The sequence below is a fragment of the Taudactylus pleione genome, unplaced genomic scaffold (assembly GCF_031769625.1).
Source record: "Taudactylus pleione unplaced genomic scaffold, aTauple2 ptg000906l, whole genome shotgun sequence".
Taxonomy (NCBI): Eukaryota; Metazoa; Chordata; class Amphibia; order Anura; family Myobatrachidae; genus Taudactylus; species Taudactylus pleione.
Window position 1 is genome coordinate 2,437,380 of NW_028285307.1, and position 144,179 is coordinate 2,581,558.

The window sequence follows — 144,179 nt, forward strand, 5'->3', positions numbered from 1 at the left end:
GATTTAGCAAGAGGTCATCGATAGTCACCAACTATGCAATGGTGACCATCAATGGTCTCACCAACCGATGGTCATCCATGTTCTTTGACTGACTAGCCCGTAGCCCAATCATAACCCAGGGGCGGGGCTTTGTGGATGTCAGGGGCGGAGCTACACTCCATGTCCTGGCACATTGCAAAAAAGAAACAAAAACATTTGGATATGTGAACCTGGTTAATTACCTGATTTGAATCTGTTCCAGCATCCTGCACCACTACCTGCAAGCAGTATACACTTACCAGCTGGTGTGCTGTATATAACCCCACTTCACTCGACCTCCGCTTAATTCATGGAAAGGGGTGCAGCTGCTATGGGGCCCAGAGCTGAGGGGGGCCCATTTTCTTTGAACCGGCCTTTCTGCGCCCACAACAGTAAGGCTGGGTACACACTGGAGCGACGGGCATCCGTTCCGACATCAGAACGAATGCCCGTGAACAGTGATTGTGCGTCCACGCTGGACGACTTTAATGAACGACGGAACAATCACTGTTACGTCATTCATTAACAATGCACTGGGCGCTAGCAATATCGCTCGGCTTGATGTGCAGCACATCAAACATGGCGACCACTGCTAGCGACTGCAGGAGCACCCAATCACGCGTACACACTGAGTGATGTAGGCGATATGTCGTTACGAAGCAGCATATCGGCCCAACATCGCTCCAGTGTGTACTCGGGCCCAGCTTAAGTAACATCTCTGGCGATGCGTCTGTATCTAATTGTGATGCACTTATGTGAAGACATCAGCCAATGCCTGGCCCTGTTCTTTCCAGGCAGAAGTGGAAGCAAATCTATGATATTCAAAAGTCTGGCTACGAACTCATTGCAGACGTCTTATTATTCTGTAAATTCGCAATAAAATTTGACGTACATCCAACTGAACATGAGACCCTTGATAGATAAGCCCACGTTCCTACCCCAACATGTAGCGATAGAACATTATACTGCGCTGGGCGGGGAAGTCATGCACAGACTATCTCTCCCTGCGCTGCCTGCGTAGCCGTCTTTCAGCAGTGCCTGCTACTAGTATGTAATCAGGTGTCCCCTGCGGAGGGCGGCTCTGTATTTTCCACACCTGGTGAAAGGTAAGGTAACCGGGATTTGTCCATTAGATGGGCGTGTTCCTTAAGACTTATCTAGAAGGGGTTTCCGTCCTTGATTCAACTCTTCAGCTTCCCTCTGTGCTTTTCAGCGCTGAATTTATATCAGTCAGAATAATTTTATTCCCACCAGAGACATGACACAAAGTTGGTCTCTGTACATAACTGTGGGCTCGATTCAGACCCGCTCGCTAGATGCGTACGCTCGTTCCCAGCGTATGCAGATTCGGCACACACCCAACAAGGCAGGCGATAGCACGGCAAGGCATAAGTACACCCACTATGTCTTGGCGACGCCCCACCAGCCTGTCTGAAGATGCCCACTTGTGCACGTCATCTCCAGGGAAGATGTTATATACATTTTTCACCATTGGGTGGTACATGGGGCCCTTACAAACTATTGCTATGGGGCCTTCAAATACCAAGTTGTGCACCTGCTCCATCATCAGCATCAGCATGTAACAGTGAGTACAGCTGTACCTGCTATATCTATCAATAAACCAACACCACTGGTTAAGTAACTGGGCTGTTCACAGTGTCATGCGCTGGTGTGTGCCTATGTAACTCTGCAATCACACACACACACACACCATTTCCAATAATACCAACCACTGTGCCACCATGCTGCTCATCATATGAGCTTTAAAACCTGGAAAATGTGAAGTATCTCTGCCAGGTATCAGAAGCCAGCATTATGAGTGCATTTGCTGAAGCCATTTTTTTTACAATATAAAAGTATGAGGATTTTATAGCAATTTGGTTCTGTCCTGTGTCAATACTGGAATAGATCATACAGTAACTAGAGAGATGTGTTACCTATTACTGGTACATTGCTTAGAATTCTGGGTCAGCAGTGTTTGCAATTCTCAGCAGCTGATAGACATGGAAGAATGACATGGGGGGGTCTTCTACTGCCGGAGGGAGTGGGAGGGGTTTTTAAAGTGACATCTATGGCTCGGCTCTGCCGGGCTCTAAGCATTGGACACAGGGCCTGATTCAGACCCGGTCGCTAAGAAGCGTTCGCTCATAGCTTGCCAATTTTCGCATTCTGCGCCTGCATACGCATCGCAGTGCACGTGCGCGAACCAGTGCCAAAGATCGGGAAGCGTTCGCTCGCTGGGCATAGACAGCTCAGCAGAGTGAGTGACAGGAGAGGCCGTTTGTGGGAGGTGATAGGGGCTGGCCACTAGAAACGGGGGAGTGGAGGTGCGAACGCAGGTGTGCCTGAGCGCCTTAACGCCATTCCAGAGGCGTGCATAATTAACAGGCAGCGTCATTGTACACGTCACCTGGTTGAATTTTACACTGAAGTGATCGCAGTGCTTGCAGTAGGGTATAGTCAACCTCAATCGCTGCGTTCGCTTCCGATGGCACCCGATGTACCGATGGTTTCACACACTTCCCTGGAGATGACGTGCGCAAGTGGGCATCTTCAGACAGGCTGGTGGGGCATCGCCAAGACATAGTGGGTGTACTTATGCCTTGCCGTGCTATCGCCTGCCTTGTTGGGTGTGTGCCGAATCTGCATACGCTGGGAACGAGCGTACGCATCTAGCGAGCGGGTCTGAATCGAGCCCACAGTTACGTACAGAGACCAACTTTGTGTCATGTCTCTGGTGGGAATAAAATTATTCTGACTGATATAAATTCAGCGCTGAAAAGCACAGAGGGAAGCTGAAGAGTTGAATCAAGGACGGAAACCCCTTCTAGATAAGTCTTAAGGAACACGCCCATCTAATGGACAAATCCCGGTTACCTTACCTTTCACCAGGTGTGGAAAATACAGAGCCGCCCTCCGCAGGGGACACCTGATTACATACTAGTAGCAGGCACTGCTGAAAGACGGCTACGCAGGCAGCGCAGGGAGAGATAGTCTGTGCATGACTTCCCCGCCCAGCGCAGTATAATGTTCTATCGCTACATGTTGGGGTAGGAACGTGGGCTTATCTATCAAGGGTCTCATGTTCAGTTGGATGTACGTCAAATTTTATTGCGAATTTACAGAATAATAAGACGTCTGCAATGAGTTCATAGCCAGACTTTTGAATATCATAGATTTGCGTCCACTTCTGCCTGGAAAGAACAGGGCCAGGCATTGGCTGATGTCTTCACATAAGTGCATCACAATTAGATACAGACGCATCGCCAGAGATGTTACTTAAGCTGGGCCCGAGTACACACTGGAGCGATGTTGGGCCGATATGCTGCTTCGTAACGACATATCGCCTACATCACTCAGTGTGTACGCGTGATTGGGTGCTCCTGCAGTCGCTAGCAGTGGTCGCCATGTTTGATGTGCTGCACATCAAGCCGAGCGATATTGCTAGCGCCCAGTGCATTGTTAATGAATGACGTAACAGTGATTGTTCCGTCGTTCATTAAAGTCGTCCAGCGTGGACGCACAATCACTGTTCACGGGCATTCGTTCTGATGTCGGAACGGATGCCCGTCGCTCCAGTGTGTACCCAGCCTTACTGTTGTGGGCGCAGAAAGGCCGGTTCAAAGAAACATTTTTTTGTAAAACCCAGATGTGCGTTCTCCAACGCTGTGACAGTACAGGAAGGGCCCCAATATATCCCCATCCCCCGGAGACATAGAGGGCAAGGCTCAGGTGGGACCCTGTCTGCCTAAAGCTTCCATCAGGGAAGTGGATCTTCAACTACCCCAAAAGGGTCACACTCAGACCTCTTAAAATAAAAATAAAAAAATAATGAAAAATGTAAAGTACTAAGGGCCTGATTCAGACCTGGTCGCAAGCGCTGAGCGCTCGCAACCAGGGGCGATGGTGGCCCACAGCACATGCGCACAACGGAGCCGGCTCCATCGTGCGCATGCGAGAAACCCGGCTAGCGACGGGCAATCCGTCACTCCGGGTCTCGCACCAAAGGGGGCGAGCTGTCGATGTTGAGTGACAGCTCACCCCCTTTGGTGGGCAGGCCAGGGGGTGGCTGCCCAAACGGAGGTGTTCCCATGAGATCACCTGCCGTTTGGGGGCGGCCCCACTGACATCACAAGTGATGTCAGTGGAGAGCTTCCGGCTCTGTTAGAGCCGAAAGCTCTCTGGGGCTTGCGTTGAACGAGACCCTACCACAAGGGTCTCGACGCAAGCCCGATGATCACGATTGTCTAGACCATCGCAACCATCATCATGGCCGCTCGCTATAGCTGTGGGTGGTCACCCACAGCTATGCGAGCGGCCGAGAGGCCGCTCCAAAGAGAAAAAGCCTGGCCCTGATTCAGAGCGAGCGGCTCTGAATCAGGCCCTAATGTCCTATAAATACATGAATGAATGTACTGTGCTCCTCCGCCTTACTCTGTGTGACAGGGGCAGGTTCTAGTCCCACCGTGCGTTTCTCAGGCACCTCCGAGCTCTGCCCACAGGGACCCTGGCTCCAAGCAACCGTACTCTTGAGAAACAAGCCATAGCAGCCTCCCCATGCGTCAGAGGCTGGACTCTGGAGGCTGCCTCTGGTGGATAAGGACAGGTACTGAGTGGAGTTGTAGATGTCTACTCAAATTATTTATCTGCCATTTTCTATTTGGGCTACATCAGGAAAGGAGAGTCCCTGTCATTATTACAGCGGATATGCGGGTGCTCGCATTTAGTTACATTTTATATTGTAAATACAACTTTCGCAATTACCATTAATAACACTGGGCCTGATTCAGACCCGGACGCTATGCTGCGCTCACTCGCATTGAGCGATTTTTCGCAATCTGCGCATGCGTATGATTCGCAAATGCGCATGCACGAACCAGTCATTGCGATGGTAAAGTGCTCGCCCGTAGCCCGCAGTCGGGCCGCTATTTTGAGTGACAGATAGCGCCGTTTGTGGGTGGTAACAGGGGAAAGTGCTTGTAAACGGGGGTGTGGATGTGCGAACGCAGGCGTGCCCGACCGTCAGAACAGCATTTAATGGGTGTGCATAATTAGCAAAGTTGCGTCATTACACACGTGGCTGGGTTGTATTTTAGCCAGAACTGCTCGCAATGTTGTGGTGGGAAAAGGCTACCACAAGCGCTGCGAGCAGCTCCGATGGCTCTCGATGTTCCCGATTAATCCTACAACTGCCGGAGATGACGTGTGTTGCGAGTGGCAAAGGGGCATCTTTATACAGGTGCGAGCGCATAGTGCGGCCGCTCGCTATTACTTAGTGGGCGGCTTTACGCGACGCAGTGCGAGCGCATGATTTAAATAGCCGGCCCCTTTTAGCCAGCGAGCGGCTGCAAATAGCGTCCGGGTCTGAATTAGGCCCACTGTCAAGTCAATATTCTTCTACTGTGACTGTAAGACAATACATTATATTTTTAGAATTTACGCAAGTACTGAATGTAAATCTGCTGTCGCATACACTACCATCAGCGACGCAATGCCTTAGGGTGTAACTGTACACATGTGCGCGCCTGACACAGAAAGGCGGCAGTTTTGGCACTGAGCGCAATGTGCACACGTAAGCACGTCTTTTTGATCACGCGCTTTCGGAGTACAAAATGCGTCAGACTGTAAGGAAACTATTTACGTGTGTAAATTTTGCCCTATATATATATATATATATATATATATATATATATATATATATAAAAAGGGCAAAATTTATATATATATATAATATATATATATAAAGGGGTTAACCCCTGCCGCGCCAGCGAGGAGATTTGCCCGGGTTTCTCCGCAGACATCTCCCGTGTAATGTAACGAGGATGACAGTGGTACATCTCAGGAGGCGACAGGGCCTCTTGTTGTGTATGAGGCCGCACCTCATAGCCTCTCTGCCTATCGTATTTTTGGGGCGATGTATTAACTTCGCCCTTTTCTCAGCGCTGAGAGACACCCTGCATGGTCGCAGATCGCAGCGATGAGGCAGGATGTATTAGCACCGCCATGTATGAAAGTTACTGGAGAGGTACAATGTCGAAGTTTTCGCAATTTTTGTTGCCGCTGCGCATGCGCTGATGTACGTTACCATAGTCGCACTTTAATCGCAGTGTGACTGACAGACAGAGAGCTTTTGGGAGTGGCAACAGGGAGTCTCAGCTAAAAACGCATGCGCGTCTCGACCGTTTTGGGGCGTGTCACATCCTGTGTCCACGGTCCCGTACGGCAGTTACGGCTCCGGTATCTCATATACGGCGACCGTGACAATAGACGATGTTTGCCTGATCTGTGTCCGATGGTCACAGCTGCGGGAGCCATGGAGCATTAGCGTACAACGATGAATTAGGCGCTGTGTTCCTCTATATCACATAGGGAAATTTGCACGCGATGAATCCCTCCGCTCATCGCATGCATGCCGCTGTTCATTACGCCAGTATATGCATGAAGACAAACACAAAGGACGACTCTCTCAGGAGTAAGATCTGTCCTTTGCGAGTGAGGGATTTCCGGGTCTATGACCCAGAAGCCCCTCTGGCATCCTTCTGCGCATGTTGCAGGGGTGCTGGGAGGGAGACGCGAATAGAAGCGACTTCTACTGGGCAACGCCATCTGAGGATGGCGTTTGCGTCCAGGTCCGAGCCCCGGAATGTAACGTGTTTTTGTACAGTCAGGCATTGCTGGAGAAAACCACGATTCCATTCCTTCTCTTGAGAAACAAGAAAAACTAATTTATCTTTTTTTAGGTGGGGGGGGGTTTGAGAATGATGAAAGAAGTAACGCAGCTTGATATATACATGTACCCCTTTGTTTTAGTACAGTAGCCCGGTGCACCGTGCACGGTATTATCGCTTACTTATATATAGCAACAGCAAATTCAGTTGCGCTTCAAAAATGACATACCTGTCGCCAGGTGAGGGGGGGTGGGTATTGCACATGGATATATGGGCCTAATTCAGAGCCACTCGTAAGCGGCCGCTCGTTCGCTCCGAGCAATGTTTGCCCAACTGCGCATGCGTACGGATCGTAATACGATTGCGCGAACCAGTCAGTGCGGCCGAAAATCGTTTGTTCGCTAAATAGCGAATCCCTGCTATTTTGAGTGACAGGAGGAGGCGTATGTGGGTGGTAACAGGGGAAGGTGCTTGAAAACGGGGAGTGGAGATCCGATCGCAGGCGTGCCAAAAGGTCAAAACGGGCGTTTTATGGGTGTGCATAATTAATACAGCAGCGTCAGCGACCACGTCACTGGGTTATTTTATAGCCAGAACTGCTCGCAAGATAGCTGTAGGAAAAACCAACCACAAGAATAGCGAGCAGTTCATACGCTGGTCGATGTACTCGATTAATCTAATAAATAGCGGACATGACGTAGGATGCGAGCGGCCAGGGGGCGTATTTTTTCAAAAAACGACTGCAAGTTTTGTTCGCTCGTTCAGACATAGAGACGTGAACAGACTGCAAAGAGCGAACGGTTCATTTGAATAGCCACCCCTACTTTCTGAACGAGCGAGCGCAAATAGCGTCCGGCTCAGAATCAGGCCCTATGACCTCCTATAAAATATCATACATAGTTATCTCATCTCCAACTGCAATTCACACCGTGTTAGCACAGAAAATAAATGGTCTTTCTCCTTTATTCACCGGCGTACCCCGCAGATTGCTGGGGTGGGGGTCCCCTGAGAATCGTCGGATATACATGACCCCTGGGGGTCTGTAGAAGTGATCTGTGTTTATGGGACTCAGTGATCTGTGTTTATGGGATTATTGATCAGCAGAGACGACCTCATTTCATTCTGGACTATTTTTATGATCCCTGTTTTTGTTCCTTGGCTTTGCTGTTCCCGGGGAATGAATGTGCCTCCTGCCTCCTGTCATTCTGCATTCTCACTGAATTTTTCATGTATTTTTCCTTTTTTTTGCTTCTGTGGATTGAATTCTCCCTGGGAGGAGAAAGGGTGGAGAGAGGGAAGGAGGAGGAAGTGAGAGAGGGATGGGAGGAGAGAGAGAGAGAGAGAGAGAGAGAGAGAGACAGATGAGGAGGGGGGATGGGGCACGTCTTTGTATAGCAGGAACGAGGCTTCATCATCAGACAGTCAGATAGAGAGACTCAATATTTGCCTGACATGCACACTGAGAGATAGATGCATCCGTGAGCCTGAGACGAGGGACGACCGCATAGAGCGTGCAGCATCTGCGCAACTGAGACCTTCCCCCCGGACCGGAGGGAGACAGCCGGCATCACCACCTAGGCAGCTGGACCAGAGGAGAGGGCAGGACGGGCGCATCTGAGATAATGGAACACACCCTGCTCCTTGCGAGCTGTGTTCTGCTACTGAGCGTGCAGGTGAGGGGCGAGGGCGAGGGTGGGGGGCACACGGCTGCAGTGCACAGCTGGGCTGGGTGGAGTTCATGTATTTTTGCAGCACTAAAGTCACCGCCAATGCACAGGTCACCCTGCCATGGTCTCTGACATTGTGGAGGACCCTGGGCCCCATTGCATGGCAGGCCCCTGAAAAGCTACCACTAGGTATTGATGGAGGACCGGGCTGCGGTCTAGGATGGGCACCACTGTTAGGGATGGTGCCCTGTGGAAGGAGATGACACTGTGGGCAGAACACGGTTGGGATCTAGTAGAAGCAGCAGCAGAGCTGTGTAGGTGTGTTGTGCTCTGCGCTGACATGGTTTGTGACAGGTGATGAGAATGAGGGGAGTGGGCACAGGGCATGATTTAGGGAAAGAGGTGGGGGTGCTCAGGATGCACCAAGAGATAAGTTTAAGGGGGTAATTATCACTAATTGTACAATGGGAAGAGCTGGAGCCCAGCAGGAGCCGGGGGTAGGTGCCTGGGCAGCAGAGGTTGGCGCAGTGTGGTTCAGTCTGTGTTGGAATAGCAGCTGGTGCCTGATGCCAGGATAGAGATTAATGGAATTACTAATCGTGTGATGGGTCTGTAATGGAGCAGCAGATAATGTTGGGAGTGAGCAGTGCTCAGGGGGCGGGGGGGCCGGGAGGGGGCAGCGTTCTCTCTGGTTAGGTAATGAAAGGTTGGAAGCCTCTGGCATTGTCGTGTATAAATCAGATTTCATGCTGGGGCTCAGCTACATGATGTCTGTGCTTTGTATGTTTACTCACACAGCCCTATACCTAGTTACAGCCGACAGTAGAAGTCACGAGTCTCAGCGCAAAGAGGAGAGCTGGCTTGTCACGTGTTCTTGCAATCTATTTGATTTGCAAGTGCAGTAACAAAAAACATGAAATATCTGCATATATCTTACTGAGCGGCGTGGCGTGTCGGTCTCAGAGGCGCAAAAAAAGGTTAGCGCGCTTTCTGGGACGTGTTTACGGGGAAAAAAAACATGAAAAAGATGCGACTGAATGAGCTGCGGTCTCAGTAGGGGGAGAAACAGGTGGCTGCGTATTGTGATCGTAGCGGCCAGATTACAGTAACCGTCCTCTTGTCTCCCCCTGGCACTGCCCGCCTCCCTGCAAACACAGACAGACCCCTTTTAACAAAAGAACAAGAGTGTATTGTAACTAGTGCCCATGTGAGGAGCGATCGGCCCCATCCACAATGGCTGGTCTGGTGCGTAGCACAGAGACTGTCATTACATAGATCACAATTGTTTTCTGGAGGACAGGAAAGCATTATATACAGGTATAGGCATCAGCTGAGGGTCATGGAAAGCGTTATATACAGGTATAGGCATCAGCTGAGGGTCATGGAAAGCGATATATACAGGTATAGGCATCAGCTGAGGGTCATGGAAAGCGTTATATACAGGTATAGGCATCAGCTGAGGGTCATGGAAAGCGTTATATACAGGTATAGGCATCAGCTGAGGGTCATGGAAAGCGATATATACAGGTATAGGCATCAGCTGAGGGTCATGGAAAGCGATATATACAGGTATAGGCATCAGCTGAGGGTCATGGAAAGCGATATATACAGGTATAGGTATCAGCTGAGGGTCATGGAAAGCGTTATATACAGGTATAGGCATCAGCTGAGGGTCATGGAAAGCGATATATACAGGTATAGGCATCAGCTGAGGGTCATGGAAAGCGATATATACAGGTATAGGCATCAGCTGAGGGTCATGGAAAGCGATATATACAGGTATAGGCATCAGCTGAGGGTCATGGAAAGCGATATATACAGGTATAGGCATCAGCTGAGGGTCATGGAAAGCGTTATATACAGGTATAGGCATCAGCTGAGGGTCATGGAAAGCGATATATACAGGTATAGGTATCAGCTGAGGGTCATGGAAATTGATATATACAGGTATAGGCATCAGCTGAGGGTCATGGAAATTGATATATACAGGTATAGGCATCAGCTGAGGGTCATGGAAAGTGATATATACAGGTATAGGCATCAGCTGAGGGTCATGGAAAGCGATATATACAGGTATAGGTATCAGCTGAGGGTCATGGAAATTGATATATACAGGTATAGGCATCAGCTGAGGGTCATGGAAATTGATATATACAGGTATAGGCATCAGCTGAGGGTCATGGAAAGTGATATATACAGGTATAGGCATCAGCTGAGGGTCATGGAAAGCGTTATATACAGGTATAGGCATCAGCTGAGGGTCATGGAAAGCGATATATACAGGTATAGGCATCAGCTGAGGGTCATGGAAAGCGATATATACAGGTATAGGTATCAGCTGAGGGTCATGGAAATTGATATATACAGGTATAGGCATCAGCTGAGGGTCATGGAAATTGATATATACAGGTATAGGCATCAGCTGAGGGTCATGGAAAGCGATATATACAGGTATAGGCATCAGCTGAGGGTCATGGAAAGCGATATATACAGGTATAGGTATCAGCTGAGGGTCATGGAAAGCGATATATACAGGTATAGGCATCAGCTGAGGGTCATGGAATGCGATATATACAGGTATAGGCATCAGCTGAGGGTCATGTAAAGCGATATATACAGGTATAGGCATCAGCTGAGGGTCATGGAAAGCGTTATATACAGGTATAGGCATCAGCTGAGGGTCATGGAAAGCGATATATACAGGTATAGGCATCAGCTGAGGGTCATGGAAAGCGATATATACAGGTATAGGCATCAGCTGAGGGTCATGGAAAGCGATATATACAGGTATAGGCATCAGCTGAGGGTCATGGAAAGCGATATATACAGGTATAGGCATCAGCTGAGGGTCATGGAAAGCGATATATACAGGTATAGGTATCAGCTGAGGGTCATGGAAAGCGATATATACAGGTATAGGCATCAGCTGAGGGTCATGGAAAGCGTTATATACAGGTATAGGCATCAGCTGAGGGTCATGGAAAGCGATATATACAGGTATAGGCATCAGCTGAGGGTCATGGAAAGCGTTACATACAGGTATAGGCATCAGCTGAGGTCATGGAAACCGTTACATACAGGTATAGGCATCAGCTGAGGTCATGGAAAGCGATATATACAGGTATAGGCATCAGCTGAGGGTCATGGAAAGCGATATATACAGGTATAGGCATCAGCTGAGGGTCATGGAAAGCGTTATATACAGGTATAGGTATCAGCTGAGGTCATGGAAAGCGATATATACAGGTATAGGCATCAGCTGAGGGTCATGGAAAGCGATATATACAGGTATAGGCATCAGCTGAGGGTCATGGAAAGCGTTATATACAGGTATCGGCATCAGCTGAGGGTCATGGAAAGCGATATATACAGGTATAGGCATCAGCTGAGGGTCATGGAAAGCGATATATACAGGTATCGGCATAAGCTGAGGGTCATGGAAAGCGATATATACAGGTATAGGCATCAGCTGAGTGTCATGGAAAGCGATATATACAGGTATAGGCATCAGCTGAGGGTCATGGAAAGCGTTATATACAGGTATAGGCATCAGCTGAGGGTCATGGAAAGCGATATATACAGGTATCGGCATCAGCTGAGGGTCATGGAAAGCGTTATATACAGGTATCGGCATCAGCTGAGGGTCATGGAAAGCGATAGATATATATATATACAGGTATAGGCATCAGCTGAGGGTCATGGAAAGCGTTATATACAGGTATAGGCATCAGCTGAGGGTCATGGAAAGCGATATATACAGGTATCGGCATCAGCTGAGGGTCATGGAAAGCGTTATATACAGGTATCGGCATCAGCTGAGGGTCATGGAAAGCGATATATATATATACAGGTATAGGCATCAGCTGAGGGTCATGGAAAGCGATATATACAGGTATAGGCATCAGCTGAGGGTCATGGAAAGCGATATATACAGGTATAGGCATCAGCTGAGGGTCATGGAAAGCGATATATACAGGTATAGGCATCAGCTGAGGGTCATGGAAAGCGATATATACAGGTATAGGCATCAGCTGAGGGTCATGGAAAGCGATATATACAGGTATAGGCATCAGCTGAGGGTCATGGAAAGCGATATATACAGGTATAGGCATCAGCTGAGGGTCATGGAAAGCTATATATACAGGTATAGGCATCAGCTGAGGGTCATGGAAAGAGATATATACAGGTATAGGTATCAGCTGAGGGTCATGGAAAGCGATATATACAGGTATAGGTATCAGCTGAGGGTCATGGAAAGCCATATATACAGGTATAGGCATCAGCTGAGGGTCATGGAAAGCGATATATACAGGTATAGGTATCAGCTGAGGTCATGGAAAGCGATATATACAGGTATAGGTATCAGCTGAGGGTCATGGAAAGCGTTATATACAGGTATAGGCATCAGCTGAGGTCATGGAAAGCGATATATACAGGTATAGGCATCAGCTGAGGGTCATGGAAAGATTTATATACAGGTATAGGCATCAGCTGAGGGTCATGGAAAGCGATATATATACAGGTATAGGTATCAGCTGAGGGTCATGGAAAGCGATATATACAGGTATAGGCATCAGCTGAGGGTCATGGAAAGCGATATATACAGGTATAGGCATCAGCTGAGGGTCATGGAAAGCGATATACAGGTATAGGCATCAGCTGAGGGTCATGGAAAGCGATATATACAGGTATAGGTATCAGCTGAGGGTCATGGAAAGCGTTATATACAGGTATAGGCATCAGCTGAGGGTCATGGAAAGCGATATATACAGGTATAGGCATCAGCTGAGGGTCATGGAAAGCGATATATACAGGTATAGGCATCAGCTGAGGGTCATGGAAATTGATATATATATATATACAGGTATAGGCATCAGCTGAGGGTCATGGAAAGCGATATATACAGGTATAGGCATCAGCTGAGGGTCATGGAAAGCGATATATATATATACAGGTATAGGCATCAGCTGAGGGTCATGGAAAGCGATATATACAGGTATAGGTATCAGCTGAGGGTCATGGAAAGCGATATATACAGGTATAGGCATCAGCTGAGGGTCATGGAAAGCGATATATACAGGTATAGGCATCAGCTGAGGGTCATGGAAAGCGATATATACAGGTATAGGAATCAGCTGAGGGTCATGGAAAGCGTTATATACAGGTATAGGCATCAGCTGAGGGTCATGGAAAGCGTTATATACAGGTATAGGCATCAGCTGAGGGTCATGGAAAGCGATATATGCAGGTATAGGCATCAGCTGAGGGTCATGGAAAGCGATATATACAGGTATAGGCATCAGCTGAGGGTCATGGAAAGCGATATATACAGGTATCGGCATCAGCTGAGGGTCATGGAAAGCGATATATGCAGGTATCGGCATCAGCTGAGGGTCATGGAAAGCGATATATGCAGGTATAGGCATCAGCTGAGGGTCATGGAAAGCGTTATATACAGGTATAGGCATCAGCTGAGGGTCATGGAAAGCGTTATATACAGGTATAGGCATCAGCTGAGGGTCATGGAAAGCGATATATGCAGGTATAGGCATCAGCTGAGAGTTATGGAAAGCGATATATACAGGTATAGGCATCAGCTGAGGGTCATGGAAAGCGTTATATACAGGTATAGGCATCAGCTGAGGGTCATGGAAAGCGATATATACAGGTATAGGCATCAGCTGAGGGTCATGGAAAGCGATATATACAGGTATAGGTATCAGCTGAGGGTCATGGAAAGCGATATATACAGGTATAGGTATCAGCTGAGGTTCATGGAAAGCGATATATACAGGTATAGGCATCAGCTGAGGGTCATGGAAAGCGATATATACAGGTATAGGCATCAGCTGAGGGTCATGGAAAGCGATATATACAGGTATAGGCATCAGCTGAGGGTCATGGAAAGCGTTATATACAGGTATAGGCATCAGCTGAGGGTCATGGAAAGCGATATATATACAGGTATAGGCATCAGCTGAGGGTCATGGAAAGCGATATATATACAGGTATAGGCATCAGCTGAGGGTCATGGAAAGCGATATATACAGGTATAGGCATCAGCTGAGGGTCATGGAAAGCGTTATATACAGGTATAGGCATCAGCTGAGGGTCATGGAAAGCGATATATACAGGTTTAGGCATCAGCTGAGGGTCATGGAAAGCGATATATACAGGTATAGGCATCAGCTGAGGGTCATGGAAAGCGTTATATACAGGTATAGGCATCAGCTGAGGGTCATGGAAAGCGATATATACAGGTATAGGCATCAGCTGAGGGTCATGGAAAGCGATATATACAGGTATAGGCATCAGCTGAGGGTCATGGAAAGCGATATATACAGGTATAGGCATCAGCTGAGGGTCATGGAAAGCGATATATACAGGTATAGGCATCAGCTGAGGGTCATGGAAAGCGATATACAGGTATAGGTATCAGCTGAGGGTCATGGAAAGCGTTATATACAGGTACAGGCATCAGCTGAGAGTTATGGAAAGCGATATATATAGGTATAGGCATCAGCTGAGGGTCATGGAAAGCGATATATACAGGTATAGGCATCAGCTGAGGGTCATGGAAAGCGTTATATACAGGTATAGGCATCAGCTGAGGGTCATGGAAAGCGATATATATACAGGTATAGGCATCAGCTGAGGGTCATGGAAAGCGATATAAAGGTATAGGCATCAGCTGAGGGTCATGGAAAGCGATATATACAGGTATAGGCATCAGCTGAGGGTCATGGAAAGCGATATAAAGGTATAGGCATCAGCTGAGGGTCATGGAAAGCGATATATACAGGTATAGGCATCAGCTGAGGGTCATGGAAAGCGATATATACAGGTATAGGCATCAGCTGAGGGTCATGGAAAGCGATATATACAGGTATAGGCATCAGCTGAGGGTCATGGAAAGCGATATACAGGTATAGGTATCAGCTGAGGGTCATGGAAAGCGTTATATACAGGTACAGGCATCAGCTGAGAGTTATGGAAAGCGATATATACAGGTATAGGCATCAGCTGAGGGTCATGGAAAGCGTTATATACAGGTATAGGCATCAGCTGAGGGTCATGGAAAGCGATATATACAGGTATAGGCATCAGCTGAGGGTCATGGAAAGCGATATATACAGGTATAGGTATCAGCTGAGGGTCATGGAAAGCGATATATACAGGTATAGGTATCAGCTGAGGTTCATCGAAAGCGATATATACAGGTATAGGCATCAGCTGAGGGTCATGGAAAGCGATATATACAGGTATAGGCATCAGCTGAGGGTCATGGAAAGCGATATATACAGGTATAGGCATCAGCTGAGGGTCATGGAAAGCGATATATACAGGTATAGGCATCAGCTGAGGGTCATGGAAAGCGTTATATACAGGTATAGGCATCAGCTGAGGGTCATGGAAAGCGATATATATACAGGTATAGGCATCAGCTGAGGGTCATGGAAAGCGATATAAAGGTATAGGCATCAGCTGAGGGTCATGGAAAGCGATATATACAGGTATAGGCATCAGCTGAGGGTCATGGAAAGCGATATATACAGGTATAGGCATCAGCTGAGGGTCATGGAAAGCGATATATACAGGTATAGGCATCAGCTGAGGGTCATGGAAAGCGATATATACAGGTATAGGCATCAGCTGAGGGTCATGGAAAGCGATATACAGGTATAGGTATCAGCTGAGGGTCATGGAAAGCGTTATATACAGGTACAGGCATCAGCTGAGAGTTATGGAAAGCGATATATACAGGTATAGGCATCAGCTGAGGGTCATGGAAAGCGTTATATACAGGTATCGGCATCAGCTGAGGGTCATGGAAAGCGATATATACAGGTATAGGTATCAGCTGAGGGTCATGGAAAGCGATATATATACAGGTATAGGCATCAGCTGAGGGTCATGGAAAGCGATATAAAGGTATAGGCATCAGCTGAGGGTCATGGAAAGCGATATATACAGGTATAGGCATCAGCTGAGGGTCATGGAAAGCGATATATACAGGTATAGGTATCAGCTGAGGGTCATGGAAAGCGTTATATACAGGTACAGGCATCAGCTGAGAGTTATGGAAAGCGATATATACAGGTATAGGCATCAGCTGAGGGTCATGGAAAGCGATATATACAGGTATAGGCATCAGCTGAGGGTCATGGAAAGCGTTATATACAGGTATAGGCATCAGCTGAGGGTCATGGAAAGCGATATATATACAGGTATAGGCATCAGCTGAGGGTCATGGAAAGCGATATAAAGGTATAGGCATCAGCTGAGGGTCATGGAAAGCGATATATACAGGTATAGGCATCAGCTGAGGGTCATGGAAAGCGATATAAAGGTATAGGCATCAGCTGAGGGTCATGGAAAGCGATATATACAGGTATAGGTATCAGCTGAGGGTCATGGAAAGCGTTATATACAGGTACAGGCATCAGCTGAGAGTTATGGAAAGCGATATATACAGGTATAGGCATCAGCTGAGGGTCATGGAAAGCGTTATATACAGGTATAGGCATCAGCTGAGGGTCATGGAAAGCGATATATACAGGTATAGGCATCAGCTGAGGGTCATGGAAAGCGATATATACAGGTATAGGCATCAGCTGAGGGTCATGGAAAGCGATATATACAGGTATAGGCATCAGCTGAGGGTCATGGAAAGCGACATATACAGGTATAGGCATCAGCTGAGGGTCATGGAAAGCGTTATATACAGGTATAGGCATCAGCTGAGGGTCATGGAAAGCGTTATATACAGGTATAGGCATCAGCTGAGGGTCATGGAAAGCGATATATACAGGTATAGGCATCAGCTGAGGGTCATGGAAAGCGATATATACAGGTATAGGCATCAGCTGAGGGTCATGGAAAGCGATATATACAGGTATAGGCATCAGCTGAGGGTCATGGAAAGCGATATACAGGTATAGGTATCAGCTGAGGGTCATGGAAAGCGTTATATACAGGTACAGGCATCAGCTGAGAGTTATGGAAAGCGATATATACAGGTATAGGCATCAGCTGAGGGTCATGGAAAGCGTTATATACAGGTATCGGCATCAGCTGAGGGTCATGGAAAGCGATATATACAGGTATAGATATCAGCTGAGGGTCATGGAAAGCGATATATATACAGGTATAGGCATCAGCTGAGGGTCATGGAAAGCGATATAAAGGTATAGGCATCAGCTGAGGGTCATGGAAAGCGATATATACAGGTACAGGCATCAGCTGAGAGTTATGGAAAGCGATATATACAGGTATAGGCATCAGCTGAGGGTCATGGAAAGCGATATATACAGGTATAGGTATCAGCTGAGGGTCATATACTAAACATTAGGCAGTGAGAGTACAGCACTGGTTTCCCCACAAGTGCGCGCAGCTGGTGAATCGCTCGTAGACTTGTATAATATTTGCTGATACTTGTCATTGTGTGGACAAACCTGTCGTTTCTGAAGTACTTCTTTTGTTTGGGGCAACCATTACTAAATAAGCACTCTGCAGTCTGTATACATAATGTGCAGGTCACGTATAGGCCTTATTTTAGCACTGAGATCAAAGCTGACACTTAGCGGTAAATTTAGTAAAGTGAGAGTTTTTAGAAGTTGAGATGTTGCCCATAGCAACCAATCAGATTCTAGCTATTATCTTCTAGAAGATGCTAGTTAAATGTTAAGTAGAATCTGATTGGTTGCTAGGGGCAACATCACTTTTAAAACTCACTTCTAAAAACTCTCACTTTAGTAAATTTACCCCTTACTCTCCACTAACTAATAGTGCGTCTAGGTGTAAGGTAAGACGGGGAAATCTGAAGGGGCTTTGGGACAGACTTTATCAGTGCCGTGTGGTGAGGTGAATGTCTGGGGAGGCACTGGCAGTGACATACGGTGAGGTGAACGGCTGGGGAGGCACTAGCAGTGACGTGCGGTGAGGTGAACGGCTGGGGAGGCACTGGCAGTGACTTACGATGAGGTGAATGGCTGTGGAGGCACTGGCAGTGACGTGCGGTGAGGTGAACGGCTGTGGAGGCACTGGCAGTGCCGTGCGGTGAGGTGAATGGCTGGGGAGGCACTGGCAGTGACGTGCGGTGAGGTGAATGGCTGGGGAGGCACTGGGTAGTATCAGAGCCAGATATACAGATACATATATGAGCCCGGGGATACATGTGGGCATTATACAAAGGGGCAGCAGTATATAGTGCTGGAAATGTGGTGTGTTTTGATCAGGGATATGTGGAATAGGTAGACAGGGGAGGCAGCGCCTCACACACCATACACTTATTACTCCAGAGTTTTGATTAAGAAAATGATTCGAATAATACAAAGAAAATTTTTACCAATTGTGTGCGTTAGAAGCTTTGCTGTACGGCGAGCAAGGTGCGCTTAGAAAACTGCGCTTCATTGCACACCGCAAAAATCACTCCTAAACTGTCCACCATTTATCTAATGTCATTAACCTCGCTCTGCATGCTGCAACCTGATATTTGCAATACCAATAAAACACAGGTGCACGTCTTCCATCCCTCACACCATTCCAGGCCTCCTTCTACTCCTTCGCACATGCCGCCATCTTGCGCAGTGAAGCTGCTCTCTCTGGGGGAAGGCTAGGTGCGTACATATGTTGCACTCTGGATTACCTGTGCTAAGGGCACTAACACTGCCTTTTATTATCAGGAACACGCTATAAAGTCTGCTCACCCAACCCCAGGTCCTCAGTAAGGCTGGGCATACGCTGAGCGATAATCTGGCCAATCCCACCGATTTACCACCATTGTGAATTATCAGCGTTCAGTGTATGTATATAAGGCCTGATTCAGAGCCGCTCATAAGCGGCCGCTCGTTCGTTCCGAGCGATGTTTGCACAACTGCGCATGCGTACGGATCGTAATACGCATGCGCGAACCAATCAGTGCGGCCAAAAATCGTGTGCTCGCTAAATAGCGAATCCCTGCTATTTTGAGTGACAGGAGGAGGCGTATGTGGGTGGTAACAGGGGAAGGTGCTTGAAAACGGGGAGTGGAGATCCGAACGCAGGCGTGCCTAAAGGTCAAAACGGGCGTTTTAGGGATGTGCATAATTAATACAGCAGCGTCACTGACCACGTCACTGGGTTATTTTATAGCCAGAACTGCTCGCAAGATTGTGGTAGCAAAAACCAACCACAAGAATAGCGAGCAGTTCATACGCTGTTCGATGTACTCGATGAATCTAATAAATAGCGGACATGACGTATGGTGCGAGCGGCCAGGGGGCGCAGTTTTTCAAAAAACGACCGCATGTTTTGTTCGCTCGTTCAGACCTAGAGGCGTGAACAGACCGCAAAGAGCGAACGGTTCATTTGAATAGCCACCCCTATTTTCTGACCGAGCGAGCGCAAATAGCGTCCGGCTCTGAATTAAGCCCATAGTCTCCTCCTAAACCACCATATATGCCTCAGCACATTTCCAACACGCTTCCTTTGCCCTCTTTTGCCATAACCTCCCCCCATTCTTACACTAGGCCAGAACCTGCCCGCTGCACCCATCAACTAGGGCACAGGTTTCCGCCAGCGCTGTCTTTGTGGTTATTATGGGGCCAATTCGTTATTAATAGCGGTGGCCCCAAGTATCTGACTTGCTGCGAGCTGCGGCAGTTGATCCCAGGCCCTGGTAAGCATCTAGGCCCTTCAGCTCTTTTATTCCTGCTGTCACTGCTAATTAGTAGCAGCAAAACTTTACACTGGCGGGTTTCAGGTTACATATGCGCACAGAGAAGGCCGTAGGGGGCGGAGGGATCGGAATAGATCAGTCCTCGCAACTCGCATCTCTTTACATTCAGCTTCGGGCCTCTCGGATAAGTCTCCTGTGTTACCTACACAATATATATCACCGGTCCTCCAATGTGAGCGAGATTTCCGGGTCTCTAACTGAATGATGAATAACCCCCCCCCCATGACTGTACATGCAGAATTCCTTGTTAATGAGCTCGCTTGTTTGTACCGTAATGTTATGCACTTCGTAACCTGTTTGTATGGAAACCCGATGGATTGCGTACAACCGATTGTCAGGCTGCAGCCATTTGTAGGGGGGGCATCAGGAAGCGTCCCAGAATATGGGGCATTGGCCCTCATTCAGACCCACTCGCGAGCGGCTGTCCGCTCGCAAGTGGGTCGATGGTCTGCACTGCGCATGCGCACGACGGAGGGAGCTCCGTTGTGCGCATGCGTGAGACGCGACGAGCGAAGGACTTTCCTTCACTCGTAGTGTCTCATCAAAGGGGGCGTGCTGTCGATGTTGACTGACAGCACGCCCCCTTTGGTGGGCGTGCCTGCCAGACGGAGCCGTTCCCATGGGAACGCCTACCGTCAGAAGCCGGCCCCACTGACATCACTAGTGATGTCAGTGGGAGTGATTTTGGCTCTGATAGAGCCAAAATCACTCCTGGCCTTGCGGTTGAAAACCTCAACCGCAGGCTATTGCTCGCAGTTTCGATGGTCGCGATGGTCAAGACCATCGCGACCATCATCCTGCACGCTCGTATATGCTGTGGGTGGTGACCCACAGCTATACGAGCGTCCAGGAGGACGCTCCATATTCATGGAGGTGGGCCCTGATTCAGAGCGAGCGCTCTGGTCAGAGCGTCCGGCTCTGAATCAGGGCCATTGTCTTCTGCCCGTTCTGGAGCCAGTGGCTGCATCCGTCTACCCTGCTTCACTGGCTTCAGCTGCGTGAAAACACCGTCCTCGGGCGCATCAGCGGAGATCACTGGAGCTGGTGCGTCCAAAGATCTCCGAATCCGCCGAACACGCTGTAAGGTCCCACGCCCCTTTGTGGTGCCCTATAAATAACGGTTCATAATAATAATGAAGAATAATTATTGCCAAACACCAAAATAAAAATAAAAGGAAACGATTGTGATCCTTGATTTGGTTTTTAAACATGTTCGATTTGTGAGACCGTTTAAATCTTACCAGCGTATGCTAATCGCCGATCGCCTGGGCGCGATTCTCCCGATACTCTGGTGATGAATACATGGAGCTAAACGACTTCTTGCTACTGATCGCTACTTGCTAGTAGTGGAATTTAATTCACTCAATGTACGGAGTCACTTCAAGGTGGCTTAAATGGCACAGACCGCCGGATTGTATGTGGGGTCGTCTGATAAAGTCTCAGGGGCATGACCAGCTCTAGTACTGTAGACCAGGGCAGATTATTCGTAACCACAATGCTCTTAATCATCCAATCATTGGGTCTGATTTAGAGATGGATGCTAATACAGCCGCGATTACAGAAATACTCGTATGCGAATGCTGATCTCAGCTCTCCCATGTTGCTCCACCATGCCATAGCGTGTACGAGCGCTGAGACGCCCACTTTCAGGCTGCGCGGTCTGTGCATTTGTACTGGAGATTGTAAACACTCCAACATCGATGTAACATCGCTCACAGCAGCGACATTTGCGGTAGCCAAGGGTCTCCTCAATCTACTCTCCTCCAATCCAGCCAACAGTGGCCTCTGACGCAGCGGATTTGCGATTGGGAACGCTGCAGCGCTCCCAGACACCTCAGTGACATTCCCATAACGCCCCCATGAAATGGCTCCATTTTGCGATCACTTTAGGTCCCCTCCCAGTCTCCGCCCTGACGCGCACAGGGATCGCAAACCTTTTGCAAGTGTTAGCGATCTTGTACGCAATTGCAAATGACATTGGACACTTGGGTTCGCATGTGCGCAGTAATGGGTTTTCCAAAACTTTTTGTGCATTCTCAGAAGAAGAAAAAAAATCGCTCAACTGCGTACAGCAGCGATACTGCGCCCGTCTCTGAATCAGACCTATTGTAAGTAAACTGCGTTCCCTTTATCTGCGCTAAATTTCCCATATCCTACCCCATACAAGATAAGTACGGTTCTGCTTTCTAGAGCTTCCATTTTTGTTGTAGTTTTGGCTGGACTATGCCATAAGGGTAGTACTGGGAGCTGCTCTGAGATTATCGGGATGCCGACAGTCAGAGTTCCGACACTATCAGGTAAGTATCCTAGCGCTAACCCTTACCCCTAACCCTCCCTCCCGGTACCTGAACCTAAACTCCCCTCCTTAGTGCCTAAACCTAACCTCCCCCTCCCCGCACCCTAAACCTTACCCACCCCCTAACTGCCTACCCCTTCCCCTAGTGCCTAACCCTCACCCTAACCCCAGATACTTACCTTGGGGACACCGGCGGTTGGGATACTGGAGTCGGGATCCTGACACTGTGGGGATTCTGGCGCCGATATTTTGACTGTCGGCATCACGCACGCCTGGATGGCGACTACATCCCCTTGTACGCTCTTTAGCCGGACATGCCATAAGCCCCCACAATGCTCTAACCGTCCCATGCCACACTTCTATGACTGCTTTGCTTGTGTCAAGCAATACCAAGTGGGGGGGTTCAATGGCTTTTGCCGATGGACCTCTCATTCCCATCAGATCTGGTGAACGGCGTTTCTGTGACATAATGCTTTCGCCTTCTAGACTAACCCCGCTAACGAAAACACGAGGCTCTGATGTCGCTCTTACAAATCGCAGAGGATCCTGATCCAACCAGGAGACCCATCGCACGTGTAGCTGTACTTAAACCATACAGTTCTGCCAACGACGTGAAATCTCACTGGATAAACTGCACTTTACCCTGATGGGATCAGTAAACTAATTTATTTAATTTGCCGCAACTAGAGCAACAGTGCATGAAGACGCTTCTGTACATCGTATTATCAAGTAGACCACAGGTTCTTAAACTCGGTCCTCAGGACCCCAAACAGTGCATGTTTTCCAGGTCTCCTCACAGAATCATAAGTGAAATAATTAGCTCCACTTGTGGATCTTTTAAAATGTGTCAGTGAGTAATGACTACACCTGTGCACCTGCTGGGTGACCTGGAAAACGTGACCTGTGTGGGGTCCTGAGGACCGAGTTTGAGAACCACTGAAGTAGACTCTATGTCCATGACTCCATAACTGTCCCTAATGTCCAGGCACTGTCCCCCCAGGTTTCACAGCTGGAAGTTTAGTGATCTGTTATTGTGCTAACTCCAGTATATGAGCCTCAGAATTCTGTGACATCCACTTTCCTTAAATGTCTCCCTGGCGAGTCTACAGAGCCTGCTCAGCAGTGGTAGGTGCCTACCGACCAGCTGCGAGAGGCAGGAGGCTGCCAGGACCCAACAGAAGAGGATATGTCAGCTTCGTATATTGGCATCTCTAGATACTCCTCTCCCAAGGTGTCTGATCTCAAGCTAAGCAGGGTTGGGCCTGGTCACTACCTCCAATAGAAGATTGAAATTACTGTTGTATTAATTAATATCATCAAAATCAATATTTAAGCAGCCGCTAGTGACTGCCATCCGGTGCTGCTACTGTTGGGTGTGGTACTGTTGGTGTGGCACTGTTGATGTGGTACAGTTGGTGTGGTACTGTTGATGTGGTACTGTTGGTGTGGCACTGTTGGTGTGGCACTGTTGATGTGGCACTGTTGGTGTGGTACAGTTGGTGTGGTACAGTTGGTGTGGTACTGTTGGTGTGGCACTGTTGATGTGACACTGTTGGTGTGGTACTGTTGGTGTGGTACAGTTGGTGTGGCACTGTTGGTGTGGTACTGTTGGACCGAAGATAGAGAGCAGAAGGTGAAGACATGAAACATGAAGCAAGTATGGGCTAAATCTGCCAACCCTACTGTACCTAATTTAAAGTCGCATGTCCTGACAATCAGAGCCATAAATAGGGGTGGGCAAGTGTTGCTGCTGTCCAGGGCACAGGGCCTAGGGGTCGTTACCATCACTGCCCCATGACACCTGCATTTGGGTTGCAGGGTCCCTGGAATGACAATCTGCAGCCTGTGCAGCTGCTGCAGAGTCCCCAGAGCGCCCTTAGGAAACTAGAGGCACCTAGATTTATCCTTGTCCAATGGCCACGCCCCCTAGATCTGCAGCTGGGAAAACCAGGCTACTGGCAGACAGTTAATGATACATGATACAGCGACACAACCATTGCCAGGCAAGACACTCTGGAACTTGTAGTTCCTCCATAGCTGGAATGGCATATGTTTCCTACATCTGCAACAGAAATGTATGTTAGTTATGAAATATAATTGCTTGCTACATGTTACACGGCAGGATTGATATTGCGGTAAATTAATGTTATTACACTCTCACAAAAGTGTATTGTACGATTTACACACACGTCTCCTGGCGCCAAACAATGCAATATCGCTAATGAAGGAGGCCGTAAATTCACTGAAACAGAACGACTCTTAGACATAATGAACGAGGTATCAGCCCCGGTACTAGCGCTAAACTATCCCAGAAAAGTAATCCTGTTAGTGATAAATGGCCAATGCATCCGTGATTTATATATTATTTTATGCACTTGTGTCTAAGCACTGAGATATTACACTAAATGATATACAATGCCATAAAACAGAAGGTGAGATGGCACTGCCCCAGTGAGCTTACAATCAAAGAGGTGTGTGGAACCCTTGACACATTCGGTTGTAGAGTAGTAAATGTATTTGCTTGTGGCTTATTGCGTGCAATAATAAAGCAGCGGCCGATGACCGGCATTTCTGCGACACATTTCCGACCGTGCAGCTGCCGCTTATCGCGACAAAATGAAATTAAGGATTGCGAGAACGTATTATTGATGGCACACAGGGACAGGAGCCAAAGCGTCCGCATCTCTTCCTCTTCTGGACCTCCGCGGCGCAAAGGCGCATTCATCGTCTGCTGACCACACATGTGTGTGCGGTCATTGCCACGGAGAAATCCTACGGATCCCTCTCCCGGTAAATGATGCGGTAAGTAACCCATAGACTACAATGGCTAACACCATCTAAAGATGGCGTCAGCTACCGCGGTGAGCGTGTTCCGGAGCAAGACAATAACAGATATCTGCGATTCCTGCTAAAGTCCCCCATACATACATTATGGGGAAACTCATACTTACCGACATTTGGCCGGGTCGGTGCAACAGGGCGGGTGGGGGCAGTTTAAGCAGGCGGAGCAGGGGCGGGCCGACGCGATCGCATCATCGCGGCCCAGCCCCTTGCTTTATAACGCCAATATTAACGGAATTATAAAGCAGGGGACCGGGCTACAATTATGCGATTCAGCGTGAAATGCATCATCGCAGCCCTGGACCGCCCACTTTCACGGCGATTGCGGGGGGGGTCTCGGGGGGGCCAGCTACTCTTGCGGAGTGCGGGGAGCGGCAGCCGGTTTTCGAGAGGCTCCCGACAGTCTCGGGAGAGTAGGCAAGTATGGGGAAACTCTGCAAATATTGGTTAATAATAATATATAGGCCCCGTATAATTACATTTGTGCTTCTGCATCTATATTTTCAGACTGATGCATTATAATACATATCCCTAACTCTAGCATAGAGATGTGTCCCGGGCAAAGGCGCTTAAATCATTTGCATCAACTTGCAAGTGGTTTATAAAAGTGAAAAATGGACGCCGTGTAGTCATTGTATATTTCATTACTTGTGACAATCAAAATACAACCAATCTCAATGTGGCATCTGTATGAGCTTACGGTACCTGTATGTACACAGTAGCAGCTGTCTGCCCCCCACACACACACTCCGTGCGCAACGGACCGCGATTGCATGATATGTACTTGTGCACAGACTCTTATTAACAGTGCGCAATTGTACTTACTGTACGTGTAATTGCCAATGAAGCCCTTAGAATGCACGCGCCTTACATACAGTGACTCCATGCCGCATGTACGATTGTCAGGCATCCTTTCCGCACCTTCCAAAATTTTACAACCCGACTCTTCGTAAATAAACCCCCATGTGTCTGTGATCTTGTCTCGAATTCGCTGCGCCCTGTAAATGAATGTTAGTAATAATAAACCTTGTAAGAGGTGAAAACAGATCTGGTTTCAGGCCGGTCCCCAGTTTCAACAGCCAGATTGGGGAAATGTGCGCACGGGTCCCATAGATGACGATAGAGGTGTAAGATGGCGATGAATAAGTCTACCGCGCTATAACACGTGGCACTCTTTGGTAATGAGCCCCTGATGTATCAGCTTTTCGTGATGTTTCAGGTTTTACTTACATCATTTGTTACAGGAATTTGCCGATTCCCAACATAATCAATTCATCCGATCCCAAATAACGTGCTCACGGCGCTGTTCTCATCCAATCAGGGTTACAGGAAGCGGCACCTGGCGAATTGTGCAGTAGTGTACGGTCCACTTGTCGACATTCAGAAGGTCGACCTCAGAATGTCGACAGCTTCTGAATGTCAAACATAGTTAGTAGCTGGACAATCATTACGTAGACATGCATTTAGGTCGACATGGTTAAAATGTTGACATGTAGACAATGTTGACATTTAACATGTCGACACCAAAATATCTAGATATGTTTTTTTTGTTGATTGTTAGGGTTACAATTAGGCTAACATAAAAAAACACCTATGTTGACATTTTTGTGTCGGCATGTTAAAAGTCGACAGTCTAAACATGTTGACGTTTTGCATATTGAAAAGTCACACCACACCCGATTTTGGCTACCGTCATCTGTTTACTGGTTACCAGTATGGCAGAGGCAACTTGCCGGCACTGAAATACTAGGACATGTCGATCATACATACGTGACATTGGAGAAAGGATATCAGGATATAGCTGCACATATGTAATTGGCAGATGTGATGTACCGTGAGAATTCTGTTATTACAGCGCAGTGTCGGCATTCACCACGTTATTTGGTATGTTGACCATGCGGTTTCTTATAGGGCTGAGCAGAGGGAGAGAGGGGACTTCCCAATCCCCCCACCCCACCACCACCCCTCCTCCATTCCGCGGGACCGGTGGCTGGAATATGGCGTTCAGTTGTCACAATGAAATATGTCTCCATTGCTGAAGCTATAGTGACTGAGGGGCCTATTCATATGGCCTCCGATGAAGTATTGAACTCGCGGTGAGGGCACAACTGCTCCGAAAAGCAGCGGTCTCCTCGGTTAGTATCGCTGCTACAGATGTAGCTGCGTTACTTACCTCCTCCCCGTCGGCCCGACTACTCATGCGTGACTCGAGGTCACGCATGCGCACAGCCGCCGTGGAATCTGTGAGAAGGCAGCGGAGGGACCTGCTCGGATCCCTCTTCGCATCCCCGGAACTCCTTCCCATAGGAAGGAACGGGGCTACTAGAGCAGCGCCGTCTGAAGATGGCGCTTGTTCTCAGCAGCATACTTCAAAAACGTTCAGTTTTTGGAGTTTGCTGAATTTCAAGGGGGTCCTGTCGGACCCATGATGATAAATGGCCTGGTAACTGAAATAACCGGAAACTAGCGTTTCCGCATGGTTACCGGGCCATTTATCGTTTAATGAATAGGCCCCTGAGTACTTTATCTAGGTGTCAGTGTATTGTGGTCTTCAGAAAAATGGCTGCTGCTTGCCTGACTAAGTAATAGAGCTACACCGTGAGGTGCGAGGTAGCTGTAACTCATGTTTTGGCAAAACTTTATTCCCCTCAGCTGAATTAACAAACCTGGGGGAGATTTATCACATTTTAGAGAGCTATAAACCATATATGCCTACTCTCCCAGAAGTCGAGGGAAGCTCCCCCCTCCCGGGATAGTAGACACTTCTCCCACATGCTACCCGCTTCCTAGTGAAGTGGGCAGAATGGGGAACATTTTCTCGCAGATCGGCGGGTCCGTGAGTAGGGGTGGAACCTATTGATGCGATTATTTGATCATCCATTAATTTAGCCCCATCCCCTATTCAAGTATGCGGGAATTGTGACAATTTCCAGCGGGTGGGCGGGGCTGAATGACGCCGATAGCCTGGCCCCGCCCCCCAAAATAGTCCACCCGCTTCTCCTCCCCGTATTTCTCCCGGGGAGGAAGTGTCAGAAGTCGGCAAGCGTGCTATAAACTAAAGTACCAACCAATCAGCTCCTGTCACTTTACATGTGGTGTTAGAATAATGACAGATGCAGATTGTTTGCTATGATCAGCTTCCGCACTTTATCTCTCTCCAAGGCTTGATACATCTCCCCCTGGGGCTCTACTATGCAGGTTCTCTACTGCAAGCTAGATGTTATTATTGGTCTCTGCTCTATGACTGTCTGTGTGTCCCAGGTAGGTCTGTCTGTGTGCCCCAGGTAGGTCTGTCTGTGTGTCCCAGGTAGGTCTGTCTGTGTGTCCCAGGTAGGTCTGTCTGTGTGCCCCAGGTAGGTCTGTCTGTGTGTCCCAGGTAGGTCTGTCTGTGTGCCCCAGGTAGGTCTGTCTGTGTGTCCCAGGTATGTCTGTCTGTGGGTCCCAGGTAGGTCTGTCTGTGTGCCCCAGGTAGGTCTGTCTGTGTGTCCCAGGTATGACTGTCTGTGGGTCCCAGGTAGGTCTGTCTGTGTGCCCCAGGTAGGTCTGTCTGTGTGTCCCAGGTATGTCTGTCTATGTATCCCAGGTATGTCTGTCTGTGTGTCCCAGTTATGTCTGTTTGTGGGTCCCAGGTAGGTCTGTCTGTGTGTCCCAGGTAGGTCTGTCTGTGTGTCCCAGGTAGGTCTGTCTATGTGTCCCAGGTAGGTCTGTCTGTGTGCCAGGTAGGTCTGTCTGTGTGTCCCAGGTATGTCTGTCTGTGTGTCCCAGGTATGTCTGTGTCCCAGGTATGTTTGTCTGTGTGTCCCAGGTATGTCTGTGTCCCAGGTATGTCTGTCTGTGGGTCCCAGGTATGTCTGTGTGTCCCAGGTATGTCTGTGTCCCAGGTAGGTCTGTGTCCCAGGTATGTCTGTGTCCCAGGTAGGTCTGTGTCCCAGGTATGTCTGTGTCCCAGGTAGGTCTGTCTGTGTGTCCCAGGTATGTCTGTGTGTCCCAGGTATGTCTGTGTCCCAGGTAGGTCTGTCTGTGTGTCCCAGGTAGTTCTGTCTGTGTGTCCCAGTTATGTCTGTTTGTGGGTCCCAGGTAGGTCTGTCTGTGTGTCCCAGGTAGGTCTGTCTGTGTATCCCAGGTATGTCTGTCTGTGTGTCCCAGGTATGTCTGTCTGTGTGTCCCAGGTATGTCTGTCTGTGTGTCCCAGGTATGTTTGTCTGTGTGTCCCAGGTATGTTTGTCTGTGTGTCCCAGGTATGGCTGTCTATCTGTCCCCTGTGACATGGGAGAGGTTGGTGACAGAGACATCACATTACCTACTCTCCAACATGACCCGTTCCATCAGGTACAAATTGCTCTGCTTCTGGACTTCCCACCTAATTAATGATTGCAGCCACCTGTGTTGAGCTAGGTCATAGATGAGACAGGTGTCACCACAGGTGGCTGCAATCATCAATTAATAAGGAAATCCAGGAGCGGAGCATTGTGCACCGGGTGGAAGGGGTCATGTTGGAGGGTCTGATTTTATGTTTTTTTATTTAACACTACTTATTACTAATACTATGCAAAGTATAAAGAAACCCTGCATGTTCTTGGTTTATATGTTTATATTATGGGATAACTCTGTTACATCCCTGGTATGCTTAGTCAGGTATTGCATGAACTAGATCCCATGTTATCTGACATTATATAGAAAGTCACAAAACAAACAACATTGTGCACACTGTAAACGTTAGTTTATTTTATAAATATCGCAGTCTAAAGAGTGATTTGTTACATTGATACATCGCTCATTGGTCTGTCTGTTGACGGACCACACTTTCTGTGAAATGGGCGGTTACTGGGTGGCGACCATACGTTTGCAAGGAACAGCCCCATTTTGTGGGAGTCTCATGGAAGTGTCACGGGCGTCTAATGCTAGGGATGGCCCTTGGCGGAGTGTCCAGCAATGTTACCATCGGTGGTTTTCCATCGATGGCACAAAAAACATCAATGATTTGCACCCCTCGATAGCCACTGCTGCGGGGGGAAGGACGGGCCACGAGCCCCATTAAAAACAGGGGTGGGGCTTAGTGAACACTTGGGGCGGGGCTAAGCTCTGTCCCGTCCAGGGAAATAAATTAAAAAACGTCTCCCAAATGTCCATGGATGGCTAAGAACCATTGGCTCTCTGTCATCGATGGTCAAAGCATTCGACATCGGTCATAAACCATTGATGATTTTGAATCATCGATGGTCGATGGCCATCCCTAGGTAATGTAACTTCCATGTGTGATGGTAACGTTCGGATGAAGGTAGGACTTCTGCTTGATCATTTGCACCTAGCATGGGGCTGGAGCAAATCCGGATAGTACTAATGACGGTGATGTCTACAGACGGATACTCAGTGGGTGGGACAGGCTTCCACTGCGCACCGTGGCGGATTCTTTCATTAGCATTTGAAAATAAGTAGATTGCCATAGGCATATGGAAAAGCAGCCATGATGTGTAGGTGTAAACACGGCTTCCTGTAATGCCGCAAAGCAGGTGCTGCCGATTTGCGCTACAGTAATGTATACAATAAGGCAGGGGTGTTTTAAGAGAGGAGGGGGCCCGTGTGCAGCCTCCGTTTGGGCTCCCTCCTCTCTGTCAGCGAAGTAGATTCTGGCTACATGTGCTGGTCTCCGTGAAAATGGCCGCCGCCATTTTCCCAGTGATTTTTTTTGCTGCTCTGCAGTGTTTGTCTGGCGCTGCAGAGCCAGAAACCAGAATCTGCTGAAAGGTAAGTATAATTACCTTGAACCCATTATAAAGACGCCCCTGCAATGAGGGTCTTTCCAGCAGCTAGGCCCACCCTCCTCCCAGCGCTCTGGTCCATCCAACATCTTGCCAGCGCTGGTGATAATAATTATTCCGCTGCCAAATGGAAGATTGCAGTGAGGAAGGGGTAGAGGGTTGCGCATGACAAGCCACAAACAAATTCTAATGGTGTATATACATGGTCAGATTTCCCTGGTTGATTCGAACGATAACGATATCGATATATCATTCAAATCGACCAGTTTCTGGCCCCTTCAAATGACCAAACGATGGTCGATGCGCGGGCACAAATGATCGATATCGACCAGGTTATCCTGTTTACTATAGGGACCTGTAGTAGTTGGGGGGTTGATGCATGTGTTGGATGTTCGATATTGAACATCCAACACATGCAGGACAATCAGATAACGATCGTTATCGTTATCTGATCGTCTCCAAGTCTGACCGTGTGTAGCCTCCATAACAAGCCAATCATGTTTCTGGTAACACTTGTTATAATAATTGTATGTGAATTGCCAATTGGTGTGAACCTGTTACCTATACACAGCGGAGGCAGACATTTCTGGGGGTGTGAGCTGTTATATAAGAGAATTCTGCCAATCCATTCACTAGGAACTAATGTCCATTGCTAATGACAACGCTGATGTTTCTGAGGCATGAGGCAGCACTTCATGCCTCAGTGATGTCATTAGCTCCTAGTGAATTGATTGGCTGCCTTCTCATGACTATCGATGCAGACCCCAATTAATGGCTGAATAATGACAAAATGGCTGCTTCTCTGTGACAGATCCATGTGAGAGGAATATCTAATACCACCAACCAGAAAATACTTTTGAGCACAAAATCAGCCTTATTCGCACCCAGATGAAAATGATTTCCTTCATTTTAGTAACTAATAGAAAATGGATAAATAATAAACCTATATATGCAATGTGAATAATTCTGTTGCCCCAGCAACCACCTGGCGGCCATGTTTACTCACCTGCTAAAATGGCATTTTTGGCCTTTTGACCAAACATTTACCACTCGCTGTTTCTTTCCTTTGTTTTATGACCCAAATAATACAAATAGTACAGTATGGCTTTATAGCAGCATCTTGGACCATAGCCGAGTCAGCTTTTACGTAAATAGACTTTGGTAATAGATCTTTCACGGCTCGGGATTTGCAGCGATGTTATATAATATCTAAGCCGCAACAATTTCTGAGTGGAAATCTCAATTCTAACCATGTTTTTTATTATATGTTTATAGAAAACAATTATATACATATAACTGACAGGGCCGGCACACACGGTTCACCGTGGGGGGACATATTGATTAAAACACGAAGGCAGACTGCGCAGACACAGCAGATATACATAGTGGTGGAAGGGGGAATTTAGTAATGGTGGTATGATGTAAGCACCTGTATGGTTGAGCCTCATATGTGGCTGTATGTGGCTGTATAAATATATAGATATATAATTTTTCAGCTGGTTAGTCAGCTCGCACGTGCGCTGTGTGACTGAAAGCAGTGATTTGCACTCGAAGTTCAATTAATAAAAAAATTACGGCCCCCATTTACTAATGAGTTTTATCACCAAAACGAGTTATAAATGTCACTGTGTATGATAAATGTTGCTCCAGCCAATCAGCTCACAGCTGTCATTTTTCTAACAGTTGACAGTTGGCAGCTGATTGGCTGGAGCACCGATATCATACAATAGGGTAGATGTATGATAGCGGCACTTAACGTGCTGCTATACCGCTTCCTGCTTCGCCTCTTTACCGAAGCGAAGCAGGAAGCACTACCGATGCGATGTGAGAACATCTCATCGGCCGGAGAGGGGGAGCGTTAACTCCCCCCTCCGGCTGCCCGCTAGAGACAGCAGCGCATAAGCCATAGTGCTGATTCCCTGTGTCTCTGTCCCGGCCGGCTCCACTGAGCATGCGCGGGATCTCGCAAGTATCGCAAGATCCCCGCGTGCAGCCCTGGAGCCGACAGGCGACAGCCCTGGAGCCGACAGCAGCCTGGCGCTAGCCTATCCCCACAGCGGTGTCCCTGCTGTGGGGATAGGCTAGCGCCAGGCTGTAGCTGTCGTTAACGACAGCTATAGCCGGCCGAACGGTCATGTGGTATGACCGTTCGTACATGGCCCTGCTGCTCGGCGCTGCTATCTTGTAGATAGCAGCGCCGATAATGACGGGCGCATAACTCCCCTGTCATTTACCGCCCAGACCCCCGATCATACATCGGGGAGAAGCGGTATCAGCGCACGTTACCGCTTCTGGGCTTCATACATCTCCCCCAGTGACAGTTATCACTCGTTAGTAAATGAGGCCCTAACTATGAACTGTAATCAGAGCCTATGCAAATAATGCATGTACATAAGGTGCCTAGCCCTCCGTATATATTATATAGCCAGCAAGCAGGAGAAAGCCCTCTATAACATGAGTAAGGCATTGGGGTATAAGGTATATTTACTAAAATTATACAAGTGGAGATTTTACTTATCATGTAACTAGCACCTTCTAGAAGATAATAGCTTGAATCTTATTGGTTGCTATGAGCAACATCTCCGCTTCTATAAAGCCGCACTCCTGCGGGGGTTACTGCGTGCCAGACGTCCAGGTCAACTTCCAAGACAGATAATCTGTCCTGCAAAAGCCATCTTGGGAGCTGGCCATCACTGCTCGCATGATTATACTGAAGTAAGAATGAATCATTTAAATAGCAATATATATGTGATACATCTCTTTTGGCTGAGTGTTGAAGGTTTACTTTTTTTGTTGACGTTCATGTTTAATCATAAAAGCTTCATAAAGCCACACACCAGCAGAATCCTGGCAGATTTCATGATCATTTACCCATAGGGGGCGCTGTGAATCCCGAGATCGCATATGTTAATGTTTGCCAAAATGCTCACATACTTAAAAGCTGCTATGAAGAGGTAATGCTGTCATTAACTGTTACAGAAATATCGCCGTATACTGTATACGGTAGCACACTGATTAGCACTGCCACCGTGCAGAACGGTGTGGGGTTTGTATGTTCTCTCTCTGTGTTTCCATGAGTTTCTTCCCATGGTCCAAAACATACATTCAGGCTAATTGGCTTGTGATTAAATTTTACCCTGGTTTGTATGGTAGTCTGGTAGACAATTTAAAATGTTAGCTTCCCAGGGGCAGGAACTGATGTAAATGATGGAAGGTTCTCTGGGCCTGATTCAGACTAGGTCGCAAGCGGTGAGCGCTCACAACTGGGTCGATGGTGGCCCAGAGCGCATGCGCACGACGGAGTCGGCTCCGTCGTGCGCATGCGTGGGACCTGGCTAGCGACGGGCACTCCGTCGCTCAGGGGTCTCACAACAAAGGGGGCGAGCTGTCGATGTTGAGCGACAGCTCGCCCCCTTTGGTGGGCGGTCCAGGGGGGGGGGGGCTGCCCAGGCGGAGGCGTTCCCGTGAGAACGCCTGTCGTTTGGGGGTGGCCCCACTGATATCACGAGTGATGTCAGTGGAGAGATTCCGGCTCTGTTAGAGCCGAAATATCTCTGGGGCTTGCGGCCACAAGACCCTACCACAAGGGTCTCGTCGCAAGCCCGATGGTCGCCATGGTCTTGACCATCGCGACCATCTTCCTGGCCGCTCGCTATAGCTGTGGGTGGTCACCCAAAGCTATTCGAACAGCCAGGAGGGCATTCTAAAAAAAAAAAAAAAGATCGGCCCTGATTCAGAGCGAGCGCTCTATCAGAGCGTCCGGCTCTGAATCAGGGCCTCTGTACAGAGCGGTGTAATATGTTTGTGCTATATGAATAAAGGATAGCAGTAGTGTATTAGTAGGATTGATGGCCGGAGCAGTAAGGAGTCTGTCTCGGAGTGTATCCTAGGGTTAATGTGTCTAAGGAAGAGGGATAAACAGTATGAGAAAGGTGACGTTCCCACGTAGCCTGGGGGGGGAGGCCGGAAAGGAGGCCGGAATGGTGAACCTCTAGGAGGGTGATGAATGATGGAAGCTGGTGAAGTGGGAAGGAGACAGCCAGAGAAATGTGAAAAACATGTTGTGAATATGATCCGTGCGCTGCGAGGATGAAAGCCGGGGAAAATCGGGAGGCCCAGGAATATGAGATGAGCCTGGGAGGGCAGGAGACGTGTAAGTGAGACGGAGGCAGAGGTGAGGAGGGGGGAAGGCTGCTGGATACAGCGAGATAGGTGGGGGGGAAGGAAGATGAGAGAGCAAAATCAGCCTTCACATCCTTTTGGGAAGAGGTCGTCATAGCAACAGAGAAAGATAGAACATCACCACCGGGAACCTGTTACCATGGCAGCTGGCTTCCGAAAGTGAGCGAGAGAGGCTGGGAGAAAGCTGGCATAAAGACCGGGGCACGTAAAGGCAGGCAGTAGTGTGGCACCATTCCTCCGCGGCACCCTCCTATATCCAGTGAGGCCGAGTGGTGGCTCCATGCCGCAGCTCGCACTCCGTCACCGGTGACCTTGAAGAGGTCAGGCACGTGTGTCCCAGGCACGGAAGCTCTCATGTCGTCTCCCATGTGATACATTATTCCAGTGTCCTACAGATTGTGAGCGTGCGAGCAGGGCCCTCGCTGTCTGTCTGCTATTACCCAGTCTCCATTTACCACTGTTTTGTTCCCAGTTGTAAAGCGCAACGAGATATTCTGGCGCTATATATAAATGTTTATAATTAAATAACGAGCGTTAACGCTTTCCGTGCCCAACAAGTCACATTACCTGGCAAAAACTGACTGCAAAAAATCGACCAATCAGCTTCTAACTGTCAGTTATCTGGCACAGCCTATGAAATGACAGCTAGGCGCTGATTGGGTGGTCCTTTATCTCTCTCCGTGGTTTGATACATCTCCCCCTTAGTACTTAACGCGCAGCATTTCCCTCCATATTGCGACACACTTTTATCAAGTTAAAGCACAAAATGAGGGCGTGGAAGTCTGTGTAAATTGTCCAGAGAAATTTCTATATCGGGACGGGGCTCTTTATGGTAGGGGGAAAAAAAAACACAGCTCCAGGTATTATTCCTGCACGGGACGAGTTTAGCATCGTGACCGCGGCAAATTTATAGTTGCATCGCAGCTGTTTTTCCGCGGCTCCCCCTTTTTTTTTTTTATGACAAAACCTGAAAAGCTGCACAAACAACATAGTAACTATGAAACATACAGCACAGGGAGCCATGAGCAATATAAAACAACATAGTAACTCTATCCAACGTACAGCACAGGGAGTCATGAGCAATATAAAACAACATAGTAACTCTATCCAACGTACAGCACAGTGAGCCATGAGCAATATAATACAACATAGTAACTCTATGCAACGTACAGCACAGGGAGCCATGAGCAATATAAAACAACATAGTAACTCTATGAAACGTACAGCACAGGGAGCCATGAGCAATATAATACAACATAGTAACTCTATGCAACGTACAGCACAGGGAGCCATGAGCAATATAAAACAACATAGTAACTCTATGAAACGTAAAGCACAGGGAGCCAAGAGCAATATAAAACAACATAGTAACTCTATCCAACGTACAGCACAGGGAGCCATGAGCAATATAAAACAACATAGTAACTCTATGCAACGTACAGCACCGTGAGCCGTGAGCAATATAATACAACATAGTAACTCTATGCAACGTACAGCACAGGGAGCCATGAGCAATATAAAACAACATAGTAACTCTATCCAACGTACAGCACAGGGAGCCATGAGCAATATAATACAACATAGTAACTCTATGCAACGTACAGCACAGGGAGCCATGAGCAATATAAAACAACATAGTAACTCTATCCAACGTACATCACAGGGAGCCATGAGCAATATAAAACAACATAGTAACTCTATCCAACGTACAGCACAGGGAGCCATGAGCAATATAAAACAACATAGTAACTCTATCCAACGTACAGCACAGGGAGCCATGAGCAATATAATACAACATAGTAACTCTATGCAACGTACAGCACAGGGAGCCATGAGCAATATAATACAACATAGTAACTCTATCCAACGTACAGCACAGGGAGCCATGAGCAATATAATACAACATAGTAACTCTATGCAACGTACAGCACAGGGAGCCATGAGTAATATAAAACAACGTAGTAACTCTATAATAACGTACAGCACAGGGAGCCATGAGCAATATAAAACAACATAGTAACTCTATGCAACGTACAGCACAGGGAGCCATGAGCAATATAAAACAACATAGTAACTCTATGCATCGTACAGCACCGTGAGCCATGAGCAATATAAAACAACATAGTAACTCTATCCAACGTACAGCACAGTGAGCCATGTGCAATATAAAACAACATAGTAACTTTATATAACGTACAGCACAGGGAGCCATGAGCAATATAATACAACATAGTAACTCTATGCAACGTACAGCACAGGGAGCCATGTGCAATATAAAACAACATAGTAACTCTATGCAACGTACAGCACAGGGAGCATTGAGCAATACAAAACAACATAGTAACTCTATGAAACGTACAGCACAGGGAGCCATGAGCAATATAAAACAACATAGTAACTCTATGAAACGTACAGCACAGGGAGCCATGAGCAATATATAACAACATAGTAACTCTATCCAACGTACAGCACAGGGAGCCATGAGCAATATAATACATAGTAACTCTATCCAACGTACAGCACAGGGAGCCATGAGCAATATAAAACATAGTAACTCTATCCAACGTACAGCACAGGGAGCCATGAGCAATATATAACAACATAGTAACTCTATCCAACGTACAGCACAGGGAGCCATGAGCAATATATAACAACATAGTAACTCTATCCAGCGTACAGCACAGTGAGCCATGAGCAATATAAAACAACATAGTAACTCTATCCAACGTACAGCACAGGGAGCCATGAGCAAAATAAAACAACATAGTAACTCTATCCAACGTACAGCACAGGGAGCCATGTGCAATATAAAACAACATAGTAACTCTATGCAACGTACAGCACAGGGAGCCATGAGCAATATAAAACAACATAGTAACTCTATGCAACATACAGCACAGGGAGCCATGAGCAATATAAAACAACATAGTAACTCTGTCCATCGTACAGCACAGTGAGCCGTGAACAATATAATACAACATAGTAACTCTATCCATCGTACAGCACAGGGAGCCATGAGCAATATAAAACAACATAGTAACTCTATCCAACGTACAGCACAGGGAGTCATGAGCAATATAAAACAACATAGTAACCCTATCCAACGTACAGCACAGTGAGCCATGAGCAATATAATACAACATAGTAACTCTATGCAACGTACAGCACAGGGAGCCATGAGCAATATAAAACAACATAGTAACTCTATGAAACGTACAGCACAGGGAGCCATGAGCAATATAATACAACATAGTAACTCTATGCAACGTACAGCACAGGGAGCCATGAGCAATATAAAACAACATAGTAACTCTATGAAACGTACAGCACAGGGAGCCAAGAGCAATATAAAACAACATAGTAACTCTATCCAACGTACAGCACAGGGAGCAATGAGCAATATAAAACAACATAGTAACTCTATGCAACGTACAGCACCGTGAGCCGTGAGCAATATAATACAACATAGTAACTCTATGCAACGTACAGCACAGGGAGCCATGAGCAATATAAAACAACATAGTAACTCTATCCAACGTACAGCACAGGGAGCCATGAGCAATATAATACAACATAGTAACTCTATGCAACGTACAGCACAGGGAGCCATAAGCAATATAAAACAACATAGTAACTCTATCCAACGTACAGCACAGGGAGCCATGAGCAATATAAAACAACATAGTAACTCTATCCAACGTACAGCACAGGGAGCCATGAGCAATATAAAACAACATAGTAACTCTATCCAACGTACAGCACAGGGAGCCATGAGCAATATAATACAACATAGTAACTCTATGCAACGTACAGCACAGGGAGCCATGAGCAATATAATACAACATACTAACTCTATCCAACGTACAGCACAGGGAGCCATGAGCAATATAATACAACATAGTAACTCTATGCAACGTACAGCACAGGGAGCCATGAGCAATATAAAACAACATACTAACTCTATCCAACGTACAGCACAGGGAGCCATGAGCAATATAATACAACATAGTAACTCTATGCAACGTACAGCACAGGGAGCCATGAGCAATATAATACAACATAGTAACTCTATCCAACGTACAGCACAGGGAGCCATGAGCAATATAATACAACATAGTAACTCTATGCAACGTACAGCACAGGGAGCCATGAGTAATAAAATAAACAACATAGTAACTCTATATAACGTACAGCACAGGGAGCCACGTGCTATATTATACAACATAGTAACTCTATGCAACGTACAGCACAGGGAGCCATGAGTAATATAAAACAACATAGTAACTCTATATAACGTACAGCACAGGGAGCCATGAGCAATATAAAACAACATAGTAACTCTATGCAACGTACAGCACAGGGAGCCATGAGCAATATAAACAACATAGTAACTCTATCCAACGTACAGCACAGTGAGCCATGTGCAATATAAAACAACATAGTAACTTTATATAACGTACAGCACAGGGAGCATTGAGCAATACAAAACAACATCGTAACTCTATGAAACGTACAGCACAGGGAGCCATGAGCAATATAATACAACATAGTAACTCTATGCAACGTACAGCACAGGGAGCCATGTGCAATATAAAACAACATAGTAACTCTATGCAACGTACAGCACAGGGAGCATTGAGCAATACAAAACAACATCGTAACTCTATGAAACGTACAGCACAGGGAGCCATGAGCAATATAAAACAACATAGTAAATCTATGAAACGTACAGCACAGGGAGCCATGAGCAATATAAAACAACATAGTAACTCTATGAAACGTACAGCACAGGGAGCCATGTGCAATATAAAACAACATAGTAACTCTATGCAACGTACAGCACAGGGAGCCATGAGCAATATAAAACAACATAGTAACTCTATGCAACGTACAGCACAGGGAGCCATGAGTAATATAATACAACATAGTAACTCTATATAACGTACAGCACAGTGAGCCATGAGCAATATAAAACATAGTAACTCTTTGCAACGTACAGCACAGGGAGCCATGAGCAATATAAAACAACATAGTAACTCTATCCAACGTACAGCACAGGGAGCCATGAGCAATATATAACAACATAGTAACTCTATCCAACGTACAGCACAGGGAGCCATGAGCAATATAATACATAGTAACTCTATCCAACGTACAGCACAGGGAGCCATGAGCAATATAAAACATAGTAACTCTATCCAACGTACAGCACAGGGAGCCATGAGCAATATATAACAACATAGTAACTCTATCCAACGTACAGTACAGGGAGCCATGAGCAATATATAACAACATAGTAACTCTATGCAACGTACAGTACAGGGAGCCATGAGCAATATAATACAACATAGTAACTCTATATAGCGTACAGCACAGTGAGCCATGAGCAATAAAAAACAACATGGTAACTCTATCCAACGTACAGCACAGTGAGCCATGAGCAAAATAAAACAACATAGTAACTCTATCCAACGTACAGCACAGGGAGCCATGCGCAATATAAAACAACATAGTAACTCTATGCAACGTACAGCACAGGGAGCCATGAGCAATATAAAACAACATAGTAACTCTATGCAACGTACAGCACAGGGAGCCATGAGCAATATAAAACAACATAGTAACTCTATGCAACGTACAGCACAGTGAGCCATGAGCAATATAATACAACATAGTAACTCTATCCAACGTACAGCACAGGGAGCCATGTGCAATATAAAACAACATAGTAACTCTATGCAACGTACAGCACCGTGAGACATGAGCAATATAAAACAACATAGTAACTCTTTGAAACGTACAGCACAGGCAGCCATGAGTAATATACAACAACATAGTAACTCTATATAACGTACAGCACAGGGAGCCATGTGCAATATAAAACAACATAGTAACTCTATGCAACATACAGCACCGTGAGCCATGAGCAATATAAAACAACATAGTAACTCTATCCAACGTACAGCACAGGGAGCCATGTGCAATATAATACAACATACTAACTCTATCCAACGTACACCACAGGGAGCCATGAGCAATATAATACAACATAGTAACTCTATGCAACGTACAGCACAGGGAGCCATGAGTAATATTAAACAACATATTAACTCTATATAACGTACAGCACACGGAGCCATGTGCAATATAAAACAACATAGTAACTCTATGCAACGTACCGCACAGGGAGCCATGAGCAATATAAAACAACATAGTAACTCTATGCAACATACAGCACCGTGAGCCATGAGCAATATAAAACAACATAGTAACTCTATCCAACGTACCGCACAGTGAGCCATGAGCAATATAAAACAACATAGTAACTCTATGAAACGTACAGCACAGGGAGCCATGAGTAATATAAAACAACATAGTAACTCTATGCAACGTACAGCACAGGGAGCCATGAGCAATATAATACAACATAGTAACTCTATGCAATGTACAGCACAGGGAGCCATGAGCAATATAAAACAACATAGTAACTCTATGCAACGTACAGCACCGTGAGCCATGAGCAATATAAAACAATATAGTAACTCTATGAAACGTACAGCACAGTGAGCCGTGAGCAATATAATACAACATACTAACTCTATCCAACGTACAGCACAGTGAGCAATATAATACAACATAGTAACTCTATGAAACGTACAGCACAGTGAGCCGTGAGCAATATAATACAACATTGTAACTCTATCCAACGTACAGCACAGGGAGCCATGAGCAATATAATACAACATACTAACTCTATCCAACGTACAGCACAGGGAACCATGAGCAATATAATACAACATAGTAACTCTATGCAACGTACAGCACAGGGAGCCAAGAGTAATATACAACAACATAGTAACTCTATATAACGTACAGCACAGGGAGCCATGTGCAATATAAAACAACATAGTAACTCTATGCAACGTACAGCACCGTGAGACATGAGCAATATAAAACAACATAGTAACTCTATGAAACGTACAGCACAGGGAGCCATGAGTAATATACAACAACATAGTAACTCTATATAACGTACAGCACAGGGAGCCATGAGCAATATAATACAACATAGTAACTCTATGCAACGTACAGCACAGGGAGCCATGAGTAATATAAAACAACATAGTAACTCTATATAACGTACAGCACAGGGAGCCATGTGCAATATACAACAACATAGTAACTCTATGCAACTTACAGCACAGGGAGCCATGAGCAATATAAAACAACATAGTAACTCTATCTAATGTACAGCACAGTGAGCCATGTGCAATATAAAACAACATAGTAACTCTATGCAACTTACAGCACAGGGAGCTATGAGCAATATAAAACAACATAGTAACTCTATGCAACGTACAGCACCGTGAGCCATGAGCAATATAAAACAACATAGTAACTCTATGCAACGTACAGCACCGTGAGCCATGAGCAATATAAAACAACATAGTAACTCTATCCAACGTACAGCACAGTGAGCCATGAACAATATAAAACAACATAGTAACTCTATGAAACGTACAGCACAGGGAGCCATTAGCAATATAAAACAACATTGTAACTCTATGCAACGTACAGAACAGGGAGCCATGAGTAATATAAAACAACATAGTAACTCTATGCAACGTACAGCACCGTGAGCTATGAGCAATATAAAACAACATAGTAACTCTATGAAATGTACAGCACAGTGAGCCGTGAGCAATATAATAAAACATAGTAACTCTATCCAACGTACAGCACAGTGAGCAATATAATACAACATAGTAACTCTATGAAACGTACAGCACCGTGAGCTGTGAGCAATATAATACAACATAGTAACTCTATCCAACGTACAGCACAGGGAGCCATGAGCAATATAAAACAACATAGTAACTCTATCCAACGTACAGCACCGTGAGCCATGAGCAATATAAAACAACACAGTAACTCTATGAAACGTACAGCACAGGGAGCCATTAGCAATATAAAACAACATAGTAACTCTATGAAACGTACAGCACCGTGAGCCATTAGCAATATAAAACAACATAGTAACTCTACGAAACGTACAGCACAGTGAGCCATGAGCAATATAAAACAACATAGTAACTCTATGCAACGTACAGCACAGGGAGCCATGAGCAATATAATACAACATAGTAACTCTATCCAACGTACAGCACAGGGAGCCATGAGCAATATAATACAACATAGTAACTCTATCCAACGTACAGCACAGGGAGCCATGAGCAATATAAAACAACATAGTAACTCTATCCAACGTACAGCACAGGGAGCCATGAGCAATATAATACAACATAGTAACTCTATGCAACGTACAGCACAGGGAGCCATGAGCAATATAAAACAACATAGTAACTCTATCCAACGTACAGCACAGTGAGCCATGAGCAATATAAAACAACATAGTAACTCTATGAAACGTACAGCACAGGGAGCCATTAGCAATAGAAAACAACATAGTAACTCTATGCAACGTACAGCACAGGGAGCCATGAGCAATATAATACAACATAGTAACTCTATGCAATGTACAGCACAGGGAGCCATGAGCAATATAAAACAACATAGTAACTCTTTGAAACGTACAGCACAGGGAGCCATGAGCAATAAATAATACAACATAGTAACTCTATGCAACGTACAGCACAGGGAGCCATGAGCAATATAAAACAACATAGTAACTCTTTGAAACGTACAGCACAGGGAGCCATGAGCAATAAATAATACAACATAGTAACTCTATGCAACGTACAGCACAGGGAGCCATGTGCAATATAAAACAACATAGTAACTCTCTCCAACGTACAGCACAGGGAGCTATGAGCAATATAATACAACATAGTAACTCTACGCAACATACAGCACAGGGAGCCATGAGCAATATAATACAACATTGTAACTCTATGCAACGTACAGCACCGTGAGCCATGAGCAATATAAAACAACATAGTAACTCTATGAAACGTACAGCACAGTGAGCCGTGAGCAATATAATACAACATAGTAACTCTATCCATCGTACAGCACAGTGAGCAATATAATACAACATAGTAACTCTATGAAACGTACAGCACAGTGAGCCGTGAGCAATATAATACAACATTGTAACTCTATCCAACGTACAGCACAGGGAGCCATGAGCAATATAATACATTATACTAACTCTATCCAACGTACAGCACAGGGAACCATGAGCAATATAATACAACATAGTAACTCTATGCAATGTACAGCACAGGGAGCCATGAGTAATATACAACAACATAGTAACTCTATATAACGTACAGCACAGGGAGCCATGTGCAATATAAAACAACATAGTAACTCTATGCAACGTACAGCACCGTGAGACATGAGCAATATAAAACAACATAGTAACTCTATGAAACGTACAGCACAGGGAGCCATGAGTAATATACAACAACATAGTAACTCTATATAACGTACAGCACAGGGAGCCATGTGCAATTTAAAACAACATAGTAACTCTATGCAACGTACAGCACAGGGAGCCATGAGCAATATAAAACAACATAGTAACGCTATCCAACGTACAGCACAGGGAGCCATGAGCAATATAATACAACATACTAACTCTATGCAACGTACAGCACAGGGAGCCAAGAGTAATATAACACAACATAGTAACTCTATATAACGTACAGCACAGGGAGCCATGTGCAATATAAAACAACATAGTAACTCTATGCAACGTACAGCACAGGGAGCAATGAGCAATATAAAACAACATAGTAACTCTATGCAACGTACAGCACCGTGAGCCATGAGCAATATAAAACAACATAGTAACTCTATCCAACGTACAGCACAGTGAGCCATGATCAATATAAAACAACATGGTAACTCTATGAAACGTACAGCACAGAGAGCCATTAGCAATATAAAACAACATTGTAACTCTATCCAACGTACAGCACAGGGAGCCATGAGTAATATAAAACAACATAGTAACTCTATGCAACGTACAGCACAGGGAGCCATGAGCAATATATTACAACATAGTAACTCTATCCAACGTACAGCACAGGGAGCCATGAGCAATATAAAACAACACAGTAACTCTATGAAACGTACAGCACCGTGAGCCATGAGCAATATAATACAACATAGTAACTCTATGAAACGTACAGCACCGTGAGCGATGAGCAATATAAAACAACATACTAACTCTATGCAACGTACAGAACAGGGAGCCATAAGCAATATATTACAACATACTAACTCTATCCAACGTACAGCACAGGGAGCCATGAGCAATATAAAACAACATAGTAACTCTATCCAACGTACAGCACAGGGAGCCATGAGCAATATAATACAACATAGTAACTCTATGCAACGTAGAGCACCGTGAGCCATGAGCAATATAAAACAACATAGTAACTCTATCCAATGTACAGCACAGTGAGCCATGATGCAATATAAAACAACATAGTAACTCTATGAAACGTACAGCACAGGGAGCCATTAGCAATATAAATCAACATAGTAACTCTATGCAACGTACAGCACAGGGAGCCATGAGTAATATAAAACAATATAGTAACTCTATGCAACGTACAGCACAGGGAGCCATGAGCAAGATAATACAACATAGTAACTCTTTGCAATGTACAGCACAGGGAGCCATGTGCAATATAAAACAACATAGTAACTCTATCCAACGTACAGCACAGGGAGCCATGAGCAATATAATACAACATAGTAACTCTATATAACGTACAGCACAGGGAGCCATGAGCAATATAAAACAACATAGTAACTCTATGCAACGTACAGCACCGTGAGCCATGAGCAATATAAAACAACATAGTAACTCTATCCAACGTACAGCACAGTGAGCCATGAGGCAATATAAAACAACATAGTAACTCTATGAAACGTACAGCACAGGGAGCCATTAGCAATATAAATCAACATAGTAACTCTATGCAACGTACAGCACAGGGAGCCATGAGCAAGATAATACAACATAGTAACTCTTTGCAATGTACAGCACAGGGAGCCATGTGCAATATAAAACAACATAGTAACTATATCCAACGTACAGCACAGGGAGTCATGAGCAATATAAAACAACATAGTAACTCTATGCAACGTACAGCACAGGGAGCCATGAGCAATATAAAACAACATACTAACTCTATGCAACGTACAGCACAGGGAGCCATGAGCAATATAATTCAACATAGTAACTCTATCCAACGTACAGCACAGGGAGCCATGGGCAATATAAAACAACATAGTAACTCTATGCAACGTACAGCACAGGCAGCCATGAGCAATATAAAACAACACAGTAACTCTATGCAACGTACAGCACAGTGAGCCATGGGCAATATAAAACAACATAGTAACTCTATTCAACGTACAGCACAGTGAGCCATGAGCAATATAAAACAACATAGTAACTCTATGCAACGTACAGCACAGTGAGCCATGAGCAATATAAAACAACATAGTAACTCTATTCAACGTACAGCACAGGGAGCCATGAGCAATATAAAACAACACAGTAACTTTATGCAACGTACAGCACAGGGAGCCATGAGCAATATAAAACAACATAGTAACTCTATGCAAAGTTCAGCACAGGGAGCCATAAGCAATATAAAACAACATAGTAACTCTATCCAACGTACAGCACAGTGAGCCATGAGCAATATAAAACAACATAGTAACTCTATATAACGTACAGCACAGGGAGCCATGAGCAATATAAAACAACATAGTAACTCTATCCAACGTACAGCACAGTGAGCCATGGGCAATATAAAACATAGTAACTCTGTCCAACGTACAGCACAGTGAGCCATGAGCAATATAAAACATAGTAACTCTATCCAACGTACAGCACAGGGAGCCATGAGCAATATAAAACAACATAGTAACTCTATGCAACGTACAGCACAGGGAGCCATGAGCAATATAAAACAACATAGTAACTCTATGCAACGTACAACACAGGGAGCCATGAGTTATATAAAACAACATAGTAACTCTATATAATGTACAGCACAGGGAGCCATGAGCAATATAATATAACATAGTAACTCTATGCAACGTACAGCACAGGGAGCCATGAGCAATATAAAACAACATAGTAACTCTATGAAACGTACAGCACAGGGAGCCATGAGCAATATAAATCAACATAGTAACTCTATGCAACGTACAGCACAGGGAGCCATGAGCAATATAAAACAACATAGTAACTCTATGAAACGTACAGCACAGGGAGCCATGAGCAATATAAAACAACATAGTAACTCTATCCAACGTACAGCACAGGGAGCCATGAGCAATATAATACAACATAGTAACTCTATGCAACGTACAGCAGAGGGAGCCATGAGCAATATAATACAACATAGTAACTCTATGCAACGTACAGCACAGGGAGCCATGAGTAATGTAAAACACAGTAACCAAAGAGATGAATGGGAGACTGTGACTCACATCATTATCTAGTATATTATTATAAGCTAATTGCCATTGGCTGCTGTGTGATTTTATCCTGCCCTCTATTAGTATAATACCTGTCATTTCTTCCCTCCTTATCCACTGACTGCTGCTATAGTTTCTCATTATACTTCCCCCACGGTGGCGTTGGCGATTCTGGTATTATGGGGCAGTGAGTGGGCATTAGAAGTGATACAGATATACCTACAAATGGCGACAATCCTGTCAGAAATGTGAAATAAGTGATATTCAGGATCCCTCATCATCGGTGACAGAGAGACAATTATATATAATAATATCGTAATGCGGCAGCGGCCGGGCTATTTCAGCTGTCCGCAGCCTCGTTCACATACACGCCATCGGAGGCGGATCATGCAAACATCGACTTCCTGAGTGACTGAGGTCACTGAGAATGGCTGCCATAACTGAGACGATGCTGGTACACGCCCCAAGAATGGTCACGACAGAATCACGTTTTTCTGCCCACTCCCCAATACCTACGGCAAAACAGCCCCTTCCTCATGCCAGTCACTCCCTTGCTAATAAATCCTCTGGGTCAGCGTATTCACAATTCAAACATCACGCAGACGCACCACGGCCTGTTATGCATGCGCCGATGGACGATAATCGCGAACATCGGCATACCATTTAACTCCGACTCAGGGCGTGTCTGTGACTCAGAGAATCATGTCTGAAATGTGAATAAACCATCATTATAACAGGGGACCTTTTATTTTACATTTATAAAACATTTGTTTTTTAAATAAAAATGTTTAAAAAAAATCTGACTTTTGTCACGGTCACGGTCTAAGTGTTTATATACCCGGGAGAATTCTAATAGCTCAATGGCGAGCGAATAATCGCTGAACACTTTTTAATTATTGTGGGTTTTTTTAATACGCTGAGCTACACAGTTGATATACAGGGGTCTATTTACTAAGCAGTGTTAGGAGACAGAGTGAAAAGTGATAAGAAAGTGTCAATGTGCCAGCCAATCATCTCCCAACTGTCATCTCACAGGCTGTGTTTGAAAAATGACAGTTGGGAGCTGATTGGCTGGCACCTTATCACTTTCTTATCACTTTTCACTCTGTCTCCTAACACTGCTTAGTAAATAGACCCCTTAGTCACTAAATAGCACCGCCCATTGCGCAGTCCTGCACATTAACCCCATCACGGAAGTAAAATCTTTTCCAGGGTGGGATGCATGGAAAATATAAGGACAGCTCTCTCGCTATAAGTGGTCCTTTACAAGTAAGGGACTTCCGAGACTATGACCCAGAAGTCTCTCATGCGCAGAACGTGTTGGGAGGTACCCGATTGGATCCCTCCCAGGGAGAGCATCGTGAATAGAAACCCACAGGCTTCTATTGGCAACGCCATATGAAGATGGCGTTGCCCACCGCATCAGAGCCTCGGAATATATCTCATTCCGGGGCCATTTTCGGGGGTTTGACCCCATTTCTTTCTTTGCTGTATCCCGCACCTACAGTGGTTAATCGGTTCCATAGAGTATAACAGGCCAGGCAATTAATTGAGACGTTATCGCCAAAAAGTGTTCTGTTGACGTCGCGTATTAGGAGTGTTCAGGAAAAAATCATTATAATTAATTGTGTAGAATCAAATTGTGTTTTCTACAGAATTAAACTCCAGAGATTAATCCTCTGAGACAAACAACCTCTCTCCTGTAGCCAGAGCCTTACACAGCGCCGATCAATAATCGTAATGTGCACAGGTATTATAACATTTACAGATGTTTTATAGTGCACAGCGCCGTAATATAAACCAACTGACAAAGGAACGTACATATATATATAGACCCACACAGCTCTATTATATTCCACTGATTATTATTATTATCATGTTCAGATGATGGCACTCAGTCACCAGCAGACAGATACAGAGCAGTCTCCCCGGCCCCCATACTTATACCATTACCTACAGGAGTCATCATAACTCTGTCATTGTTCTGGGAGCCCAGGTGTCAGTGTGTCATTGTTCTGGGAGCCCAGGTGTCAGTGTGTCATTGTTCTGGGACCCCCAGGTGTCAGTGTGTCATTGTTCTGGGACCCCAGGTGTCAGTGTGTCATTGTTCTGTAACCTCAGGTGTCAGTGTGTCATCGTTCTGGGACCCCAGGTGTCAGTGTGTCATTGTTCTGTGACCCCAGGTGTCAGTGTGTCATTGTTCTGGGACCCCCAGGTGTCAGTGTGTCATTGTTCTGGGAGCCCCAGGTGTCAGAGTGTCATTGTTCTGGGACCCCAGGTGTCAGTGTGTCATTGTTCTGGGACCCCAGGTGTCAGTGTGTCATTGTTCTGGGACCCCAGGTGTCAGTGTGTCATTGTTCTGGGAGCCCAGGTGTCAGTGTGTCATTGTTCTGTGACTCCAGGTGTCAGTGTGTCATTGTTCTGGGACCTCAGGTGACAGTGTGTCATTGTTCCCGGACCTCAGGTGTCAGTGTGTCATTGTTCTGGGACCTCAGGTGTCAGTGTGTCATTGTTCTGGGACCCCAGGTGACAGTGTGTCATTGTTCTGGGACCCCCAGGTGTCAGTGTGTCATTGTCCTGTGACCCCAGGTGTCAGGGTGTCATTGTTCTGGGACCCCAGGTGTCAGTGTGTCCTTATTCTGGGACCCCAGGTGTCAGTGTGTCATTGTTCTGTGACCCCAGGTGTCAGTGTGTCCTTATTCTGGGACCCCAGGTGTCAGTGTGTCATTGTTCTGTGACCCCAGGTGTCAGTGTGTCCTTATTCTGTGACCCCAGGTGTCAGTGTGTCATTGTTCTGGGACCCCAGGTGTCAGTGTGTCCTTATTCTGGGACCCCAGGTGTCAGTGTGTCATTGTTCTGTGACTCCAGGTGTCAGTGTGTCATTGTTCTGGGACTCCAGGTGTCAGTGTGTCATTGTTCTGGGACCCCAGGTGTCAGTGTGTCATTGTTCTGTGACCCCAGGTGTCAGTGTGTCCTTATTCTGGGACCCCAGGTGTCAGTGTGTCATTGTTCTGTGACCCCAGGTGTCAGTGTGTCATTGTTCTGGGACCCCAGGTGTCAGTGTGTCATTGTTCTGGGACCCCAGGTGTCAGTGTGTCATTGTTCTGGGACCCCAGGTGTCAGTGTGTCATTGTTCTGGGACCCCAGGTGTCAGTGTGTCATTGTTCTGGGACCCCAGGTGTCAGTGTGTCATTGTTCTGGGAACCCCAGGTGTCAGTGTGTCATTGTTCTGGAGCCCAGGTGTCAGCCTCACACTTGCCACCATGGTTTGATAATTGCTGTGATTTGCTGAGAATAGTGTATACGGTATATCAGTGTGAGTTGCTGAGAATAGTGTATACGGTATATCAGTGTGAGTTGCTGAGAATAGTGTATACAGTGTATCAGTGTGAGTTGCTGAGTAGTGTATACAGTGTATCAGTGTGAGTTGCTGAGAATAGTGTATACAGTGTATCAGTGTGTGTTGCTGAGAGTAGTGTATACAGTGTATCAGTGTGAGTTGCTGAGAGTAGTGTATACAGTGTATCAGTGTGAGGTGCTAAGAGTAGTGTATACAGTGTATCAGTGTGAGTTGCTGAGAGTAGTGTATACAGTATATCAGTGTGAGTTGCTGAGAGTAGTGTATACAGTATATCAGTGTGATTTGCTGAGAGTAGTGTATACAGTGTATCAGTGTGAGGTGCTGAGAATAGTGTATACGGTATATCAGTGTGAGTTGCTGAGAGTAGTGTATACAGTGTATCAGTGTGAGTTGCTGAGAGTAGTGTATACAGTGTATCAGTGTGAGGTGCTGAGAGTAGTGTATACAGTGTATCAGTGTGAGTTGCTGAGAATAGTGTATACAGTGTATCAGTGTGAGTTGCTGAGAGTAGTGTATACAGTATATCAGTGTGAGTTGCTGAGAATAGTGTATACAGTGTATCAGTGTGAGTTGCTGAGAGTAGTGTATACAGTGTATCAGTGTGAGGTGCTGAGAGTAGTGTATACAGTGTATCAGTGTGAGGTGCTGAGAGTAGTGTATACAGTGTATCAGTGTGAGGTGCTGAGAGTAGTGTATACAGTACATCAGTGTGAGTTGCTGAGAGTAGTGTATACAGTATATCAGTGTGAGTTGCTGAGAGTAGTGTATACAGTGTATCAGTGTGAGTTGCTGAGAGTAGTGTATACAGTGTATCAGTGTGAGTTGCTGAGAATAGTGTATACAGTGTATCAGTGTGAGTTGCTGAGAGTAGTGTATACAGTATATCAGTGTGAGTTGCTGAGAATAGTGTATACAGTGTATCAGTGTGAGTTGCTGAGAGTAGTGTATACAGTATATCAGTGTGAGTTGCTGAGAGTAGTGTATACAGTGTATCAGTGTGAGTTGCTGAGAGTAGTGTATACAGTATATCAGTGTGAGTTGCTGAGAGTAGTGTATACGGTATATCAGTGTGAGTTGCTGAGAGTAGTGTATACGGTATATCAGTGTGAGTTGCTGAGAATAGTGTATACAGTGTATCAGTGTGAGTTGCTGAGAGTAGTGTATAACAGTGTATCAGTGTGAGTTGCTGAGAATAGTGTATACAGTGTATCAGTGTGAGTTGCTGAGAGTAGTGTATACGGTGTATCAGTGTGAGTTGCTGAGAGTAGTGTATACGGTGTATCAGTGTGAGTTGCTGAGAATAGTGTATACGGTGTATCAGTGTGAGTTGCTGAGAGTAGTGTATACAGTGTATCAGTGTGAGGTGCTGAGAGTAGTGTATACAGTATATCAGTGTGAGTTGCTGAGAGTAGTGTATACAGTGTATCAGTGTGAGTTGCTGAGAATAGTGTATACAGTATATCAGTGTGAGTTGCTGAGAATAGTGTATACGGTGTATCAGTGTGAGTTGCTGAGAATAGTGTATACAGTATATCAGTGTGAGGTGCTGAGAATAGTGTATACAGTACATCAGTGTGAGTTGCTGAGAATAGTGTATACGGTGTATCAGTGTGAGTTGCTGAGAATAGTGTATACAGTATATCAGTGTGAGGTGCTGAGAATAGTGTATACAGTACATCAGTGTGAGTTGCTGAGAATAGTGTATACGGTGTATCAGTGTGAGTTGCTGAGAATAGTGTATACAGTATATCAATGTGAGGTGCTGAGAATAGTGTATACAGTGTATCAGTGTGAGCTGCTGAGAGTAGTGTATACAGTATATCAGTGTGAGTTGCTGAGAATAGAGTATACGGTGTATCAGTGTGAGTTGCTCAGAATAGTGTATACAGTACATCAGTGTGAGTTGCTGAGTATAGTGTATACAGTACATCAGTGTGAGTTGCTGAGTAGTGTATACAGTGTATCAGTGTGAGTTGCTGAGTAGTGTATACAGTATATCAGTGTGAGTTGCTGAGAATAGTGTATACAGTGTATCAGTGTGAGTTGCTGAGAGTAGTGTATACGGTGTATCAGTGTGAGTTGCTGAGAATAGTGTATACGGTGTATCAGTGTGAGTTGCTGAGAGTAGTGTATACGGTGTATCAGTGTGAGTTGCTGAGAGTAGTGTATACGGTGTATCAGTGTGAGTTGCTGAGAATAGTGTATACAGTGTATCAGTGTGAGTTGCTGAGAGTAGTGTATACAGTGTATCAGTGTGAGTTGCTGAGAGTAGTGTATACGGTGTATCAGTGTGAGTTGCTGAGAATAGTGTATACAGTGTATCAGTGTGAGTTGCTGAGAATAGTGTATACAGTGTATCAGTGTGAGTTGCTGAGAGTAGTGTATACGGTGTATCAGTGTGAGTTGCTGAGAATAGTGTATACAGTGTATCAGTGTGAGTTGCTGAGAATAGTGTATACAGTATATCAGTGTGAGTTCCTGAGAGTAGTGTATACAGTATATCAGTGTGAGTTGCTGAGAATAGTGTATACGGTGTATCAGTGTGAGTTGCTGAGAGTAGTGTATACGGTGTATCAGTGTGAGTTGCTGAGAATAGTGTATACAGTGTATCAGTGTGAGTTGCTGAGAGTAGTGTATACAGTGTATCAGTGTGAGTTGCTGAGAGTAGTGTATACGGTGTATCAGTGTGAGTTGCTGAGAATAGTGTATACAGTGTATCAGTGTGAGTTGCTGAGAATAGTGTATACAGTATATCAGTGTGAGTTGCTGAGAATAGTGTATACGGTGTATCAGTGTGAGGTGCTGAGAGTAGTGTATACAGTATATCAGTGTGAGTTGCTGAGAATAGTGTATACAGTATATCAGTGTGAGTTGCTGAGAATAGTGTATACAGTGTATCAGTGTGAGTTGCTGAGAGTAGTGTATACAGTATATCAGTGTGAGTTGCTGAGAGTAGTGTATACAGTATATCAGTGTGAGTTGCTGAGAGTAGTGTATACAGTGTATCAGTGTGAGTTGCTGAGAGTAGTGTATACGGTGTATCAGTGTGAGTTGCTGAGAATAGTGTATACAGTGTATCAGTGTGAGTTGCTGAGAGTAGTGTATACAGTGTATCAGTGTGAGTTGCTGAGAGTAGTGTATACGGTGTATCAGTGTGAGTTGCTGAGAATAGTGTATACAGTGTATCAGTGTGAGTTGCTGAGAATAGTGTATACAGTATATCAGTGTGAGTTGCTGAGAATAGTGTATACGGTGTATCAGTGTGAGGTGCTGAGAGTAGTGTATACAGTGTATCAGTGTGAGTTGCTGAGAATAGTGTATACGGTATATCAGTGTGAGTTGCTGAGAGTAGTGTATACGGTGTATCAGTGTGAGTTGCTGAGAGTAGTGTATACAGTATATCAGTGTGAGTTGCTGAGAGTAGTGTATACAGTATATCAGTGTGAGTTGCTGAGAATAGTGTATACAGTGTATCAGTGTGAGTTGTTGAGAATAGTGTATACAGTATATCAGTGTGAGTTGCTGAGAGTAGTGTATACAGTGTATCAGTGTGAGGTGCTGAGAGTAGTATATACAGTGTATCATTGTGAGTTGCTGAGAGAAGTGTATACAGTGTATCAGTGTGAGTTGCTGAGAATAGTGTATACAGTGTATCAGTGTGAGTTGCTGAGAGTAGTGTATACAGTGTATCAGTGTGAGTTGCTGAGAGTAGTGTATACAGTGTATCAGTGTGAGTTGCTGAGAGAAGTGTATACAGTATATCAGTGTGAGTTGCTGAGAATAGTGTATACAGTGTATCAGTGTGAGTTGCTGAGAGTAGTGTATACAGTGTATCAGTGTGAGTTGCTGAGAGTAGTGTATACAGTGTATCAGTGTGAGTTGCTGAGAGTAGTGTATACAGTGTATCAGTGTGAGTTGCTGAGAATAGTGTATACAGTGTATCAGTGTGAGTTGCTGATAATAGTGTATACAGTATATCAGTGTGAGTTGCTGAGAGTAGTGTATACAGTATATCAGTGTGAGTTGCTGAGAGTAGTGTATACAGTATATCAGTGTGAGTTGCTGAGAATAGTGTATACAGTGTATCAGTGTGAGTTGCTGAGAGTAGTGTATACAGTATATCAGTGTGAGTTGCTGAGAGTAGTGTATACAGTATATCAGTGTGAGTTGCTGAGAGTAGTGTATACAGTGTATCAGTGTGAGTTGCTGAGAGTAGTGTATACAGTATATCAGTGTGAGTTGCTGAGAGTAGTGTATACAGTGTATCAGTGTGAGTTGCTGAGAGTAGTGTATACAGTGTATCAGTGTGAGTTGCTGAGAATAGTGTATACAGTATATCAGTGTGAGTTGCTGAGAGTAGTGTATACAGTGTATCAGTGTGAGTTGCTGAGAGTAGTGTATACAGTGTATCAGTGTGAGGTGCTGAGAGTAGTATATACAGTGTATCATTGTGAGTTGCTGAGAGAAGTGTATACAGTATATCAGTGTGAGTTGCTGAGAATAGTGTATACAGTGTATCAGTGTGAGTTGCTGAGAGTAGTGTATACAGTGTATCAGTGTGAGTTGCTGAGAGTAGTGTATACAGTGTATCAGTGTGAGTTGCTGAGAGAAGTGTATACAGTATATCAGTGTGAGTTGCTGAGAATAGTGTATACAGTGTATCAGTGTGAGTTGCTGAGAGTAGTGTATACAGTGTATCAGTGTGAGTTGCTATGAGTAGTGTATACAGTGTATCAGTGTGAGTTGCTGAGAGTAGTGTATACAGTGTATCAGTGTGAGTTGCTGAGAATAGTGTATACAGTGTATCAGTGTGAGTTGCTGATAATAGTGTATACAGTATATCAGTGTGAGTTGCTGAGAGTAGTGTATACAGTATATCAGTGTGAGTTGCTGAGAGTAGTGTATACAGTATATCAGTGTGAGTTGCTGAGAATAGTGTATACAGTGTATCAGTGTGAGTTGCTGAGAGTAGTGTATACAGTATATCAGTGTGAGTTGCTGAGAGTAGTGTATACAGTATATCAGTGTGAGTTGCTGAGAGTAGTGTATACAGTGTATCAGTGTGAGTTGCTGAGAGTAGTGTATACAGTATATCAGTGTGAGTTGCTGAGAGTAGTGTATACAGTGTATCAGTGTGAGTTGCTGAGAGTAGTGTATACAGTGTATCAGTGTGAGTTGCTGAGAATAGTGTATACAGTATATCAGTGTGAGTTGCTGAGAGTAGTGTATACAGTGTATCAGTGTGAGTTGCTGAGAGTAGTGTATACAGTGTATCATTGTGAGTTGCTGAGAATAGTGTATACAGTATATCAGTGTGAGTTGCTGAGAATAGTGTATACAGTGTATCAGTGTGAGTTGCTGAGAATAGTGTATACAGTGTATCAGTGTGAGTTGCTGAGAGTAGTGTATACAGTGTATCAGTGTGAGTTGCTGAGAGTAGTGTATACAGTGTATCAGTGTGAGTTGCTGAGAGAAGTGTATACAGTATATCAGTGTGAGTTGCTGAGAGTAGTGTATACAGTGTATCAGTGTGAGTTGCTGAGAGTAGTGTATACAGTGTATCAGTGTGAGTTGCTGAGAGTAGTGTATACAGTGTATCAGTGTGAGTTGCTGAGAGTAGTGTATACAGTGTATCAGTGTGAGTTGCTGAGAATAGTGTATACAGTATATCAGTGTGAGTTGCTGAGAGTAGTGTATACAGTGTATCAGTGTGAGGTGCTGAGAGTAGTGTATACGGTGTATCAGTGTGAGTTGCTGAGAGTAGTGTATACAGTGTATCAGTGTGAGTTGCTGAGAGTAGTGTATACAGTGTATCAGTGTGAGTTGCTGAGAATAGTGTATACAGTGTATCAGTGTGAGTTGCTGAGAATAGTGTATACAGTATATCAGTGTGAGTTGCTGAGAGTAGTGTATACAGTATATCAGTGTGAGTTGCTGAGAGTAGTGTATACAGTATATCAGTGTGAGTTGCTGAGAGTAGTGTATACAGTATATCAGTGTGAGTTGCTGAGAGTAGTGTATACAGTGTATCAGTGTGAGTTGCTGAGAATAGTGTATACAGTATATCAGTGTGAGTTGCTGAGAGTAGTGTATGCAGTGTATCAGTGTGAGTTGCTGAGAGTAGTGTATACGGTATATCAGTGTGAGTTGCTGAGAGTAGTGTATACGGTGTATCAGTGTGAGTTGCTGAGAGTAGTATATACGGTGTATCAGTGTGAGTTGCTGAGAGTAGTGTATACAGTATATCAGTGTGAGTTGCTGAGAGTAGTGTATACAGTATATCAGTGTGAGTTGCTGAGAGTAGTGTATACAGTATATCAGTGTGAGTTGCTGAGAGTAGTGTATACAGTGTATCAGTGTGAGTTGCTGAGAGTAGTGTATACAGTGTATCAGTGTGAGTTGCTGAGAGTAGTGTATACAGTATATCAGTGTGAGTTGCTGAGAATAGTGTATACAGTGTATCAGTGTGAGTTGCTGAGAATAGTGTATACAGTGTATCAGTGTGAGTTGCTGAGAGTAGTGTATACAGTGTATCAGTGTGAGTTGCTGAGAGTAGTGTATACAGTATATCAGTGTGAGTTGCTGAGAATAGTGCATACAGTATATCAGTGTGAGTTGCTGAGAATAGTGTATACAGTATATCAGTGTGAGTTGCTGAGAATAGTGTATACAGTATATCAGTGTGAGTTGCTGAGAATAGTGTATACAGTGTATCAGTGTGAGTTGCTGAGAATAGTGTATACAGTATATCAGTGTGAGTTGCTGAGAGTAGTGAATACAGTATATCAGTGTGAGGTGCTGAGAATAGTGTATACGGTGTATCAGTGTGAGTTGCTGAGAGTAGTGTATACAGTATATCAGTGTGAGTTGCTGAGAATAGTGTATACAGTGTATCAGTGTGAGTTGCTGAGAGTAGTGTATACAGTGTATCAGTGTGAGTTGCTGAGAATAGTGTATACAGTGTATCAGTGTGAGTTGCTGATAAAAGTGTATACAGTGTATCAGTGTGAGTTGCTGAGAGTAGTGTATACAGTATATCAGTGTGAGTTGCTGAGAGTAGTGTATACAGTATATCAGTGTGAGTTGCTGAGAGTAGTGTATACAGTATATCAGTGTGAGTTGCTGAGAGTAGTGTATACAGTGTATCAGTGTGAGTTGCTGAGAGTAGTGTATACAGTATATCAGTGTGAGTTGCTGAGAGTAGTGTATACAGTGTATCAGTGTGAGTTGCTGAGAGTAGTGTATACAGTATATCAGTGTGAGTTGCTGAGAATAGTTTATACGGTATATCAGTGTGAGTTGCTGATAATAGTGTATACAGTGTATCAGTGTGAGTTGCTGATAATAGTGTATACAGTATATCAGTGTGAGTTGCTGAGAGTAGTGTATACAGTATATCAGTGTGAGTTGCTGAGAGTAGTGTATACGGTATATCAATGTGAGTTGCTGAGAATAGTGTATACAGTGTATCAGTGTGAGTTGCTGAGAATAGTGTATACGGTGTATCAGTGTGAGTTGCTGAGAATAGTGTATACGGTGTATCAGTGTGAGTTGCTGAGAATAGTGTATACAGTATATCAGTGTGAGTTGCTGAGAATAGTGTATACGGTGTATCAGTGTGAGTTGCTGAGAATAGTGTATACGGTGTATCAGTGTGAGTTGCTGAGAGTAGTGTATACAGTGTATCAGTGTGAGTTGCTGAGAATAGTGTATACGGTGTATCAGTGTGAGGTGCTGAGAATAGTGTATACGGTGTATCAGTGTGAGTTGCTGAGAGTAGTGTATACGGTATATCAGTGTGAGTTGCTGAGAGTAGTGTATACAGTATATCAGTGTGAGTTGCTGAGAATAGTGTATACAGTATATCAGTGTGAGTTGCTGAGAGTAGTGTATACAGTATATCAGTGTGAGTTGCTGAGAGTAGTGTATACAGTATATCAGTGTGAGTTGCTGAGAGTAGTGTATACAGTATATCAGTGTGAGTTGCTGAGAATAGTGTATACAGTATATCAGTGTGAGTTGCTGAGAGTAGTGTATACGGTGTATCAGTGTGAGTTGCTGAGAGTAGTGTATACAGTATATCAGTGTGAGTTGCTGAGAGTAGTGTATACGGTGTATCAGTGTGAGTTGCTGAGAGTAGTGTATACAGTATATCAGTGTGAGTTACTGAGAATAGTGTATACAGTGTATCAGTGTGAGTTGCTGAGAGTAGTGTATACAGTATATCAGTGTGAGTTGCTGAGAATAGTGTATGCGGTGTATCAGTGTGAGTTGCTGAGAGTAGTGTATACGGTATATCAGTGTGAGTTGCTGAGAGTAGTGTATACAGTATATCAGTGTGAGTTGCTGAGAGTAGTGTATACAGTATATCAGTGTGTGTTGCTGAGAGTAGTGTATACAGTATATCAGTGTGTGTTGCTGAGAGTAGTGTATACAGTATATCAGTGTGAGTTGCTGAGAGTAGTGTATACAGTGTATTAGTGTGAGTTGCTGAGAGTAGTGTATACAGTGTATCAGTGTGAGTTGCTGAGAATAGTGTATACAGTATATCAGTGTGAGTTGCTGAGAATAGTGTATACAGTATATCAGTGTGAGTTGCTGAGAATAGTGTATACGGTGTATCATTGTGAGTTGCTGAGAATAGTGTATACGGTGTATCATTGTGAGTTGCTGAGAGTAGTGTATACAGTGTATCAGTGTGAGTTGCTGAGAGTAGTGTATACAGTGTATCAGTGTGAGTTGCTGAGAATAGTGTATACAGTATATCAGTGTGAGTTGCTGAGAACAGTGTATACAGTATATCAGTGTGAGTTGCTGAGAATAGTGTATACGGTGTATCATTGTGAGTTGCTGAGAGTAGTGTATACAGTGTATCAGTGTGAGTTGCTGAGAGTAGTGTATACAGTATATCAGTGTGAGTTGCTGAGAATAGTGTATACAGTGTATCAGTGTGAGTTGCTGAGAATAGTGTATACAGTATATCGGTGTGAGTTGCTGAGAATAGTGTATACAGTGTATCAGTGTGAGTTGCTGAGAGTAGTGTATACAGTATATCAGTGTGAGTTGCTGAGAGTAGTGTATACAGTATATCAGTGTGAGTTGCTGAGAGTAGTGTATACAGTATATCGGTGTGAGTTGCTGAGAATAGTGTATACAGTGTATCAGTGTGAGTTGCTGAGAGTAGTGTATACAGTATATCAGTGTGAGTTGCTGAGAGTAGTGTATACAGTATATCAGTGTGAGTTGCTGAGAATAATGTATACGGTGTATCAGTGTGAGTTGCTGAGAGTAGTGTATACAGTATATCAGTGTGAGTTGCTGAGAGTAGTGTATACAGTGTATCAGTGTGAGTTGCTGAGAGTAGTGTATACAGTGTATCAGTGTGAGTTGCTGAGAGTAGTGTATACAGTGTATCAGTGTGAGTTGCTGAGAGTAGTGTATACAGTGTATCAGTGTGAGTTGCTGAGAGTAGTGTATACAGTGTATCAGTGTGAGTTGCTGAGAGTAGTGTATACAGTGTATCAGTGTGAGTTGCTGAGAATAGTGTATACAGTGTATCAGTGTGAGTTGCTGAGAATAGTGTATACAGTATATCAGTGTGAGTTGCTGAGAATAGTGTATACAGTATATCAGTGTGAGTTGCTGAGAGTAGTGTATACAGTGTATCAGTGTGAGGTGCTGAGAGTAGTGTATACAGTGTATCAGTGTGAGTTGCTGAGAGTAGTGTATACAGTGTATCAGTGTGAGTTGCTGAGAGTAGTGTATACAGTATATCAGTGTGAGTTGCTGAGAATAGTGTATACAGTATATCAGTGTGAGTTGCTGAGAGTAGTGTATACAGTATATCAGTGTGAGTTGCTGAGAATAGTGTATACAGTATATCAGTGTGAGTTGCTGAGAGTAGTGTATACAGTGTATCAGTGTGAGTTGCTGAGAGTAGTGTATACAGTATATCAGTGTGAGTTGCTGAGAATAGTGTATATGGTATAATAGTGTGAGTTGCTGAGAGTAGTGTATACAGTATATCAGTGTGAGTTGCTGAGAGTAGTGTATACGGTATATCAGTGTGAGTTGCTGAGAATAGTGTATACAGTGTATCAGTGTGAGTTGCTGAGAATAGTGTATACGGTGTATCAGTGTGAGTTGCTGAGAATAGTGTATACAGTATATCAGTGTGAGTTTCTGAGAATAGTGTATACGGTATATCAGTGTGAGTTGCTGAGAATAGTGTATACGGTGTATCAGTGTGAGTTGCTGAGAATAGTGTATACGGTGTATCAGTGTGAGTTGCTGAGAGTAGTGTATACAGTATATCAGTGTGAGTTGCTGAGAATAGTGTATACAGTGTATCAGTGTGAGGTGCTGAGAGTAGTGTATACAGTGTATCAGTGTGAGTTGTTGAGAATAGTGTATACAGTGTATCAGTGTGAGTTGCTGAGAGTAGTGTATACAGTGTATCAGTGTGAGTTGCTGAGAGTAGTGTATACAGTATATCAGTGTGAGTTGCTGAGAATAGTGTATACGGTGTATCAGTGTGAGTTGCTGAGAATAGTGTATACAGTGTATCAGTGTGAGGTGCTGAGAATAGTGTATACAGTATATCAGTGTGAGTTGCTGAGAGTAGTGTATACAGTGTATCAGTGTGAGGTGCTGAGAGTAGTGTATACAGTGTATCAGTGTGAGTTGCTGAGAGTAGTGTATACAGTGTATCAGTGTGAGTTGCTGAGAGTAGTGTATACAGTATATCAGTGTGAGTTGCTGAGAATAGTGTATACAGTATATCAGTGTGAGTTGCTGAGAGTAGTGTATACAGTATATCAGTGTGAGTTGCTGAGAATAGTGTATACAGTATATCAGTTTGAGTTGCTGAGAGTAGTGTATACAGTGTATCAGTGTGAGTTGCTGAGAGTAGTGTATACAGTATATCAGTGTGAGTTGCTGAGAATAGTGTATATGGTATATTAGTGTGAGTTGCTGAGAGTAGTGTATACAGTATATCAGTGTGAGTTGCTGAGAGTAGTGTATACGGTATATCAGTGTGAGTTGCTGAGAATAGTGTATACAGTGTATCAGTGTGAGTTGCTGAGAATAGTGTATACGGTGTATCAGTGTGAGTTGCTGAGAATAGTGTATACAGTATATCAGTGTGAGTTGCTGAGAGTAGTGTATACAGTGTATCAGTGTGAGTTGCTGAGAGTAGTGTATACAGTGTATCAGTGTGAGTTGCTGAGAATAGTGTATACAGTATATCAGTGTGAGTTGCTGAGAATAGTGTATACAGTGTATCAGTGTGAGTTGCTGAGAATAGTGTATACAGTATATCAGTGTGAGTTGCTGAGAGTAGTGTATACAGTATATCAGTGTGAGTTGCTGAGAGTAGTGTATACAGTATATCAGTGTGAGTTGCTGAGAGTAGTGTATACAGTGTATCAGTGTGAGTTGCTGAGAGTACTGTATACAGTATATCAGTGTGAGTTGCTGAGAGTAGTGTATACGGTGTATCAGTGTGAGTTGCTGAGAATAGTGTATACAGTATATCAGTGTGAGTTGCTGAGAATAGTGTATACAGTGTATCAGTGTGAGTTGCTGAGAATAGTGTATACAGTATATCAGTGTGAGTTGCTGAGAATAGTGTATACAGTGTATCAGTGTGAGTTGCTGAGAATAGTGTATACAGTATATCAGTGTGAGTTGCTGAGAGTAGTGTATACAGTGTATCAGTGTGAGTTGCTGAGAGTAGTGTATACAGTATATCAGTGTGAGTTGCTGAGAGTAGTGTATACAGTATATCAGTGTGAGTTGCTGAGAATAGTGTATACGGTGTATCAGTGTGAGTTGCTGAGAGTAGTGTATACAGTGTATCAGTGTGAGTTGCTGAGAATAGTGTATACAGTATATCAGTGTGAGTTGCTGAGAGTAGTGTATACAGTATATCAGTGTGAGTTGCTGAGAGTAGTGTATACAGTATATCAGTGTGAGTTGCTGAGAGTAGTGTATACAGTGTATCAGTGTGAGTTGCTGAGAGTAGTGTATACAGTGTATCAGTGTGAGTTGCTGAAAGTAGTGTATACAGTATATCAGTGTGAGTTGCTGAGAGTAGTGTATACAGTATATCAGTGTGAGTTGCTGAGCGTAGTGTATACAGTATATCAGTGTGAGTTGCTGAGAGTAGTGTATACAGTATATCAGTGTGAGTTGCTGAGCGTAGTGTATACAGTATATCAGTGTGAGTTGCTGAGAGTAGTGTATACGGTATAAGTGTGAGTTGGATGGGCTGTCTATTTGCACTGGCAGGTTAAATCATTTAGGCAGGGAAGGGAGTGTTTGTAACCATCCAGTAGATATTCATGTTTATCATCTAGAGAGACCTGACCTTCCAGCGCTGACTACCCAGCGCTGCGTCTCCTGAGCGTCCAGCGTTCCAGGCCGTGAAACGCAATGTTCTAATTGTGCTGGAGGCTGTTGCTCTCCCACGTGTCATTCACCTTATGTCAGGGGATACAAAACCTCAGCATGATCCAACCTCCAAGCTGACCGTCTGGGTTACTGGACATTCGCTATGAAATGGTGGCTCACCAGAACCTCGCTGATAGAAAATGGCATCAACGCCATCTATAACCATCGCGATGTAGTTTTGAGACCAGCGGCCGTGACAGGGAACGCCCGACAGGGATTTAAGATAGGCGTTGAAGTACCAACGCCTATATTATTCCCGACAGCGGAACACAGAAGGACGGCAGCCCGAACGAGGTAAGTCCAGCGCGCCCTCAGTGTTAGCCGCGGGGGGGGGAGGGTTAGGTTTAAGTAGCATAGCGGAGCTAGCCTTAGTTTTTTTTTGGGGGGGGAGGAGGTTAGGGTTAGGTACGCTGGGGGGATTAGGGTTAGCCACTGAAGGGGGAGGTTAGATTTAGGCACTAACATGGAGGGTTAGGGCATACTTGCCGACAATCTGGCTGCTCCTTCCGGGAGGGAGCAGCCAGATCGGCAGAACAGGGGGGCGTGCCTGGCAAAAGGGGGCGGGTCCAAATGAGAGAGTTTGGTTTGCAGGCGTGACAGGGGGCGGGGCCACACGATCGCGTCATTTTAGCCCCACCCCCGCTACACAATGCAGAAAAAAGGCATTGCAAAGCAGGGGGCGGGGCCAAAATGACACGAATCGCGTCAGCGCCCCCCTCTGCGGGGGTTTATCAGGTAATGGGGAGGGGGGTACGGGGGATCGGCTTCAGGCGGAGGCTTGCCTGCCTTTCCGGGGGGGCGGGAGCTGCACCCATTTATCGGGAGGCTCCCGTCCGAATCGGGAGGGTAGGCAACCCTGGGTTAGGGTGCAGAGTGCGGAGGGTTAGGGAGAGAAGGGGGGAGGGTACGTATACTTACCCGTCGGGATACCAACAATCGTGCAACATCAATTTTAAAACTCACTTCTAAAAACTCTCACTTTAGTAAATTTATCCCTAATTCTTTTTTATTGGGTAATGTTTCCCAAACTGATTAAAAAAAGATAATGCTGGTTCCCATTGCAGAAACTAGGCCAGATGAGCTGTTGATACTGTATAAGCTTTGTATCTGCAGAATAATAATTATGACATATTTTCCCAGAGAAGATAAACATACTGATCTAGTTTGCTATGTTATGTTGCCGCAGGCGCTCGGCAGGCGTCTTACTCGTATGTATTGAAAGGGATTTTATGTTTTTGCTTAAAACCTATTCTCCTGCAGGCACCTTTCATGGATTAGGTTGGCGCTAAATCTGGAAACATGAGAAGAATTAATTTAAGGACAAGGTTTCGATTCATTCACGTTAATGTGATCAATGGCTATTCTGCAGCGTCCCGCATCTGTTCGGCCACCATGATAATTCATGTTTGTCAATCTGGCTAATACTGTACTGGATACATGGGGGCGGGTTGTGTGCTGGGAGCAAAGCTAAACATAGGAGTAACTTTGCTCCTGGAGAGCGAGTTACACTGCAGGGGGGGCAGATGTAAAATGTGCAGAGAGAGTACGATTTCGGGCCGATTGCCCGATTTTCGACGAGTCATATGACGGATCTTGTGAAAATCGTGTATTATTTAAAATAATACACGATTTTCACAAGATCCATTTTAGTAAGATAGGATCCGATGCGCGCTCCCGCAGCTCCTATAATCGGATCTTATGATCTGATGTGCAGTATATCTTGTCCATCGTATCGTGTGCTGATCGTGCCATTTATTTTGTGCATGCGATCCATCGTGCGGCAATTCAAGTCATCTCAATGACTGTATCCCAATGAGCGCGTGAAGCACAGGATCGATCATACGACAGATCCTGTGCTAAGAAAAACAACAGACATGCTGCCGGGTCTGCCAGGGAGCTCCGGGGAGTCGGATGGCGAGTCGTGTGTAAATACTGGTCGTGCAGGTGTTTGGCCAGCATTAGATTTGGGAGGGGACCAGGGGCGTTTCTATATTGGGTGCAGGGTGTGCGGGGCACAGGGGCCCACACCCGGGTACACGGGCCCCTGGGTCCAGGGTGGGGCCACTCCGCGCCGGAGTCCAATGATCGGTGCCAGTATCAGCGCTGTCAAAATTGCCTGTAAAATGGCCGCCGCGCCCATTTTCCTGGTGTTTTGCACATGCGCGTGAGGGAAAACACCGTGGCACCATTTTCCTGGTCACTTGCGTATACGCTGTAGACTCTGGGTGCACTCTAGTGCCCAGAGTCTACCGGTGCAGCGCTCAGTGCTCAGCCGGCTGCCAGAGAGAGAGGAGGGGGCCTCGGACAGAAAGTGCACACGGGCCCCCTCCTCTCTCGAAACGGCCCTGGAGGGGACGTGTCCAAACTCAAATCTTAATTGCAGTGTAATAATACAGCTCTAATGTATTTGTGGGCTACATGCAGAAACAGACAGTAATTTCCCTGCCTGCATAAATCTATTTGCACTCCTTGCATGGTATGTCCAGTGCAAAATTACATGTTGGATGGCTTTTCACATAAAAACGGCAGTGTGCGGTGAGCAACGTTTGAATGATATAAGTGGGTGAATGGAGCTCTCCTTCTACTAGACTGACATTGCCTGACCCCGAGCAGATTCCTTCTCATGCTGCCATAATGTGAGGACATACTGTATGCAGCCACTTCAGCGTGACCTAGATTTACTACAGAAATAGTTTCTGTCAGTATTTTAATACCATTTTCACCGCTGGTTAAGAATTCCATCTACATCCAATGGCTAAGAGAAACAGAATACATTGCCGCTAGAGATGAGCGGTTCGGAGTCTGTGGAATCCGAACCGCTCCGAACATTGGGGATCCGAGTCCACCCGAACCCTGTTCGGGTGTTCACCACCTGACTCGGATCCCCGTTCGGGGCCGAACGGCGGCCGCCTGATGTAGAGAATCCGACATCAGGGCTCCTATTGTGTAGGGCAGACCGCTGTGATAGCGCTCTGCCCTACACAGACACAAACACACAGCCGCCAGCGGCAGCTGTGTGTTTGTTACAGCAGCCAATGAGAGTCACACAGACTCTCATTGGCTGCTGCACGGAGGGAGCCGGCTGGAGCTCACACATGGGGGTGCGGGGGGCCATACTACTGGGGGGGCCTGCTACTGGGGGGGGCTATACTACTGGGGGGTCTGCTACTGGGGGGGGGCTATACTACTGGGGGGGTCTGCTACTGGGGGTCCATACTACTGAGGGGCCTGCTACTGGGGGGGGCTATACTACTGGGGGGGTCTGCTACTGGGGGGGCCATACTACTGAGGGGCCTGCTACTGGGGGGGCCATACTACTGGGGGGGGCTTACTACTACTGGGGGGGCATACTACTGGGGGGGCCATACTACAGGGGGGGGCCATACTACAGGGGGGCTACTACTGGGGCAGCCTACTACAGGGGGGGCCATACTACTGGGGGGGGCATACTACTTGGGGGGCATACTACTGGGGGGGCTGCTAATGGGGGGCATACTGCTGGGGGGGCCTGCCAATGGGGGGCATACTACTTGGTGTCATGCTAATGGGGGGCATACTACTGGGGGAGGCCTGCTAATGGGGGGCATACTACTGGGGGGCATTCTACTGGGGGCACTGCATAGGTGACCCTACTACTAAGGGAACTGCATAGGGGGCACCACTGCTGGGGGCATTGTGTAAGGGACACCGCTACTGTGGGCATTGTGTAAAAGGGGCACTACTGTGTGTGGTAACATAAATAAGAGACACTACTTTATGGTGTAATGTGAATCAGTCCCTATGTGCGGTGTAATGTGAATAAGATTGTGCACTGTGACTCTTTGGGCCATAGCCCACTATGTAAACAAGTACTGTGACTCTGCTGGCCGTACCCCACTGGGTGGGTGCACTACTTTTCATTTCTGCCACTGCTGTGTGGCAATGTGTCATAAATGTGCTTTATACTGTGGTGTCTGTGTCGTTGTGCCGCTGCTCTGTCGCTTAGTAACCAGTCAGCTCACTGCAACCTTTGGCCAATAATGTTGAAAACAATATTATAAGCTGTGATATGGTCTAAATTGACTGGAAATTAATGTTATTGAGGTTAATAATACTCTAGGAAGAAAAAAAAGACCAATTTATGTGATTTTAGCTTTTTTTGTAAATTTTTGTAAAAAAATCCAAATCCAAAGCCAGTCACCGCAGTTTGGCAAATCCAAATCCAAAGCCGGATGACGAATTAGAACCAAATCCAAATCCGGCAAAAATGGTCCGGCGCACATCCCTAATTGCCGCACAGTGGCTTTGCACAAGTATATGTTATTGTATGTTAATTCTAGCTGTTCCTCCCTCTGTCTCCAGTGCCTCTCAGCATGGCGGCCACAACTGGCTCTCTTCTGCGGCCGGGTGCCCCTGCACATGGACCTAATGCGCGGGGAGTGGGTATCGGACCCTCGTGGCGCCCCCAGCTGTCCAGGGAGCAATGAGGAGATTTTGCAGTACTGCAGACAGGTAAGGAGTTGATGCGCCATTTAGCTCGGTGACGCACAACACACGGCTCTGGGGCCACATGTGGCCCTCCGGGACCTCACGTGCAGCCTCCAGCTCCTTCTTGCTTTGTTACATTTCTTTGTTATAGCCTATAATGCTTGTTTAAAAATGCCCCCCGATGTGGCATGTAATAATGTAACTTACTTCTGATATTACATGTGATACACGGCCTCTTATGTAGGCAGAGGGGCATTTGATGCAGGCCCAGGAGTGCATCAGGCTGCCTAACACTGATACAGCAACATTACACTTAGGGCCAGAACACACAGAATAAATGAATGTACCCAACGGCTGTAATGTACAGGTGGATGGATAATAGAGACCTCTTTACCCAGAGCTGGGTCTGAGATCCGCACCGTGTCCAGCCTGCGGCTGATTAGCCTAATGGAGTTTTGGTTTTCATCCAGGAATGAACCATTATAAGAAGTCCCCACTAATGGTGCATACACATGGTCAGATTTTTCCTTCAGATATAAACGATAACGATTTAAAAATCGTTCAGTCGTTCATATCTGAAGGAAAATCTGACATGCCTGAACAATGGACAATGAACGATGCGCGTTCCCCATGGTCAGATAACGATATCTGACATCTGATGTGTTTGCAGTCAGACTTGGACGATTCCATTCATATTAATGCAGTCAAAAATCGTTCAATCGTTCAAATCGTTCAAAACTTTGGTAAAATCGTTCAATCGTTCATCTGACACATCTGACAAATCTGACCGTGTGTATGCTCCATTAAGCTGCACACACACACAACGATTTTATGAACGATTTTTATGAACGATTTTCTGTCAGATTATCTGTCAGATTTTTTAAAGTGTAATGAACGCTTTTTATGAACTACAAACGATTTTTGCATATTCCCTTAATGAAAATCGTTCAGTTGACAAGTCTGACTGACCTACAAACTACAAACGTGAACGCGCATGAACGATAATCGTTCATCATTTGACTCAGAAAGTGAACGATTTTTCCAAACGATTATCGTTAAACAATATCGTTTAACGATAATCGGTCAAAAAATTGTTGTGTGTGTATGCAGCTTTATACTGCTGATGACCTATTATGGGATGTTAGTACAGGGGCTTATTATCCGCCTGCGTTATTGTTACGTCATCTCTTCTCCTGTAGATGTATCCCGAGCTGCAGATCACAGGGGTGACGGAAGCCGCACAGCCGGTCACGGTGGCAAACTGGTGTCAGAAACAGAAGCCTGAGTGCAAGCGCCGCTTGCATATCGTGGTGCCCTACCTGTGCCTGGGTGAGCCGCGCCAACGTCCTCTGCGTCCTAACTTCACAACCAACTTATTGATTGCTGTAATATTTGCTTTTTTTTGCCATTTTCTTTCTTTGTTCATTAAATAACTATACGGCGTCTCCCCAGGAGAGCGCTGCGGCATCAGCTCGGCACCAAAATATGTCTGCTCCCTATGTTTGCTCCCTACGTGGCACAGCCCCTGTTGCTTCAGATTAGGGGGGGGGAGTTTTATCAAATCTTGGAGAGAGATAAAGTACCCTCCAATCAGCTCCTAACTGTCATTTTTCAAACACAGCCTGTAACATGGCAGGAGCTGATTGGTTGGTACTTTTATCTCTCTCCAAGATTTGATAAATCTCCCCCCTGGCTGTGTCTTTGCTTCAAATTATTTTTGTATATTGTATTGCTGTATATTTCAGCAAAGACATAATGATAGACATTCAAACAGGGCGTCTTTCATCCAATGGAATTAATAAGAGTACTCTGTGTGGGAATCGGTATAGAATACTGATGGCTGTATAGCCGCCAGTTCTCATACCGACGCCGGAAGCCCGAAGGGAGGACATCCCGACAGCGTCTCGTAAGTAGCCGATTCCTAACCCTCCCCTCTTTCCCCCTTAACCCTAACCCTCCCCTGGGGTTGCCTAATCCTAACCCCACCTTCCCCTAGACTAACCCTAACCTCCCCCCCGGGGGTGCCTAACCCTAACCCCACCTTCCCCTAGCCTAACCCTAACCTCCCCCCCGGGGGTGCATAATCCAAACCCCACCTTCCCCTAGCCTAACCCTAACCTCCCCCCCGGGGGTGCCTAATCCTAACCCCACCTTCCCCTAGCCTAACCCTAACCTCCCCCCCGGGGGTGTCTAATCCTAACCCCACCTTCCCCTAGCCTAACCCTAACCTCCCCCCGGGGGTGCCTAATCCTAACACCACCTTCCCCTAGCCTAACCCTAACCTCCCCCCCGGGGATGTCTAATCCTAACCCCACCTTCCCCTAGCCTAACCCTAACCTCCCCCCGGGGGTGCCTAACCCTAACCCCACCTTCCCCTAGCCTAACCCTAACCTCCCCCACGGGGATGCCTAACCCTAACCCCACCTTCCCCTAGCCTAACCCTAACCTCCCCCCCCGGGGGTGCCTTATCCTAACCCCACCTTCCCCTAGCCTAACCCTAACCTCCCCCCTGGGGGTGCCTAATCCTAACCCCACCTTCTCCTAGCCTAACCATAACCTCCCCCCCGGGGGTGCCTAATCTTAACCCCACCTTCCCCTAGCCAAACCCTAACTCTCCCCCCCCGGGGGTGCCTAATCCTAACCCCACCTTCCCCTAGCCTAACCCTAACTCTCCCCCCCCCCGGGGGTGCCTAACCCTAACCCCACCTTCCCCTAGCCTAACAATAACTCTCCCCGGGGGTGCCTAACCCTAACCCCACCTTCCCCTAGCCTAACCCTAACTCTCCCCCCCCGGGGGTGCCTAACCCTAACCCCACCTTCCCCTAGCCTAACAATAACTCTCCCCGGGGGTGCCTAACCCTAACCCGCCCCCATGGCTACAACCTAACTATCCTCGGATTACCTCGTTCGAGATGCCAGCCGTCAGGATTTCGGCGTGGAGCTAAAGATAGGTGTCAGCATTTCGACGCCTATCTTTAGTCCCGGGTCGCCTTCCACCGTTGGGATTCTGACGGGCGGCATAACGATGGCCGGTATTCCGGGAGGCGGTAAATTAACTGCATCCCCTCTTTGTGTATCAGGGGGACACAAAGAATGACACTGATGAAAAATGAAAATATTACACAGCGCTTTACAGAGAATATTTCAGTCATTCACTGTTGTCTCTGGAACAGCAGATCTTACAATCTATATTCCCTATCACATGGACGGACACAGACATATACATGGGGGGGGGTTTTGTCAGAAGCCAGTTGACCTGTCAGTATGTATTTGGGGTGTAGTAGAAAGCTCGCACAAAAAACGAGGAGAACATACCAACTCCACACAGATAATGCCTTTGTTAGGAATTGAACTAATGACCTCAGGACTGTGAGATAGCAATGCTGACCAATACGCCAACTGTGCTCTTATAAATGTTCCATTTATTGTTGTTGTGTGTCTGAACTTTCCTGCGTCTGTCTTTCGCAGTGAACGAGTTTGTCAGCGATGCTCTTTTGGTGCCCGACAAATGCCGCTTCCTCCACCGGGAGCAGATGGATGTGTGCGAGAGCTACCAGCACTGGCACGAGGCAGCCCGTACGGTGAGACCGCTGGCACCACCATATTCATTAACAAGTTATTTTAAACGCTGCATAGGTTCACTGAATAAAGCTAGAAACAGGTGGCTCATTATGGCCACTTCCCTGCGTTCCCAATATTTGCTTTTATTAATCTGAATAGGAGCTGTCATACTGCTTGCTGCGGTCAAATAAAATATTATTTGTATATGTCAGGGCAATGGCGCCCCCTGGTGGCCAAGCTGACAGGAAAAGAGTGAATGTATGTTTGGTTTCAGCATGAGGCATTTGTACTAAACAGCTCTCACAGGAGTGCCCATGTTGTTTTCAGCAAGAACATCTTTACCGATTAGAAAATGATTCTCAGATGAGAAGGATATCAGCAAAGTTCCTCTATGGGCCAAAACAGCAGCTTATGTAGCTACTTTCTGTACCTGCCACCTTCCCCTCCCTTACAAAACATGGTGCAGGATTCCCAATGAAGTTCATTGTCATTTGATAGCTTAAAGTAGATGTGGCCAAATTCGGTCCTCAAGGCCCCCTAACAGTCCAGGTTTTAACAGGGCCGCAACTAGTGGGGGCAAAGGGGGCACGTGACCCGGGTGCCGGACTTGAGGGGGTGCCGGGGAGAGGCTGCCGGGAGGCTAGGTTGTTGCTCTTGTGGGTTTGGAGCCACAACCCGGCCTTGAGTGGCACAGAAACACCGTCAGTCTAATGTGGTGCTGGTCGCAAGCCAATCAGTGCTCGTGGACCAGCAGCCAATCAGCAGATGCTGCCGGTCTATGAGCTCCAATTGGTTCACGAGTGGCGCCACATTACAATGATGGCAGTACTGACAGTTCCCCATCGTGTGCCAGCCCCGTCCCATGCCACCCCGAGCTCACCCACTGCACGGCCCTGGCAGGGAAGAGAAGGGAGATGGGGCCTTACTGTGGCTTAATGTAAAAGAGGCATTACTGTGACATAGGCCCTCATTCAGAGCCGTACGCTCTGAGCACAGCGCACGCTCTGAATGAGGGCCGGGCTCCATGAAAATGGAGCGTCCTCCTGGACGCTCGTATAGCTGTGGGTCACCACCCACAGGCTATACGAGCGTGCATTTTGATGGCCGCGATGGTCGTGACCATCGCGACCATCGAAATTGCGAGCCGGAGCCTGCGGTTGAGGTTTTCAACCGCAAGCTCCGGAGTGATTTTGGCTCTATCAGAGCCAAAATCACTCCCACTGACATCACTAGTGATGTCAGTGGGCCGGCTTTTGACGGGAGGCGTTCCCGTGGGAACGCCCCCGTCAGGGAGGCACGCCCCCGGAACGCCTACCAAAGGGGGCGTGCTGTCAATCAACATTGACAGCACGCCCCCTTTGATCGGACACAACGAGCGAAGGACTTTCCTTCGCTCGTCGCGTCTGGCGCATGCACACGACGGAGCTCCCTCCGTCGTGCGCATGCTCAGTCCATAACATCGACCCACTTGCGAGCGGACAGCCGCTCGCGACTGGGTCTGAATCAGGCCCATAGGGCCTGATTCAGAGCCGTTCGCTATTTGTGGTCGTTCGTTCAAAAACAAGGGGTGGCTATTCAAATGATCCGTTCGCAAATTGCAGTCTGTTCCCACCTCTAAGTCTGAACGAGCGAGCAAAACATACGCTCGTTTTTTTGATAAAAACGCCCCCTGGCCGCTCGCACCATACGTCATGTCCGCTATTTATTAGATTAATCGAGTACATCGTACAGCGTATGAACTGCTCGCTATTCTTGTGGTTGGTGTTTTCAACCGCTATTTTGCGAGCAGTTCTGAGTTTAAAAAAACCAAGTGACGTGGTCAATGACGCTGCTGTATTAATTATGCACTCCCTTAAAACGCCCGTTTTGACCTTTAAGCACGCCTGCGTTCGGATCTCCACTCCCCGTTTTCAAGCACCTTCCCCTGTTACCACCCACATATGCCTCATTCTGTCACTCAAAATAGCAGGCCCTCGCTATATTGCGTACCAACGATTTTCGGCCGCACTGACTGGTTCGCGCATGCGTACTAAAAACCGTACGCATGCGCAGATGTGCGAACATCGCTCGGAACGAGCGTACTGCCGCTAGCGAGTGGCTCTGAATGAGGGCCATAATGTGTAAGGGGCGTTACTGTGACATAATGTGTAAGGGGCATTACTGTGACATAATGTGTAAGGGGCATTACTGGGGCATTACTGTGACATAGGACCTCACTCAGAGTCGGTCGTTGCGGCCGCATGGTTGTACGCCACCGATGTTCGCTAAACTGCGCATGTGTAAAGTTCGCAATGCACGTGCGCAAACTAGCTGTTACGATCAGAAATTTCTCTCTACTTGAACACAGCCAGGTCGTTAGTTTGAGTGACAGAATGAATCGTTTGTGGGTGGTAACAGGGGAAGGTGCTTGAAAACGGGGGAGTGGAGATCCGAACGCAGGCGTGCCTAATTATGCGAACGGCGTTTAATGGGAGTGCATAATTAACAAAGTAGTGTCATGGCACATGTGACATGGGAGGTTTGTACACTGACATGATCGTAGTGCTTAAGAGAGGGTATGGTCAGCCTTAAGCTCTACTACCAGCTCCGATGGTTCCCGATGCTCGCGATTAATCCTTATATCCCAGGAGATGACGTGTGTTGTGATCGAGAAGGGGGCATTATTTAGTCTTACAGCCGCTTCTTACCCTCGGTCGTTCAGCTAACAATCTCATCTTAGGACCGCAACTTGTGATCGCTTAATTTGCATATCCGGCCCCTTTCCCCTACGACCGTGTGGCCGCAATGACCGACTCTGAATGAGGTCCATAATGTGTAAGGGGCCTTACTGTGACATAATGTATAAGGGGCATTACTGTGGTATAATGTGTAAGCGGCATTACTGTGGTATAATGTGTAAGGGGCATTACTGTGGCATAATGTGTAAGGGGCATTACTGTGGTATAATGTGTAAGGGGCATTACTGTGGTATAATGTGTAAGGGGTATTACTGTGGTATAATGTGTAAGGGGCATTACTGTGGCATAATGTGTAAGGGGCATTACTGTGACATAATGTATAAGAGGCATTACTGTGACATAATGTGCAAGGAGCATTACTGTGACATAATGTGTAAGGGGCATTACTGTGGTATAATGTGTAAGGGGTATTACTGTGGTATAATGTGTAAGGGGCATTACTGTGACATAATGTGTAAGGGGCATTACTGTGACATAATGTGTAAGGGGCATTACTGTGACATAATGTATAAGGGGCATTACTGTGACATAATGTGTAAGGGGCATTACTGTGGTATAATGTGTAAGGAGCATTACTGTGGTACAATGTGTAAGGGGCATTACTGTGACATAATGTATAAGGGGCATTACTGTGACATAATGTGTAAGGAGCATTACTGTGGTGTAATGTGTAAGGGGCATTACTGTGACATAATGTGTAAGGGGCATTACTGTGACATAATGTATAAGAGGCATTACTGTGGTATAATGTGTAAGGAGCATTACTGTGGTACAATGTGTAAGGGGTATTACTGTGGCATAATGTGTAAGGGGCATTACTGTGACATAATGTATAAGAGGCATTACTGTGGTATAATGTGTAAGGAGCATTACTGTGGTACAATGTGTAAGGGGCATTACTGTGACATAATGTATAAGGGGCATTACTGTGACATAATGTGTAAGGAGCATTACTGTGGTGTAATGTGTAAGGGGCATTACTGTGACATAATGTGTAAGGGGCATTACTGTGACATAATGTATAAGGGGCATTACTGTGACATAATGTATAAGGGGCATTACTGTGGTATAATGTGTAAGGGGCATTACTGTGGTATAATGTGTAAGGGGTATTACTGTGGTATAATGTGTAAGGGGCATTACTGTGACATAATGTGTAAGGGGCATTACTGTGACATAATGTATAGGGGGCATTACTGTGTCACAAAACCACACACCCGTTTCGTCAATTTGCCCCTTTATCAAGGGTTCTATTGTTCAGCCACTGGAGTGTCATCAACTAGAATGGCACACATGATGACCGCAATATTGGGCAGGCAGGGTCCAATGGGCAAGTGCTGGTTGTGTGATAATTGGATTCATGTCACCAGGGCACCTGATCCCCCTCTGCATGAAGCTGCGATTCCAGTCCTCACCCTGCATAATGCTGCGATTCCAGTCCTCATACTGCACAATGCTGCGATTCCAGTCCTCACACTGCACAATGCTGCGATTCCAGTCCTCATACTGCACAATGCTGCGATTCCAGTCCTCATACTGCACAATGCTGTGATTCCAGTCCTCACACTGCACAATGCTGCGATTCCAGTCCTCATACTGCACAATGCTGCGATTCCAGTCCTCATACTGCACAATGCTGCAATTCCAGTCCTCACACTGCACAATGCTGCGATTCCAGTCCTCACACTGCACAATGCTGCGATTCCAGTCCTCACAATGCTGCGATTCCAGTCCTCTCACTGCACAATGCTGCGATTCCAGTCCTCAAACTGCACAATGCTGCGATTCCAGTCCTCATACTGGACGATGCTGCGATTCCAGTCCTCATACTGCACAATGCTGCGATTCCTGATTCCAGTCCTCATACTGCACAATGCAGCGATTCCATTCCTCACACTACACAATGCTGCGATTCCAGTCCTCATACTGCATAATGCTGCGATTCCAGTCCTCACACTGCACAATGCTGCGATTCCAGTCCTCATACTGCACAATGCTGCGATTCCAGTCCTCACACTGCACAATGCTGCGATTCCAGTCCTCACACTGCACAATGCTGCGATTCCAGTCCTCACACTGCACAATGCTGTGATTCCAGTCCTCACACTGCACAATACTGCGATTCAGGTACAATGCTGCAATTCCAGTCCTCATACTGCACAATGCTGCGATTCCAATCCTCATACTGCACAATGCTGTGATTCCAGTCCTCATACTGCACAATGCTGCGATTCAGGTCCTCACACTGCACGATGCTGCGATTCCGGTCCTCACACTGCACGATGCTGCGATTCCGGTCCTCACACTGCACGATGCTGCGATTCCGGTCCTCACACTGCACGATGCTGCGATTCCGGTCCTCAAACTGCACGATGCTGCGATTCCAGTCCTCGCACTGCACGATGCTGCGATTCCAGTCCTCGCGCTGCACGATGCTGCGATTCCAGTCCTCTCGCTGCACGATGCTGCGATTCCAGTCCTCTCGCTGCACGATGCTGCGATTCCAGTCCTCACTCTGCACGATGCTGCGATTCCAGTCCTCACTCTGCACGATGCTGCGATTCCAGTCCTCACACTGTACGATGCTGCGATTCCAGTCCTCACACTGCACGATGCTGCGATTCCAGTCCTCACACTGCACGATGCTGCGATTCCAGTCCTCACACTGCACGATGCTGCGATTCCAGTCCTCACACTGCACGATGCTGCGATTCCAGTCCTCACACTGCACGATGCTGCGATTCCAGTCCTCACACTGCACGATGCTGCGATTCCGGTCCTCATGCTGCACAATGCTGCGATTCCGGTCCTCATGCTGCACAATGCTGCGATTCAGGTCCTCATGCTGCACGATGCTGCGATTCCGGTCCTCATGCTGCACGATGCTGCGATTCAGGTCCTCATACTGCACAATGCTGCGATTCCAGTCCTGTCGCTGCACAATGCTGCGATTCCAGTCCTCACACTGCACAATGCTGCGATTCCAGTCCTCATACTGCACAATGCTGCGATTCAGGTCCTCATACTGCACAATGCTGCGATTCAGGTCCTCATACTGCACAATGCTGCGATTCCAGTCCTCATACTGCGCAATGCTGCGATTCCAGTCCTCATACTGCGCAATGCTGCGATTCCAGTCCTCATACTGCGCAATGCTGCGATTCCAGTCCTCACAATGCTGCGATTCCAGTCCTCATACTGCACAATGCTGCGATTCCAGTCCTCACACTGCACGATGCTGCGATTCCAGTCCTCACAATGCACGATGCTGCGATTCCAGTCCTCACACTGCACGATGCTGCGATTCCAGTCCTCACACTGCACGATGCTGCGATTCCAGTCCTCACACTGCACGATGCTGCGATTCCATACTGCACAATGCTGCGATTCCAGTCCTCACACTGCACAATGCTGCGATTCCAGTCCTCTCGCTGCACAATTCTGCGATTCCAGTCCTCTCGCTGCACAATGCTGCGATTCCAGTCCTCATACTGCACAATGCTGCAATTCCAGTCCTCACACTGCACAATGCTGCGATTCCAGTCCTCACACTGCACAATGCTACGATTCCAAGCCTAACACTGCATGATGCTGTGATTCCAGTCCTCACTGTGCACAATGCTGCGATTCCAGTCCTCATACTGCACAATGCTGCGATTCCAGTCCTCATACAGCACAATGCTACGATTCCAGTCCTAACACTGCATGATGCTGTGATTCCAGTCCTCATACTGCACAATGCTGCAATTCCAGTCCTCACACTGCACAATGCTGCGATTCCAGTCCTCATACAGCACAATGCTGCGATTCCAGTCCTCACACTGCACAATGCTACGATTCCAGTCCTAACACTGCATGATGCTGTGAATCTAGTCCTCACACTGCACGATGCTGCGATTCCAGTCCTCATACTGCACAATGCTGCAATTCCAGTCCTCATACTGCACAATGCTGCGATTCCAGTCCTCACACTGCACAATGCTGCGATTCCAGTCCTCTCGCTGCACAATGCTGCGATTGCAGTCCTCACACTGCACAATGCTGCGATTCCAGTCCTCACACTGCACAATGCTGCGATTCCAGTCCTCACACTGCACAAGCTGTGATTCCAGTCCTCATACTGCACAATGCTGCGATTCCAGTCCTCACACTGCACAATGCTGCGATTCCAGTCCTCACACTGCACAATGCTGCGATTCCAGTCCTCACACTGCACGATGCTCCGATTCCAGTCCTCACACTGCACAATGCTGCGATTCCAGTCCTCATACAGCACAATGCTGCAATTCCAGTCCTCACACTGCACAATGCTGCGATTCCAGTCCTCACACTGCACAATGCTACGATTCCAAGCCTAACACTGCATGATGCTGTGATTCCAGTCCTCACACTGCACAATGCTGTGATTCCAGTCCTCATACTGCACAATGCTGCGATTCCAGTCCTCATACAGCACAATGCTACGATTCCAGTCCTAACACTGCATGATGCTGTGATTCCAGTCCTCATACTGCACAATGCTGCAATTCCAGTCCTCACACTGCACAATGCTGCGATTCCAGTCCTCATACAGCACAATGCTGCGATTCCAGTCCTCACACTGCACAATGCTACGATTCCAGTCCTAACACTGCATGATGCTGTGATTCCAGTCCTCACACTGCACGATGTTGCGATTCCAGTCCTCATGCTGCAATTCCAGTCCTCACACTGCACAATGCTGCGATTCCAGTCCTCACACTGCACAATGCTGCGATTCCAGTCCACATACATTACTGCAGCAAATCCTTCCCAGCTATATAATTCAGACCCTACTAGAAATGAGAAATCACCTTGTATTTTAGTGTCCTCTATAGAATCACTTGGCCTATGTAATGGTGCATTTATATGGGCATGTAACTTCTTGGTTCCATATAACGCACAGTAGGGAGCGTATTATCCTAATAATAATTGCAGGACAGTTCTCAGTATGGCAGCGATACAGTAAATCGTATTTGTGACGCCACAGTAATGTCTCCCCCAGGCCTGCGCCACTGAGGACCTGGATCTACACAGCTATGGGATGTTGCTGCCCTGTCGTCCGGACAGGTTCCGCGGAGTGGAGTACGTGTGCTGCCCTATCCGTGCTGCCCATCAGGCAGAGCCCACAAAGAGCCACCCTGTTACTGAGATACAGCCACAGGACACGGAGAAAGGGTAAGGGGGGACCTGCGTCACCACTGGGGGGGGGGGAATAAAGGGTTATTCCAGGGGCAAATCTACCTGGTACTTACCACTGTGATCATATACTGGCCTGCAGTGCAACGTGCGGTATATTGTGCTGGGTACTCATCATTATAATGACACAACACAGGGAAATTATAATAACATTGTGGATCCTATAGGGATCTATGAGATTAGTGACAGAAAAAGTAATCGGAACATTAAGCAATTCCGCACGTTTCGCTGGCAGAATTTTGACTGAATTGTTCCCAGTTCGAAATGAACCCTACAGCAGTGTGTTTTCCCCTTTTCTATTCATAGACTGTAAATTAATTCTATAATATGCAAATGTAAGAATATGGCAATGTGGGAGCATTTGAGACAAAAACGCAACTCAAATATCATATTAAAGAAAGACCCTCAAATCCCGGTGCTCACAAAAAGTTGCCGCAGTATCGTCTGAGGGTGACACGTGTTGTTCCTGCTAGAAGGAGAGCACAGGGTGAGGCTGGCCCAGAGCCCGCTATCCTGAGGTAAACCTCGGAGGGAACGGCTGCTAGACAGCTGGATTAGACTTTCTCTCTATACTGGATGATGATTGGCACGTCAGAACCGCTCCGAGGCCTCCCACCAGAGTCTCCTCTCCCCCTAGACCTGCCCAGGCACAGTCCACCATCTTTGAGGAGTCACATGGGCAAGACCGGTAGGGGGTCGGTGACTCTGGGTCTCCTTACTGACATTCTCTTTCTTCCAGATACGACGTGGAGATTGAAGACGATACTGTCGACATCATAGACGGGGGAGGAGAGGACACCGCAGAAGCCACCCCAGACCAGCACCCGCCAATATGGGATGATTATTTTGTGAGAAGTGGATACGAGGACGAAACAACCAGCAGCGTGCCCACCCTGCCGCCAGAGGTCAAAGGTCAGTCACACGTTTAACCCAGAATGACTGCGGTGCTGGGACAGCCATTCATACAGTGTTGCCCTGTGATGCAGGGCGAGCAGAACATAGAAATCTACAAGCAGCCCCAGAGTTCCCTCAAAACTTACCTGCCTGCTACATAGTGACGGCAGCCATTTTGTGAGGAGAACCCATATTCCTGACACTGCCGGTTATCATCTTCCTGGGACCCGGGGACATCGTTGGGGCCAGTACAAAGCTGTTGGGTATTTTCGCTCATACGCAGAACTGTACATATTTTGGCGCATATGCAGCCCCTATATGTATGTAACATATGCGCCTGGACTGCCACAAGTTATTGTCATCAGTACAGACTTGTACCTACCTTATTACAGGTGCGAGAGACGCGCCACCTAACGGGCGTCTATTTGTTCACCCGTTGGTCGCTGTATTTTCGTGTACACACCTTCCTGACCTTTTCCTACGCGCTAACGCCTCTACACTCCCCTGTCCCAACCCTCTATAGATGCGTTCAAAATTCTTTGACCTTGTACTCGCCTGCGCTCCTTTTCTAAACTTGCACAGCGCAAATTTCCACGAGGTAGGCTACACAAAGGGGCGTTCGCTCATTTCTGCCTCACCCCATTGTGTGAGTTAATAGCTGTCAGTTGATATTCTGCAGTCATGTGAATGTTGCTTCGTCTCACAAGATGTCTGTGTGAGGGGCTACGTGTGCGCTTCAGAATGGTAAATAGAGAATTAGGGGGTTCTAGATGGTAGACTCTTTTTGGCTCTGTTACTCTTGTACTGTGGTTTGAATAGATCGCAGGCAGTGGTGGAGCTACCGCAGCTCCACCTGGTAAAATTAATAACACATTTGAATGAGAGGGAGAGGCAGATTTAATAGACATGCTGGTCACCTAAACATTAACGATGACTGCTTTGTATATAAAAAAATTTTCCCAGGCCACATACAGTGATTTATAGGGGTGGGGGCAATTAGAAAGCAGTGAGAGGGGGCTGATTGGTGACCAAAAATGGTTTTGTTTTGTTGTTCTACACTTTTGAATGTTCCCGTTCTTAGTTGAACAGTTCTCATCGCAGGTAACCTGGCCCCCCCAGGCTTTGTTCTGTACCCCAATTATTTACCAGACAGAGACAGTTCTGCTTTGTTCCGCAGTTTCTCGCCCCACCGATGGGGTAGATATCTACTTTGAGTCCCCGCGGGACGGATCTGAACACGCAAACTTCCTGAGGGCAAAGATGGAGCTGGAGGAAAGGCGCATGAAACAGATCAACGAGGTGAGGGGAGAGCATTGCAGAACAATGTGTTTTTATTACAAGAGATCATGGTCTCAGAGTCAGGGGAATAACATTATATATATTTGTTATTATTTTGTGTAATTAGCTTAGCCTCTTACCCTGCAGAATCAGAGATTGTATGTTCACTCTAATGCTTGTGGCACACGCTGCTATAATTACAGCCGATATCAGGCAATTTGCCCAATACCCGATAATCTAAACCAGTGGTGTCAAACTCGGGCCCTCCAGCTGCTGTGGGACTACATATCCCAGCATGCCCTGCCACAGTTTTAGCATGCCCTAATAGCAAAACTCTGGCAGTGCATGCTGGGACATGTAGTTCCACTGCAGCTGAAGGGCCCGAGTTTGACACCACTGATCTAAACAGCTATGGAGCTCATTCAGAGCTGCTCGCTGCTGGCGGCCGCTCAATCTGAATGTGGGCGTGTTTTGTTTTTTGTTTTTTTTGGTCTCCGGCCGCTCGCAAAGCTGTGGGTAACCACCCACAGCTTGTGTGAGCAGCCAGGAGACCGACCATCGGGCTTGCGACGAGACCCTGGGGTAAGGTCTAGCTGCCGCAAGGCCGAGTGGACTTTCTGCTCTAATAGTGATTTCAGTTGGACCACCCAACAAACGCCAGTCGTTCCTAAGGGAACTCCTGTGTTTGTGCAGCCACCCCCCCTACCCGCCCTCAAAACGGGGTGAGCTGTCACTCACCATCGACAGCCGCCCTGTCTTGTTGCGAGCCCCGTAGCGACTGAACTTCAGTACGTAAACATCGGGTCGCTTGTGAGTGCACATCACTTGCGAGCGGCCATGATTCAGCTCCTATATCCGTTCCAATATGGCCACTACGACTGGCCTGTGTCTCCACATTGGAAACAGTCGGCGTTATGTAAGGTGTTGGTAAACCCCCAGCTTGTTCAAGGAAGAGGGCGCAATATGGATGCAAATTCGCCAAAAGCAAAGTCTTATTTTATTTATTTATTAAACGAGTGATATTCTGGTTATCGATCGTTACTAATTTTAAATGTTGCTCCAACCAATCAGCTCCTGTCATTTTTTTTTTAAACACATGACAGTTAGTAGCTGATTGGCTGGAGCACCATTTAAGATCAGTATGGCGAGTGATAACACGAATATCACTCGTTGATAAATCTGGGCCAAAAATCCATAACCTTATCCACAGAGGCCATTTTGTTGTTATCACTGACATTTTTTTGTAAGGTGTCCATCTGCGTTAATGGTCCCTTTTTTTTTTTTTGACCTGATGTCTCCCAGGTGATGAAGGAGTGGGCAGAGGCAGATAACCAGGCCAAAAATCTACCAAAGTCTGACCGCCAAGCACTTAACGAGGTACGTAAGTCAGCGACTAATGCAGAAGAGAAGAAGGCGCAGAGTTATTTTATGACTCGTTCTCGTGGGAATGGTTAATGGAAAGTCTGAACTATACTCATCGCTGCTGCTCATCCAGTGCGGGGGAGAGGCTTCCGCGAGTCTGTGCCATCCAGAGATTAACAGAAGAGAAGCCAAGATATAGCGTACGGGGAAGAAATATAAATGACATTACATGACCTGATACTACTGGCCGCTACTGGAAATACAAGAAGCGTTTCCTGTCCTGGATTAAATGGTGGCAATGGCCTGCTTCTGCCCGTGACGATTTGTGCATTAATTCCCATCTATAACAAGCGATGGCGGTTTTTTTGAGGTGATGCTGCTGTACAGCAGAGATATGGACGTAACGCACTCTGGGCCTGATTCAGACCCGCTCGCAAGCGCTGAGCGCTCGCAAGCGGGTCGATGTTGCCCAAGTGCGCATGCGCACGACGGAGGCGGCTCCGTTGTGCGCATGTGCGAGACCCGAATAACGACGGCCAAGCCGTCGTTATGGGTCTCGCACCAAAGGGGGCGTGCTGTCGATGGTGAGTGACAGCATGCCCCCTTTGGTGGGCATGTCCCGGGGGCGTGGCTGCCCAGACGGAGGCATTCCCTTGGGAACGCCTACCGTCTGGGGCCGGCCCCACTGACATCACTAGTGATGTCAGTGGGAGTGCTTTTGGCTCTGATAGAGCCAAAAGCACTCCAGGGCTTGCGGCCACGAGACCCTACCACAAGGGTCTCTTCGCAAGCCCGATGGTCGCGATGGTCTTGACCATCTCGACCATCATTTTTGCCGCTCGCTATAGCTGTGGGTGGTCACCCACAGCTATGCGAGCTGCCAGGAGGCCGCTCCAAAAAGTAAGAGGGACGGCCCTGATTCAGAGCGAGTGCTCTGTCAGAGCGTCCGGCTCTGAATCAGGGCCTCTGTAAGAAGGCTGTTGGTATTTACGGTGGACTTACAGCATCCTTGGACCTTGATGGTTACTCTGCAAAAGTGAGCAGAGAAGCCTGAAGGGCCGCAGGACGCCGTCATTCTTTTTTTTGCAGCGACGAGGAGAATTTTCCGTCAGCGTTCCCAATACTCCAGGGCCTCGCAAACCATTAACAATGAAAATATATACGAGGGGCAGATGTACAAGTCATTTATCATGCCGATCCCTGCTGCCTTAGGAAAAGAATAGCTTTTAGCGGCCACTTACGTTTCATTCCCGGGGGTCATGTTACCGATGAGCACAAGAGATAACATCACGGGGAGCGAGAGGCGAGACTGCGAATCCACATTTGATCTAATCATTCCATGTCATACAAAACAAAACGTGAAACATGACAGGGTGAGGGGAAGAGAGGTTGTATATAATAGTGTATACGGTTACACGGGGGGGGGAGGAGATTTCACATCTCGCCGCCAGCCGGCCCAGCTCCACTCCTTATCCTGGCTAATAAAGGAGATGATCTCTGGGCGGTTACTCACCAGATGGCGGAAATACGGGGTTAATTGATGCATCGCTGGAGCTGTTACTGATATCTAGAGCCGGGCGAAGGTGCCAAGGGGGCTAAATTAAATTGCACCTGTCTGGACAAAATAACATTAAATTGTTTTAATCGTATAATTTTTTTTTTTTTAACTGAAATCTCTTCCACCTTTACGCTGAAACACAAGACCAGTGACCACATTAGCGAGGAGGCAGATTGAGCAAGTTTCTAGTAATGTAAAAATAAAGATTTATGTATGTAGCGCAGGCAATGCTCCTCAGTGCTTTACAGATGTACAATTTCCAGTCCTGAAAGCCCAAACGCTGATTCGGTGCACACGGGAAAGGCTTCTAGCCGCTGTAGGGTATATTAGCGCTTTAATGGTGGGTGCAGCCTGGCGAGATACACAGAACCATAGGCTGACTGTACAGCCCGGCGGGGGCAAGGGATCTGTGCATTAGATGACGAGTCGCAGCAGCTAGAAAGCAAATGCTCAAAGTAGGCGTCAAATGTAGTCGGTGAGTGCGTCATGTCAGCCCACTGGCCAAATGTTACACTGAGTGGGAATTGTTAATTAGCACCGTTATTCACAGGGACTGAATGTGTGACTAAACCCTTAGCTGTGATGTGATTGTGACATGGCTGCTGGTGTTCTGTTCTCATCAGTGATGCTAAACAGGGCTACGTCCTGCTGCCCCTAGTGGCACAGCTAGGAATGGCTCCTATTGCAGTCTGCCTAGCTCCCGCTGCCCCTAGTGGCACAGCTAGGAATGGCTCCTATTGCAGTCTGCCTAGCTCCTTCTGCCCCTGGTGGCACAGCTAGGAATGGCTCCTATTGCAGTCTGCCTAGCTCCCGCTGCCCCTAGTGGCACAGCTAGGAATGGCTCCTATTGCAGTCTGCCTAGCTCCTTCTGCCTCTAGTGGCACAGCTAGGAATGGCTCCTATTGCAGTCTGCCTAGCTCCTGCTGCCCCTAGTGGCACAGCAAGGAATGGCTCCTATTGCAGTCTGCCTAGCTCCCTCTGCCCCTAGTGGCACAGCTAGGACTGAATCCTATTGCAGTCTAGCTAGCTCCCTCTGCCCCTAGTGGCAGAGCTAGGAATGAATCCTATTACAGTCTATCTAGCTCCCTCTGCCCCTAGTGGCACAGCAAGGAATGGCTCCTATTGCAATCTGCCTAGCTCCCGCTGCCCCTAGTGGCACAGCTAGGAATGGCTCCTATTGCAGTCTGCCTAGCTCCTGCTGCCCCTAGTGGCACAGCTAGGAATGGTTCCTATTGCAGTCTGCCTAGCTCCCTCTGCCCCTAGTGGCACAGCTAGGAATGGGCTCCAATTGCAGTCTGCCTAGCTCCTTCTGCCCCTGGTGTCACAGCTAGAAATGGCTCCTCTTGCAGTCTGCCTAGCTCCCGCTGCCCCTAGTGGCACAGCTAGGAATGGCTCCTATTGCAGTCTGCCTAGCTCCCGCTGCCCCTAGTGGCACAGCTAGGAATGGCTCCTATTGCAGTCTGCCTAGCTCCTTCTGCCCCTGGTGGCACAGCTAGGAATGGCTCCTATTGCAGTCTGCCTAGCTCCCGCTGCCCCTAGTGGCACAGCTAGGAATGGCTCCTATTGCAGTCTGCCTAGCTCCTTCTGCCCCTGGTGGCACAGCTAGGAATGGCTCCTATTGCAGTCTGCCTAGCTCCCGCTGCCCCTAGTGGCACAGCTAGGAATGGCTCCTATTGCAGTCTGCCTAGCTCCTTCTGCCTCTAGTGGCACAGCTAGGAATGGCTCCTATTGCAGTCTGCCTAGCTCCTGCTGCCCCTAGTGGCACAGCAAGGAATGGCTCCTATTGCAGTCTGCCTAGCTCCCTCTGCCCCTAGTGGCACAGCTAGGACTGAATCCTATTGCAGTCTAGCTAGCTCCCTCTGCCCCTAGTGGCAGAGCTAGGAATGAATCCTATTACAGTCTATCTAGCTCCCTCTGCCCCTAGTGGCACAGCAAGGAATGGCTCCTATTGCAATCTGCCTAGCTCCCGCTGCCCCTAGTGGCACAGCTAGGAATGGCTCCTATTGCAGTCTGCCTAGCTCCTGCTGCCCCTAGTGGCACAGCTAGGAATGGTTCCTATTGCAGTCTGCCTAGCTCCCTCTGCCCCTAGTGGCACAGCTAGGAATGGGCTCCAATTGCAGTCTGCCTAGCTCCTTCTGCCCCTGGTGTCACAGCTAGAAATGGCTCCTCTTGCAGTCTGCCTAGCTCCCGCTGCCCCTAGTGGCACAGCTAGGAATGGCTCCTATTGCAGTCTGCCTAGCTCCCGCTGCCCCTAGTGGCACAGCTAGGAATGGCTCCTATTGCAGTCTGCCTAGCTCCTTCTGCCCCTGGTGGCACAGCTAGGAATGGCTCCTATTGCAGTCTGCCTAGCTCCCGCTGCCCCTAGTGGCACAGCTAGGAATGGCTCCTATTGCAGTCTGCCTAGCTCCTTCTGCCTCTAGTGGCACAGCTAGGAATGGCTCCTATTGCAGTCTGCCTAGCTCCTGCTGCCCCTAGTGGCACAGCAAGGAATGGCTCCTATTGCAGTCTGCCTAGCTCCCTCTGCCCCTAGTGGCACAGCTAGGACTGAATCCTATTGCAGTCTAGCTAGCTCCCTCTGCCCCTAGTGGCAGAGCTAGGAATGAATCCTATTACAGTCTATCTAGCTCCCTCTGCCCCTAGTGGCACAGCAAGGAATGGCTCCTATTGCAATCTGCCTAGCTCCCGCTGCCCCTAGTGGCACAGCTAGGAATGGCTCCTATTGCAGTCTGCCTAGCTCCTGCTGCCCCTAGTGGCACAGCTAGGAATGGTTCCTATTGCAGTCTGCCTAGCTCCCTCTGCCCCTAGTGGCACAGCTAGGAATGGGCTCCAATTGCAGTCTGCCTAGCTCCTTCTGCCCCTGGTGTCACAGCTAGAAATGGCTCCTCTTGCAGTCTGCCTAGCTCCCGCTGCCCCTAGTGGCACAGCTAGGAATGGCTCCTATTGCAGTCTGCCTAGCTCCTGCTGCCCCTAGTGGCACAGCTAGGAATGGTTCCTATTGCAGTCTGCCTAGCTCCCTCTGCCCCTAGTGGCACAGCTAGGAATGGGCTCCAATTGCAGTCTGCCTAGCTCCTTCTGCCCCTGGTGTCACAGCTAGAAATGGCTCCTCTTGCAGTCTGCCTAGCTCCCGCTGCCCCTAGTGGCACAGCTAGGAATGGCTCCTATTGCAGTCTGCCTAGCTCCTGCTGCCCCTAGTGGCACAGCTAGGAATGGTTCCTATTGCAGTCTGCCTAGCTCCTGCTGCCCCTAGTGGCACAGCTAGGAATGGTTCCTATTGCAGTCTGCCTAGCTCCTGCTGCCCCTAGTGGCACAGCTAGGAATGGTTCCTATTGCAGTCTGCCTAGCTCCCTCTGCCCCTAGTGGCACAGCTAGGAATGAATCCTACTGATACCTTTCTATAATCATGTGTGAAATATCTATGCTACTCCATGTGATTGCAATATGTATGATTATACTGTATATGATTATAATGGTTCTTTGTCGATGTTACTTTTGGTCTTTGTTTAGTAAGACAAATTGTATTTTACATTAACTGGCCCGTAAGGTACTGGTTATCGGTGCCATAATTATTGTCAGCACTGACAGCTTCCGTTCTTCCTTCTCCAGCACTTCCAGTCCATCTTGCAGACCCTGGAGAGTCAGATTTCCGCTCAGCGGCAGCGCCTGGTGGAGACTCACCTGGGACGTGTGGTTGCAGCACTCAATGATAACCGCAGGGCGGCGCTAGAGAACTACTTGGCAAGCGTACAGGCCACACCCTTGGATGTAAGCCACACCTACTCAGTCTTTTTGTTTTTTTTCTTATAGAGAAAATGTCCTAATCTCACACCCCTCACTTTAGCAGTAAGTTACTACAAAGCAAATAATAACATTAATAAAAAGTAACTTTTAATTATTCATTAATTTAAAAAAATATGTGATAAAAACTCTGAGAATAGAGGTTAAAGCAGCTATAGGAAAGTTTTTGAAAAGCACGGATATGACACACTGGGTCCAATCAAGATCCGGTTGTTATTTTATCCAATCAGGAGCCGGCTGTCATTTCTACACGTCTAATGGACCTGCAGATTTCAGGCAGCTGTCCAGTTGCTTTATGATAGTATTCCAAATACGAGGGATTATGTGGAAAAACTACCTCACAAAAAATGTATGGAGGACAAAAACACGGAATTTAGGATGTGGGATGGACTTTCATAGAAATATGACAGCAGTCAGAGGACCGTTTCTGAGTCGGCTATCAGCAAAATCATATTGTCTTTATAACTTTCCTTTAAGGGGGTGGTTTGTGGCACTTTTAAAAGAATTCACTTAATATTTAACGGTTTTGTTTCTTGAAAGAAGTTCGATTGTAACTTTATGTAAATCTGTGTAAGGCGAGTACAGGAGGTGCGCAGTCTGCCCCACGTACATTACCAGGGAGTGTGATAAGGAAAACGTTATCTGAGGGAGTAAAATAAAAGCTTTCTACATAACACTCCTGAAGCTATAGGTCTTCTACTCTTGTCTGAGCAGCCAGAACGGGTTCTGCTGGCCCTGAAGAGATACATACATGCGGAGCAGCGGGACCAGCGACATACAGTGCGCCATTATCAGCATGTGAGCAGCGCAGAACCAGACAGAGCCGAGACCATCCAATTCCAGGTAGCCGAGACCGTCCTTTAATGTCACTGCTGTGCTTGGCTGGCTGTATGGCTGGCTCTCTGTGCTTCTCTGTTTTTGTCATTCTTGTGATTTGAAGCTGTCTGGCAGTCTCTGTGATCTGACCTCTGGCCTTAAGATTTGTCTTTCTCTTTCCTATGTCTCTGTGATCTGACCTCTGGCCATAAGATTTGTCTCTGTCTCTCCTATGTCTCTGTGGTCTGACCTTCTGGCCATAAGATTTGTCTCTCTCTCTCTCTCCTATGTCTCTGTGATCTGACCTTCTGGCCATAAGATTTGTCTCTCTCTCTCTCCTATGTCTCTGTGATCTGACCTTCTGGCCATAAGATTTGTCTCTCTCTCTCCTATGTCTCTGTGATCTGACCTTCTGGCCATAAGATTTGTCTCTCTCTCTCCTATGTCTCTGTGATCTGACCTGGCCATAAGATTTGTCTCTCTCTCTCCTATGTCTCTGTGATCTGACCTTCTGGTCATAAGATTTGTCTCTCTCTCTCCTATGTCTCTGTGATCTGACCTTCTGGCCATAAGATTTGTCTCTCTCTCTCCTATGTCTCTGTGATCTGACCTTCTGGCCTTAAGATTTGGCACTCTCTCTCCTATGTCTCTCTGATCTGACCTTCTGGCTTTAAGATTTGGCACTCTCTCTCCTATGTCTCTCTGATCTGACCTTCTGGCCTTAAGATTTGTCTCTCTCTCTCCTATGTCTCTGTGATCTGACCTTCTAGTCATAAGATCTGGCACTCTCTCTCTCCTATGTCTCTGTGATCTGACCTTCTGGCCATAAGATTTGTCTCTCTCTCTCCTATGTCTCTGTGATCTGACCTTCTGGCCATAAGATTTCTCTCTCTCTCTCCTATGTCTCTGTGATCTGACCTTCTGGTCATAAGATTTGTCTTTCTTTTTCCTATGTCTCTGTGGTCTGACCTTCTGGTCATAAGATTTGTCTCTCTCTCTCCTATGTCTCTGTGGTCTGACCTTCTGGTCATAAGATTTGTCTCTGTCTCTCCTATGTCTCTGTGATCTGACCTTCTGGTCATAAGATTTGTCTCTCTCTCTCCTATGTCTCTGTGATCTGACCTTCTGGCCATAAGAATTGTCTCTCTCTCTCCTATGTCTCTGTGATCTGTCCTTCTGGCCATAAGATTTGTCTCTCTCTCTCCTATGTCTCTGTGATCTGACCTTCTGGCCATAAGATTTGTCTCTCTCTCTCCTATGTCTCTGTGATCTGACCTTCTGGCCATAAGATTTGTCTCTGTCTCTCCTATGTCTCTGTGATCTGACCTTCTGGCCATAAGATTTGTCTCTGTCTCTCCTATGTCTCTGTGATCTGACCTTCTGGTCATAAGATTTGTCTCTCTCTCTCCTATGTCTCTGTGATCTGACCTTCTGGCTTTAAGATTTGGCACTCTCTCTGAAATCTCTGTAATCTGGCTGTCTCTTTTTCAGGTTCTAACCCACCTGCGTGTCATTGAAGAACGAGTGAACCAGTCTCTGTCACTGCTGTATCGAAACCCTCAGCTATCTCCAGAGCTACGTGACCAGATCGGTGTGTACCCTCTATCTACCCTCTAAATGTGCATATTAAACCTTTCCATAAACACTCTTTATACTTTGCCAGAGAGGCACCCCACTGCATTCACCTGGCAGCCATCTTTCTGTTTCTCTTGGGTTCTCCCGGGCAATTTGCAGTGTAGCGGATGGAAATGGGGGGTCCCAGATGAGGTTACGTGTGGTGCCAAGCACTCCTTGGTAGTCTTCTAGGATGCTAGCGTTCAGGGGGTAGAGAAAGCCCAAACGACAAAATGTCAGGCATTCGGGCTACTTAATTACCCGCTTTGCCAAGCCACCGACGTAGAGGGGCAGCAACCAGCAGCTTCTTATCTGGGGAGTTGGGGACTGTTGCTCCTCCATGTTGATTATTGGGCTGGGAGAATGGCACTAGGCTACCGCAACTCCACCCATGTTAAGAAGTGGGGTGGGCCACCAGAGGCAGGGTGGCCAAGGCACACAGGACATCTGTAGACGCCTTAGATCTAGGGGTGTATTCGATAATATGAAGAGCAATGGCAGTTTTGCCTTAAATTATATTTGTTTGTCCTTCAAAGTTCTGTAACGTTATATCTCCACTTTTTTTGCCCTTCTGCCTCTTCTTGTACAAATAATAATAATAATCGTTTTTTGTGTTAAGTGCTAAAAAAATAGGGGATTACTATTTATGAAGACAATAGAGAATTACTGTAGATGTGTCGAATTTTGATAAGAAAACTTCGAAAGAAAAAAAAACTTTAAAAGGACAGAAAAAAATATTTTTACATAAATAAGGACTTTTTAATAGAATTTGGAGTAATGAAGAAATTCTCAGATTCTGCGACTGTTATCGAATACGTCCCCTGGATATGACTCCAGCTTTGGGAAAATCAGCCGGGTGTCAGTATAATAACATTCATGAGGGAGAGGATGGTAACACAGGCTGTTGGCACTTTGCAGAGAGCTGGTTGCACACGGAGTGGGTGGGAGCCGGAGACCTCCTGAGCTCAACACAGAAGAAGCTGAACGAAGACACAGACTACCCCGAGATTAGAGTGCCACCCCAATCCTCTGCCGAGACATCTCAAGGAGAGGGTGAGGTCACTGAGGCTTCATAAGTCTTCCCTTCAAATTTCCGTTTCTCGCCTGTCTCTTACGGATGTTTTCTCTCTCTCTCTCTTTCTTCCTCGTTCTCCTGGTCTTCCTTCCTTGCTGTCTCTTATCTTTGCTTTTGGATGCCTCAACAGACTCCCAACAAATAGAAAGAAAAGGTTAGTGAGTGGCTTCTGCTTCTGTCCTTAATTTTCTCCTGAAATTCCAGCCTTGTGCTGCTTGTCTTTTGCCCGTTGGGGCTGCCCTCTACTTGCCTATTGCCCCCTGGCTGCCATGACAAGGTTTCGTTGTCTTTCCTACAGGCTCAGCAGTCTGGGACATGTACTCAGATTTGCCACCTAGCGAGAGCACAATAACTTTCCCTGGACAGAAGGTTAGATTGTCTTCATATTTTTTTTTTAGGATAAATGGCTGTTAAAATTAAAGCACTCTGAGCACTCTGGGCCAAGTTCTAAGGCTCGTAAGGATGAGAAATGTGGAAAACAGGTACTATGTAACTAAAATGATTAGTTACAAATTGTGTCAGGAGGTGGAGATAAGAGTGTCCTCCATTGTGGTCAATAACAGTTCCCATTCGAAGAACAGCATTCACTATAGCAGAACATTACATGCCCAGTGGAATAGCCAGCACTAATGGTGTCTTTCAGATCCTACAGGGTACTGTATGTTATCTTTCCCGATCTGGTGATCGGGAAGGGGGGCGCAAGACATCTGAAAGTAGCAGCTCTGATGACCCGTTAGTCAGTAAAGTGTTGCCTTAGCAATTAAAGCGCAAATGATTTGTATTGCCACATCAACACCTGGTGACAAATTTTGTTACTGATAAGCTTTTTCTCCAATACGTGGCTAGTGCATCCTCTGAAGTGCTTGTTGTACAATTGAAGTAGCTGTTCTACAAATTTCTCATCATTTTATATATATATATATATATATATATATATATACGATCTGTGAAACGTAACTTGTGAGTGTCCTCTTGTGTTTAGGATAACGGATCGGTAAAACAAGTACACTACCAGTCAGAAGATATCCAACGCGATGAACTGGTGAGTCCAAATTGCTAATGATGCCATGTCTTACCATCCATAGTAAAGTAAGGCAATCTGCTCTGCTTAGGGAAAAAAATCTTCCGCCACAATCACTACCGTGACCACGTATTTGTTAATGTTACTAATAACTCTTTTTATGTAAGGCAATCTGTAGTCATCCTTCAGCACAGAGACAGACAACACGGGTATATGTCTGTGTGTCTTAGTTATAACGTTCTCAATGACCTACAGGACGTTTGGTTCATCGATTCATCCTCCTAAGTATAATTAGTCGCACACATTTTGTACTTCACCTTACATCATCCTCATTGAAATCAGGTTGGCGACCCAAACTTTATTCAAATTTACTGACAACCGCCATTTTCTTACTAACATACTATCCTACCATACCGCAGTTTCTGCGAAGTAACATTAATGCATGGGGAGGAGGGGGTGTCAGGAAGTCAGTGTGACGTCAGATTTTTTACTGACATTTGCCGTCAGGTGCAATCGTTAAAACAGTTGCGTTGATTTTGTCATTTTTTTATACCGATTGTCAACCTTAGTCCAAGCGTGTGATGGACGGTGTGATAGACAGAGGGGGGTACTTACTTACAGTCAGATTGTTATCAGTACAACTGTGTTACAGAAACGAGGATGAATTTTAGTATAACTTTATTTAGAGAATAAGGGCCGTATTCAATTACTGGCGATATTATCGCACCCGCGATAATATCGCCGACTTTCCGGCGAGATTATCGCCATCGGCTATAATTTATCACCGATTTTTCATGTAAAAATGGAGAAAAGTTTTCTCCATTTTAAAAAAAGGGGGAAAATTTACAAAATCCCTATTTTTGTGTAGGAAAATTGCGCACTTTGGCGAAAAACGGCCGCTGAAATTTCAGTCAGATAGTTTTTTTTTTTCGTGAATAATGCATTTAATGTATTGGGTCTGGTATTTTGGAGGGACATAAAGATGCGCCAAGTGTTTTAAACATCGCACGTGGCTGGCGCAGGCAGTTTTTTAGCGGTTTAAAAAACCACCTGCGCCAGCCACGTGCATTGTTTAAAATACTTGGCGCATCCTTATGGCTCTCCAAAATACCAGACCCAATACGTTAAACGCATTTTTCACGGGAAAAAAAAAATTTGACAGAAATTTCAGTGCCTGATTTTCGCCAAAGTACGCAACTTACGAATTTTTTTTCGCTAAAGTATCATTAGTGGGACTGTCCAAAGGGTTCTGTAAGAAATCCCCACATTTTTACCCAAAAATAGGGATTTTGCTAATTTTTTCGCACGCCCTAGGCTGAAGTAAAGTTTTCTCCAGTTTTTAGGCGAAAAAGCCGTCGTTGTTGAAATTGGCCGCAAATCGTGTGCAAATGGGCTGATCGCGGACGATTGGATGGCTGATTCGCAAAGACGGCGAAAATGTCCCATTTTGCCTGAAATTGAATATGGCCCTAAGTTGCTTTATTTGAAATGGGTACAAATAACAGCAATAGCTATAAGCAGCAATGTGAGGCTGAAGTCCTCTTTTTCTGCTATCCTGAACGGATGTCCTGCAGGTAAGTTTATTACATAGAGTAATGTGAGGAGTCACTCAGAGCCTAAACTGCCAGTGTGTATAGTGGCCGGGTTCCCTCCGGTAAACGCCAGTCTCCAGGTTTTCCTTATCAAAGCTGCTTCCAACCCACTGTACAATTGTATGAATATCTCCACGATTCCCGAGACCCCGGGGTTTACTGGTTGCTGGAAAAGGGTTTATATAGATTATAGAATTCCAGTCTCCGTGTCTCTGTAATGTATAGAAATTAGGGACATTACATTCTGAATTCTATTTGGGCTTCTGACCAGCAAAAGGCAGGCATGTATTACGGTAACTTGTCCTGGCGATGCCATCCTCTCCTGGCAATATTCTAGCAGTAATACGTACAAAAATTCATCCTGCAGGAACCAGACACCCTGGTGACATTTAACCGGGGAGCCCTGATCGGTCTGCTGGTGGTGGCAGTTGCAGTAGCCATGGTTATAATTGTCAGCCTCCTCCTCATCCGACGCAAGCCTTACGGGACCATCAGCCATGGAATAATAGAGGTGAGATATCTGTATTACCATCAGGGACCTGTAGTGAGGGTACTTATGCCCTTTCCCTGGTACAGGTAACATCTGGTTAGTGAGGTTGTAATACAGTATAGAGATCTATCCAATGTCACCGCGCAGAGATAAATGATACGCCGTAATCCATAGCAACCAATCGGATGACAGCTCTTAGAAACCTGCTGTGGGCACACTAGTGAAAGCTGACATGTGATTGGTTGCTTTGAGTTACATCATTCCCTTGCTCCCAGTACCATGGGCCGGATTCATCACGGATCGCTTCAGGGTACGCAGACCGGCCGATGGTGCGTACTGCGCATGTGTATGTACCGCAGTGCGTGTGTGCGAGTTGGCATTGCGATCACCTACGCAGATACAAAGCCGGGGGATGGGACATCAGCATTTGGGGGTGGTGATACGGGAGTGGTAGGAGAAACGCAGGCGTGCCGGTCCATTTGAACGCCATTACTTGGGCGTGCATAAATTAGTCACAGCGATGGCATACGCAGCTTGTGTACTCACTGTGTGCGATGAGGTTAGCAATTTCTGAGTAGGATCAGACCTGTTGTAATTGTGCGTGAGGCTCCGATGTTACCGATGTATACACAGGACTCCAAGGTATTACGGATGTGAGATAGCGGCAGTGGGCATCTTTACGCTGGCTGTGCGATGGTTTTGCGATTGCATTCATTAGCATATTTGTGCAGCAGACCTGCGGGCGTAATCGCAGTTGTGATTGCAATAGTGATCTGTAGTGAACCAGGCACCATGCTAGGAACAAATCATTTGACAGGGTTGCACTGCACAGCGCTTACTGCTGCATCTGTCAGCCAAGACAGGTTCACAACAATGAGAGGAGGTGACACAATGAGATGAGATAATGAGATGAGACAATGAGATGAGATGAGACAATTCTATTCAGCGCGATGTAAATAGCTCCGGGAGTGAGCTCCCGGAGCTATTCAATACACCGCGCTGACAAGTCCGACTAATGATTTCTTCTCTCATCCCTCCGGGGATGAGAGAAGAAATCCGACAAAAGTCCCGGTGCGAGGCTGTTTTCTGCCCTTAGCGCTGGGAAAACAGCCTCGCGCCGGGAAGCTAGGTCGGGGAATGCCCGTTATCGCGCCTAAAGACCCTGTTTAAGGCGCGATAACGAGCCTTCCCCGACCTAACAGCGCGATGAATTGAATAGCTCCGGGAGCTATCTCCTGGCGCTATTTACTTTGCGCTGAATTGAATCGTGCCCAATGAGTGGACACAATGAGATGAGATGACACAGTGAGATGAGATGAGATGAGAGGACACAATGAGATAAGATAATGAGGTGAGACAGTGAGATGAGATGACACAGTGAGATGAGAGGACACAATGAGATGAGATAGTGAGATGAGATGAGAGGACACGATGAGATGAGAGGACACGATGAGATGAGAGGACACGATGAGATGAGAGGACACGATGAGATGAGATAATGATGTGAGACAGTGAGATGAGATGAGATGACACCATCAGATGAGAGGACACAATGAGATGAGATAATGAGATGAGTTGAGATGACACGATACGATGAAATGAGAGGATGAGATGAGATTACAGAATGAGATGATTGATACAATGAGATGAGTTGATACAATGAGATGAGATGACACAATGAGATGAGATGACACAATGAGATGAGATGACACAATGAGATGAGATAATGAGATGATCAGACGATGAGATAATGAAATGAGAAAATTAGCTGAGATGATACAATAAGATGAGATGATAAAATAATATGAGATGATACCATGAGATGAGATGAGACAATGATATGAGATGAGACAATGATATGAGATGAGACAATGAGATGAGTCAATGAGATGATGAGACAATGAGATGATGAGAAGAGATGATGAAACAATGAGATGATGAGACACAGTGAGATGAGATGAGACAATGAGAGGAGACAATACAATGAGATGAGATAATGAGATGAGACAATACGATGAGATGAGATGATGAGATGAGATAATGAGATTAGACGAGATGAGATGAGAGAATGAGATTAGATGAGACGAGATGAGACAGGAGATTAGATGAGATGAGACAATGAGATGAGATGACACAATGAGATGAGTTGAGATGAGAGGACACAATGAAATGAGAGGACACAATGAGATGAAATGAGATGAGACGAGATAATGAGATGAGTTGATACAATGAGATGACACAATGAGATGAGTTGACACAATGAGATGAGATGAGAGGACACAATGAGATGAGAGGACACAATGAGATGAAATAATGAGGTGAGACAGTGAGATGAGATAATGAGATGACACAATGAAATGAGATGACACAATGAGATGAGAGGACACAATGAGATGAGAGGACACAATGAGATGAAATAGTGAGATGAGTTGAGATGACACAATACGATGAGAGGACACGATGAGATGAGAGGACACGGTGAGATGAGAGGACACGGTGAGATGACACAATGAGATGAGATGACACAATGAGATGAGATAATGAGGTGAGACAGTGAGATGAGATGACACAATGAGATGAGATAATGAGATGAGTTGAGATGACACGATACGATGAGATGAGAGGACACTATGAGATGAGACTACAGAATGAGATGAGTTGATACAATGAGATGAGTTGATACAATGAGATGAGATGACACAATGAGATCAGATGACACAATGAGATGAGTTGATACAATGAGATGAGGTGACACAATGAGATGAGATAATGAGATCAGACGATGAGATGAGATAATGAAATTAGAAAATTAGATGAGATGATACAATAAGATGAGATGATACCATGATATGAGATGAGTCAATGAGATGATATGAAATGAGACAATGAGATGAGATGATGAGACAATGAGATGATGAGATGAGACAATGAGATGATGAGACACAGTGAGATGAGACAATACAATTAGATGAGATAATGAGATGAGATAATGAGATTAGACGAGATGAGATGAGAGAATGAGATTAGATGAGACGAGATAAGATAAAGAGATTAGATGACATGAGATGATGAGATGATGAGATGAGATGACACAATGAGATGAGATAATGAGATGAGTTGAGATGAGAGGACACAATGAAATGAGAGGACACAATGAGATGAAATGAGATGAGACGATGAGATGACATAATGAGATGAGTTGATACAATGAGATGACAGAATGAGATGAGATAATGAGATGAGGTGATACAATGAAATTAGGTGAGATAATGAGATCAGACGATGAGATGAGATAATGAAATGAGAAAATTAGATGAGATGATACAATGAGTTGAGATGATAAAATAATATGATATGAGATGATACCATGATATGAGACAATGATATGAGATGACACAATGAGATGACACAATGAGATGAGATGAGACCAGGAGATAATGAGATGATGAGATGAAATGAGACAATGAGATGTGATGATGAGACACAGTGAGATGAGATGAGAAAAAGAGATGAGACAATACAATGAGATGAGATGAGATAATGAGATTAGATGAGATGAGAGAATGAGATGAGACAATGAGATGAGGAGATGAGAGGACACAATGAGATGAGATGACTGAGATGAGATGAGACGATGAGATGAGATTACACAATGAGATGAGTTGATACAATGAGATGATACAATGAAATTAGGTGAGATAATGAGATGAGAAAATGAGATGAGATGAGAAAATAATATGAGATGAGATGATACTATGAGATGAGATGATACCATGATATGAGATGAGATAATGAGATGACACAATGAGATGACACAATGAGATGAGATAATGACATGACACAATGAGATAATGAGATGAGATAATGAGATTAGATGAGATGAGATGATACAAGAATGAGATGAAATGAGATTAGATGAGATGATACAATGAGATGAGATGACGAGATGAGATGAGATGATACCTCCTGAATATGTGCAATAAGCAGTCACTGGGGACTGACCATATGCAGCAATAGAGTAACTATTACTCCCCTGGGCCAGTATTGTCAGACAGCTGCCAGTAATTCTCTCTCTATGAGCATATAAGGGGGCACACAAGGGTAAGATAATGTAAAAACACAACTTTATTAGTAGTAAACACGTACATCTTAGTATCCAACTACAGGTATTCACCAGACCGCCGATCCCCAGAACCGTAATAGCACCGATTCCTCCTGGCCTCTGATTTCTCCTCCACCAGATCAGACCTAGGGGCCTATTCATCATCGCTTAAATCACCCGTTACACAGGCGAAACGTTAGTTTCTGCATATCTTATGATGCGGGCCATTCATTCTTAGAGATCCGATAGGGCTGACTAATATTCAGAAAATTCCGAACACTTAAAGATTTTAGAGTTTGCTTGTGAGAACAAACGCCATCTTCAAGTGGTGCTGGTTCTCGGTGCCCCGTTCCTTCGTATGGGAAGGAGGTCCAGGGTTGCAAAGAGGGATCTGAGCGGGTCCCTCTGCCGCCTCCTCACTGGCTTTGCACATACTTGACCTCCGGCCACTCATTTTCAGAAGCCGGCCATGGGGGGCAGGTAAGTAACGTAGCTACTGGACTAGCAGTGCTACTAAGCGCGGGGACAGCTGCTTTATGGAGCTGCTGTCCCCACCCCGGAGCCATGCTGAATTGCTCTGGAGATAAGTATCCCCTGCGGAGAGTTGGATATTTAATCATCGGACGCCATCCAGGCCCCTGATGATAAATAGGCCCCGTAGTCACTTCCGGGTCACTGCTCAATGCGTTTTGTTTTCCAACTTCATCAGGCTCCTGAGCTCTGCCCAACATTTACATACAAAATCTGTGATAATGAATCCCACCCTCAGTTTATTCAGGACACGCCTCCACTGAAGCTCCACCCACTTCCACTAAAGCCCCATTCCTTTAAAGGTCCACAAATCTGGACCATTGGGAGGCACGAGGAAGGGTAGCTATCGCCGTTCATCACCTGCGGTGGGGATAGGGGGGGTTCTGCATGCCTTACTTGGCCCTACATTTATACCTTATGCTTTGTCACCCCTCTCTTCCTGCAGGTGGAAGCTTCCAGGAACCCAGAGGACAAACACCTGAGCAAGATGCAGAACCAGGGCTATGAGAATCCAACCTACAGATACCTGGAAGAGAACAACTGAGCCACAGTCTGGGGGGAGTTGGCGGGTCCTTTTATTTTGGGTATAGGGGAGAGACTTTAATTTGGGGGAGGTACAATATGGGTTGGGGGTGTGGATATGAATATATATTACTAAAAGGGAGTGACCAAACAGGCAGGAAGAATATTTGCTCCCCCGCCCATCCCCATCCTCCCCATACACAAGAGATCAGCGTCCCACCTGGGATCAGGATATGATGTTAATAAAGCGGAAATTAAAGGGGTAGGGTCTTACTTGGGACACAACAGGTTAAAGTTTTAGTCTCTCTCCCCTGGAACTGCACTTAAATTATTTATGACTAAGAAGGGAAAAGAGACCATTCAGCATTAACCTCTTGTAGCGGGATATCTCCCAATTGGAAGTCGCCCTGTAGCGTAACAGTGGCCCCTCCCCCACCCCTGGTCCTCATACTGCGGAGAAACCAGCAGCGATGCATTGCAGCAACACTGACCGCTGCCGGTCCCGTCACACCCCACACAATCACTTTCTGCTGCTTTATCACTTATTTCTTGTTAATGACTCGCCCCGCAATTCCCCCAGTCTTACCGCCCCCTAAACGTAACCGCTAATCTGTAACCCCCCCACCTAACCCCTTCCAATTTACTGGCGGCAAAGGTGAGAGAGTCCTCAACAGTCCCGAACAGGCCACGTGATCCGGATCTCCTTTTTTGCGATAATATTTTATTTTAGGTACTGGCTCGGTCAATGACATTACATTACCGGAGCATAGTTAAGGAAATCCTTGAACATGGCCTGTTGGGTGGGTAGGTTTTGAAAGTGCGCACGTCACCTACTTAGAGAGCAGGCGACCGTTTTTTTTTAGGCTCAGAAATGACTGAACGATTGACGTGGTCTCTGCGGCGTGGGCGAGTTATAATCCAACGTTAATGGCCTAACTCCCAACATATATACATTCTAAATCGGGACGACGGGACGCACACAAAACGCCCACTCCCGTGTAAGGCCCGCCCTTTTTAGGGTCCACAAATCTGGCACACCTGGGAGGTATATTAGTCAGGTGCTCCCACTGCATGTGGGTGACGGGTGTACTTTAATATAACATGAGGCGGACGAGGAGGAGATATAAATGGAGATTCACCCCCTACAGAATCAATGTCACTTTAGTCCCCGCCCAAAACTTTCTGCCACGTCCATAACTTAAACACACACAGCCCGCACTGGCCAAGCCCCCGGAGAGCCAGGCGTAGGGCGATGTTTATTGTAAATACACGTGTGTACATAAGTGTTTTAGATCAGACGCAAGAAGCTTTTTTTATTTAATTTTGCCAATTCTTTTTATCCCCCCCCAAAAAAAGAAAATAAACCACGTCCCCTTCTCCCAAAACAGGAACATATTCCAGATGGAGGACACAGCTCCTAATACCCTTGTTTTTAGAAGCCCGATTAATTTAAGCATCAGTGTAATAATTAGGCCGGAGATCCCGCGATGCCACCGCAGACCGCCATTTTCCTGTGACTCATGTTTTCTAATTCCTGTTACTAACACCCGTCCTTTTCATCTTCCCATACCAGGCGGCAGTGCCAGGCATGTTAGTAGTTGAAGGGCAAACTTTAAACACTCAAAACTTAACCCTGGTCCCATCACCACGTGCACCGGTACGGCAGCATACGTGATAAACGGTTCCGAGTTATTGTATATCCGATGGCGTAGAGACTTCTGGGATTCTACGTGAAGAGCTGATGCCTGTGATTAGATGAGAAACAGTGCATGTCCATTACTGTACTTGTCAGCATTTTATAATTGCAATTTCCAGGAAGACTGTGTGGGGGGGGTCACCTGTACGTCACACGCTGTGTAGTCCGGGTGGGCACTTGCGTTCGCCAACATGACATGACTGCTGGATAGAATCATAATAAAATGATGTTGTATTTTAAATTGTCATCATCAATAAATATTAACTTAAAGAATATCCAGAATAAAGCATTGCTGAGAATTACGTCCAGGCAGGGAATCGGTCGGTGTGTGCGGAATGCGATGGGAGCCTGAGAATGTATCATGTGTAGCCTACAGACCAAGAGAGGTGGTGCTGTGCCGTCACCTATATTTATACACAGTAAAGGTGCGTACACACTGGGCGATATTACTGAGCAATTGTGACATCGTAATTGTGCAATCGCTCAGTAATAGTGCACTTTTATGTCAGAAACGACCAGCGATGCGCGCTCCTGCTGGTCGTTTCCGACATTGTCCATCGCCTGGACGTGCAGGCCGATCTGCCGATACCGACAGACTGGCCAAGTTCAGGAATGATGGACTGTGCCTGCACTGAGCGACTGATCGTTCAGTGCAGACAGTACAGGTGATCAGGAACGACGGTACGATGACGATGTCGTAATCGTCCTGTCTTTCCTGATCGCCCAGTGTTTACGCACCTTAAGAGTAAATGGGGGTGTATAACATCCATACGGAGGTAACTAATAATAATTAGCAATTTCATGCATTATATACTGTCGGACAAGAGAAGTAGTACTGTGCATGTGTAGCCATACATACAGAATAGGATCCGGTGCTGTGAGAAGACGTGAGACTGGTCAGGATGAGATAATCCCTTGTTTGGGCGTTCTCATGGTTTCTCAATATGTAACATTGCATTGGGAAATCAGAGGTTCCTCCAGCAACACCCAACCGTTGGTGTAATATTGCCACCATTCATGCCCACTCTCTTGGATCGTCCGGGAGACTCCCAAAAACCAGGTGGCCTTCCTGTCTGCCCGGAAAAGTGGGCAAGTCTTCCAGAGCTGCCTGCCACCCAGCCGCTCAATTCCTGAGTGAAGTGGGCAGTACAGGTGGGTGATGAAGTAGTTCACTTTGAAACCTGTCATTGTGGCTCTCCCTCCTGCTTCACAATCCTGGTAATTGTGGCATTGTATAGCATTGGCGAGGCCACAATGACACCATTCCCAAGCATTGCCTACTTTTGCCGTACCATGCCCACCTGCAGCGCTGACCTGGAGGCCTCTTCCCGGAGGAGGAAGCACAAAGGTCGGGAAGTACGATTGCCACCCTAGCCGGCAATATTACACCATTCATAGTGTATACAGAGGAGACAGAGGGACTCACAGGTCTCGGGACCGGTCAGTTTCCACGAGACCTCCCCAGAGACTGACACATCGTAGCACCATCATGTCCTGTATTCCTGCGAGAAGAGTCTATACAGGATGTGTCCCCAGCTTGATAGCTCTACCTCATGGTACTGTGCTGTTACCTATGCTGGGTGACATAGTGGCCCCGATTCGGAGTAGGGAATAAAGTAACACTGCACCGTGATGAAACCAGGCTGCACTGCAGAGGGGTCAGGTGTAACAGGGTGACAGAGCTGGGAAATGCTCGGACAAAGGGGCCCAATCATTAATGATTGCATTTACAATGTGATCTGGGCATGATATTAGCGCTTGTGACTGTATTGCAGGATGCAACAAAAAACACCCGCAGGGTCAGGGGCTCTGGAATCAGCCCGTCCCTGCGATGTGCCAGGAGCGGTCTCTTCACTCCTGTGCCGGGGACTGCTACGGTGCATGGAACCCGCTCCCGGCTAGTTACGCGATGTGTAGCCCATAAGCCACAGCGGCTTACGCCATCGCCTGCTTCACAGTCCGGAGCTTGGTAAATCTGACACCATTGCATTCCACATGGAGACCTACTGTATGGGGTTTGCAGCTGCTGACTGGAATAGAGGGACAGCAGCTGCGATATCTGATGAAAGCATCCTCCTCATCCTCCACAATTATTAGGCCCAGCAGGACAGCGCTCCAGGAACAGCTGGGCAGAGCCGGGAACAAAACAAAACCAGGAAACGTTTGAGCACAGCGCCGCGCCCCGTCCCCCGTCCCCCCCCCCGCCCCTTGGGAGGGCTCACATAGCCTAGTGGGTCAGTACAGTGTATAGGACATCTGAATGTGCCACTGCACCTTGTTGTCCCAGTGCCAAGCCTGTCCCACGTCAGCCACTGTGCACATGGCATTCATCTATATAACAAGCAAGAAAGCGTGTCTGTCTGTCCTTTATGCAAGGCCAGAGTTTTGGACCTAGCTCCACCAAATTTGGAATGGTGGTGTAGTTTAACCAGGATTAGGTTTTTGCCTAGGTTTGAACTTTGTCAGGGCCACACACTGTTACACAATCCCTAAAAATTGGGAAACTTAAATTACACAGGTTCCAGGGCTGGCTCCAGTGGAAATTGGCAGTCTGTCAAAAACCTGAGAAAACTACAAATGTATCCTGTTATCCTCAGTCTGAGCAAACTTGATGACTCATGCAAGTTCACATTAAATCCAGAGCCTCTGTTTGTATGCAAGGGCATAACGAGAACTTTGTGGGCCAAATAGCAAGATTTAATAGGGCCTCTACCGAGGCAAAAAAACCCAAACACATACATCTGCCCCCCTACACAGAACCCATTCACGTTATGCCATATAGTACTACTCCTTATACACATTATGCCACACAGTAATGCCTTTTACAGATTATACCACATAGTAGTAGCGCCCTATATCAGAGCCGTAACTAGACTTTTTGGTGCCCTGTGCCAGAAAGAGCATTGGGGCCCCCTCATTTTTCAAAGGGACATAATGCACCCAAAAAAGGGCCATGGCTTCATGGGGAAGGGCCAGGGAAGAGATAGGAGAGGCCGGGAGATGCTGGGGATAAATAGGGACATAATATAGTGCACCTGAGAGAGGGCCATGGCCTCATGGGGAAGGGCCAGGGAAGAGATAGGAGAGGCCAGGAGATGCTGGGGATAAATAGGGACATAATATAGTGCACCTGAGAGAGGGCCATGGCCTCATGGGGAAGGGCCAGGGAAGAGATAGGGGAGGCCAGGAGATGCTGGGGATAAATAGGGACATAATATAGTGTACCTGAGAGAGGGCCATGGCCTCATGGGGAAGGGCCAGGGAAGAGATAGGAGAGGCCGGGAGATGCTGGGGATAAATAGGGACATAATATAGTGCACCTGAGAGAGGGCCATGGCCTCATGGGGAAGGGCCAGGGAAGAGATAGGGGAGGCCAGGAGATGCTGGGGATAAATAGGGACATAATATAGTGCACCTGAGAGAGGGCCATGGCCTCATGGGGAAGGGCCAGGGAAGAGATAGGGGAGGCCAGGAGACGCTGGGGATAAATAGGGACATAATATAGTGCATCTGAGAGAGGGCCATGGCCTCATGGGGAAGGGCCAGGGAAGAGATAGGGGAGGCCAGGAGATGCTGGGGATAAATAGGGACATAATATAGTGCACCTGAGAGAGGACCATAGTCTCATGGGGAAGGGCCAGGGAAGAGACAGGGAAGGCCAGGAGATGCCGGGGATAAATAGGGACATAATATAGTGCACCTGAGAGAGGGCCATGGCTACATGGGGAAGGGCCAGGGAAGAGATAGGGGAGGCCAGGAGATGCTGGGGATATATAGGGACATTTATTTATTTATTTATTACCAGTTATTTATATAGCGCACACATATTCCGCAGCGCTTTACAGAGAGAATATTTGGCCATTCACATCTGTCCCTGCCCCAGTGGAGCTTACAATCTATATTCCCTAACACATGCTCACACACATACACACACACTTATGGTCAATTTTGAGGGTAGCCAATTAACCTACCAGTATATTTATGGAGTGTGGGAGGAAACCGGAGCAAGCACAGGGAGAATATACAAACTCCACACAGTTAAGGCCATGGTGGGAATTGAACCCATGACCTCATTGCTGTGAGGCAGTAACGCTAACCATTACACCGTCTGTGCTGCCCATATATAGTGCACCTGAGAGAGGGCCATGGCCTCATGGGGAAGGGCCAGGGAAGAGATAGGGGAGGCCAGGAGATGTTGGGGATGAAATAAGAGGAAGCTACAAACAAGAATGATAACAGAAAACTGACAGGCCCAAACAGCGCCCCCTGACCTGTGGTGCCCTGTGCGATGGCACCAGCCGCACTACCCTAGCTACGGCCCTGCCCTATATAACACATTATTCCACACAATAGTAGCATCCCATACACGTTATGCCCCCCACAGCATCTCACCTCCCCGGATCCGTCCAGCAACCTCTCACCTGCCCCTTTGTGCTGTAGACAGCCAGTAGATGTGGATCTGGGGCCGGGCACAAGCTAATTACAGCTGGCGAACCAGCAGGCAGTGCCGATGCAATTTGAATCTAGCACTGGTTGCGAGCCAATCGGAACTCGCATACCAACAGCCAATTAGGAATCGCCACTGCTGATTGGCTGCCAGATCGATGAGCTCTAATTGCCTCATGACCAGCCAGCGCCATCTCTCCATGACTGCCTGCCAGTGCGCCAGCTGTAATCGGCACCAAAACAACAACGCTGACACCAGAGGACTCACTCAGTGGCCCTGACTGGACCGGCCCCACCTTGTGTGCGCGACTGGGTGCAGGGGAAGAGGCGGGCCACAGAGGCAGCTCGGACACCATAGCAGCCGCACCCCTGGTAGTTACGCCTCTGCTTGCATACATGTTAGCACACAGTGTGGTCCATTCAGGATCAATGGAGTGGGGTTATAGGCGAGGGCAATGGAGTGGGGTTATAGGCGAGGGCAATGGAGTGGGGTTATAGGCGAGGGCAATGGAGTGGGGTTATAGGCGAGGGCAATGGAGTGGGGTTATAGGCGAGGGCAATGGAGTGGGGTTATAGGCGAGGGCAATGGAGTGGGGTTATAGGCGAGGGCAATGGAGTGGGGTTATAGGCGAGGGCAATGGAGTGGGGTTATAGGCGAGGGCAATGGAGTGGGGTTATAGGCGAGGGCAATGGAGTGGGGTTATAGGCGAGGGCAATGGAGTGGGGTTATAGGCGAGGGCAATGGAGTGGGGTTATAGGCGAGGGCAATGGAGTGGGGTTATAGGCGAGGGCAATGGAGTGGGGTTATAGGCGAGGGCAATGGAGTGGGGTTATAGGCGAGGGCAATGGAGTGGGGTTATAGGCGAGGGCAATGGAGTGGGGTTATAGGCGAGGGCAATGGAGTGGGGTTATAGGCGAGGGCAATGGAATGGGGTTATAGGCGAGGACAATGGAATGGGGTTAAAGGCGAGGACAATGGAATGGGGTTAAAGGCGAGGACAATGGAATGGGGTTAAAGGCGAGGACAATGGAATGGGGTTATAGGCGAGGATAATGGAATGGGGTTATAGGCGAGGACAATGTAAACAAATATTTGGCTGCAGGTGTACTTCAGGGTCCAGTCTACAACCCGGGTAACGGCGGATATCCCTGCTAGTATAATAAACTCATGTATCACGTGGCCATAACTCAAATGTCCTTATTCAGAGCTGTATGTGGCTCTAACAGGCAAAATGCTGCTAAATTTAGCAAGTACGCTATCCAAGGCATGGGGCCCTATTTACTACAATCCACATTAAAATTGTAGTGTGATATTACCGACAGAATTCGTATTGTGAATTCAGGCAATATCCCAGGGATTTATTAAAAATCCCTTGCAGGGACGGAGCTTGCGATAAAGCTCTGTCCCTGCGAGGCCCCTCCGCACACTTAACACGGTATTTTCGCAAAAAATACAGTGACAAGTGCCCATGCATGCGCCGACCAGCCACCGCTGCTACCTCCCCCCTCCCTGCCCCACAGGAGACTTGAATCATTGTTACACTGTATAACTCACCCATTGTGTGAATAGAGGTCCTTTACATGGAGTTTAAGAACAATCATTTATTTCATACATAAAACATTTACACAGAACAAAAAAAAACCCAGGAGGGCTGGGAATGTAGCAGGGGCGTCAAAGGGCAAACTGGTCTTAGCCCCAGGGCAATTTCCACGACCTGATCTCTAGAACCAGGACGTCGGATGGAAGTTCTGAATTTTGACCATTTCAACAATGAATACAAAAGAAAACACAAAATGTGAAAATGAGTAAAAGTGGAAAATATAACAATAAACAAACACTATGCAGTACTAGGATACAAACCAGAAATGAAACTGCCAAATGACGCGGGACTCCCTCAGGCATTAACTCGCCCTGTACAGTGTATACAGTGTTGACTTAGGTCTCCCGTAATACAGTAAAAATTAATGAGCCCAGGTATTAAACATCTTCTTATAAGTTACAGTCCAGGGGGAGGGGGAGAGGGGGAGGGGGAGCCGAGGTAACAGCCGCGACTGCTCCACATAGGCAAATCAGAAGTCCCAAATATCTGAAGAGAGCAGAGTGATCCAAATCCTGCCGTGATCCTCCTGGCATCCTGCCGCGGCGCTGGGCTCAGTCATCTCACATGGTGAAGTAGTGATACATTGTAGCAAACATGACCAGCATCTGCGGAGAGACGGTAACGGTTACACACTGGCAGATGTCACATGACAGATTATTATTACCGCGCTGTGGGGTCTGGTATGAAAAGTCGACAGTCAGTATGTTCACATGGACATTAGGACAACAAAAAACACCGTTGACATTCACAAATGTCGACATTTTCGGAATGTCAACACTTTTTTTTGCCAATTTCAGCCTAACCCTAAAAATAACACACAATTATACGGTTGACATTCCTGTGTCGACATGTTGACATTTTACACCTAATACACAAATACATCTCACTGGAAGGGGCCAATTGAACCCAGCAGAATGAGCAAAACTCGAACACATCGTACATCTTCATGCGCAAAAGTTTCACTAAGTCACCAACGTAATGCTGACCATACACTAGTACGACCAGCATAAGATGCGATTCATCATACGATTCCCGTTGAACTCCCTGGCCGCACGATTTGGTGCTTTTTGGCACACGATGTACATACGATCTCATGTACAATCACTCGCCCCTGTACGACGGGTCGGGATACGGTCGATCGTGTACCTCACATGCGATCATAATAGATTTAAATGACGCCGCTCGGACGCACGATGCTTTGCATGCGCAAATACACGGCACGATCTGCATACAAATATGATGGATAATATGGGCTGCGCGTCCGATCATAAGATAGGATAGAATAGCTGCGGGAGCGCGCATTGGATCGTATTCCTACCTAATTGCTACATGATTACCACGCAATGCGTCGTACGAGGCATCTAAAATTGTGCAATCAGCCAGAAATCGCGCTAGTGTACGGCCAGCATAACAGCGTTGTCACTTACAGCTGTGTTTTTTTGGAAAAACTGCAGCCGGCTACAACGTAACTTTTTGTTGGTGGCCCTGAGGGCGCGAGGAACATACTGATCACCTGGGCTCATGTGGAGCGCACCCAAAGGGGCCAGGCCAGTCATGAAGAGAGGGGAATGCCCACCGCTCAGCTATAACGCTGGCGCACTTAGGGGTACGTGTATCATGCGGTGAGAAGCACTTTATTCGGCATTTTATGAAAAAGGGGTCATTGCCGCTTCTTTAAAATGTATTAAAAAGGCTCATTGTGGAGAAATGATTGTGACATGTGTAAATAACGCCAATAACGCCAGCGAAGCGTGATCAGCATTTACGAAGCAACGAAAAACTGAGTTTTTTTGGTTTCTCGCCCTGTAGCAGATGGCGCCCCCCTGAGGACGGTGCCGAGTGTTACTTAAAAATCCCAGTGGCAGATTCGACCTTCATCGCACATGCGCTGGACACCAGAATGAGATCTCGCGTTTGTATAGTGTGCGCCCGCTGGGAGCAGCTCTGTATCACATCAGCATTAGGCTGCCGGGACTCAGACAGGGCCGAGCTTTACCGAGTCACCGGACGGGGTGTCATTCAGTGCAGGGATGTGTCAGATTAATAAAAACTTTTTCATAATCAAAATGCCTCAATATATATATATATTTTTTTTTTTTTCTTTTCTTTGTTCATAGTTATATAATGGGACCCTCCAGGTCATATTCACTGACCGTAGGGGCATTTATAATGAGCATTTGTTGCAACATTTGTTTGTTTTTCCCCTTCTCAAATTGGAAATCCAAAAACAGAAGAAATTCACGTCTTATAAACATTCTCCCAAATCATCTTTGTTCTTGATCCTTCATAATAAGTGTGAACAGCTTTATTACTTAGCAATAGGGCTCTTTACTGAGTCATCCTACAGCGCATCCGAAAAGTATTCACAGCGCTTCACTTTTTCCACATTTTGTTATGTTACAGCCTAATTCCAAAATGGAATAAATTCATTTTTGTCCTCAAAATTACAAAACACAAAACTAAGAAATCACATGTACATAAGTATTCACGGCCTTTTGGGCCCCATCCATCTGCGATGGATTGCCGCGATCCGGCAATGCTGCAACCCGGGATCGCAGGATCACAGAAAATCAACATGTTGGATTTCAGCAATTTGAAGATCGCGATCAAAAAAAAAAAATTATCGCAATTGTCAAATAGCCGACATTTAACATGACAAATGTCTGCCATCCAGGGACAGATTGCAGAACATCGATGGTGGGCGATCAGAAATTTCCGATCGCAGCCCTGCATCGCGGCGATTCGTCGCTGATGTATAGGCACCTTTTGCCATGAAGCTCAAAATTGAGCTCAGGTGCATCCTGTTTCCACTGATCATCCTTGAGATGTTCCTACAGCTTAATTGGAGTCCACCTGTGGTAAATTCAGTTGATTGGACATGATTTTGAAAGGCATACACCTTATATAAGGTCCCACACGTGACAGTGCATGTCAGAGCACAAACCAAGCATGAAGTCCAAGGAATTGTCTGTAGACCTCCGAGACAGGATTGTCTCGAGGCACAAATCTGGGGAAGGGTACAGAAAAATATCTCCGGATGCACTGTATGTATCAAAAGGGCTGCTGCTGGCGATAACATGGGTACTGGTTTCTAGTAACCTACATATAGATTGCCCCATGCCAGGGACTAAAAATACTCGCTGTACATTGCCATTGAGTTACAATACAGACAGAATGCTAAAACATATACTACAGATGCAGGCGCCGGAATCCCGACCACCCAATGCCAACTACATCCCAGATGCGGGAGTGCTAGTGTGGGCAGTGAGGAGGGTCAGGGCCGCAGGGTGTGATGATGGGGGAGGGGGTGTAGGAGACTGAGCAGGCCTGGGTGTTGGGGGGTATGGCCAGTGGAGGGGGGCGGCTACGGCTTCTTGTATGGCGTCATGGGGGTGTCCTGCCCTGCATGTCAATGAGCCCTAAATCAGCGTTGACATTTAACGGTCCCTGGACTGCTGATTAAACAGGTTTTAATCCCATTTTAATGAGAAATACTGTACAACTTTAGGACATTTCAAATTTTTAAAAATAAATCAAGAGATTGGTCAGGCCCCAGTACTAGGGGGCAAGGGCCAGACCATCTTGGTTGTGATTTGGGGGCAGAGACGCCATTACACCATGCTAAGATGGTCACGGCCATGTCAGACGATCTCTGCGGCTTAGACGTTGCAGATGGAATTTGTCAGGAGTTTCCAGTCACCCAACTTACCGTCCACATGAGGATAGCAAATCCGAACCAAGAGATGCCCCACGTGTAGCTGTCAATCGCGTGCCCAATATGATCGAAGCATCCCTGTAAGAGGAGGAGGATTTCCGTCAGTACTGAAGCACCCAGCAGGTTTATCTTTTAGGTCTCTCTCTCTCTAAATACAGAGGCATAGTAACATGAGTACGGTACCTCTGATCGGCAATAAGGATTTATTTATGGTCCCTTATATAAAGCTGATCTCTCATCCCTGAGGAGGCTGAGACAAGTGGCTGCCCCTACAATACTGGCTGGAGCCGTACGTTACCTTACTGCAAGCCAGGCCAGGTTCTAGTCCACAGCGTTGTATCAGCAGGTCTGTGGCCGTGTATAGCCAATGCAATGGGGAGCAGGCCTGAATACACACACTATACACAGAATGGTCTGTACAGGTGCATATATCAGGATAAGAACAAAGTATTCACGTAATTCTGCAGCTATAAAATACAGAGTCATAGGTTGCTCATACACAGAAAGATTAGAGATGATAGGGGGGGCAGAGAGAGATTAGAGATGATAGAGGGGGGGCAAAGAGAGATTAGAGATGATAGAGGGGGGGCAGAGAGAGATTAGAGATGATAGAGGGGGGGCAGAGAGAGATTAGAGATGATAGAGGGGGGGCAGAGAGAGATTAGAGATGATAGAGGGGGGGCAGAGAGAGATTAGAGATGATAGAGGGGGGCAGAGAGAGATTAGAGATGATAGAGGGGGGGCAGAGAGAGATTAGAGATGATAGAGGGGGGGCAGAGAGAGATTAGAGATGATAGAGAAGGGGGCAGAGAGAGATTAGAGATGATAGAGAAGGGGGCAGAGAGAGATTAGAGATGATAGAGAAGGGGGGCAGAGAGAGATTAGAGATGATAGAGAAGGGGGCAGAGAGATTAGAGATGATAGAGAAGGGGGCAGAGAGAGATTAGAGATGATAGAGAGGGAGGCAGAGAGAGATTAGAGATGATAGAGAGGGAGGCAGAGAGAGATTAGAGATGATAGAGAGGGAGGCAGAGAGAGATTAGAGATGATAGAGAGGGAGGCAGAGAGAGATTAGAGATGATAGAGAGTTCATTTATGTACTTTGTAAGGCGCTGCGGAACCTTGTGGCACCATATAAAGGATACTTTTATTACACACACTAACTCAGTGGTTCTCAAACTCAGTCCTTAGGACCCCACACAGGTCACATTTTCCAGGTCACCCAACAGGTGCACAGGTGTAATCATTACTCACGGACACATTTTAAAAGAACCACAGGTGGTTATAATTATTTCACTTTTGATTCTGCGAAGAGACCTGGAAAACATGCACTGTATGGGGTCCTGAGGACAGAGTTTGAGAACCTGTGCACTAACTGATAAACCTGGTTTCACCCAGGGAGACCTTAGATATTTACTGTTTGCATTTCCATCTCACCACTCCAGTAACACCTGAATCCCTCACCCCTATAGTAATGCATCCCCTCCCTCACCGCTATAGTAATGCATCCCTCCCTCACCCCTATAGTAATGCATCCCCTCCCTCACCTCTACAGTAATGCATCCCCTCCCTCACCCCTACAGTAATGCATCCCCTCCCTCACCCCTATAGTAATGCATCCCCTCCCTCACCCCTATAGTAATGCATCCCCTGCCTCACTGCTATAGTATTAGACATTAGGTTAGACCAGTGGTTCTCAATCTCGGTCCTCAGGAACCCTCACAGTTCACATTTTCCAGGTCACCCAGCGAGTGCACAGGTGTACTCATTACTCACTGACACATTTTAAAAGATCCACAGGTGGAGCTAATCATTTCACTTGTGATTCTGTGAGGAGACCTGGAAAACATGCACTGTGTGGGGTCCTGAGGACAGAGTTTGAGAACCTGTGAGTTAGGGGGTAAGTGTACAGTATGGAGTGTAGTGTTAAGGTGCATACACACACAACGATTTTTTGAACGATTATCGTTAAACGATATCATTTAACGATAATCGTTTGAAAAAATCGTGCACTTTCTGACTCAAACGAGGAACGATTATTGTTCAGTCAGACTTGTCAACTCAACGATTTTCATTAAGTTAATATGCAAAAATCGTTTGTAGTTCATAAAAATCGTTCATTACATTTAAATGAACATAGTAAATGAAAAACTTTAGTAAACGATTTTAGTTCATTTTTTCAAGGTAGAAAATAGTTTACTAAAATCGTTAATTAACTAAATCGTTGTGCGTGTATGCACCTTAAGGGACACTGGGGCCCATTTATCAAAGGGAATTTGAGGTAAATTCCCCGAAAACACCTGTTTTCGGGGGTTTATCTCATATACTATGTATCCCCTGGATGTATGAAGGAGGGATCGCATATCTCCGATACCTGCTGCGATCCCTCCATTGCCGCCTCCCCCATAGATTTCTATGGGGGATGTGATGCTGCAAAATGTATCAATATCGGGAATGCGAAGCATTCCCGATATTGGCCCCAGTAGCTAACGCTATTTAAAGATAGCGTTAGCCACTGTAGCCTATGGGGACTTACCGCATATCAGCCGGCGGAGGGATCTGCTAGATCCCTCCGCCGGCAATGGGCGCCGCTCAAGTGCAGTCCGCGGGACTGCGCATGCGCAGAAGCCCCGACTGCCCTCCGGAGACATCGCAGGGACGGGCTCTTTTCGGAGCCCGTCTCCCTGCATGTCCCGGATAATACATCCGGCAGATAGTATCGCATTTTGCAATGCGATCAGGGGTGGTACTGCATGCCCTGATCGCATTGCAAAATGCGATCATTAATAAATGGGCCCCTCTGTTACTATAGAGTTGAAAGGGGAAAATGTATTACAACACGGCTGAGGGAGGGGAATAAGTTACAACAAAGGTGAGGGAGTGGAATGTTTTACTATAGCGAGAGACAGACACACACACACACACACGGAGACACAAAAAAAAAAAAAACCAAGGCTAAACCATTTAGCTTCCGCCCCATGGGCCTTATCCCTTATAGGCCACCAGCACAGAGACCACCACAGCAGCCATTACCGTAGTGTAGATGTAATCAGGGTGTCCCACATGGCAGCCTTGCTCATTGACGATCTGGAAATTGTTGTCTCTCTGACAGCACCAGAATGGCCAGGGGGCATCGGACTCATTGTGCGCACCGCGGAAATAGGACCCATAGTTAATCCAGTCAGCGGGGCCATCTACACCACAGCAGCTTTTCTGAGAACAGAGAAAACAACATTTTACTCTGATAATCCAATTTATTGCTCCACATACAGCACCTGCCGTCATCATGAGGGGACCGGTCCTGACAGGGGATCAGCCGCAGCAGTAACCCCATCACACTGCGCTTACCTCCAGCATGGTTCTCTGCCAGAAGTAGGTGATGGCTATTCCCTCGTCTGTGATGTTGTCCGAGTATCGCGCCAGCATCTGCCGTTTTATTACATTGGAGTTTATCATCTGTCCAAAGAATGAAATACAGAGCAGTTACACACTCAGAACCGCCGCAGAGCGCATCGCCAAATCTCCAACATACCATCTATCCACTCCTAGCCCACTACGGCAGAGCATCTCATACTCTGTGCCATCTCTTACCTTTAGGCATTCATTGCTCTAATGGCTCCAAAGTACCCGACACTTACTACCTCCACAGTTCACTAAACACTAATGATCTAACCTTCTGTGTTCTTCCACCATGCTTTTGTATCAGGCAAGTCAAGCTGGACACCAAGCACCCTCCAGAATGCGATGTTATATAGAGCCCACAGCAGAGCCGGCGCCCACAGCAGAGCCGGCTCCCACACAGGGCCCACAGCAGAGCCGGCTCCCACACAGGGCCCACAGCAGAGCCGGCTCCCACACAGGGCCCACAGCAGAGCCGGCTCCCACACAGGGCCCACAGCAGAGCCGGCTCCCACACAGGGCCCACAGCAGAGCCGGCTCCCACACAGGGCCCACAGCAGAGCCGGCTCCCACACAGGGCCCACAGCAGAGCCGGCTCCCACACAGGGCCCACAGCAGAGCCGGCTCCCACACAGGGCCCACAGCAGAGCCGGCTCCCACACAGGGCCCACAGCAGAGCCGGCTCCCACACAGGGCCCACAGCAGAGCCGGCTCCCACACAGGGCCCACAGCAGAGCCGGCTCCCACACAGGGCCCACAGCAGAGCCGGCTCCCACACAGGGCCCACAGCAGAGCCGGCTCCCACACAGGGCCCACAGCAGAGCCGGCTCCCACACAGGGCCCACAGCAGAGCCGGCTCCCACACAGGGCCCACAGCAGAGCCGGCTCCCACACAGGGCCCACAGCAGAGCCGGCTCCCACACAGGGCCCACAGCAGAGCCGTCTCCCACACAGGGCCCACAGCAGAGCCGTCTCCCACACAGGGCCCACAGCAGAGCCGTCTCCCACACAGGGCCCACAGCAGAGCCGTCTCCCACACAGGGCCCACAGCAGAGCCGTCTCCCACACAGGGCCCACAGCAGAGCCGTCTCCCACACAGGGCCCACAGCAGAGCCGTCTCCCACACAGGGCCCACAGCAGAGCCGTCTCCCACACAGGGCCCACAGCAGAGCCGTCTCCCACACAGGGCCCACAGCAGAGCCGTCTCCCACACAGGGCCCACAGCAGAGCCGTCTCCCACACAGGGCCCACAGCAGAGCCGTCTCCCACACAGGGCCCACAGCAGAGCCGTCTCCCACACAGGGCCCACAGCAGAGCCGTCTCCCACACAGAGCCCACAGCAGAGCAAGCTCCTATACAGAGCCCACAGCAGAGCAAGCTCCTATACAGAGCCCACAGCAGAGCAAGCTCCTATACAGAGCCCACAGCAGAGCCGTCTCCCATACAGAGCCCACAGCAGAGCCGTCTCCCATACAGAGCCCACAGCAGAGCCGTCTCCCATACAGAGCCCACAGCAGAGCCGTCTCCCATACAGAGCACACAGCAGAGCCGTCTCCCATACAGAGCACACAGCAGAGCCGTCTCCCATACAGAGCACACAGCAGAGCCGTCTCCCATACAGAGCACACAGCAGAGCCGTCTCCTATACAGGGCACACAGCAGAGCAAGCTCCTATACAGAGCCATGGGTGGGATGATTGAGGCAGAGACCATAATCGTCCCAACAGCTCCACTAGAAACCGGTGACCTCACAGGACAGTGATGTCACCAGCTCTTCATGAATAGATAAAAGGTGGCAAATATCAGCTCAGCGGTATCCGGTCATTAGGTCTAGCTCAGCTCATAGGAGGCTGCCTGCGGTGAAAAGTTTTTTAGACACTTATTCAGGAAAGTAAAGGGAAAAAAAAAAAAAAAAAGAAAAGGAAAGAAAGAAATTAGGGCTATTCAATAGATCTTAGGACAATCTTTCCTGCGAGATATGAACTAGTTGTCTACCAGGAATATCCCGCTGCCCTGACAGTACTTTTATCCCCACCTGAAGTCATGCATCACCGATTCAAATGCATTCAGCTGACCCACAAGCCAAATCCGACCCACCAACCCCCCCCTCTCAGAATAGAACTCCGTAACTTACATAATCTCGGTGGGTGAACGATGTTATACAGGAAGCGCATTCAAATATATACACAATCATCATCAGCACCAGGTACTGAGGAGAAGGGGAAAAAAGAAAATTGAGCATTATGGGGCCTATTCATCATACCTAAAATACCGATGGGGGTAATTAGGTTTAGAGCTTGCATGGAGATCTACCTAATTACCGGAGGGTTCATCATTCCTCCTCCCTATAACTATCTATTCCGGTAGCTGTCATTTTTGCGATGACAGCTTTTCGGGAAATAGATAGTTATCCCTCACTACACTAAGTTACCGCAGCTGGAAGCAGTGCTGAGCTTGCGCTGTTACAATCGTAAATCCAGCGCATGCGCAGCACTACTTACAGCTGCGGTAAGTTTGTGTACACCTCCCCCCTCCGCTCACCTCCCCCCGTCCCGCACTTACCTGCACGCTGCAGCGCCTCCGGCTCCGTCCTGCTGGTCTGTCATGTGGTCTCCCAGCAGCCCACAGTGCAGTTTAGTAAAAAATAAAAAAAAAATTCTAAACTTTATTGTGTTCTGCTGGTAGAACACAATGTCAGCATAGCAGACGGAGCCAGAGGATGCATCAGAGCGCCGGAGGGAGACGCAGGACGACCTGCACAGCTGGAAGCAGGTAAGTGTCACCTGCTATTCGCCACCTCACAGTGGCGAATAGTAACTCCATCAAATTCCGAAAATACATAATTTTCGGAATTTGATGAATACCATAATTTCCATATCCCCATACTAATGTACCCATACTAATGTACTAATGTATGGGGAGTGTGGAAATTAACGCAGGGGAACTTCGCACAGGAGATATCACTGATATCTCCTGTGCTAAGTGGCTTCATGAATACTAAAATAATGTTATTTAAGGAAAATGTCCTTAAAAACGTTATTTTAGTGTTGATGAATAGGCCCCTATAACTCCAATATTACATGTGCAGCAAGCGAAGTGCAATAAACACGTTATCAGCTAGAAAGCTGCAGCGGGCAATGGAAGTTTGAATGAAGAGAAAGGCAATAACATTTGAACCTGACTTTTTGCCACACACAGGAGGCAGCAGTGGGCAACGCAGGAGAGGGGTTTCCAAATGCTTAATTCCAAATGGGGGGGGGGGGGGGGATTAGAAAAAGAATGGCACACTGCCCTGGACGTGGATGTACAGATTGGTCTCCTTAAGTACTAGACCGTGTATTATACAGTATTGATAATTCGCCCTATACAGTAGATGGTCTATATCAGTGCACCCCTAACAGTGCATGTTTTCCAGATCTCCTAGTTCATGTACAAGTATATTCATTACTGGCTGGCACATTTTAAAAGATCAACAGGTGGTGCTAATTATTTCATTTGTGACACTGAGGGGATGCAATTATACTATTATATGCTATTTATACTGTGGTCCTCATGCTGTGGGCTAGGAGGGGGGTTTCCAGGCAACCAAAATTACAGATATTTTTTTTATTCCTTATGGTTGTTATCCATCACTTCTAAACGCTACTTAATTTTGTTTTTTTTAAGGTGAATTTCTATGGGGTCTATTCAGCAATGATTTATTTTTTTTACATAAAAAAATGTGGAAATCATAATTTCTGCATTTTTTATGTAAATCCCCTATTCAGCAATGGGATAATGGAGAAGATAACGCAATTATATGCTGCAATAATTCCCATCTGGCAGAGTACCGCACTGTAGGGATCAGCCATTGATCCCTACAGTGCTTTAACGCTTTTTGCTATTCAGCAAAGCAAATAGCGCTAAAGTACTTGATAAATCCTTACTTTATATAACGCCATCTCAGAATGGCGTTATATGAAGAAAATACATTAAATTCCCCAAAAACTGCAGGGACAGAGGGAGATTTTCCCATAAGTCCCTGCAGCATCGTGTAACTCCGCCCAGTCTCCTGCCCTGCTTTGCAGTGACTGCCGACAGGTCGAGTCTGTTAAACCTGCCGAAATTGATTGACGTGTACACAGGCTTTATATTAGACTGTATACATATACAGTATATTTATGTGCTATTAGATATAACATTTATATATAAATGTTATATATAAAAAGCAAATAAATATACATGTATACAGGCTAGTATAAAGCCTTTGTACACAGGTCAATCACTTTGGACAGGCTGGAGATGTACTTACCCGTCTGCGTTCACCTCAAAGCAGGGACGGAGACTGTTCCCGAGCGCACGACTGAGCTTGCACAATAACAGAAGTGATTGTTTTCGGAAACTGATAGCAATGCCTTCTGTAACGTCGCAGGGACAGCGTCTTACCGCAACCGCTGTCCCTGCAGAAAATAATGCTGAATAGCAGCCATAAACATTTATAAATGATAAAAAATCGTGACTATGTTGCCCGATAATATTCTGGGCAACATCGTCACTATTGCCGAGTAGAGCCCCTTTTCTTGTATCTAAAGACGTTAGCAAATATATCTAAAAAGATTTTATTTTTCGTTTTTAATACACAGTCGAAGGTATATTTACTAAAGGTCGATTATAATGGATTTTGATCAATTGAATATCTATAAAAAAAAAAATCAGCATCGATGTTGTGTTTCTGGGGGTTAATCGCACATTTACTAATACTTAAAAAACCAAATTAAAAATTGACTGTTAGTAAATGTGTGATTCAGCCCAAAAACACAACATCAATGCTGATCGATTTCCAACGATTTAAAATCTATTAAAAATGACCATTAGTGAATATACCCCTTAGGGGCGGGAAGTACTAGGCATCACATCCGCAATGCGGTACATTCCGCATGTCATCCGGTACATACCGCAGTTAATTACAGCGGTATGTACTTAGAATATCGCAAAGGACAGCTCTCCTGATAAGAGCAGTCCTTTGCAATACCCTCGGATAGAAAATCTTCCAGGTTCGTTTAACACTCAGAAGTCCCTCTAGCGTCCTTCTACATATGCGCAGAAGGCTGCGTGGGGAGACGGGGGGGGGGGGGGCCATAAGTGGCTGGCATTACCCACTAGGACGAAGCACAGGAATACATCACATTCTGGTGCCTAAGTACATATGGAAAATGCAGTAAAACCTCTAAAATGCAGTTTTTACAGCATTTTCCACTTTAATACATCCCGACCTTTTACTCTTTAATGGTGTAGATGTTCATCGTATTGCTATGCTATAGTACCTCCCTACATTAGGGGGAGCGGCTGACATTTCTGATATTAACAGCTCGATTAAACTTTTGCAATCTAGAGAACAGGACACGCCCTGTGTCTTTCATTAACTGCCCAGCAGAACATGGTGAGACTTGTAGTTCCACTACAGCTGGAAAGGCACAGGTTGCCTTTACGCAACGCGTTTCGGTAACTTGTCTGAGCTTTGGAGTAATTCATTTTTTTTTTGATCTGTCCATAAAACAGCAAAGACTGTGGAAGGCGACAAGTCAGGGGAAACAGTTTGTATTAGGTTCTGGTAACCGGTACATACAAATGGCCCTGCTGCCACCAAATACCTTACAGCGATCATTAAGATAACTTACCGCCATAAGCATCATCCGATTGCCCTTTATCGCAGCCGCCATGCCCAAAATTGCCACAAGGAAGAAGGAAAACCCGCAGAATATGCCAATCCAGCCTCCGGCAAACACGTCATCTTTTCCAGTCCACCCTAAAACAGGGTAAACGTAGTAAGGGTCTGTGGTGGCCCAGATGGTTTCCGCAAACAGCGCCAAACCGCACAACTGTAACGGAGAACAGAATACAGATTAATATTACGATACAATAATGTCCAAGATTAAAGTTGTATGTACAGCAGTCCAGTCGCCCTCTACTGGTACTAGGGCGATAATCCTACTAAGGACGACAGGTGGAAAAATCGCCCATAGCAACCAATCGTCTTCTATGTGTCCTATTACACAAATTACTTGATAAATGATAGCTATAAGCTTGATTGGTTGTTTTTGGCAACTGTTCCTCTTGTCCTCTTCAGACTCGATACATCTCCCCCCTAGGAAAACATTGACTAATGGGCCTATTCACACAATACTGGCCCACCCCCCATATATGGAAAGCAAGATTTCCCAAACATACAGAAGAACATATCACTTCATAAATAGCCTCAAGGTGATAGCAAAAAATAGAATCCCCCCTCTCCAAAAGAGATACTTCATTCATGACATTCCGGTTCCACCACACCCATCAGACGAGTTTGCATAGAGTCCGGAATGACTTGTACTACCACATTCTCCTAACCTGTACCTGGGGGCTTGTGAGCAGGAAGACTGTGAAAGGAAATCTATAGCAGACACAGAAAGTCTATATCAGAGTAGGAAGGAATTTAAACAAAAATATTTTTTCACCTAAGCTTGATAACATGTTTGGGTCATCAGGTGTCCACAGGGGTATTTATGACACAGGCACCTGGAGGAGGCAGCAAATTCTGCACAGTCCAGGAGAAAAATGTAGTTTATCTACAAATGCAGCTCGTACTGTACGTGCTAGGATACAACGGTCATACAAACAGGCCGTACTACATTTGGGGCTGGCTTCTCTGTACACCTCATGAATACTGCGCAGCCAGGGGGTGGCGCTGTTTTGTTGCAGAGTTGTTCAGTTTTATTATGCCCCTATTTTTTGCCCGATGTCTCTCTCGCAGTGGTCAGTCCTGAGCATTTTAAAGCGCAAATTCAGAGGTTCCCAAAACAAACGACATGGTGGGATTTAAACGTGCACACTATCCTACTCTCCTGGAACCAATTTTTTGGGGAGACCCACGGACCCCTGGAGTAGGTCACCCTCCACCGGCGACCTTGTGAAACGGGAGAGAGCGTGCGCTATGATGAGTTTCCCAGAATTGCGTCATCTTGACCAGCTGCTGACGAGAAGCGCCCGGCACCAACCCGCCACTAGCAGCTGCATCTCCCAACGCTGCCAATCGATGGATCAACAGTCGCTGGTCAATGTTTTTTACCCTCTGGTGGAACCATGGAAGTTTAAACCATCGATGGCCCAAGTCTGCACACGTGCAAATGAACGTAGAGACTGTGGCGTGCAATACAGAAAAGTGCTGGACTTTTACCATCAGACCCCCCCATCGATGGTTATACCATTGAATATCGAGAGGAAAAAAAAACAATCAAATATCAATACTGTAGTAAATTGTAGTTGATGGCCAACCTAAGCATCTCCTCTCCGGGAACTTGCCTACTACGTAATATTTTAAACGTTGGCAAGTGTCATTTAAAGAGACACCCATTACTACATCTGAGCCAGGTAGACCCAGAGTAACTCTCCACAGTGCATGGGTCACAAAACCATCTAAACATTCCTAGGATTGTGCATTAAAATACAGGACTAACAAGTTATCATCAACAAATCTGGTTGTCGGAGACCTCTGACCCTGAAAGAGCATTTCCGATTTTGTAAGGTCTTCACACTGGCCCAGGAAGCAACTTGTTGAGGTTACTCGGACAGGCGCATCGCAGACGGGACCAGAATAGACCACAGAATACAACATTATTTACATACACTATACTCCAAGATCAGACTAATTTAGTCCATGGACAACATTACTGCCCAAAGCCAACTTTTTGTGCATTTTTTACAAATTAATATTTTTGGATAAAAAAAAAAAAAAGGAGCAGCAATTTGTCCTGGTACATTAGTGCCGTCACTGCTGTGTAATCCCAATGCCCTGTATAGATAAACCTCCATCTACAGATGTGTAAGATAAGAATTACCATGAGCTGACGAAAAATTAAATATTGCTATTTTCCATTTTTAGCATTCCCTCTCACCATGTAGAGAGAGGAGTTGCACTACGCTAATTAGGGAAAGGAAACCACTAGCATTTCTGATTCTTTGCATGATCAATTTGCAGATTACGTTATCAATCTCAGTAGAGATCTCTAGAACGCTAGTTTGCAGATCTCACACCAGGATCCCTGTAAACATCTGAGTTCTATTAATACTAATATTATAAGAATGTTGTGTCTGTCTGTCCAAGCTGGCGCAAAAAACTACTGAACCCATTTTCATGATAACTGCATCATTGTGTAGTGAAAACTCTTAGAAATAACCTGCACTGAGTTTCATCTTGATCGGTCAAGGTAAAGATGAGCAATAACAAAAACTATATGTATTGGCCTCATCAATGTGCGCGGCTGGTAAGGGGTGGGGGGAGAGGTGCTTTGGGCCCGCGGTCACATGAATAGGAGAGGTTACATAGCAGTCTGTGCACAGGGCACACAGTGACATTGGTGTGAGAGGTGGGTGAGGGCTACATAGCAGTCTGTGCACAGGGCACACAGTGACATTGGTGTGAGTGGTGGGTGAATAGGAGAGGTTACATAGCAGTCTGTGCACAGGGCACACAGTGACATTGGTGTGAGTGGTGGGTGAATAGGAGAGGTTACATAGTTGTGCACAGGGCACAGTGACATTGGTGTGAGAGGTGGGTGAATAGGAGAGGTTACATAGCAGTCTGTGCACAGGGCACACAGTGACATTGGTGTGAGTGGTGGGTGAATAGGAGAGGTTACATAGTTGTGCACAGGGCACAGTGACATTGGTGTGAGAGGTGGGTGAATAGGAGAGGTTACATAGCAGTCTGTGCACAGGGCACACAGTGACATTGGTGTGAGTGGTGGGTGAATAGGAGAGGTTACATAGTTGTGCACAGGGCACAGTGACATTGGTGTGAGAGGTGGGTGAATAGGAGAGGTTACATAGCAGTCTGTGCACAGGGCACACAGTGACATTGGTGTGAGGTGGGTGAATAGGAGAGGTTACATAGCAGTCTGTGCACAGGGCACACAGTGACATTGGTGTGAGTGGTGGGTGAATAGGAGAGGTTACATAGTTGTGCACAGGGCACACAGTGACATTGGTGTGAGAGGTGGGTGAATAGGAGAGGTTACATAGCAGTCTGTGCTCAGGGCACACAGTGACATTGGTGTGAGTGGTGGGTGAATAGGATAGGTTACATAGGGAGGTTACATAGCAGTCTGTGCTCAGGGCACAGAGTGACATTGGTGTGAGTGGTGGGTGAATAGGATAGGTTACACTGTGCACAGGGCACACAGTGACATTGGTGTGAGAGGTGGGTGAATAGGAGAGGTTACATAGCATTCTGTGCACAGGGCACACAGTGACATTGGTGTGAGTGGTGGGTGAATAGGAGAGGTTACATAGCAGTCCATGCACAGGGCACACAGTGACATTGGTGTGAGGTGGGTGAATAGGATAGGTTACATAGTCTGTGCACAGGGCACACAGTGACATTGGTGTGAGTGGTGGGTGAATAGGAGAGGTTACATAGCAGTCTGTGCACAGGGCACACAGTGACATTGGTGTGAGTGGTGGGTGAATAGGAGAGGTTACATGGCAGTCTGTGCACAGGGCACACAGTGACATTGGTGTGAGAGGTGGGTGAATAGGAGAGGTTACATAGCAGTCTGTGCACAGGGCACACAGTGACATTGGTGTGGGTGGTGGGTGAATAGGATAGGTTACATAGCAGTCTGTACACAGGGCACACAGTGACATAGGTGTGAGAGGTGGGTGAATAGGAGAGGTTACATAGCAGTCTGAGCACAGGGCACACAGTGACATTGGTGTGAGGTGGGTGAATAGGAGAGGTTACATAGCAGTCTGTGCACAGGGCACACAGTGACATTGGTGTGAGTGGTGGATGAATAGGAGAGGTTACATAGCAGTCTGTACACAGGGCACACAGTGACATAGGTGTGAGAGGTGGGTGAATAGGAGAGGTTACATAGCAGTCTGAGCACAGGGCACACAGTGACATTGGTGTGAGGTGGGTGAATAGGAGAGGTTACATAGCAGTCTGTGCACAGGGCACACAGTGACATTGGTGTGAGTGGTGGATGAATAGGAGAGGTTACATAGCAGTCTGTGCACAGGGCACACAGTGACATTGGTGTGAGTGGTGGATGAATAGGAGAGGTTACATAGCAGTCTGTACACAGGGCACACAGTGACATAGGTGTGAGAGGTGGGTGAATAGGAGAGGTTACATAGCAGTCTGTGCACAGGGCACACAGTGACATTGGTGAGAGTGGTGGGTGAAGGCGTTGCTGTCACCAGTCTGTATAGCGCTGCTGGTCACATGGGCCACTCCTGCCACAGGGCCCCTATGCAAAGCAATACAACTAGGACACATCAAAAAAAAAAAAAAAAAAAAGATTGGCAGAAACTAATTCATTGTGGGCAACATCTAGATTATAAGAGCAGGTTTCAGTTTCCTGAATATTAGTAGCGGTTAAAGAAACTCCAATAATTATTTTTTTTGGAGCGTCTCCCTCTCAGCCCGCAGTTATTATTTATAGCTTGTACCAATGTGAAGTCTCAGAGACCAGTTATTGTCCCAATTATGTAGATAATTGAGATGTCTTGGGTTGCAGGTTGGGGCCCTGGGCAGTACAAGGGCCTAAACAATTCTTATTGAAGCTCAGCGGACAAGTAAGGCTTTCACCAGAGAGTGAGGGGCCTATTGCAATGGATGCGGGGAGAGGTTATTGTTGTACCGGCCATCCTGAGGCTCTGTGTATGGCATACCATCAGAATGTAGACATGGATGGGAGGTCCACAATGACACAATGTCAACATCGGTTGTGTGCCGATTTTAGGTTTAGGGGTTGAGGGGCCCATTTACCAACAAGTTTTATCATACGCAATGAGTTTTAAAACTCGTTGCTTATAATAGATAGTGCTCCTGCCAATCAGCGCCCAACTGCCATTTATCAAACAGATGACAGTTGGGTGCCGATTGGCTGGAGCACCATTATCCTATGCAACAAGTGTTAACACTCTGATAAATGGGCCCCATAGTTCGTTAACACCGTGATGGGATTGCGAATGTCGGCATTCAGACCATGTTGACATGCTGAATGTTGAGTTTCATACCAGACCCCTGTGTATCTCAATACGGGGGTCTAAACCAGATAAAAAGTAATAGTGTTCCAGACACAGAAAGCCAACTCTATCTCACTTTCCTGATGTTATCTTCAATGCTTAGCTCCCACAGATTCCCCCAATAACTGAATTAAACAAAAAAGAGGTGGTGGGTCGGGGTGCAGGGGAGGGAGGGTACCAGCCAGAGACCAAATGTCAAGCAAGCAAATAGTCACTTATATTGAAAATTTGTATAATACATGGTTGTGTATATACAGGGCCTAATGGTTATAATGGAGTATTAGGTGCTGGCTCTATATTAGGGGACTCTTTCCCCCTCCCTACCACACAAAGAATAAACTCTCTACTACTCACCATGATGACGACATTTCCAAACACGATGACGGCCACTAGGCCTTCCGACCCCTTCCCCGGCATCTGTGTGATCTGCAACAGACAATCATCATACTGGATTAGTAGGCAATGGACTCCAGGGGTCTAAGGCGTCAAATGCGGTATACAATGTAACCGCTCGGCTTTCAAGTCCTGCCTCTTATATTGCTCAGATGCTGCAGGATAGCGGTTAGGGTATAAGTAAAACATTATCTCCATCTGTTACATCACAATGGCGGCCTACACGCAATGGAGCCCAAACAGTGGAGTCACTAGCCGAACTTTAATAGAACATTGAGTTTAATTAATTTACCAGACTCAATTTTACACCTTTATGCCACACTGCAATGCCCCTTACAACACATTATGCCACACAGTAATGCCCCTTACAGCACATTATGCCACACAGTAATGCCCCTTACAACACATTATGCCACACAGTAATGCCCCTTACAACACATTATGCCACACAGTAATGCCCCTTACAACACATTATGCCCCTTATAATACATAATCCCACACAGTAATGCCCTTTATAAACATTATGTCACACTAATACACCAAATAGCACATTGTGCCACACAGTAATGCCCCTTACACATTATGCCACAAAGTGATGCCCATTACATCCCACCCTGAAAGATCTACCTCACCAATTCTCCTCTCCGCTTATGCCAGTCTGTCAGCTCAGCTCAGGACAGGTTGCACAGTTTGTTTGTGTAGAACCAGATTATTGGGAACATAGCTTATAACCTGTAAACTGCATGTGTCAAGTTAGTGCCCCTTATACAGTGCCCCCTGTAGTAGTCTTCCTGTAGTTGTGCCCATATGCAGGGTCCCCCCTGTAGTTGTGCCCATATCCAGGGCCCCCCCTGTAGTTGTGCCCATATGCAGCCCCCCCCTGTAGATGTGCCCCTTAAATTATAGCCCCCCTGTAGTTGTGCCCCTTAAATTAGAGCCCCCTGTAGTTGTGCCCCTTAAATTAGAGCCCCCTGTAGTTGTGCCCCTTAAATTAGAGCCCCTGTAGTTGTGCCCCTTAAATTAGAGCCCCTGTAGTTGTGCCCCTTAAAGTAATGCCCCCCCCAGTACATACCAGAGTCCACGCGGCCGTTGTTCGGGCTGTCGCTCCCGCTGCCATGCTGACTGGATCGAACTTGAACCAGCAGGCACTGCCGCGCAGGCTCCTCAGGTCGCGGGTGATGTCAACCGCGCACTGCATCACTGGGAAGGCTGGCCTCTGAAGCAATCATAGACTTCCTTAACCTCCGATCACTTCAGAGACCAGCATTCACAGCTGCAGTGGCGAAGCAACGGCCCCCGTTGTCCCTAAGCCACCACGGAGGCCGTAGTTACGCCGCTGATGCACTGGGCAGGCATTAAAATTTATCCTCCCAGTTGTGATGTTAGTTTCGTCGGTCGCTGCAGCCAGTGTACGGGCGGTCGGCGGGTCGCCCGTACACAGCCAGATGTACAGATACATCGGCATCAACTGTGCTGCAGGGATGACCTGATATGTCTGCAAACTACACCGTTCACAGATCTAACGAGTGTAGACACCCTCCGATGCACTCGTGATATATCGTTTGTCAACTGTACGATATATCGCATAGTGTGTTGTGTACCCAGCATTACTGTCTACCTGGCCAGATACAGGGCACTCGCGGAGAGCTGCAGTGACCCCTGCCAGGCTGGCCACACACACTGGGCTGTAGGGCACTCGCGGAGAGACACAGTAATCCCTGCCAGCCTGGCCACACACAGACTGGGCTGTAGGGCACTCGCGGAGAGCTGCAGCAACCCCTGCCAGCCTGGCCACACACACACACTGGGCTGTAGGGCGCTCGCGGAGAGCTGCAGTGACCCCTGCCAGCCTGGCCACACACACACTGGGCTGTAGGGCACTCGCGGAGACACACAGTAATCCCTGCCAGCCTGGCCACACACACACACACTGGGCTGTAGGGCACTCGCGGAGAGACACAGTAACCCCTGCCAGCCTGGCCACACACACACACACTGGGCTGTAGGGCACTCGCGGATAGACAGTAACCCCTGCCAGCCTGGCACCACACACACTGGGCTGTAGGGCGCTCACGTAGAGCTGCAGTAACCCCTGCCAGCCTGGCCACACGCACATACACGGCTGTAGGGTGCTCGCGGAGAGACAATAACCCCTGCCAGCCTGGCCAGATACAGGGCAAACGCGGAGAGACACAGTAACCCCTGCCAGCCTGGCCATACACACACTGGGCTGTAGGGCATTCGCGGAGAGCTGCAGTAACCCCTGCCAGCCAGGCCACACACACTGGTCTGTAGGGCGCTCACGGAGAGCCGCAGTAACCCCTGCCAGCCTGGCCACACACACACTGGGCTGTAGGGCGCTCGCGGAGAGCTGCAGTAACCCCTGCCAGCCAGGCCACACACACACTGGTCTGTAGGGTGCTCGCGGAGAGACACAGTAATCCCTGCCAGCCTGGCCACACACACACTGGGCTGTAGGGCGCTCGCGGAGACACAGTAACCCCTGCCAGCCTGGCCACACACACTGGGCTGTAAGAAATCTGGAGCACGTTAAGGCCTGTTTCTCAGTAGGCATCCCCACTTTTAATCCTACATATATGTTGTATGACAATTAAGATTTATAGGATAGAGCATTTAGGAGGAGACGATAAAATAATCAGGGGTCTATATCCCGCTAGGACCCCAATCACAACTATTAGTAGATTTTATTTTTTTTTATAAAGTCAACTTTCAGTTCGACTAATAGAAAAAAAAAATACAAAATTTGATTTTTACATTATTTTCACATTATTGCTTATACAAAGGTTTTAGGATTTTTTTTTAAAGGCTTGTGTTACAATATTAACCCCTGGAGATGGCGTTAAACAGAACCGGTTCCACAACTGGAACCGCCGCAGGTTTTGTTAAATAGACGTCATCAAGCAATGGAAGCAGTGACCCCTTTTAATTATTGGGCGATGGGAAAATCAGCCCTATGAGAATAGATTTGCCCAGCATTAGGGCTCATTACCCTTAAAGCAGTAAAGTATTGATGCACTGTTTCCAGTGTCAGGAGGTGCAGCTCAGGTGTGTCACCCACCCACCCACCCACCCCCTCTGCAGGCAGAGCTCGCTCTACCACAGGAGAACCCCAATCTCTTCCCATGCAGGTGCTACACAAACACTGCACTACCAGTCATCCAGATCACAGGTTACTGAGGACTGCAGGTGGCTTGTTCCTGATCCAGCAGCAGGTAAAGGGTAACAACCATATCTACAGCACGTCAACTTGTGTCTCTTGGGATGTTGTGGAACTAAAACTCTCAGAAGATCATACACATCAGAGGCTTTGCCAGCTCTGCAGCTATGATGGAAGAGGCAACCAAAAGGCATGCTGGAACCAGTAGTTCAATACCTAAAGAGCCACAGTCAGTCTACCTCTGCACACAAAGGACATGCTGAGATCTGTGGTTCAACAACGGCTGACAAGCCACAGGTTGTTAACCGCTGCAAATGGGGCTATAAAACACACATTATGTATAATATATATATATATATATATATATATATATATATATATATACACACACACACATACATAAACATACATACTTTTCTCCAAAAGGTGCTTAAACACATCGACTTTCAGAATCTCTTTCCATTACAGAACTCAAACTCCAAATGCTCCCTCGTATAGATCTACGTGCAGCCTCAACAACACAGGTTTTCCAGATCTCCTACTAGAATCTGATCGCATTCTAAGATCTAAATAAAACCATACACCATTAGGACTGCAGGAGACGAGGTTTGAAAAACATTCTCTAGATCAGCGGTTCCCAGTCTGAGACCTGCAGGCGCCCGAACGGTCCAGTACCTCAGTCACTTTGATATAGCCATCTGTGTTCAAGCATGGATAGCATTAAAACCTGGACTGTTAGGGTATGCGCCTTCAGGCTGAGTTTGGGAACCACTGATGTAGAGGACTGTTCTGCTCATGAAGGTTATACTGTATTATATTACACCATATATAATAATAATTAAAAAAAAAAAAAAAAACACAATTAGCAAAGAGAACATTAATTCCTAAACCTGATTATATATTATAGCAGGAAAAATAATGTTCATTTGTAAACACACCTTATACAGGATCCCAGCAAAGGGTCACTGCTAACGAAGCTGCGGCTTTAGCTGTAATTACAATAATTAACAAAGAACAAATTATGACCGGACCGCAGCAATCTTACAATAATTATTACTTATTTTTCAAAGACTATATAAGAAAATAATAATTAAAATAAACTTAATATACAATTAATTGTTTATATTCAGAAGAATCCTCCAACCTGTAAGGTGAGTTTACTGTATTTCCCCAGAAGCCCTGCACAGACCACCTGCCCAACACACCTGCACTCACCTGTCCTCACAGTCTCAGGTGTAATGTCCCCGCCTCACACTCTCACTGCTACTTATAGACTCTGCTAGGCTGACTGGGGCTATAGCCTGTGTGTGTAATGGAGCTTGTGACTGGGGTGGGGTTATTGTGGGTCTCCCATCTCATGTGGTGCAGAACGTTTTGGAGGGAGGAGACACAAATGCCTCCTATCCTCCAACTACACCTCTGTAACATCTATTACATTATTATATGAATATATCTGATTTACCCCAAGTGTTGGGGACAGAGGTGTTTACACTGAGGATCTGTTGTCAAACTGGTTTGTGGCAAAACAAAGAATAGTTACAAATTAATTTCAGACTCATACTAATGTTTACATAGAAACAGACATCATCACTTTAGGGCAGAGTTTCCCAAACTCCGCTATTACAGTCCAGGCTTTAAGAATATCCATGTTTGAGCACAGGTGAATTAATTAGTACCTCAGCCAATTTAATTTAATCATCTGGACTCAAGCATGGATAGGCGTAAGCTGGGTACACACGTAAAGATTTTCTGTCCAACCATCCAACTAGCTGATTGGTTGGAATGAAAATCTGGTAATGTATGGGAGTAACTGATGATCAGCAATTTGCTCCTAAACGCCGGAAAATGGACAAAAACTGTTGTTTGAACAAATTGTTTAGATCAAACATTTAACAACTTGTCTGACGCCATTTTCATCTGTTTTCTGGCATTTAGGAGCAAATTGCTGATCATCAGTTACTCCCATACATTACCAGATTTTCATTCCAACCAATCAGCTAGTTGGATGGTTGGACAGAAAATCTTTACGTGTGTGCCCAGTGTTAAAGCCTTGACTGTAATAGCAGTGTTTGGTCTGGAGAGGGGTTAGTAATAGGCTTGCCATATTATCCCTTTCATTCGGGACACATATGAATTACAATAAAATATAATATAATCGGCATCATTTTTTGCACCAAGGAATTGCCCCCAATCTACCCAAGTACTTCAAGCAGAAAATGCACATTCTAGCACCCTGCAAGTGCGGCCATCTTGTGCCGCAAATCTGTGCGCTTCCTTGTAAAAAATAAGGGGGCGTTCATGCAAAGGTCGGTGTGTGACTATGGTACTTTTGAAAATTATTTTTTTGTTTTCATTTTTTTAAACTGTACTATAAACCAGCATTTACCATCGGCAAGGAAGTATGCTATATGTTACACTAGTATGGAAGGATGCTATATGTTACACTAGTATGGAAGGATGCTATATGTTACACTAGTATGGAAGGATGCTATATGTTACACTAGTATGGAAGGATGCTATATGTTACACTAGTATGGAAGGATGCTATATGTTACACTAGTATGGAAGGATGCTATATGTTACACTAATATGGAAGGATGCTATATGTTACACTAGTATGAAAGGATGCTATATGTTACACTAGTATGAAAGGATGCTATATGTTACACTAGTATGGAAGGATGCTATATGTTACACTAGTATGAAAGGATGCTATATGTTACACTAGTATGGAAGGATGCTATATGTTACACTAGTATGGAAGTATGCTATATGTTACACTAGTATGGAAGGATGCTATATGTTACACTAGTATGGAAGGATGCTATATGTTACACTAGTATGAAAGGATGCTATATGTTACACTAGTATGGAAGGATGCTATATGTTACACTAGTATGAAAGGATGCTATATGTTACACTAGTATGGAAGTATGCTATATGTTACACTAGTATGAAAGGATGCTATATGTTACACTAGTATGGAAGGATGCTATATGTTACACTAGTATGAAAGGATGCTATATGTTACACTAGTATGAAAGGATGCTATATGTTACACTAGTATGGAAGGATGCTATATGTTACACTAGTATGGAAGGATGCTATATGTTACACTAGTATGGAAGTATGCTATATGTTACACTAGTATGGAAGGATGCTATATGTTACACTAGTATGGAAGGATGCTATATGTTACACTAGTATGGAAGGATGCTATATGTTACACTAGTATGGAAGGATGCTATATGTTACACTAGTATGGAAGGATGCTATATGTTACACTAGTATGAAAGGATGCTATATGTTACACTAGTATGGAAGGATGCTATATGTTACACTAGTATGGAAGGATGCTATATGTTACACTAGTATGAAAGGATGCTATATGTTACACTAGTATGGAAGGATGCTATATGTTACACTAGTATGGAAGGATGCTATATGTTACACTAGTATGGAAGGATGCTATATGTTACACTAGTATGGAAGGATGCTATATGTTACACTAGTATGAAAGGATGCTATATGTTACACTAGTATGAAAGGATGCTATATGTTACACTAGTATGGAAGGATGCTATATGTTACACTAGTATGGAAGGATGCTATATGTTACACTAGTATGGAAGGATGCTATATGTTACACTAGTATGGAAGTATGCTATATGTTACACTAGTATGGAAGGATGCTATATGTTACACTAGTATGGAAGGATGCTATATGTTACACTAGTATGGAAGGATGCTATATGTTACACTAGTATGGAAGGATGCTATATGTTACACTAGTATGGAAGGATGCTATATGTTACACTAGTATGGAAGGATGCTATATGTTACACTAGTATGGAAGGATGCTATATGTTACACTAGTATGGAAGGATGCTATATGTTACACTAGTATGGAAGGATGCTATATGTTACACTAGTATGGAAGGATGCTATATGTTACACTAGTATGGAAGGATGCTATATGTTACACTAGTATGGAAGGATGCTATATGTTACACTAGTATGGAAGGATGCTATATGTTACACTAGTATGGAAGGATGCTATATGTTACACTAGTATGGAAGGATGCTATATGTTACACTAGTATGGAAGGATGCTATATGTTACACTAGTATGGAAGGATGCTATATGTTACACTAGTATGGAAGGATGCTATATGTTACACTAGTATGAAAGGATGCTATATGTTACACTAGTATGAAAGGATGCTATATGTTACACTAGTATGGAAGTATGCTATATGTTACACTAGTATGGAAGGATGCTATATGTTACACTAGTATGAAAGGATGCTATATGTTACACTAGTATGGAAGGATGCTATATGTTACACTAGTATGAAAGGATGCTATATGTTACACTAGTATGAAAGGATGCTATATGTTACACTAGTATGGAAGGATGCTATATGTTACACTAGTATGGAAGGATGCTATATGTTACACTAGTATGGAAGGATGCTATATGTTACACTAGTATGGAAGGATGCTATATGTTACACTAGTATGAAAGGATGCTATATGTTACACTAGTATGGAAGGATGCTATATGTTACACTAGTATGGAAGTATGCTATATGTTACACTAGTATGGAAGGATGCTATATGTTACACTAGTATGGAAGGATGCTATATGTTACACTAGTATGGAAGGATGCTATATGTTACACTAGTATGGAAGGATGCTATATGTTACACTAGTATGGAAGGATGCTATATGTTACACTAGTATGGAAGGATGCTATATGTTACACTAGTATGGAAGGATGCTATATGTTACACTAGTATGGAAGGATGCTATATGTTACACTAGTATGGAAGGATGCTATATGTTACACTAGTATGGAAGGATGCTATATGTTACACTAGTATGGAAGGATGCTATATGTTACACTAGTATGGAAGGATGCTATATGTTACACTAGTATGGAAGGATGCTATATGTTACACTAGTATGGAAGGATGCTATATGTTACACTAGTATGGAAGGATGCTATATGTTACACTAGTATGGAAGGATGCTATATGTTACACTAGTATGGAAGGATGCTATATGTTACACTAGTATGGAAGGATGCTATATGTTACACTAGTATGGAAGGATGCTATATGTTACACTAGTATGAAAGGATGCTATATGTTACACTAGTATGGAAGTATGCTATATGTTACACTAGTATGGAAGGATGCTATATGTTACACTAGTATGAAAGGATGCTATATGTTACACTAGTATGGAAGGATGCTATATGTTACACTAGTATGAAAGGATGCTATATGTTACACTAGTATGAAAGGATGCTATATGTTACACTAGTATGGAAGGATGCTATATGTTACACTAGTATGGAAGGATGCTATATGTTACACTAGTATGGAAGGATGCTATATGTTACACTAGTATGGAAGGATGCTATATGTTACACTAGTATGAAAGGATGCTATATGTTACACTAGTATGGAAGGATGCTATATGTTACACTAGTATGGAAGTATGCTATATGTTACACTAGTATGGAAGTATGCTATATGTTACACTAGTATGGAAGGATGCTATATGTTACACTAGTATGGAAGGATGCTATATGTTACACTAGTATGGAAGGATGCTATATGTTACACTAGTATGGAAGGATGCTATATGTGCGCCAGTTTTTGAAAATGGTCTCCAGGAAAATGTGAGGTTCCTTAAAACGTGCACAAATATATGGATGAGTTTCTGGGAGCTAATCTGTTATTACGGAATTGGTATGAAATACCGACGGAGGGGATGCCGGCTGTCAATATTTACTTCCTAACCCTAACCTTCCTTTTTTGTACCCTCATACTAACTAACCCTCCCTACCCCGAACCCTAACCCTCCCGGTAAGTGCATAAACCTAACCCACCCCCCTTAGTGCCTAACCCCAACCTCCCCCTGGTGGTGCCTAAAGCTAAGCCCCCATGCCTGGAGTCTAACCCTAACCTCCCCCCTCTTTCAGGCTAACCCTAAGTCCCCCTGGGGTGCCTAACCCTAACCCTCCCCTCCCACCACGGCTTATACTTACCTTGCCCCGATCTCCTTGTGATCAGGATGCCGGCTGGCGGGATGCTGACGTCGGCATCCCCAGTCATGTCGGGATTCCGGTGCCGGTGTTTTCCCAGGGATTGGGATTCTGGCGCCAGGATTTCGGTAGCCGGCATTCCGATAGTAGGGATATTAAGTACATCCTGTTATTACCACAGGCTTCCAGTGCAGGGTTCTGTATTCAGCCTTATGTTAGCCAGTAATGCGCTAATCTTCTGGGCAATAACATTGCGGAGGCTCCACGACGGAGCCCAGAGATAGGAGCTTGGTCCAATTGGCAAATTAGGGTAATTGACATGAGCTCCCTCTAACCTGTATAGGGAGGGCAAAGGCCCCCTTTGGGTTAAAAATTGTGGGACCCTCCGCACATGCGATCAGATCCCCTGGTGACTGCCATCCCGACCATAGTTACAGCACTGGCAGCAACATTATAGTTGTCGGCTGCTGACATTGGGCCTCATTCAGTGATTTACGTAAATCTCTGATGTTTAATGATCTGCGCATGTGCAGGAGCCGCCCTGCTAATGCGCAGATCTGGTTCTGCGATGTCGGTTGCAGTGCCCCAAAACCTGCAGCATGATGGGCAAACTGCTGGTATTTGGGGGCAGCGACGGGCAGCATTCCAGAAAACCAGGGTGTGCCAAAGCCAGTGGCGTCTTTAGAGAGGAGGGGGCCCATGTGCATCCCCTATCACGGACCCTCTCCTCTCACCCCGGTGGGCGGCAGCCAACTGATGCGGCTGGCCGGCCACCGCAGAATCAGTAGACGCACAGATCACCAGGTAAATGGCGCGGCTGACATTTTCCTGGTGATTTCCTCACAGCGCATGCGCAAAATGCTGGAAAAATGGCAGCGGCTGCCATTTTCCGGTGTTTTGGGCAGCACTGAGAGACCCGACGCGGAACCTCGGAGAGGTAAGTTTTAGATAATGTGGGTGCAGGGTGTGCGGTGCGGGCCCCCCCTTGACCCGGGGGCTCATGTACACCGCACACCCTGCCCCCCATTACAGATACGCCCCTGGGACACGCCCTTGTAATTAATGCCTTGCATGCATGCGAAGAGAGGCGGATCGCATACTGAACGTGATGCGCCATGCATCCCGCTCTCAGAGTTGTATGCAAACACAATGGTTTCAGCTGGAGTTTGCGCAGAAGTCGTACTGCGCATGTGTCGGTCGATGTCTGTGATGACGGTTACAGTGCCCCCTACACTGCAGCAGGATTGATATGCTGTGTCCGTTTGGTTGAAGGGAACGTGCAGCGACGGAAAGCGATTTCTGAGGGTTACTCACATGCCCGATGTTCATACAAGTGATCCGATGGCTGCGTCCTGCAAGAGATATCGGCATCGGCTGTGCTGCAGGGCCGACCTGATAAGTCTGTGAGCGACATCATTCACAGACATAACGGGTGTACACACCAGCCGATACACTCGCGATATAGCGCTCGTCGATCGAACGAACGATATATCGACAAGTGTGTACCCAGCTAGTCCCCTCCATTTAATAATCACAATCTGAAACAATGTTGCACCGAGAGGAACTAAAAATGACATTTATATCACAGTGATAATGCACCTTAGATTAGGGAGGTTTGATGGCAATGAAGCTGAATTCTGATCTATAAATGTCCTTTGTGCTGTATGAGAGGGATCCTTGTCAGTTATATCTGAGTTTCATTTACCATGTCAGGTTTCTCCTCTTATTTACCAATGATCGTTTCCAAGATAGCGTCTAAAAATGTTCAAATGTAACAATAACCTATTCTCCAAGCTCAGCAGGTTCTCGCCGGCTCTCCGACACCCAGCCTGGGACAGAAAGGGTTAACACGCTTGTCTTCTTGTTGTAATGCTGAAATCCCCCCTAACCTGCCCAGCAACTTCTGTATTCTAGGATGTTATCTGCAGGTTCTACCCCTACTGGAATGAGAGGAATGTGGACCAGCGTATTTATGGTGGAAGGGTGGAGAGCAGACACCCCACAAATATGCACATGGGGGCTGAGTGTGTGCATAGAACTTAGTATAGAAATACACCGTGCAGGGACGTAACTGGGGTAGTGCGGCCGGTGCCATGGCACAGGGCAACGCAGGGCAGGGGGCGCTGTTTGGGCCTGTCACTTTTCTGTTTATTATCATTCTTACTTGAATATTTCCTTTATTTTATCCCCAGCATCTTCTAACCTCCCCTATCTCTACCCTGGCCTTTTCCCATAAGGCCATTCCCCATTTTCAGGTACGTTATGTTCCTATTTTAAAAGTCGGGGGGGCACCAATGCTCTTTCTGGCACAGGGCACCAAAAAGTCTAGTTATGGCTCTGACACTGTGATCCGCTCGCTGTGATACCGCTGACTGACCCCATTGCGGTCCCTGGGGACTTACACCTGGAGAAGCGCCATACTGGTCTATGTATATGCTGAAACCGCCCCAAAATAGCTGCAATGTGTCCTTGTATCCATATCATTTGGGAATGGATGGAACTGGCTTTGGCTCAGAATTCACCTAAACCACTAGTTTCAGTGCGATTTGGATTCAGGTGGAAGGATGAGATTCCCTTGTATAGGGCACAGCCTCCCCTGCCAGGATATAGTTATATTGTGTCAGTTATTATATCATTTAGGCCACTCCTACTTCATTATGATATGCAAATTAGAGATCAGATTGGGTGTTGCATACTATTACACCTTATAAAGTAGGGTAATCTATCTTGGACTTACACCCAGACAGGAATATTGTCCTCTCCAGGGCCGTAGGGAGGGGGGTGCAGCCTGTGCCACACCCATGGGGTGTCCGAGAGGGGAGCACTGTTGCTGCAGAGGTGGAACCTATTACCGACTTGTGGGATGCCGACACATCCTTAAGATGCGCTCGGTGTCCGGCTTCCTTCCCCCGGCAGAGTTGAACACAAGATGGCCAGAATTGCACCCGGACTGCTTGCACCATGCGCAGAATGGCAACCGGGGAACTTCTGGGTCATAGATCTGGAAGTCTCTCACTCGTAGCTTTTATCAGGAGTGCTGGTATTTGCATTTATATTCATGCATACCGGTGTAATTAACATCGGCATACATTGCGATGAGTGGCGGGGTGCATCACATGCAAAAATCAGCTCCTAACCAGAGGCGTAGGAGCTGGGAGGGCAGAGGGGGCAGTTGCCCCCCCCCTTGATTTCTGTTGGATAGGAGAAATACTGTGTTTTGCTCCCCTCCCCCCCAAATAAACATTTTTGTCCCTACACCCGTGCTCCTGTCATTTTTCAAACACAGTCTATAACATGACAGTTAGGAGCTGGTTGGTTGGTACTTTATCTCTCTCCACTTTATCTCACTCCAAGACTTATTAAATAGACCCCAAATGTTTAATACCTTGTAACTTCAATAGATATAAAGTTTTCTAAAACTGCAACATCTCTTGGAAGTGAAAACTGAACTTCCCCATTTATCACAACATACAAAGGGGCTCATTCAGAGTCGTCTGCAATTCATCCACATTTGCGTCCACATTACACACTTGGAATTAGGGCCCTGATTCAGCTACGGACGCTCTGACAGAGCGCTCGCTCTGAATCAGGGCCGTCCCTCTGAAATTAAGAGCGGCCTCCTGGCCACTCGCATAGCTGTGGGTGACCACCCACAGCTATAGCGAGCGTCCATGATGATGGTCGCGATGGTCAAGACCATCGCGACCATCGGGCTTGCGACGAGACCCTTGCGGCAGGGTCTCGTTGCCGCAAGCCCTGGAGTGATTTGGCTCTATCACTAGTGATGTCAGTGGGGCCGGCCCCAGATGGTAGGCGTTCCCATTGGAACGCCTCCATCTGGGCAGCCACGCCCCCCGGCACGCCCACCAAAGGGGGCGTGCCATCACTCACCATCGACAGCACGCCCCCTTTGGTGCGAGATCCATAACGACGGCTTGGCCGTCGTTATTCGGGTCTCGCGCATGCGCACGATGGAGCCGCCTCCGTCGTGCGCATGCGCACTTGGCCAACTTCGTCCCGCTTGCGAGCGCTCAGCGCTCACGAGTGGGTCTGAATTAAGCCAACGGTGCAGCTCTCCACATGTACAGCGTCTATGCTGCCCAACTTTCTACAGTTGGAGAGTGATAAGGTACCAGCCACTCAGCTCCTAACTGCCATGAAACAGGCTGTTTGCAAAAATGACAGTTAGGAACTGATTGGTTGGTTGTTTATCACTCTCCTCTTTATCACTTTCCAGAGCTTAGTACATCTGCCCCCGATACATCCCACCCCTATTTATTTTTTTCCATTATAAAAGTGACAATCTCTCGTGTTGAAGGAATATGAGCAGGGGCATCTTATGACAGGAGGGGCCTGTGTGCGGCCTTCCAGCGCATATCTCTAGGGAAATCCCGAACACACGCCTATTCCCCAGTGATTTCTCTATTGTGCTACGGAAAAACAGCGCCAAAGCCATTTTCCTGGAGATTTCTTCATACAGCTGCCGCTTCAATGAGCCCAATATTTAGATACACAATGAATGTAAAGTACTCTAGTCGGAATTCATTGGGATGGGAGCACAAGCCCACAGACATCCCCCCATTTGCGTCTTGTACAGATGCACATACCCTCTCGCATTACAAGCCACTCCTACACCCAGTGCCGGTTTAACAACAGGGCAACCGGAGCAGTCGCCCAGGGGCCCCCACACATAGCTAGATCACCAGTTTGGGGGGCAATATGGCTTATGTGAATGGAGGATTCTGGGCCTAATTCAGATCCGCTCGCTCTGAATCAGGGCCGGTCTTTTTTTTTTTTTTCTTAAGAACGGCCTCCTGGCCACTCGCATAGCTGTGGGTGACCACCCACAGCTATAGCGCGCGGCCATGATGATGGTCGCGATGGTCAAGACCATCGCGACCATCGGGCTTGCGACGAGACCCTTGTGGTAGGGCCTCGTTGCCGCAAGCCCCAGAGAGATTTCGGATTTAACAGAGCCGGAATCTCTCCACTGACATCACTGACTCCACTGACTGTCAGTGGGGCCGGCACCAAACGGTAGGCGTTCTCATGGGAAGCCACCCCCCCGGCCCGCCCACCAAAGGGAGCGTGCTGTCACTCAACATTGACAGCCCGCCCCCTTTGGTGCGAGACCCGGGGCGACGGATTGCCCGTCACTATCCAGGTCTCGCGCATGCGCACGACGGAGCAGGCTCCGTCGTGCGCATGCGCTCTGGGCCACCATCGACCCGATTGCGAGCGCTCAGCGCTTGCGACCGGGTCTGAATCAGGCCCTCTGTGCGGCATAATGTGAAATGGGTGTAATACAGTGTATTTACACATTATACGTTTTCAATTAAATCGTCCGGCATATCACACTAAAGGCTGCTACATACTGCACAATACACATCGGAACATCAAATCGTTATAAACGTGTCGTCAGCCTCATCGCCTGATCTTTTGTACATGCAGTAAGATCAGCTCTGGGGCTGACGATCTCATGCAGCGCTATGAAGGGGGGGTGGCACGTATCAGGTGGTCGGGCACCAGGGGTCGCCTGATTTGTCGGCAAATGTGTTGTGTGCCGCACCGTTTGGTACACACGTCATTAAATGTGTTCCCAACTTAACAGTTTTATTGGTAGTGCCCCCACAAACCTTAATCCGGCCATGCCTACACCTTGGGACACCTGGCAAAGGGTTAGGTGGAAAGTAAAATTATTTAGCCCAAAGCACCCCCTTATGTGCCCCTTTTTCCTCTGGAGATTATCCTACCGCCCAATTCCTGCGCAGCCGGTTTCCCATCAGAAGGGGGCAGCGGACAGTAGATCTGCATGTGGGCATCCTCACCTGGGGTCATCAAGGATGGCACAATAGTCACCTTGGCCTGGAAGGGCATAAGGCAAAGCCAAGAAGGCCAATGAATGAGGACTTTCTCTGCTAGTGCGCAAGTGTCCGGCGCTGTAGACATCCACTCCTCACGCCATGTACGGGGGGGGGGGGTCCTTATTTTTCATCCCTCTTTGGAAGTGTCTAGTGATCACATAATATTTACAGCAAATCCCCCGAATGCCCACAAATATTAAGTGTCCCCTGGATGTAACATAGAGCAGCAGATATCGGTCCTTCCATTACCGACAGCAACCGCAGCCCCCATAGGTTTCTACTGCCCGGCTGTCGGATCGCCATACTCTGGAATGTGCAGCATCCATGAGCGAATCCAAGCGGATAAGGATTCCCTATTGCGCTGGTAAGAAATCCGGGAATATCGGGGTCACACCACAAGACTAAGGCCTAACCATTCTGCTGCGTAGAGGGGCATGAGTTGCGCTTCAAGGCGCTAGAAGTGCTCTGCAATTACGCTGTACGGATAAAAGACATCGCAGCTCAGAGATAAAATAAGCAAAATAAAATAAATGAGATCTTACAATGTAACAAACACACAAAGTTAAAAACAAACCTGGTTACTTTCTACAATAACAATAACACGATGCGAGCTATCGGCTGCGTGCATCGGAGTGTGTCATGTGTGTCACAGGGGTGAACGCCGCCTGTAACAGTGTAAAGTTTGGAGAGAAAGGGAAGGAATTTGTGTAGAATGGTGTCGGGCGACATTCCTAGAGGGCTGCTAATAGCACATGGAGGGGACGGAGCTCACAGGTATGTGTCATGTATGACCTGTAAACAGCCAACATATACTGTAACACACTGCATGTAGGGGCCTATTTATCATTCAATATTTGACGCGGTCACTTCACTCCAAGTACATCGCAGGGACGGGCTCCTTTCATGCGCTCTTATGGCATACTGCAATGAGATCACGGCCGCTAGTACCACGCCCAGATCATGTGGAGAATGTGATTATTGATAAATGGGCCCCTTAGACACTTCGAGGGGTATTCAATATGAAACGTAAACTTCACTGTCGATGTTTATGTTTCATATCGGAGATTTTCCTGGGATAAAGTATCGGGCGCGCGTCCACTTTATCCCCGTATTCAATATAAAATCTACGAAAACGGGACCCGGCGAAGTGGGATTTGCATTAAAAAATGAAATTTACCTGAAAAAAATTGTAGGACCCCCCTAAAGCTGTAAAAACATGGGGGATCACTATGGGTACCCCCGTTTTAGCCTGCAAATGAAAGTCGGGGATTTAAATAGCTGCGGCAGGTGTTTTTTTCCCGATATTGAAGAAGTGATGCAGAAGAGCACTTAGATTATTTTTTTCATTTTTTTAAGTGGTCCCATCAAATTTGGGGTACATGAAAATGGGTACTAGCATATTTTTATGTCCCTAAAGTATTTTTTTTTAAATTCTGCAATTGTGCACCTGCCGCTAATAATCTATTCTAGAATACACCTGCCGCTAATAATCTATACTAGAATACATCTGCCGCTAATAGCCTATTCTAGAATACACCTGCCGCTATAAATCTATTCTAGAATACACCTGCCACTAATAGCCTATTCTAGAATACACCTGCCGCTAATAATCTATTCTAGAATACATCTGCCGCTAATAGCCTATTCTAGAATACACCTGCCGCTAATAATCTATTCTAGAATACACCTGCCGCTAATAATCTATACTAGAATACATCTGCCGCTAATAGCCTATTCTAGAATACACCTGCCGCTATAAATCTATTCTAGAATACACCTGCCACTAATAGCCTATTCTAGAATACACCTGCCGCTAATAATCTATTCTAGAATACATCTGCCGCTAATAGCCTATTCTAGAATACACCTGCCGCTAATAATCTATTCTAGAATACACCTGCCACTAATAGCCTATTCTAGAATACACCTGCCGCTAATAATCTATTCTAGAATACACCTGCCGCTAATAGCTTATTCTAGAATACACCTGCCGCTAATAGCCTATTCTAGAATACACCTGCCGCTATAAATCTATACTAGAATACACCTGCCGCTAATAATCTATTCTAGAATACACCTGCCGCTAATAATCTATTCTAGAATACACCTGCCGCTAATAATCTATTCTATAATACACCTGCCGCTAATAATCTATACTAGAATACACCTGCCGCTAATAGCCTATTCTATAATACACCTGCCGCTAATAATCTATTCCAGAATACACCTGACGCTAATAATCTATACTAGAATACACCGGCCGCTAATAATCTATTATAGAATACACCTGCCGCTAATAATCTATTCTAGAATACACCTGCCGCTAATAATCTATTCTAGAATACACCTGCCGCTAATAATCTATTCTATAATACACCTGCCGCTAATAGCCTATTCTAGAATACACCTGCCGCTAATAATCTATACTAGAATACATCTGCCGCTAATAGCCTATTCTAGAATACACCTGCCGCTATAAATCTATTCTAGAATACACCTGCCACTAATAGCCTATTCTAGAATACACCTGCCGCTAATAATCTATTCTAGAATACACCTGCCGCTAATAGCTTATTCTAGAATACACCTGCCGCTAATAGCCTATTCTAGAATACACCTGCCGCTATAAATCTATACTAGAATACACCTGCCGCTAATAGCCTATTCTAGAATACACCTGCCGCTAATAATCTATTCTAG

At 46.4% G+C, this 144,179-nt stretch overlaps 2 protein-coding genes across 5 annotated transcripts; one reads left to right on the top strand and one right to left on the bottom strand.

The window, feature by feature from the left end:
* Positions 1-8,028: 8,028 nt before the first annotated feature.
* On the top strand, positions 8,029-102,014 carry APLP1 (amyloid beta precursor like protein 1). Of its 2 annotated transcripts, XM_088459369.1 has the most exons (17): positions 8,029-8,359; positions 67,786-67,935; positions 69,111-69,240; positions 71,380-71,492; positions 79,234-79,406; positions 80,167-80,339; positions 81,499-81,620; positions 82,902-82,976; positions 88,123-88,281; positions 89,029-89,157; positions 90,622-90,721; positions 91,663-91,797; positions 91,950-91,973; positions 92,118-92,188; positions 92,802-92,861; positions 94,800-94,943; positions 100,001-102,014. In XM_088459369.1, exons 1-17 carry the CDS (start codon positions 8,309-8,311, stop codon positions 100,097-100,099), a joined length of 1,908 nt encoding a protein of 635 aa, XP_088315495.1. In that variant the 5' UTR covers positions 8,029-8,308; the 3' UTR covers positions 100,100-102,014. The 2 variants fall into 2 exon arrangements, with proteins under 2 accessions (XP_088315495.1, XP_088315496.1); XM_088459370.1 differs by lacking the exon at positions 91,950-91,973.
* Positions 102,015-107,806: 5,792 nt separating this feature from the next.
* UPK1A (uroplakin 1A) lies at positions 107,807-130,852 on the bottom strand. 3 transcript variants are annotated; one of them, XM_088459352.1, is made up of 9 exons: positions 130,772-130,852; positions 130,495-130,545; positions 126,340-126,411; positions 120,591-120,791; positions 117,068-117,142; positions 114,884-114,991; positions 114,569-114,748; positions 111,530-111,613; positions 107,807-108,425 (listed from the first exon to the last, which is right to left on the bottom strand). In XM_088459352.1, exons 3-9 carry the CDS (start codon positions 126,400-126,402, stop codon positions 108,381-108,383), a joined length of 756 nt encoding a protein of 251 aa, XP_088315478.1. In that variant the 5' UTR covers positions 126,403-126,411; positions 130,495-130,545; positions 130,772-130,852; the 3' UTR covers positions 107,807-108,380. The 3 variants fall into 3 exon arrangements, with proteins under 3 accessions (XP_088315478.1, XP_088315480.1, XP_088315481.1); XM_088459354.1 differs by having other exon boundaries at positions 130,762-130,784; XM_088459355.1 differs by lacking the exon at positions 130,772-130,852 and adding an exon at positions 130,701-130,719.
* Positions 130,853-144,179: the final 13,327 nt, after the last annotated feature.

What these genes read in the sequence shown, in the direction of transcription:
- APLP1 (XM_088459369.1), top strand. Translation starts at nt 8,309, where the DNA reads ATGGAACACACCCTGCTCCTTGCGAGCTGTGTTCTGCTACTGAGCGTG. An exon ending in ACCGCCAAGCACTTAACGAG is followed by an intron (nt 82,977 to 88,122) that starts GTACGTAAGTCA and finishes TTCCTTCTCCAG; the next exon opens with CACTTCCAGTCCATCTTGCA. An exon ending in CGAGACATCTCAAGGAGAGG is followed by an intron (nt 91,798 to 91,949) that starts GTGAGGTCACTG and finishes ATGCCTCAACAG; the next exon opens with ACTCCCAACAAATAGAAAGA.
- UPK1A (XM_088459352.1), bottom strand. Translation starts at nt 126,402, where the DNA reads ATGCCGGGGAAGGGGTCGGAAGGCCTAGTGGCCGTCATCGTGTTTGGA. An exon ending in CGTTCACCCACCGAGATTAT is followed by an intron (nt 114,992 to 117,067) that starts GTAAGTTACGGA and finishes TTCTTTGGACAG; the next exon opens with ATGATAAACTCCAATGTAAT. An exon ending in CTGATTACATCTACACTACG is followed by an intron (nt 111,614 to 114,568) that starts GTAATGGCTGCT and finishes CTCCTCTTACAG; the next exon opens with GGATGCTTCGATCATATTGG.